The 101,562-nt window shown below is 56.2% G+C and overlaps 2 protein-coding genes and 2 long non-coding RNA genes across 34 annotated transcripts; 3 read left to right on the forward strand and 1 right to left on the reverse strand.

Moving 5' to 3' along the window:
- Positions 1 to 2,837: 2,837 nt before the first annotated feature.
- CSNK1D (casein kinase 1 delta) lies at positions 2,838 to 28,636 on the reverse strand. Of its 3 annotated transcripts, XR_010466873.1 has the most exons (11): positions 28,309 to 28,636; positions 23,332 to 23,442; positions 20,270 to 20,418; positions 19,558 to 19,786; positions 18,955 to 19,125; positions 17,247 to 17,395; positions 16,570 to 16,741; positions 16,069 to 16,208; positions 6,747 to 6,813; positions 5,129 to 6,410; positions 2,838 to 4,985 (listed from the first exon to the last, which is right to left on the reverse strand). XR_010466873.1 is itself a non-coding variant. In XM_065034263.1 (10 exons), the coding sequence occupies exons 1-9, from the start codon at positions 28,382 to 28,384 to the stop codon at positions 6,781 to 6,783; spliced, it is 1,230 nt and encodes a 409-aa protein (XP_064890335.1). In that variant the 5' UTR covers positions 28,385 to 28,636; the 3' UTR covers positions 2,838 to 4,985; positions 6,747 to 6,780. The 3 variants fall into 3 exon arrangements, 2 of the variants coding, with proteins under 2 accessions (XP_064890335.1, XP_064890334.1); XM_065034263.1 differs by lacking the exon at positions 5,129 to 6,410; XM_065034262.1 differs by lacking the exons at positions 5,129 to 6,410; positions 6,747 to 6,813 and having other exon boundaries at positions 28,309 to 28,625.
- A 143-nt stretch (positions 28,637 to 28,779) lies between these two features.
- LOC135575670 (AT-rich interactive domain-containing protein 1B-like) lies at positions 28,780 to 46,075 on the forward strand. Of its 27 annotated transcripts, none has more exons than XR_010466883.1 (6): positions 28,780 to 30,646; positions 31,482 to 31,705; positions 31,999 to 33,101; positions 33,323 to 34,397; positions 35,181 to 36,578; positions 37,662 to 39,622. XR_010466883.1 is itself a non-coding variant. In XM_065034294.1 (4 exons), exons 1-3 carry the CDS (start codon positions 34,034 to 34,036, stop codon positions 36,550 to 36,552), a joined length of 693 nt encoding a protein of 230 aa, XP_064890366.1. In that variant the 5' UTR covers positions 33,323 to 34,033; the 3' UTR covers positions 36,553 to 36,578; positions 37,662 to 39,622. The 27 variants fall into 27 exon arrangements, 7 of the variants coding, with proteins under 7 accessions (XP_064890366.1, XP_064890367.1, XP_064890368.1 ...); XR_010466886.1 differs by having other exon boundaries at positions 28,780 to 30,309; positions 30,531 to 30,646; positions 31,482 to 33,101; XR_010466884.1 differs by having other exon boundaries at positions 28,780 to 33,101; positions 35,181 to 35,348; positions 36,353 to 36,578.
- A 40,205-nt stretch (positions 46,076 to 86,280) lies between these two features.
- LOC135575788 (uncharacterized) lies at positions 86,281 to 93,575 on the forward strand. 2 transcript variants are annotated; one of them, XR_010467105.1, is made up of 7 exons: positions 86,281 to 87,143; positions 87,235 to 87,722; positions 87,812 to 89,113; positions 89,205 to 89,666; positions 89,756 to 92,898; positions 92,976 to 93,027; positions 93,119 to 93,574. It is a non-coding gene; the product is annotated as an uncharacterized LOC135575788 (long non-coding RNA). The 2 variants fall into 2 exon arrangements; XR_010467104.1 differs by having other exon boundaries at positions 89,756 to 93,027; positions 93,119 to 93,575.
- Positions 93,576 to 95,785: 2,210 nt separating this feature from the next.
- On the forward strand, positions 95,786 to 101,405 carry LOC135575789 (uncharacterized). Of its 2 annotated transcripts, XR_010467107.1 has the most exons (5): positions 95,786 to 98,783; positions 98,861 to 98,912; positions 99,004 to 99,466; positions 99,556 to 100,857; positions 100,949 to 101,405. It is a non-coding gene; the product is annotated as an uncharacterized LOC135575789 (long non-coding RNA). The 2 variants fall into 2 exon arrangements; XR_010467106.1 differs by having other exon boundaries at positions 95,786 to 98,912.
- The last annotated feature ends 157 nt before the right edge of the window (positions 101,406 to 101,562 follow it).

Consider the following 101,562-nt stretch of genomic DNA (forward strand, 5'->3'; position numbering starts at 1 on the left):
ACGCTGGTACAGGAACGAGCGTTCCCAGGTGGGCTGAAAGGACAGAATTTGTCAGCGTGCAGTCAATGCGTCCTTGTGACAGAAAGCCGGAGCTTCTCGTTGCCTCCGGCGCTCTCCGAGCCCTTCGCTGGGGAGGAGGACGGGCACGGCCCGAGCCGCACGCGGCGCTCCCGCTGCGCGGCCTGCCGAAGACAGGCGACCCGCCCGTGTCTGAAGAGTGAAGAACTCTGACAACTGCATTTGAGAGGCAGCGGCTTCTGAATACGTTATTTTAGCAGCTTTCTCAGCACTGTGCATCTACTGCAAAAGTTGGGGCTCTTAAAAGTCTCTTGCTAGAGGGACAGTCTGTGAGAGAAACGGTCCTGCATTTGTCTAAGGGAGTGAGGAAAGGTAGGGGCATGCAGAGTAAAAAGCTACTTACCTCTAGTTGTACACCGTTTCTCGACTGATGTCAGTAGCTGCTTCATCATCTCAGCAACATTTCACCTGCAACTGTCCTTGCTACCCCAGAGGAACGCTTCAGAGCCATGAACAAGGAGGAGAGCTCTTGCTCTTCTGACTCTCCAGCGACTACTGTTTCAGCGGTTTAAAGCCTTTCACTGGAAAACTCTGAATCCAATGAAGAAGTGCATCTAGATTTTAGTATTTAAAATTCTTAAATAGCAAAACACATTCCAGCCATGCTGAAAAATGTGGCATACGACCCAGTGGTTAACAATGCCAGACAAACCTAAAATACAATTTCTTATCGGTAAGAGCAGAGTAACATTTGCTGTTCGGGGTCTTTTAAGGAAACAATCTGTATATGACCTCAAAACACTGAATCACCAGTTTATCTTATCTTTCCCTTGCAGATTATGGGAAATACCAGAAGCTCTGCGTTGCCTTTGTGCCCGTAAAGCTTGCAGCTCTGAACCGAGCTGAGGATGCAAATAAACCAAATGTTTTGTCTGGCTACGAGATCAGGACTAGACATTTTCTTCCTAGTGCATAACATACCAAATGAATTCCTGTTTTGGTCCATATCCCACCCCAAGTATCCTGGATTGGTCCCAGCAAAGACACAGTAGACTAGGGCTTAATGCTTCAGGATGACACACAATTTCCCCTTTCTCTACATGCCTATTTGTCCATTATGCTGATATTTCTCAGACCTAGATCTCATCTATGCATTTTTAGCCAACAATTTAAAGATTTTTTTGGAGACTCCATATTTCCATAGATCGTGTATATACAGATGTCACTCTGCTGTCCCTCTGCCAGCAGCATGCAGTGGTTTCATCAAAAGAACCAAAGCATATTAGTCCTACTAAGATTAAGCAGGAAAAAACACCAATGTCTGAGAAAAAGCCATAAAGTGTCATTCCTGTGCAAATATTTGCTGATCAGGTGAGTAGGATTTTGCTGCAAAGCAAACCCTTGCTGAAGATCAGGCCTCTGCGCGCTCCTGGTACGAAACTACTGAACGATGCACGTAGTCCGTACAATTCAGGCTCATACAATGGCTCGATTCTAGACGTATAAACGCAATGCTGTTCACTGTCACCTGAATGAGCCAGAGCGAAGTGTGCTGTCTTTAACAGTGAAGTACTGCATTCTTTAACAGCTAAACCCTTTTATAATTAACCTCTCTCATCCAGTGCATTTTAGAAACTACTTTGCTGAAGGATTAAGTTCGTGGTGGATTACGCTTCCTCACAACTGTATTAAATCTAGATTTCTGACCAGATGGTTTAGCCCTATTAAAAAACCAGCAGCTTTGTTTTCACTTAGTGTTTTCTACACATGAATTGCTGCTTTTGTAAATCAAATGTTAAAGGACCAAATAATCTTCATTCGTTTACAAAGAGAAAATAAACAATCTTGAAAGGAACATGTACCCTATAGCCAATGATCTACTTACAAATCTGTATATTCACTGTAAAGGTTCTTGTCTAGAAAATCAATTTCTGAAAGTGTTGCCTTTCACAGATTTCATGGAGGAGCTGTCACTCAGAGCTCTGGAACGAGGGGAAATTAGGACAACAACTAGTTGTGCTTCTGCTTTTCTCCACCGGAGAGTGAAGGATGAGAGACCTCAGAGTGCTATGTGCCTTCCTCCAAGGGAGATTTTGAGTACTTTCATGCAGTTTAAATGGAATATATGGACTCCTTAAATGCTTTTACTTAGTATAAAGTGTAGGATTTATTTTCAATAGTTTTTGAAGTATCTGTACCACAAAGAAATCTCTGTAACCATCAAGATTGTGTGGAACAGCCACACTGGTATTTTCCACATTAAAGTATATAGCCACTTCTAAATGAAAACTGTGAGGATAAATAGCCTTCCAACTTTTAAAGACCTGCTAATCAGAAACACAGAGGATTCCTGCAGGTGCATCTGCCCTCAGATTATGAATACACTTTTGAGAATTACATAGCAAAAGCCAGAACTTCTATTATGCAGGGCAGCTCAGTATTTTTCTCGCTTTTATCCTAGTTCTCATAACAGAGCAAGTCACAGTAGCAATTATCTTCCCATACTTCTTATCAACACAATGTATTACTTAATAAGAGAAAGTGTGTGTAAAAGAGACTTGTGGAAACCCAGCGATATCCAAATGAAAACATTTACCTTTAAAGAGACGGCATTCATTACTTTGCTCATTCTTCCTGTCCACCCTAACTGCTGCATTCTGACCACGACTACCAAAATCTTTCCGTGAAAATTTTAGTACCATGACAAGGTCTTCAAATGCTTGCCACTGACAATGCTTTGTAGGTACAGAACCTCCTTAAAGGAAGAAAAAGTTACACCACGTAAGGATTCATTGTAAGTAAGTTACACCAAAGAAGAATAGAAGTTATTATGAATGTATTTACACAATTCTTAAAGTACACAAATACAGTGGTAGTACAAATGAAGTGCTCTGACTGGTTTCCAATACACAGGTTTATATAGACAGTCTAACTATTTTCTGTATGATGGAATTTAACTATTATGAAGGACAAAGATCGCCCACAAGTGAGTACAATTCTAGAAGTCTGCAGTCAACTTTTAAGTATAGTACAGCATTCTAATGTTCCAGATACAGAGAGAATAAAGAGGCTGCCTTTGTAATTCCCTCTAACAGCACATTATTAACCACAGATATTTACAAGGAAAGCACAGTGAAGTGTAAAACTGTTCAAATGGTAGTGCACATGCCTAAAATACTGAAGTTTATAGTAACTGAGGAAATAATTCTCTTATGCAAACATATCCATGGATCAAACTCTTATGCTTCTCCCTACACTCTGCTAACACAGCCTTCCCCAGTCAGACCCGGAGTATACACAGGCAAGCAGCCAGTGTTCTGGAAACATCCAAAGAAGAGTGACTAATACTTAATACGTGGACTTTCGAGAGGGGCAAAAAGAATATGTGAACATTGAAACAATAAAAATACTCTTCATAACACTCTGAAGACCAATAAGCCTTTAATATTTTTTTTTTCCCCAAGCAGGGAAGAATTTCTCATAATCCCTGTTCAAACAAAATCTCTGAATATACTTTCATTTCCAACGTGGAACTTCCCATTACTTTAGTCATAGTAGTATGAACAGTACTTCTGATACCTTTCCGAGTACTGTGAAGATAGAATATCTATTTTATGAGACTGTCTACAGCAACAAACGTTACAAAGAATCTCTATATTCCATAAGCAACAGGTGCTAACAACACCTGCAACAGTTTCTTGGACAACCCACGCATGCCGAGTCGTTCACTCCTGGCTAATGACTCCGGGCATACTCAGCTTGAATACAGTTAACAATTAAATATGGTATGCACCCGAATTGTAAAAAAATCTCGGCATTTCACAGCAAGATTTTTTTCTTTCCTTCTCTTTTTTTTTTAAAGAATTCAGTTTTTGAGACCTGGCATGAAACACAAGGACTGATTATTTTTTTTTTTGCTTTAAATATGTAGATACTGAACGAAATGTGCAAATTCACGGAGGACTCGGTGGCAAGGCGTGTTTCCCACCTGCAATACCCTCCAATCCAACCGCCCTCAAACCGCAGGAAACAAAATTTCCATCAACAAAAACAATGTTTGAAACCATCCATTTACCCAAATGAAGCAGAGACAGGACAAGCTTGCAAATTCTCCATCCCTCAAACACCAGTGTCTTTCCTATTCTTCACAAAACAACCGAAATCCGTCCTCATGATCTCTACTATGCTTGCACTCTCCTGCAGGGTATTATTCTCTTCTATGAAAAAGAACGAGTATTAAAAATTCCTTTGTGTTACACAGAAAGTTAAGCAGTAAGTGTGAGTGAAGACAGCAAACAGCCAAGTAAAATTCTAACGGTTTTAAGAAAACTGCCTCAGTCAGAATGGGACTATACAAATAAGTAAACAGTTTAAATAAAGTCAGATGTTTTTGATTCATTTACATGTTCCCTGCCAGACAAATTTTTTAAACAATAAATTTCAAGTCATTGTCTTTAGTTTAGGTTTGTTTATAGTCTATATTTTTAAATCAGACAAAAGCAACAGTTCTTTACAGAGAATTAAGCCAATAATCTTAGCAAAATGATACAAAAAACTTTCTTAAACCAAGTAAAAGATTTATAGTTACAGTAGAATAATAAAAAGGGGTACAGCTGGCCGCCCGTGGGGGGAAAACTGAAACGGCCATCCGATAACAGGCGGTCAACTCTGTAAACCATCTCTCTTTTCCAGCCCTGGTACCACAGGGTTCTCTTAAGGTCACTGGGTTTCTTGCAGAAGCGTCCTGCAATGGCAGCTGCTGGAGTCTGTCCACGTTCCTCCAAGTGCCTTTTAAGTCACATGGAGAACCCCATTTGTACTGTTTCCACTCTAGTTCAGGGTATTTTTGCTAGTAAAGCCATTGGTAACGCAGGAGATCAGCCATGCATTATCTGCCCTTCATGGCACAATAATTTTCATCGGTGCACAGCAGACTGGAGAACACTGGTAGTTACCCGAGCAGGAATCTACCAAAGCCAAAAAACAAGACAACATCAGCACAGATCCTTCCAGTTAACATACACGTGGCTCTCAATATACTTGCATATAATTTGTTGCCAAAAGTGTGTGAATTTAAAATCCAATGAGCTACACAAAGTTTTGCACCCACCTGTAGCTACAAGCAGTTCCCTGTATTTCCTCCTTTGTTAGTAGTTAACATGGAAAATTCACCTTTCCAGCCACAGGGGATGTTTTGAAGACAAGGGAACAGAGCATAAACATGCACGGAAGAACAGACCAGATATAACCACTAGTAATGTGCAGAGATAGACTCAATGAGTAAGTTTGGGGGAAAAAAAAAAATCATAACAAGGGTTGGGGCAGGGGGCAGAAATCAACAGCTTTTCATTTTCATGGGACATTGTATAAAAAGAGACATCATTAATTTCCACAGATTGACCTATTTTGGTAAGTATAACGTTATTTCAATACTTTCACTGTGAAAGTGAAAACCACGCAGCGCTGCAATTTAAGAAGCGAGAAATGTCTAAGCAGCTGAATCAGAACACAGTATTAATTTCAGATGTAAACAGCTACAAATAGTAAGGCACGCAGTAAAGGTCAATCGGTGCAGACACAACCCTGAGCAGACCCGACTACGCACGTCTCCCGCACACAAGCTCTCCAATGCAAAGCTTTAGGTTTGTTTTTTTGACTACAGTCTGATTAAAATGTTAAGCTGCCATTTACAGTTGGAGCTCTTTAACATTACAAACTGTTTGCCAAAGCAGCTTGTGCACAGTCAGCCAAGCACACCAAGCAGGAGGAGATGAACGGAAGATGAAAAGCAGGATTCTTCACCAATGAGAGGCAGGATTAGTGCAAGCTTGGGCTCCATAGAGAAAGTGAGGCAGCAGACGGAGTTATACAACAGAATTCATTAAGGAACAGCAAATTCTCACAGCTTTTTTCAATAAGAAGCAAAGAAGCTCCTGAAATACTTAAGAAAGCATCCATCGAGGTTCAGATTCCAACTGAAACTTGTTATTTCCCTGATTACACCTGTTATTGCCAAAAGCAGAACAGACTAAAAAGCCAAAAGCTGCGGACAGAGCGGGAGAAACTTCTACTGCACTGAACGGTGGAAATGAGTTCTGAACACCCAAATCCGAGCCCGTCTGCCTCCAAGATGCTCATGTTCAAACTATTCTCATCAGTATGTGAACATTTTAAAAATATAGATCTGAATAGTTCAGAGTATTTTTAAAGTGACAGCTTGTAAGGAATATATAGCTTGAGAAGAATATAAACCAGTGAAAAATGGATACGGCTGTAGTGGAACATTCCATTCACTACAAGACACAGCCTCATTTGAGTAATATAGTTAATTGAGTCTTCACACAAGTATTTTGCTGTTTTTGAGTGGGTGACACACTGCTGCATGAACATCCCTGGAAAGACAGATAATTTTTAAACAGCTAAAATTTAGACTTGCTTATTTTATTTTATTTTATTGTTGATGCTTAAACAATTTTAAGGACTTTTCAAGTCACTATTTTTTGTCAATTCTGCCTAAGAGTTCAAGTGGAACAACAGCAATAATTCAACTTTTGGAAGGGCATTTACTTTTAAGTTAGAGAAAAAACAATGCTCCATCAAGCGCCTGAGCAGAAGGCGCAGGTACAACCATGAGATAAACATGAGGAGAAGAAGCAAAGTTGGATGTTTCCAAAGACGTTTTTTTCCCCACCCCATCCAAAGTTTGGTGTCTATGGAGAAGCACTCACCCAGTGCTGCCTTCCAACGAGAGGAGACGAGCAGCTACTTGCCATGGTGTTCGAAAGGAATGCTATTCTGGGGTAGGGGAAAAGACAGCAATTTGTAACAGTTCCACTGCCCCAATATATAAAGATGTCTAACAAATATCGAACCTAAACTTGCAGCAGCAAATGTATCTTTTGAGAAGCTCCGATTTCCAAATTCTATAAGACATTTCTATCATATTAAGAGATACATAAAAGGAACAAATCATTATTCCTGAAAGAAAGCTGACCCGGTCAGAAGAACAACGTAGAGTATGATGCCTATTAAGATGAATATATGGAGGAAGATTTGCTCATGAGGAGATGGAAAATGCAGAGGCATTTGAAGTATGTTGCTTTTTTCCCCAGGGACATGGCACAACACTTAAGTCGTTCAATGCCAATACTGGCTACAGTCTTCTAAAAGCTTCCCCTGTCAAAGAGACTTAATAAAATATTTATTTGTGCAGCGTTCTAGTCTTTTCTTCCAACTATGGAGAGAATATCTCTATAACCGGTAGGAATTACACACAGCTTTGACTGTTGGGTGCTGAACATGCTACGTTCAGGAACAAAAATTGAACAACTTACTGTAGACCACGAGCAGTCAGATCAAACCTTCTGTGAAAGGAAATGAAGGCTACTCTCCCAGAACTAAAACCCCGAGATGGTCACTACTTTCATGATGCAGTTTGTGCAATGTGGAACAACAGAACTGATTTCAGGGTAGCGTTTACTGTAATACTCTTGACCACCTTTACTACGCTTCTTAACGTTTAAAAACTGACCACGTAAAGGAGACTTAGTGAACCGTTCACTCATAGAACTTAAGAGCAGAAGGATCTTCTAACAGCTTGTGTGATTCTCTGTCCAGCACAGATCACAACTCTTCATTGCACACTGATCTATCATACACCTGAATACATTACTTAGAAATGAATCCAGTTTTGATGCAAAGGGGACAGATGATCTGCTGCTTTTAGAAGTTGTTTCAGTGGCTAACTGCCTTCACTTAGACCTTTGTTTTGCTTTTATTTAAATGTGAGTGGTTCTAGTTTTAAGAAATAGGTTCTTCACACGTTTTCTGCATAAATGTCAGTTCATGTTATACTCTAAAATACTATACCAACTAACCCAAGGTGACCTCTTACTTTTCAGACAAACTAAAAGACATTGATTTGAAACTCTTGCATTGTAAAATCTGTTTTCCCAAGCTTAATTTTTATAGCTCTTCTCTGCATTACTTACAGTTTTCCAACAATTTAAGATATTGAGAACTGAACTGAGCACAATATTCTAACATACGCCTTAATAATGACATGAAATAATACCTCAATTTCTGTTCATAACTGATAAAGGATGAAATTATGCGATTTCATTATGACATCACACGAACTTCTCCAACATTACACCTAAAGCCTCCTCAGTCATCACTTAGCACAGATCAGACTGTGCTGGTTAGACTGAAAGCGAGTTAATTTTCTTAATGCAGCTAGAAACTTTTGGTTTTTTGTAGCCAGCATGGTCATTGTTTGGATTTAGTTTGAGAGAAGAAGATTAAGATCCCAGGACAGAATTAACGTGTTTCTCCACTTAACTTTTTAGTGGTTTTCAGGTGGAACAAAGAGAATGTAAGAACTTACTGTTATCTTCGTCACTGTCTGGGAGTCAAGGTTTTTCTGGGCTCTCAGTCTGCACGTGTGAGGATGGAGCTATGAAGGGGAGCATGGACAGGACAGACCTTGACTAACATCCAGACTGATCAATGAGAGTAGAGTATTCCACGCCACCAGCGTCGTGCTTCCTGTTTAACTAGAGTCGGGTTTGCGGCTCGGGAGACCTGCTCCGGCTGCGCTCCGCGGCCGAGCTCTGTCCCAGACTTCCTTCAGGTCGGCCTTTTGCCGTTCTGCTGTTTTGCAGAGGCCTCTGGGCCTCTCTGCCTTTGTCCATCCCTCCCCGGGGTCGCCTGTTGGGACCAGGCGCTGCTTCCCGGGACCGGCTGCTTGGTGCGGATGGCGTTTGTGAGGAGTTGCATTGAGTATCTTTTATGTTATATTTCCATTTAATGTATATTAGTAGTAGTAGTGATATATTTTGTTATTTTATTAAACTGTGTTTATCTCAATTCACAAGTTTCTACCTTACCTTTTGATTCTCTCCCTTATTGGGGGTGGGGAGTGGGCAAGAGGCTATTGTGGTTTTGATTGCTAGCCAGGGTTAAACCACGACAAAGACAATGGGGTCCACTCCTTCATCCTAATCAAATTTGGGAGTACTGCAGTACAATATATTTTATTTTAATAGGCTTTACCTGACTGTTCAACTCTCACTAATGTGTATCGCTGTCAAACATCTCACAACCTGCAGGTTTTTAGTGGTTGCATTCACTTCCATATAGTCGAGAAAAGTATTGAATAACACGTGCCATAGAATTTATTATAATAATAATTATATTATAAATAAATATATTTGTTATTTAATATTTCATTTCATTAGAAACACTTAAGCTTCATGAATCCTTTTGTAGACATGTTAGTTGTTATTCCAACAAACACGCGTTACTCAGTGTTACAAAGTGCTAGTCTTCCTAAGGAGAATGCCTTAGGTACCATGTGGACAACACCCTGGAGGTAGGGAAGATACACGACACCTATTTCGCTATCCTAACCGATTACCATTTTTCTAGAAGTGTTAAATTTCTCTGAGAAGACCTATTTTCCATAAGAGAATTTTGGCTCACATTATCTACATTGTCAGCCTTAGTTTTCAGTTTTGGTCTGATCAGAACTCATTTGGGAAAGATGAAAGATAAAAATGTGGAGTCATCTTTAAGAACTCTACCTGGAGGTGAGTAGCTTTCATTATTTCTTTGAGCAAGCTTTGCGCATTTCCATTGCCCAGAGTTTAACAAGCAGTGGCCCTTCCTCTGGATGATCAGAGGTGGAGATTACAGGTGCAGCATTGCCTTGCCAAGCCAAGGCACCCAAATAAAAACATTAAATTATTGAGTTATAAATAACTCTAACAAATGTGGTTCTTAACATAAAATACCGGTAGAGCTGTATAGCAAACTTTAAAAGCTGCTTTCTACCAGGAGTATAGCCTAAACACTCCCAGAAAAAAAGAACAGTGGTAGTATATTTACTTAAGACTGACAAAGGAAACTAACGCATTTGGAATGGGCATGGACAAACAGTTGCTGTTCTTTACTTTCTCCAGATAAGAAGTGGTATGGATGATTTTCTATATTTCTATATTCTTTACACTTAGCCAGTCAAAATTCTCCTCAATAACCCTGCCATGTGAGTTCAATACTTTAGGTTTTCCTGACTAAGAACAAGGTATAAAGATAATGGGAAACCCATGGCTTTAACCGGTAACCTGATTAACATCTGAGGATAAATTTTTATTATGGAAGAACTACTTTAATGTTATGAAGATAGTAAGAATACAAGCTATGAAAATTTGCAACTTGAGCCTGACTGCCTGCTATGAGTGAGAACTGGGAAAACGAAAAGAGACATTTTCTCTAATGAGCTCAAGGGGAAGTGTTATAAGGTGTCCTTCCAAATCCGAGAGGCCCGCGGGAAGCTGTTTAAATTATGCTACAGTTGCACACTATTCTTCAGTCATCATGAGTGGAGACTAAGTGGTTCACTGCCTTGGTAAGAACTAAACACAGACAACAGACGATGAATTATTAATTCTAACAAACTCAGAGAAGATCCTGACTCGGCCACTGCTGGGACTGTAAAGAGATCAACCGAGTGATCCCATACATAGAGCAGAGTGTTCAAAAAGGCAGGTATGGAAACGTGCCTTTACTATTGGCCCACACCACAAATTATAGATCTGGATATTCAAAGACTACCCCAAAAAAGCCACAGTCCTACACAGTGTCAGAGTATTCCCATTTCACAAGTTTGGCAGAACAAAAACGTACCTGCAAACCCACCTGGATTATGTGTACCTTACTATGTTTAGAAAAGTGTCATGTGCACACTGAGCTACTTATCAGTAACACAGCAAAAAAATGGAATATATACTCTCTCCCAACATAATCAAGTATCATCACTGCACTTATTTCTGTTACTCCCGTTAATTATTTCTCTGGCTGGTAACAGGCAAAGCATCTGAGATTTGCTCAGAACACCAGAGACAAACCCAGGGCATACACACTTTACCAGGAAACCATCTTTACGTTTGAGTAAACATTTAGGGGGAAGCTGGCATCACAGCCATCCCAGGGACACCTGGAGACCACCCAGTCCAACACCAGCACGCACAGCGCAGCCAGCTGGAGCGAGCCACTCGGCACAACGTCCAGTTGGGTTATGGGCAATTTGGAAGAGGGAGATTCCACACTCTCTTAGTGCAACCTATTCCACTCCTTGCCTGCCTTCACAGTAAATAAGCTTTTTCTTGTGTCTAAACGGAATTTCTTATATTTCAGTTTGTGCCCACTGTCTCTTTTCTATTCACTGGATATCACTGAGAAGAGTCTAGCTGCACGTTCTTTACATCCTTCTATCAGGTATTTATTAATATTTACAAGATCCATAACTCTGCACAGTTCTACCTTCATTGTTTTCATACCGTTTACAAACTTCAGCCATACAAGATTGTAACATGAGAATTTCTGGTGGCAAAAATTGTAGTTCAGTGAAAAATTTAAGCTGGCAAAAACTGCCATAAAGCCAACACAAAAGACCTCACCTGTCTCCTATTCTTGTCCAGTCGCTTCTGCTTCTGAACTGTTCATCCCCTCTGCAAGCACAAATATTTGTGCAGCTGCCCCCAGACTATCATCCCCTGTTAGTAGTCCAAGCTGGCAGCGAGGACATTAATAGAAGAAGTGCCAAGATAATTAAAAAAGACTTTAAAGCACTAGGTCGGTCAGTTCATGGGACAGGAGCACAGGTGATATTTGCCTCAGCTCCTGTGCTATTTGGGATGGATGAGGAGCTAAATAAAGAGAGGAGTAGAAAAGCCCATCTCATTCACAGGTGGCTAAAGGACTGGTATCACCATCAACATTTTGTTTTTTTTGACCATGGGGCAAACTCCATGGTACCTGGTCTCCTCAAATCAGATGGGCTTCATCCTCCTAGGAAGAGCAAATGGACTATAGCCCATAAGTTGGCGGGGCTGATCAGGAGGGCTTTAAACTAGGTTTGAAGGCAGAAGGGATTGAAACTGGGCTCTCCAAAGATCAGCCTAAGGATGGAAAGCCTGAATTAAGAGTGAAATCAGCTGCCCACTTGAAGTGCACGTACACTAATGCACGCAGTATGGGCAACAAACCAGAGGAGCTGGAAGCCATGGTGCAGCAGGAAAGTTATGAAACATGGTGGGATGACTCTCATGACTGGAGGGCCACTATGTGTGGCTACAAGCTCTTCAGAAAAGACAGGCAGGGTAGGAGAGGTGGAGGGGTGGCTTTATATGTTAGAGAGTCTCTTGACTGTTAAACTTGAGGTCAGCAGTGACAAGGTTGAGTGCCTGTGGACCAGAATCAGGGGGAGGTCCAAGAAGGCTGACATCCTCGTGGGTGTCTGTTACAGACCGCCCAACCAGGACAATGAAGGAGATGAATTATTCTACAAGCAGCTGGCAGATGTCTCCAAATCGACGGCCCTTCTTCTTGTGGGTGACTTTAACCTGCTGGATATCTGCTGGGAGCTCAATACTGCACAGAAGAGGCAGTCTAGGAAGTTCCTAGAGTGTACAGAGGACAATTTCCTTCATCAGCTGGTAAATGAGCCCACCAGGGGCAAGACCCCGCTAGACCTACTGTTTACAAACAGAGAAGGGCTGGTGGGAGATGTAGTGGTTGGAGGCCGCCTGGGGCATAGCGACCATGAAATAATAGAATTTTCAATACTCAGAGATGCAAGGAGAACCATTAGTAAAACCTCCACAGTGGACTTCCGCAGGGCAGATTTTTGCCTATTCAGAAGTCTAGTTCAGAGCATACCCCGGGAAACAATGCTTAAAAACAAGGGGCCCAGGAGGGTCGGACACGCTTCAAGCAGGAGGTTTGAGCGCACAGGAACAGGCTATACCAATGTGCCGAAAGGCTCGCCGGCGGGGAAGACAACCGGCTTGGCTAAACAGGGAGATTCTGAAGGAAATCAGAAATAAAAAGAGAGTTTACCAACTGTGGAAAAAAGGGCTGGCTGCTTATGAAGAATTTATGAAAATGGCTAGATCATGCAGAAAAAAATCAGGGAAACAAAAGTGCAATTTGAAGTTAATTTGGCCAATTCTGTCAGGGATAATAAAAAGTCCTTCTTTAAATACGTTAATAACAAAAGGAGGGGCAAGGAAAACCTCCATTCTCTGTTGGACTTTGAGGGAAATACAGTTAACAAAGATGAGGAGAAAGCTGAGGTACTTAATACCTACTTTGCTTCAGTTTTTACCAGTAAGACAGGTGGCCCTCAGGACAACTGGCCTCTGGAGGTGGTTGACAGAGATAGGAAGCCAAATAGCCCCCTTGTATTCCAGGAGGAAATAGTTGGTGACTTACTGAGCCATCTGGATCCTCACAAGTCTGTGGGACCAGCCGGGATCCATCCCAGGGTGATGAGGGAGCTAGCAGAAGAGCTCGCCAAGCCGCTCTCCATCATCTTCCAACAGTCCTGGCTCACTGGGGAGGTCCCATATGATTGGAAATTGGCGAATATTACCCCAATCCACAAAAAGGGCTGCAGAGCTGACCCTGGCAGCTCCAGGCCTGTCAGCCTGACCTCGGTGCCTGGCAGGGTTGTGGAGCAGATCATCCTGAATGGAATCACACAGCACCTTCAGGATGGACAAGGGATCAGACCCAGCCAGCATGGGTTTAGGAGGGGCAGGTCCTGTCTGACCAACCTGATCTCCTTTGATGATCAGGTGACCCAGCTGGTGGATGAGGGGAAAGCCGTGGATGTGGTCTATCTGGACTTCAGCAAGGCCTTTGACACTGTCTCCCATAATATACTCTTGCAAAAGCTGGTAGCCCATGGCTTGGACAAGTGCACTCTACGCTGGGTTAAGAACTGGCTGGAGGGCCGGGCCCAGAGAGTGCTGGTGAATGGGGCTGCATCCAGCTGGCGGCCAGGCACTGGTGGTGTCCCCAGGGGTCAGGGTTGGGTCCAGTCCTGTTTAACATCTTTATTGATGATTTAGATGAGGGGATTGAGACCATCATCAGCAAATTTGCTGATGACACCAAGTTGGGAGGGAGTATCGACCTGCTGGAAGGCAGGAGGGCTCTGCAGAGGGATCTGGATAGACTGGAAAAATGGGCCGATTTCAATGGGCTGAAGTTCAACAAGACCAAGTGCCGGGTCCTGCCCTTTGGCCACAACAACCCCCTGCAGCGCTCCAGGCTGGGCACAGAGTGGCTGGAGAGCAGTCAGACAGAAAGGGACCTGGGGGACTAATGGACAGGAAGCTCAACATGAGCCAACAGTGTGCCCAGGTGGCCAAGAAGGCCAATGGTGTCCTGTCCTGTATCCAAACTGGCGTGGTCAGCAGGACAAGGGCAGTGATCCTTCCCCTGTGCTCTGCATTGGGGAGGCCACACCTGGAGTATTGTGTTCAGTTCTGGGCCCCTCAGGTCAGGAAAGAGATTGAAGTGCTGGAGTGGGTCCAGAGAAGAGCAGCAAGGCTGGGGAAGGGACTGGAACACAAGCCCTATGGGGAGAGGCTGAGGGAGCTGGGCTTGTTTAGTCTGGAGAAGAGGAGGCTTAAAGGTGAGCTCAGCACTCTCCAGAACTACCTGAAGGGCAGTTCTAGCCAGGTGGGGATTGGTCTCTTCTCCCAGGCATCAGCAATAGGACAAGGGGCCATGGGCTTCAACTCTGCCAGGGGAAATTGAGGCTGGAGATGAGAAAGCAATTCTTTGCAGAGAGAGTGGTCAGGATTGGAATGGCTGCCCAGGGAGGTGCTGGACTCACTGGCCCTGGAGGTTTTTAAACTGAGACTGGCCATGGCACTTAGTGCCATGATCTAGTAAACGGACTAGAGTTGGACCAAGGGTTGGACTTGATGATCTCTGAGGTCTTTTCCAACCCAGTCCATTCTGTGATTCTATACGGTGAAACGATTCACTCAGCTGAAATCCAATCCAAAAAAATCCTACTTCACTTTTGTTACAGTAGAATTGTTTCTCCAATCCAGTTCTCCCCCAGTCTTCATTAGAGATACCAACCCGGCCTCCATCTAAAAGATAATTCCCTCTAGTTGCAAGATTTTATATAAAAGAACACATACTACCTGAAATAATTAATTCTGCCAATTAAATGATGAAGCCAAAAGGAATTGCGTTAATTTTTGTCAACATGCTCCGTCAATGGGGAGTAACATGGGTCCACGGCAAAAATTATGCAGTTAGAAGTCCAGCACAGCATTGAGGCGTGATGGAAAACCCAGAGGTGACTGCAGCAGTGCTCTAACAGACTGCTGTCCCAGAAACGCTGCAGCGTGCCAACTGTGCAGGGGATACCCCATTCTGTAGGTGACTGAAGAGCGGCTGTACAAAGCCAGGCCACACTACTTAGGACAAGTCTGTATGAATACCTTGAAAAATGAATGTTTCAGCTATAGCATAAAGAGTTAAAAACATATTTAAACATTGTTTGCCAATCTTAAATAGAAGCATGACTAAAATCTCTTTGCTAAGTCACCGTGACCAATGAGGATGATTTCAGTGCCGACTACGGCTGTGAATCATCCTTCATCCTCCTGTCACCCTCTTCAAATGAGCCTTCTGTGACCTTGCCATCATTCACATATGTGGCTTCTCATCTGCTCTGAATTACAGCACTGAACTGCAACTTTTATTCACTTTTGCACCTTTATCCACCTTTGCACCTTTTGCACTTTCTGCTCTTCACCAACTACTTCTTTTCTCTTCTGCACCAATATTCTCTGCTCTGTTGATCTGGAAACACGACTCACAACTGCTTCTAACTTAGTCTGCTACAAGAAATGTAATGCGTAGAGGATCTAAACACCATAATTGCAGGTAAAAATGCTCTGTCTCTAGGATTCTGCGTCATCTCATACATCAATGACTGTATTACTTTGAGTATATTCTGTGCTTATTGTTGCTGAGGTAAAAAAACTAAATATTATTTTTCTTCACAGTAGTCTACAGTCACATCACAAATGTTCAGTGAAAATGTCAAGTACTCATACAAGTCAACATCATCTGCAAAATCAGTATAAAATCACATCAATTAGCTGGTATGTTCTTTTGGCAAATTAACTTAATCAAATCACCCTCTTTTTTCCATTACACAGAAATATTTTTTACCTGCGAAGTTGACATGCGAGAGGTATCTTGTCGGCCTGTTAGGTCAGATGATGAGATATTGACTGGGGCACCACGGTGCAATCTCATACTCACTTTCCTTTCTCGTTCCATACCAGACACTGGCCGAGGAGAGGTGTTGGCTGTAAGAAAAAACACATTAGATTCTCATAATGAGAAATGGGATTATAACACGGTCACTGGAAAATTTACACTCTTGTTGTTTGCATATAAAACTTCCACACAGTCAAACAAGAGAAATCAAGGCCTTCGTTTTACATTCACAGAAATCTAAGTAGCAATTGGCAGGTAATGTGCATACGCAATTAGCTTCAACCTGCTGAGGAGCAAGGGGATAAAAACCAAACAAAAACCCCAAACCCTGACCAGAGACAAACACCACTCAAGTACCCTAATTCTAATTTCAAATTACCAATGACCAGGAAGAAACTGCAGATTATAGTAGTCTACAAGGTGCACCTATCCAGGTATTTGCATACTTACCAGCATGTGAAGTTGGGGTAAGAGGAGTAGGAGGAGCTGTGTCTTGTGTTCCTCTCAGCCTGCCAGAAGCAGTGGAGGGTAATCCACGCACAGCTGGATTTCGTGTATGCCTCAATCTTTCCTCTCGTTCTCGCCTTTCACGTTCAGCATCTTCAGCTGCTCTGCTTGCACCCTGTGGGTCAAGACTAGTGAGCAACTTGGGGGATTATCGAGTTTACAACTAAATATGCCAATAAAAATACTGAAAATAAAGAACTGGATAACCCATGAAATGAAGTTAGCTAGGGCATTTATTATTTTGGTAAACTTTCTTGAGAACTGCCGTAAATTTTGTTCACACAACTGCTGGGATAGTCTTCAAAATGCTAATGTACACACATACTGTTATGGCAGCTGGACACTCCCTCAACAGTTGCAAATGACCGGTGCTGAAGAACAAGGTGGGAGAAAACAATTCTGCAGCCTAGCCTGGTGACTGCCCTGAAGGATGTCAGAAGCCTCACACATTTAAAAAGCTGTAACTCCAACTAAGTTGTCATTCAACCCCCATCTCATCTCACAGTATCGGCTAAGGTACTCAAAACTGACAATATAGTAAAAAGAAACCCCAAAACAACAACAACCACCAGAAAAAAAAAAACAAAACCAAACCCAAATCGTTTTAGGAAGCTACTCACAAATTTCAGCATATTCCAGTCAAACACATAGTCATAGGAGAACCCTTGTCGGTGGAAGAGGTTTCTGAACAATTGCCTTAGATAGGAATAGTCCGGTTTGTCATCAAAACGTAGAGAACGGCAGAAATTCAAGTATGTAGCAAATTCAGCTGTAATACAAGAAAGCCTTTTTTTTTCCTTCAGCTTCACATTTGCTTTTTATAATTCTGAATCATGAAAAAAACCAAACAACTGCCACAAACCCAACAAACAGGGAATCTCCTAAACATAAGAAAAAAATAATGACCTAATACTGAAGGCAACAATATAGCTCATCTATCAAGTCAACCCTGGAAAGTAAATTATTTGTCTACCACGCAATGGGCACAGATCTCGTTTGTCAACAGCAGAGAGGACCCAATAGCAGAGTTCTGTGATGAACAGCTGGGGGTGGGGAGGAGAGGTTTCAAACTACAGTTGAGCAAGGGAAGGATTGGTTTTTTTGCCTTTCTTTGCTTTGAATATATTTAAACGCAATTTCTTGCAGGATATGGAATAGCATCTCTTTGTTGTTAAGTCACATAAAGACTTATGCCTGCTGCCTCAAGACACACAGAAACTAGGGGACCCATATAAATTTCCCATGTAAGTCATGCTACAATTTTAGATTTGCAATTGTCTGAACGACTGTTTTTATACGGCATGCAAAAGATTAGTTACACAGCAAAAAACTTAATATTGTTGTGAATTCAATGTGCCAGAAGTAACTGTAGTATCAAAATAACAGCTTTTGAGTTCAAGCCCTTCTGACCGAAATAATATATTAAGAAAGAAATTCTAACAAACAGCACAAGAAAAGTTGATCAGTCTTCCCTCCTGTTAACCCCAGAGAAAAAACATAGTTCATGAATGGAAAGGAACATCTATGAAATGACATCTGAAACACACTGAAGACAATAAGTTTTCATACAACCCTAACAAAAAGTATAGTTCTCGTTATTGTACCTCGCTGCCAAACCCAAAAACTTGGAAAGAATAAAGACAGAACTCTTAGTAAAATACCAACAGTGTTCTCTGATAACAGCTAATGCTAATAAGTTTTAAAACAGCTTTCAGTATCTTTTCGTAGGGCTCAAAACTGCCTAGTTATTACCGTGGTGTAAATACAGAAGAGCTTTGAGGTATAATGCTAGGATATAGGAGGAATTCTTATGCCTCTCAAAGATGCTGACCATCAACAGGCCAAAATGGACGAACCTGGAATGACAATTCTCAATTGAAACAACTTCAAGAGGCATCTCTGATTATACAGTCCAATTCATCCAGGAAACAGCACCCACACATATGAAGAAATGGGTAGTTTCTCAAAAACTATTTGTCTGTTTCAGTTATCCATCCAGCACGGATGCATGTACACACAATAAACCGCAAATCAGACGCACCCAGCTACCCTTCAACTCAAGGGCACTGCGATGATTGTTTACTAGTAGTTAAGACAAGGGATAATTAGAAACAGTCTATGAACACAAAGATCCCACTCTCGAAAGCACAGTGTCTTTATCATGGGCATGCCCAATCATGGAAGGGAACGAGGGAGGGAAGAAGGGAGGAAGGAAAAAAAAACAGAGAGAGAGCAGTAAAAAAGCCTGGTAGAATTCAGTGTAAAGAAAAAAAGAAATACCACTAAAATATGAACGTGTAGGCCTAGCGCCACAAAAGAGTAACTTACAAGGGTATCCTTTACACAAAACCTCAATGGGTGTAGACATTTTCTTTTCACTGATACGTTCATATTTCTGCCGCTTTGTTGCTGCTTTCAGTCCCTGCCAGGGGAGGGAGCCCAGGTTAAAATACATCAGTACATAGCCCAAGGACTCCAAGTCATCTCTGCGAGATTGCTCTACAACAGCATAAAAAAGTGCACTCATTAGGTTTCATTTTCTACTGGAAAAAACAAAAGACTGTGCAACAAGACTGTCATAAAAACCCCTAGAAACACAAGAGATATCTGAGAGTTACTATGCCCACGATAAACTCACCCAATACGAGAAAAAACCTATTACCCTTGCAGTTATTAAAAATGTGCTAATTCCTGAGAATTACAAAGTGGCCAAATCCCACCCACCCAAGAGATCCGAGACCAAGCATGCTGCACCGTTAGTGCCAGAAATAGGGACTGTCTTCTATGCCTCCATAAAGCAACACTGAGTTGGACTTGCTCCTGGCGGGTCACTTCAAACTCAGGACGTTCTGTGATTCTATGATCTACTTGTATTAGAATTATGTGCATCAGTGCTTTTACAGTTTCTATTTACTGCTTTCCCCAGCTCACCAATTCCAAGATGAGTGTTAATGGATGCATAACGGGCAGTTCCTGTTAAGTTTTTATTTTCACGATATGGAATATGTTGGTGAGTTCGAGCATCTCGATACTTCTTTGCTAATCCAAAGTCTATTATGTAGACAAGATTGCCTTTCTTGCCCAGGCCCATCAAGAAGTTATCTGGCTTCACGTCTCGGTGGATGAAGTTTTTAGAGTGAATATATTCAATACGACTAATCTAAATACAAAGAAAAAAAAAATCACTGAGAGACTGGACATTCACCTTTCTTCTTATAAAACACTGGCAACACTGTCTTAATGCTAAAAGAAGTAAATAAACTTTTTATTGTAAAATGTAATGGCATCAGAGAACGTAATTTAAAAGACAACAGATAAACCTTCTCTCCAGCTTTTTTCTTGTACCTGTTTTAAATTTGTTTCCAAAAACTTCCTTGGGAGGATTTATTTGTCTTTGAGCAGTGTAACAGGTGGTCTGCAAACACAGCAGGTCCAGTTTTTGAAAACCAAAGTAAGACTTTCTAAACACTTTTGATGGGACACTTTATATTTACAGAAGGAAAACTAATCTTGAGTCTTTTATCTAATGATACAGCCTATTCACCTCTAAATTACAGAAATAAAACGCAGTTGTTATGATCTCTCAATAAATTTTAATATCCCATCATTCTGCCCTCTCAAGATCAACAAAGCAGGCTCCTACCATTTGGTCAGCAAGCAACAGGACTGTCTTGAGGCTAAATTTCCGTGAACAAAAGTTGAAGAGATCTTCAAGACTCGGCCCCAACAGCTCCATCACCATTACATTGTAGTCCCCTTCAGCTCCGCACCACTTAATTGTGGGAATACCCACTAGAAACAGGGAAACAGTTTATTCAGTATAACAATTTGACTTATACAGTTAATACACAAAGATCTTCAAGGCTCTTAAGATGAATTTAAGGGTCATTACTGTGAATATTTGTATTTACAGTAAAGCTTAATATTTTATGCTACCCTCAGGCATTCTGAAATGAAGTTTGATAATTTCACAGCACAACCAATAGAAAATTATAGCAACAGAGGCCTAAAAATAGCCATTTTCCTCTTCCCCAGAAATCTCACAGCCTTTGAGCTTAGATTGTAACTTGAAAGTATTTACAGTGTTTTTGCTGGATTTGAACCTCAAGCATTTTACAGGTATTAATACTCATATAATCTCCAAGATGGCAATAAGGAGCAAACTGGAAGTCTGAAAATAAAGACACTGACAAACCACTAAATATTATTACTGAAGAAGGCCTTAGAAATTAGCTGCTTAGTTTCAAAGCCTATAAGATCACTGTAAAATACCTCTCTTCCATTTCAATTTGTAATTATTCAGCCTTGCTTCACGCTCTGGGATTTCCTCCAGTTCCACTGTATTTGCTGGTTAGTGAATCTCAAAGAAAGTAGCATTGTTTATGAGAGCAATTATACACTCAGCTTGAGAGAGCTAGAATTAGCCCTGCTTTATGGAGAAACTCAGGAAGGTTGTTTCACACCAAATGGTAGATAGAATTGCTTGCATATTTTTAATTAAACCTGTATATAGGTAGCCTTACTCAGAATTTCAAAGGCATTTGAGTTAATTTTATGCATTTTGGAAGTGAAAGGGTATAAATTGCCCGATTTAACTCTTACCTTTACTTGATATGCATTATTTTTTCCTGAATTCCCTTCATAGGGGAACCTTATTTGCACAGAAACTTAACCTTCTGCCTCCTACGTCCACAGCATCCATCCTCAGAAAGAACCCACCATCAGTCACAGCCTCAGGAAGCATTCTACTCTGTGAAGGCTATTCAGGTTACATACAGGTGGCAACTGAATGAGGCAGGAATTAAAAAGTAACTAAATACAAATACACATTACCATCCATTTCTAGATGTATGATTACAAGGTCTACCTTGACTTCAGCAAAGCCTTTGACACAGTCTCCCACAGCATCCTCACAGCTAAGTTGAGGAGGTGTGGTCTGGACAATAGAGCAGCGAGGTGGGTTGCAAACTGGCTTAAGGAGAGAAGCCAGAGAGCGGTAGTCAATGGTGCGGAGTCCAGCTGGAGGCCAGTATCCAGTGCAGTGCCTCAGGGGGCAGCACTAGGGCCAATGTTGTTCAATATATTCATTAACGATTTGGACGAGGGAATAGAGTGCACTATCAGCAAGTTTGCTGATGACACCAAGCTGGGAGGGGTGGCTGACACGCCAGAAGGCTGTGCTGCCATCCAGCGGGACCTGGACAGGCTGGAGAGTTGGGCGGGGAATAACCTGATGAAATTTGACAAGGGAAAGTGTAGAGTCCTGCACCTGGGCAGGAACAACCCCAGGTTCCAGTATAGGCTGGGAAATTACATATTAGAGAGCAGTGTAGAGGAAAGGGACCTGGGGGTCCTGGTGGACAACAGGATGACCATGAGCCAGCACTGTGCCCTTGTGGCCAGGAAGGCCAATGGCATCCTGGGGTGTATTAGAAGGGGGGTGGTTAGTAGATCGAGAGAGGTCCTCCTTTCCCTCTACTCCGCCCTGGTGAGACCACATCTGGAATATTGTGTCCAGTTCTGGGCCCCTCAGTTCCAGAAGGACAGGGAACTGCTGGAGAGGGTCCAGCGTAGGGCAACGAAGATGATTAAGGGAGTGGAGCATCTCCCTTATGAAGAAAGGCTGAGGGAGCTGGGTCTCTTTAGTTTGGAGAAGAGGAGACTGAGGAGTGACCTTATTAATGTTTATAAATACATAAAGGGTGAGTGCCATGAGGATGGAGCCAGGCTCTTCTCGGTGGCAAACAATGACAGGACAAGGGGTAAAGGGATCAAGCTGGAACACAAGAGGTTCCACTTAAATTTGAGAAATAACTTCTCAGTGAGGGTGGCAGAGCCTGGCCCAGGCTGCCCAGGGGCGTTGTGGAGTCTCCTTCTCTGGAGACATTAAAAACCTGCCTGGACATGTTCCTGTGTGACCTCACCTGGGCGTTCCTGCTCCATGGGGGGATTGGACTGGATGATCTTTTGAGGTCCCTTCCAATCCCAAACATACTGTGATACTGTATTTTGCATTTGAGATACAGCATGGAATATAGTCGTTATGTGATGTATAGCCTCATTTCAGAAGAATTCAAGGAACTAGGACACAAAGGCAAAACTTAACTAAACGAAGTTTATGTCCCAGAACTGCATGGGAATCTTACATTTGCAGAGTTCCAAAATATGTGAGTTATCTTAGCAGAGTACCACACAGTAGCTATTAAGTTGCTTCACTCCCGTTCTATGTTACTACTGCTATTTTGTCTTAAAATTCCCACTGCAAGGAAATATTTTTAAGAATACTAACATATATAACAAAAACTAACCTGAATTTACTAAGTTGAGAATTGTGCTACTATAATAAGCAAGTCAGGTTAAATGTTCCAGAACAATTGTTACCATCTTTCACTGACCCATGAGAAACAAAAGTCAATCAGTATACTGACAGACTAGATCAAACTTTGTTCCACATTTCTCGAGGTTTTCAAATTTTAATAATCTGGGACCATGGGCAACATTGGAGCATCTTAGCGGTTATCATGAGGTTGGGTAGCCATGGATTTGGAACTGACACTCTACATCGCTCTTCACCTATCCTGCCACCTTTCCCACCTTCTCCTTGTATGTCAAAAGAGATCTTAACATTTAAATACTTCCAGGTGGCAGATAGATCAAAGACATAAAACCAGCTAAATCTCTGAAGAAGGAAAATAATTTGCTTGCCTCCACCCTGCATCATTTTGTAGATTTTACTCTCTATGTGGAGTTGAGGATGTTTGGTTTTCACACATTCCAGCTTAATTGCAACCTCCTCTCCGGCAGCAATATCAGTTCCTAAAACCAGAAGAATTTAAAACATTAGTCACAATACTTTTTAAGATGCATTTCATTTGTCAAGACTGAAGCAAAGCAAATATTGACAAATTACTTCTCAATGACAAACATTGAGAGATTATTAAGTACCTTCAGCCATGATTATCTACAAATTGTTCTGAGTTCTTAAAGATTCTCTCCAACAGACTCGCATTTTAAGTTACAACTACTAGACACGGTAACACAGGAAGCTGAAACTGCTGCTCTTCCATTAAAGAAAACCAAAATAAAATACAGTTAGTCTTCTGAGGGGTGTCTTTCCATTTCCAGTTTGTGGTAGAAGTGCTCAAAATGCAGGTCTACAGGTGTGGCATGTATGGTGGCCAACCTAAGGAATGCTAGGAATTCAGATCACCTCCTCTTATGCCTTGGAAACAGGGAATACAACTTCCCTAAATGTCAACACACTCCGGATTTATTCTGACATCTTACGATTTTATCTGGTTGCCAGGTATGTCTTCAGAACCAAGAATCTGCTCTCTCAAAAGATTTTAAAAATCTCATTAAATTTTTGTTGCAGGAATCAAGTGACCGAAAAATTGGCTTACCTGTTCAATTTCAAAGTTGGAATGTACCTAGGGAAAAACTGACATTCTTAAAAAGAAACACCAAGTCAATAACATGTTTACTCTCACAGCCAAGCAGCTTCGGAAGTACAGGGAAACAGGAACTGGTGAAAGGAGATGTGTGACGCTTTTCAGCCATATCACTGAGTCTACTTTCAGAATTTGTCTCTTTTGAGAGACAGATTTAGGATCATGTGAAGTATATCACCTGCTTTTGTTCTGATCCCCACTTTTAAAAGCTTAACTTGAGGTCCGCTGGCTTTTGTTTGGAAAGAAACAGTAAACAATTATTTTGTACTCGCTTTCTCCAGGATGTTCAGAACTCTTTTCAGAGTTCAAAAACTCTTGTCATTATTTGTATACAAGTAATTTTTAATTATCCCTAAATATTCCCCATGTCACGTATTTGTACCTTTTCCAGTTCCATAATGCTCTTTTTGAGAGTCACAATAGCAATTAAGACAGAGATGCGCAACTATAGCTTTTTTCTGCTTACCTGTTTTTTCCATACACTTTTCTTTGACCATTTCGGAGTACTGAGCCAAGATATACATCTAACTACGATAACTGCAAAATCTTTCTCCTGAGATTAAGTAGCTGCTTCAGTGCTTTTATAGTTTGTGTCTATGAAGTGAGGCTGATCCAGGCTAGCAAAGACAGCCTCTCCACACCTCAAAATGGGCACGACTCTTCAGTTCACAAGAAACTGATGGTGTACAGAATTATTTATGAGTTCACCTAAGACAATGCGCTTTTTTTTTTTTTTTTTAGGGTAATAAAATGTCTTTTTGTGTGCACACACACATGGGTATTACAGTGGTGTCACTGGTACAGTGAATTTTTCTGAGTGAACACCAGGGTCTATATTTTTTAGGCATTTTACAATGCACCTTAAGAAAATAAACCATCTGAAGCTCACTGTAGGTACAATAAGCACAACTCAAGGTGAACAACTGGAAGAGACAAAGAAAAATAAGGCTGGCTTTATGTCTACCTGTCTCATCTGACTCCTTTGTAACCGGCATAAGAGATGGCCAGATCCCCAATTGCTACTTTGGTCACAGCACAGTAGCAGCAACTGGAAACTTTTCCATCTGTAATCTAAGGTTTTCACATTTTATAAATGTATTATTCTGATAGACTTTAAATGAGCTATGGTGCACACCAACCTAGAAATGTGAAAGCACAGATCACCAGTACAAGGAGGAGAGCATCATCTTTCAACCTAATACTGACTTCCCCACGCCAAACAAATAAAAATCTTGATTCTGACCCACAGAAATCCGGACCTTTATTGCTTATCCCTACATTCACTACATGTTCTCCCCAGCACAACAGTAGCCAAGACCAGGCAAAAGGTGGACAATATTATCTGAGGGGTGATCAGGAACAGACACTTGTTTGGTTTTGTTTTCAAATGAAACTTTTCCAATCCATGACACAAATTGTTGTCCAAGTATACTGAAACACACATTCCTTACACACAGCTGCAGAGTCCTGTGTTTAATTAGGGCAAAAACTGTAAGACCGCAATATCGGTATGGAGTTCTGCCCAACACAGTGTTAAACCATTACTTGACAGACCACAGCCTTGGTCTAGCAGGTAATTTCTTAGGCTAGTTGCTCTTGGAATTGCAAAATCCTCTACCATAAGAAAAGCCTTAGAAATTATTTTAATTAGTTTACAACCCAAAATGTATTATTAAGAAGAATATATACATAATGCAAAAATCATGAAACCACAGTGACTACAATGCCTTCATACTTGTATCTACTTGACCTCATGGACTGTCCAATGAAACAAACGCCTATTCTGATCTCCCCATGCCCTTTTTCCACCTTTTATACTACTTAGAATATCTGTGAATCCATTTCTTTCATACCTTCGTCTGGAGGGTAACTTCAGAAAATGTAGGTACACTAATTTCCTAAAATTTATTTTCCTTAAGCCGTCCACACTCATTCGTTTACAATAGTGCCTTACATTTCAAAATCCTGTCCCACAGACCTTGCCATTCTAAGCAAGCAAAGCTGGGGCCACTGCAAATTCCAGAAGACACATTCTGAGGTATGAGGGAGAACAGGAAAGAATATGAAAGAACTCTGATAATAACAGCAGAGTTGTTGGCTCCATATTCCAAAGAAACGATAAAAGAGAGAGAGAGAACGAGAGAAAAGTCTCTCCCCTCTGCTCTGGAAAGTCCTCAACACCCTCGTAGCTGAATTAACGAAAAAACACAGGGGGACTGGAAATAGGCAAAAAGAATCAAATCTTCCTTTTCAAAGCCTAAAACTGAGCTGGAAATCTACACTGAGGTAACGTACAAATTCACTAAGGGCTCTCAGAAGGTATGTGTGCTTAAAAAAATTCATGACTTCTGAAAGAATTGCAGAAGTTATTTTAAGGCACCTATATCCTACTGCACAGTCTCAACAAACATGTAGAATCTTTTTTTTTTTTTTTTAGAAACCGCACATTTCATCATCACAAAAAGCACAGATTTCTAACAACTCTGTTTTATCAGATAATGGTAGGCAAACCAAAGGGGCCTCTACCAAAGGCTTCACTTCTTGAGAGACTGTAATTTTCTCCAGACAAAGAAACCTAGGTCACCAGCTGGATTTTCCATGCATACAATTCTCTGCTAGTTACTGGCTTAGCAATGAGCAAACCCTAAAGGTAAATCCACACTGGCTACTTCGAGGCAAAAAGAAGATGTCAAAAACTAAGGATGAGGAATTCCTGTGCAAAATGCAGCACGACAGTAGCACTAATACACAGAGAACTATTATTTCCTGTGCAACTTAACTGTTGTGGGCCGTATGCATCTGAAGAAAAGTGGCAAATAAAAAAAAGTTTATTTGACTTGCACTTTAAATTTATACCATAATATAAACTGATTTACCCGAGCAGTAGTCAAATGCTAAACTAGGAGCTTCTCAAATCATCTCAGATTTCTCAGATTTAAACTGCTGTCTTAATCTCTACCCAGAATCCCAATGGTAGCTAATGAGGATTTTTTGCATAAGCATTCTCACCAATCTTCTCACAATAGTCTTCCTCTTTTATGCAAGCACTGCAGAGAGAAAGAATCATGTTCTCTGCCTCTAGACAACCACATGCCTTCAGCTAGGAACATGGATTTTTCATCAGGCATATGATCTATATTACAGATAACTGGTATTTCATTATCTGTAAACAAGCAGCTTTAGGTAACATTATTCTGGAATGCCAGCTGTGCACTGCAATGTGAAACACTGCTTGTCTAGGAAGAAAAAACACCGCTCATACTGCATACGTTACCAAACATACCACACGTTAGCTAGTGATGCCGTTTTTACCTTCCAGACGTACACAGTTAATGTACCTTAGCACTGGCAAGTTTCACCTTTTTGACCTGCTTTTCTAAGTTACCACAATTTTCAAATGCAGAGCACTTGATTCTATGTGGCAGGATATAAAATTTATTTTTATCTGGATTTAACCCACTTCTTATGCATTGAGAGTTTGCAGAATATGTTATTTCAAAAATACTTGATTTCAAAACTTGTTGTAACTGCCACTGCTTGTCCTAACCAAGAGCAACAAGGCAGGACGATAAAGAGCTACATAAATGGACAGGCAATGACAATGCCAATCTTGCAAATTTCACAGTTGCATAGAAATCACAGTAACAGAATTAGATATATGCAATAAGGCACTAAGGTAACACTCCAGCAAGAGGGTAGCTAAACTATTGACGATTTCTGAACGATTTGAGGGGTTTTGTAGCTGCAACCTAGTCATCCATAGCTGCTTAATATTTTTTAGGCCTCACAGGAGAAACAAACATTCCTCTGAGAGCAATTTTTCCTAGTCCACTGCAGTGATATTTAACCCTGATGCACGAGGTGATTTATACCCTTATCCCCATTTTACAGAAGAGAAGATAAACGGTGCCCAAGGTCACAAGACAACAATGGCAAGAGGCAGCTAAATAAGCCAGAGTTCCCAATTTCCACACTGTCCAAATTAAGACATGATGTCAACTAAATATTAAATTGCTACTGCTGTGCCTCTGGCAAGGTACTTGACATCAAAGGGCACTTCGTGGGCAGCAGTGCAGCCTGAGCTCCAGGCGGGGTGACGCGAGGCCCCGTGGGCTGCCCCGGCCCAGCAGCGCGGGGAGCAGGCCCGGCAGCGAGCAGCGACCCCCGGGCCCGGCCCCCGGCGTTCTCCACACACCCGCTAGGTGCGTCCCCAGCGAGTCACGCCCCTTACCCAGGTAGATGTCCCCGAAGGAGCCGCTCCCGATCTTCCGGCCCAGACGGTACCGGTTCCCAACCCGTAGCTCCATGGTGGCAGCTCGGTTCGTCCGCGGCCCGGTTCTGTTGCTCCGCCCGCCCCGCGCTCTGCTGCCTCACAGCCCCGCGGCTCCTGATGCCATCGCGGCTTCGCCCCTGCCGCTCGATAACAGTGGGCCTGGCAGCGCCGCCGCCGCAGCTCCCAGGGAGGATGGACGCGGATTCACCGCAAACCCGGCTCCTCAGCCGCTCCAGCCTCGAGCCGCCATACTGCCTGACCTCACTTCCCTGGCAACGGGGGCGGGGCCTCGCTGCGGCGCGCGGGCGCGCTTCCGCTCCCGCTTCACGCGTCCCCGTGTCCCCCCGGGCCGTGTTCAGGCGGCACCACCGGCCGCGGCTCCTCGCCACGCGCCGCCTCACGGGGCCCACGGAGCGGGCCCGCCCGGGCCGTCCCAGCCACCTGCGCCGCGCCGTGAGGGCTCTGCCGGGCGGGGACTGCGGCTCGCAGCCTCCCGGGTGCGCGTGTCCCGGTCGCTCAGCTTCCCCTTTTGGACAATGCGGCACGAGAGAAAGAAAAAGAAAACACAGGCGCTAAAAGACAGTGCAAGAACTGGCGTCAGTGCGCACTTCGCTTCGGGCGGGCAGGCAGCGGGCGGGGAGTATGGCAGTTCGGGCGCCCAGCGGGCCGGCTGCGCGCTTGCACGTTGCCTGGCTGGCTATGCTGCCGCGGGCGGGGGAAAGCCGGGGCTGGGGCGAGGAGACTGGCGTCCCGGCGGGGTCGGGACTCGCAGGCGCTGCCTGCGAGTGCCGTGGGCCAGCAGAGCAAGGCGGGAGCGTTAGCCTTCCGGCACCGGGCTGGCGGGCGGTGGTGTTCGTTTTCGGGACTTGCGGCCGTCCCCGCGGCAGGGGCGCTTTCGCGCCGAGGCTCTCTGTGTGCTTTTTTGTTTTGTTGTGTTTGTTTTTTGTGGGTTTCTTTGCGGGATTCCCGCGAAACGCGGCACGACCGCTCGCCCGGGGCGCCGCGGCGGGTCTCAGTGCCGCCGTCCTGTGGGCAAAGCGCGGTGCTGCACTGAGCGTGCGTCTGTCAGACGGCTGCTTTACGTTGACGAGTTCACAGCCGTGCAATGGTAAGGGCGAAGGGCAACGCAAGACAGAAGGGTTTTTCTGCTGCGGGTAACCAGCTGCCCCCCTTTTCCGCGTAAAGCAGAGGAGCGCGGTTCGTTGTCGCCTTTTAAACGCGGCGGCGGCAAGCCGCGCGGCCGAAGGGAGCGGGGGGGGGGGGGGTGGTCCCGGTAGGGCGGCGAGCCGGCGGGTGAAGATGCAGAGCGGGCCAATCAGATCGCTCGGGAGGGCTGGAGGGGCGGAGCGCCGATAGGCGGGGAGAATGGCAATTGATGTGCGTAGGCAGCCAATGAGGTTGCCGGAGGGGCGGGCGTTACGGACTCTGTACTGCGCATGCCCAAGTTGCGAAGTCCTCCATCAGGTCCGACGCTGAGGCGGGCACCTGGGGGCGGAGCGCGGGAAGGAACATCCAATAGGAGGACGGCGCGGCGGGGTGGAAAGCAGCCAATCAGAGCGCGCCGTCTCAATCCCGTTTGAACAGCTGCCTTCCTGGCAAGCGCGTCCGTGGGGTCCCGGGGCGGGTACCGGGAGTTAACGGGGAAACGGGGGTCGGGGCGAGGGAGGGGGGCTGTGGAGCGCTCATTTTGGCCTCTCCGTCCCTTTTGCCTCTCTCTCCCTCTCTCTGTGTCACCTTGTCTTGCTCCCTGTCACTGTCTTTCTGTGATAAGCTGACCTGCTCTTTGCCCTTCTTTTTTTGTGGAATCACAGGCTCCTTCTGCTTGGAAAAGACACGTGCAATTTTAAATTTGGGTTTGAATTCTAGGTTTTTTTTCCCCATTAGTGTAAATGGACGGCACATTGTCCTGTGGCTCAGCCCCCGTTCTGTTCCATGGAGCCTTCAGTTTAGGATGTTCAGGTAAGAAAGTTTGTCCTTCCCAAAAAGGAGCACTCATTGGTAGGACCGAGAGAGGCTTTTAAGTGCGTGATCAGAATTGAAGCCAAATTGCACTTGACGTTGCTGCTGTGGGTCTTGGCTTTCACTGGTTTCCCCACGGCTCCCTGGTGTTTGGGAGCTCGGAGCGGGCACGTTTTTTCCCCAAGGAGAGGCTGTGCTTAAAAAAGAACGTGTTTCCTCAGAGAAGTGCAAGTCCGTGTGCGTAAGACAGACAAAAAGCCCAGCCAGCCTAGTCAAGTTCTGAGCGTGCGTCTGTCAGGCGGCTGCTTTACGTTGAGGAGCGCACAGCCGTGCAATGGTAAGGGCGAAGGGCAACGCAAGACAGAAGGGTTTTTTCTACTGCGGGTAACCAGCCGCCCCCCTTTTCCGCGTGGAGCAGAGGAGCGCGGTTCGTTGTCGCCTTTTAAACGCGGCGGCGGCAAGGAAGGGCGTGAGGGGGGGGGTCCCGGCAGGGCGGTGAGCCGGCGGGTGAGGATGCAGAGCGGGCCAATCAGGTGGCGCGGGAGGGCTGGAGGAGCGGAGGGCTGGTTGGCTGCCTAGGCACGTCAGTTGCCATTCTGACCGCCTTTCAGATTGTCGGGGGGGCGGGCGTCGGGGCCTCAGTACTGCCCCAAAGAGAGAGCGCTGATAGGCGGAGAGCTATTGATTGGCGTGCCGCCCGCAGCCAATGATGTTGCCGAAGAGGCGGGCGTTGCAGTGTCCCTACTGCGCATGCCCCAGTCGCGAGCGCTGATAGGCGGCGAGAGAGGTGATTGACGTGTCCCGGGGAGCCAACCGGGATGCGGCAAGGGGCGGGTGCTGCGGTCTCCCTAGTGCGCATGCCCGCTCGCCCGGGGCTCCCGCGGCGCGTCTCAGTGCCGCCGTCCTGTGGGCAGAGCGCGGTACTGCACCCGGCCGCCCCAATGCGGTGCCGCGGCGCGCCTCGGTGCTGCCACCCTGTGGCGAAACTCGGGTACTGCAGCGCAAGGCCGGGGGGCAGAGACGCTGTTTGACCCGCGGGGGTTCGCGGTCGGGTCTGTGCGTGTCAGTGTCCGTCCCCCCGACGGGGGTCAGGTCCCCATTTGTGTGCAAACGACATCCCTCCCTCGATGGCTCCTTAGAAGGGTTAGTCCCAATCCTCGTTCTTTTGGCAGCGGTGGATCTGTGACCTCGCGGGAAGCCCAGGCTGCTGCACAGAGCTCGTCGGGAGCGGGAGCCGCGGAGGCGGGGGGCCTCGACGAGCCAGAGCTGCGGCAGACGGAGGGGGCGCACGCGCTGCCCGGGGGCGGCGTCCGGCAGAGCCGAAGTGACCTGCGGCGGCAACGAGCGGGAGCCGCTCGGAGCTGGAGCGGCCGTTGGCCGCGCCTTCCCTGGGGAGGTGAGCGCGGGGAGCCCGGCCTCTCTCTCCCTCGGGGATTAAACCCACGCCCGTCCGCGCCCTTCCCAGGGGCAGCGGCGAGGCGGGTTCCCCTGGCTCTCCTGGGGCGGCCCCGCTGCCGGGGGGCGCGGGCGAGGAGGCGGCAGCGCCTCCTCGGTGCCGGGGGGCGGAGGGGAGAGAGACCTGCCGGCCAGAGCCGCGGGGCGCGTGGCCCCTCGGGCAGGGTGCTCCCGGTCTCTGGGCCGCAGGCCGGGGGCGGCAGACGGGTTCAGGTGCTCTGGCCTGCTTTTTAGCCAGCGTGGCCTTCTCCGCGCCGTGAAGAAAATCCCGCGCGGTCGATTCCGCTCGCCGCTCAGGAGATGCCGCGTCTGGGGCCGTGGACTGGGGAAGAACGTTTGTGAGTTGGAGAGCGCTAGAAGATATTCCATGGGGAAGCCGGAGAAGAGGCAAATTGGCTGCCAGTGGAGTTGCGTTCCGTGCAGTCTTCTGTTTAGGACGTTCAGCTTGTCCTTCCAGAGAAGGAGCAGTCGTGGGTAGGGCCGAGAGAGGCTTTTAAGCGCGTGATCGGAATTGAAGCCAAATTGCACTTGACGTTGCCGCTGTGGGTCTTGGCTTTCAGTGGTTTCCCCGCGGCTGCCTGGTGTTGGGGAGCTCGGAGCGGGCATTTTTTTTCCCCAAGGAGAGGCTGTGCTTGAAAAAGAATTTGCTTAAAGAAGACAGACGAGGCGGGTGAGGATGCAGAGCGGGCCAATCAGATCGCTCGGGAGGGCTGGAGGGGCGGAGCGCTGATAGGCGGGGAGCATGGCAATTGATGTGCGTAGGCAGCCAATGAGGTTGCTGGAGGGGCGGGCGTTACGGACTCCGTACTGCGCATGCCCAAATTGCGCAGTCTTCAGTCAGGTCCGACGCTGAGGCGGACACCTGGGGGCGGAGCGCGGGAAGGAACATCCAATAGGAGGACGGCGCGGCGGGGTGGAAAGCAGCCAATCAGAGCGCGCCGTCTCAATCCCGTTTGAACAGCTGCCTCCCTGGCAAACGCGTCCGTGGGGTCCCGGGGCGGGTACCGGGAGTTAACGGGGAAACGGGGGTCGGGGCGAGGCAGGGGAGGCTGTGGAGCGCTCATTTTGGCCTCTCCGTCCCTTTTGCCTCTCTCTCCCTCTCTCTGTGTCTCCTTGTCTTGCTCCCTGTCACTGTCTTTCTCTGATAAGCTGACCTGCTCTTTGCCCTTCTTTTTTTGTGGAATCACAGGCTCCTTCTGCTTGGAAAAGACACGTGCAATTTTAAATTTGGGTTTGAATTCTAGGTTTTTTTTCCCCATTAGTGTAAATGGACGGCACATTGTCCTGTGGCTCAGCCCCCGTTCTGTTCCATGGAGCCTTCAGTTTAGGATGTTCAGGTAAGAAAGTTTGTCCTTCCCAAAAAGGAGCACTCATTGGTAGGACCGAGAGAGGCTTTTAAGTGCGTGATCAGAATTGAAGCCAAATTGCACTTGACGTTGCTGCTGTGGGTCTTGGCTTTCACTGGTTTCCCCACGGCTCCCTGGTGTTTGGGAGCTCGGAGCGGGCACGTTTTTTCCCCAAGGAGAGGCTGTGCTTAAAAAAGAACGTGTTTCCTCAGAGAAGTGCAAGTCCGCGTGCGTAAGACAGACAAAAACCCCAGCCAGCCTAGTCAAGTTCTGAGCGTGCGTCTGTCAGGCGGCTGCTTTACGTTGAGGAGCGCACAGCCGTGCAATGGTAAGGGCGAAGGGCAACGCAAGACAGAAGGGTTTTTTCTACTGCGGGTAACCAGCCGCCCCCCTTTTCCGCGTGAAGCAGAGGAGCGCGGTTCGTTGTCGCCTTTTAAACGCGGCGGCGGCAAGGAAGGGCGTGAGGGGGGGGGGTCCCGGAAGGGCGGTGAGCCGGCGGGTGAGGATGCAGAGCGGGCCAATCAGGTGGCGCGGGAGGGCTGGAGGAGCGGAGGGCTGGTTGGCTGCCTAGGCACGTCAGTTGCCATTCTGTCTGCCTATCAGATTGCCGGATGGGCGGGCGTCGAGGGCTGGGTACTGCGCATGCCCTAAAGAGGGAGCGCTGATAGGCGGAGAGTTATTGATTGGCGTGCCGCCCGCAGCCAATGATGTTGCCGAAGAGGCGGGCGTTGCAGTGTCCCTACTGCGCATGCCCCAGTTGCGAGCGCTGATAGTCGGAGAGGGAGGTGATTGACGTGTCCCGGGGAGCCAACCGGGATGCGGCAAGGGGCGGGTGCTGCGGTCTCCCTACTGCGCATGCCCCAATCGCGAGCTCTGATAGGCGGTGAAAGAAGTGATTGACGTGTCCCGGGAAGCCAACCGGGATGCGGCAAGGGGCGGGTGCTGGGGTCTCCCTACTGCGCATGCCCAAACCGCGAGCGGTGATAGGTCCGCGGTGTCTCGGTGCCGGGGCCGGGGGGGGGGGGAGACCGGGAGCGAACGGGAACGGGGGTCGGGGCGGCTGCGGAGCGCTCGCTGCGGCCGGCGCCCGGGCATCGGGAGGCGGGCGGCTCAGGGCCGCCCTTCGTGAGGTTCCCCGGAGGCGGCAGAAGGGCGGAGGGGAAGGAGGCGACAGCCGGGGACGTCCCGCCGCGGGGGTTTCCGGGGCGCGGCCGCTGTCGGTGCCCGCGGAGCCCTGCGGGACGGCGGGGGAGCGCGAGGGGAACGGAGCGGCGAAAGAAGCAGCAGGTGAGTGCGGCAGCGGCGAGGGTGACCGTGCCGTTGGAACGGGGGGAGCGGGAGGGGCCGGCGCGGCGCGGAGGCGTTCGGTTCCGGTCCCCCCCCCCCCCCCCCGCCCTTACGGCCGCGCTGGCGAAGCTGCTGGGAGGCGTGCGGTCCGGAGCCGCGTCTCCCTCCGGCGCAGCGCCCGTGCCCGGTGCGGCAGCCCCTCCGGGAGCGGCGCAGCCCCCGTGGGTCGCGGGGACGGTTACAAGCAGAGCTAAGGCGCGGTTGTGGGCGGGCTGGGTGGCGTGGCGAGCGGGGCGCCGCTTCGGCGGGAGCTCGGGGCGAGCCCCGGCGGGTTCCGTGTCCTGCGGGCGCGGCTTTCGCGCCGCGGCTCTCTCTGTGCGCTTTTTTGTTTGGTCGCGTTTGTTTTTTGGGGTTTTTTTGGCGGGATTCCCGCGAAACGCGGCACGACCGCTCGCCCGGGGCTGCCGCGGCGGGTCTCAGTGGCGCCGTCCTGTGGGCAAAGCGCGGTACTGCACCCGGCCGCCCCAACGCGGTGCCGCGGCGCGCCTCGGTGCTGCCGCCCTGTGGCGAAACCCGGGTACTGCAGCGCACGGCCGGGGGCAGAGACGCCGATTGAGCCGCGGGGGTTCGCGGTCGGGTCTGTGCGTGCCGGTGTCCGTCCCCCCGACGGGGGTCAGGTCCCCATTGGTGTGCAAACGACATTCCTCCCTCGATGCCTCCTTAAACGTTTAATGACGTAAATGTTGTTCCTACTGACGTTCTCGGCGCGGCTTCTTTCCTCAGTGGATCTGTCTGGCAGTCGGTGGCCCACGGTTGCTCGGCAACAGCAGAAGCGGATTGAAGGGACCGGCCGCTGGAGGATGCCGAAGCCTCCCGGGTCAGCGATGGGAGCAGCTTTGCGTAAAGCGAGGGGTACGTGAAGCCGGGCGTGCGGTGCCGACCGCCCAGCAGGTAAGGGAAGCTAAAGCTTTACCTCCAGCGACTTCTGCCCAGAAAGCTGAAGAAATTGCTCTCGCGTGAGCTTTAGAGTTAGGCAAAGAGAAGAAGATTAGTAGCTGCACTGATTCTAAGCAGGTTTCTTGAATGGTGCAGGCCCTTGAAGGCATTTGAAAAGAATAAAGTGTATTAACGGCACAAGGGAGGCAGATTAAACGTGATGCTCCAGTTGCTGGAAGCTGTGCTGTTGCTAGGAGAGTTGCCGTCATGCGTTGCAACGGGCCTCAGAAGGGAAACGCTGATCAGGAAACTGGCAATAAATTGGCAGGCGCCGCTGTAAAACCAGCCACCGAAAGGACAGAGACCGGTACAGAAGCCGCGTCTCTGAGCCCAGGTGGCCGTGTCCTCCAGCCAACGTCAGGAAACTGTAACAAAGAGGGTAAGCAATTAATAGGAGATCTATAGCCCGATCAGAATTAGGGTCCAAAGGAGCTTTGTTTTCCTCAGGGAGCCCCCCGACTTTCGGGGGCTTGTGGGACGAGCGCCGTGAAGCCGCCCGTGTGGCCGAGCGTCCCGATCGCGGCGCTGAGCGTTAGACAGACTTGAGCCGCGTGCCGAAATTGTTTTGTTTTGGAGAGCGCGGGATAAACTTGGAGCACAACTTGTGAGGGCGGTACGTCGTGGGCAGGTTTTAGTATTGCCTGTGGAGTGCCGCTAGAAGCGTTCGTAGTTCTTGCTTGTCTCTGTTACAAGATGAGCCGTGGCGTCCTGCGTGACGCGTAACGGGAGGACGGCGCGGTAGCGGTGCTCTGCAAAAGAGCCCGTTGGGGGTATTTTAGCTCGCGGGAAAGGGATTGGGGAACCACCTGGTGGTAATGCGAGGAGAGCAGCCCTGGCGAAATCTGAGGAGCAGAGGCCATTGTATAAATTGGACAAGGAAGGAAAGGCTGCGGGCAAAGCGCGGTGCTGCACCCGGCCGCCCCAACGCGGAACTCTAATGTGGAATTCCTGTGTTTCAGAGGGGGAGCTGTGCAGGAGGAGAAATTTCTCCCTGTCCGTTGCAGAGAAAACAGAACAATCCCACATCAAAGCTGTCCTAGAGAAGTACTTGCTGTTTGTCATTCCGGTTCTAGAGCAGCCCCATGTGCTGTTAAAGGTTGTGGTGGTGCGGGTCAGGGATCCCCAGGCTGTGCCGAGACCGCAGGACGGCTGCTGGTAGAACAAAGTCAAGGACAACTTCTCAGAGTAAGAGCCTCTCTATTTGTTCTCCTCGGGACACATCCCTTTGCCTCTGGACCCCTCACAAGCTCACTCGCCACCTTGTTCCCTCAGAAACCCGTTTCCTCCCAGTTCCTCTGCGATTGCCCTGCCTGCCTTTGGGTCCCTGCAGGCTCGTTGGTGGCATCATGGTGCCTGTTTGACCTTTTGCCCCATTAAATTCCCCTCTTTTCTCTCTTCCCCTCAAAACTTCCCCAGTTGCTCTTGTCACACCCCAGAGGCCCCATTTTTCCCTCTTGTCTCCTCTCAGGACCCCCCATCTGTTGGCCCCTGTCGAGGGTTTAGATTGCAGGGTGACAGTAAAACCCTGGCAGATGTATTGTTAACCCCGTCTCCCCCCCACTTCCCCCTTTTGCCCCTCCCTCTCCCCACTTCCCACTCAGGACAGGCGATCCGGAGGGAAAGAAGGACAGAGAGAAGAGAGTTGGAAAAACTGGCAATGTTTTACTAATGCTATATTAAGAGTAGAGAAAATAATACAAAACCAATCCTGAAAGTCTCAGCAACTGCAGAGCCAGCACCTGAAGTCCTGGACTGGACTCTGCAGCCAACCGGAGCTGGATTCAGTCTCTCAGTAGGCCTCAGTTTGCAGGGACGACTAGCAAGGTCCTCTCCTAATGTCACCATAAGCAGAAGGGACGAAAAGGGGCAAAGAGGACAAGATCCTCATGATCTGCCACTTCTATATGAAGTATTCATGTGAAGGGGATGTTATACACGGTTGGTCAGTTTGTTGGTCACCTGTTTCTTGTTGCTCCTCTTGCAAGATGTGAATCTGTCCTTATCAACAAGTAAGCATTCCATTGCATTGTTTACCAAAACATGTATCTGGTTCTCCAGGAAAATGCAGCTAATATGAAGCTTTAGCTGACAGGCAAATTCACTGAAAGAGAAACTTGTTTTTTAATGAAACCAGGACAGCCCCCACCCCAATCCCCTCAGGACTCCTCTGATTCCCATCTGCTCCTCTCAGGACAGCTGAGCTTGTCTTTTGGGGCCCCTGAGAGCCCCCATTTACCTTCTTTTACCTACCTTTGTTGTTGTTCCCAGCCTATCCTGGTGTTTTCCATCCTTCAGGACTTACTTATTACTGTTGTGAGAGTCCGAGAGAAAAGGAGGAGTGTCTGTGACTTACAACCGTCATTGTTGATCTACAGTGTTTTAGAGACGGATTCTTGCAGGATCTATTTCTGGTTCGTCCTTCACTCCTCCCCAGACCGCAGCGCTGGTCCGAGTTCCCCAGCACACGTGTGTGTGTCCAGCCGGGTACGCCGGGGGAGCGCGTCAGGGCGGGCAGACGGCTGAATGGACGCGCTGTCAGCGACTGCGGAACGAGCTGGGGCTGCTTTGACCGTGTCCAGCCTTGTGCGTGTGGTTTGTTTTCACTTGCAGGCTGAAACAGCAGTTTCCTTAATTAAAAACACCCCAACATGTCCCCCGGCCCCCAACAAAAATAACGCCAAAAATGCCACTGAAAGAAACACAGGGAGTTTTTAAAAAATTTCCTTTAGCTTTCTCCCCCCTCCACCCCTACCCTGCTGCGTTCAGTGCAGTGAATGACCGTGAGGAGATGGCTGTGGATCTGGCTGTTGAAGGGTGTGTGAAGGAGAAGGAGGTGTGTGTAGAGCAGGATTGGTGGTGGAGGTGAGTGCAGCTGGTTTGGGTGTGGGGCTGTAAATTCTTTTTGGAGGCTTCCTAGTTTCTGGTGTCACCTGCGGGGTGAAGTGTGACTCTGTGCAGGTTTGAAAGGTGCAACGTGCAGAGCTCCCTCATTTGCCACCAGATCTCCCAATCACAGAGACAGCGTCGCTGTGCAGCTGCTAAGGACAGCGCGTCTCGTGCAGAACAGCATCCTTTGTGCTCCGTGTGCGTGTTCCTCCTTTGAAATGAAGTTGGGCCGCCCGGTGTTCCACGTTATGTGTGGTACCTGCTGGGCTGAGTCTCCTCCCCGCGCTCCGGTCGGTTCCGTCGCGCTGCCGCAGCCCCGGCAGCACCGCGGCGTTCGCTGGACGCGTTGTTGGCGGAGCCGGCACCGACAATCTTGACACGTCGAGGTGCTGCGGTGGGTTTGCCTGGAAATTCCAAGGTCCTGGTGTTCTATTATTTGAACTACTTACTTACTGTAAGACGTTTAGAATTAAAACTTAAATAAGAGCAACCAGAAGAGTCTTTGGGAGTGAATAATGCCTGTCATCTACTCTAGTTGTTACTCAAAACTCTGCAGACAGTAATTATCCCCGATTTATGTAGTAAAATTTAAAAGAGTGGAATATAAATACTGGAGCGCTAATTGGAAGTAATACCTGTAGAGAAAAAAACCTCTAGTTTATATCTACAATAAAAAATAATGTGTGCTAGTAAATCCGCCTGGTAGTAATGTAATGATAAAAATGTTAAAGTGTAAATAGATGAAATTATATAGGCATGAGCAAGAAGTAAATTTAATTTCAGCTATTACTTGGTGAACTAGGCAGCAGTTGTTCCCAATCTGAATGCTAGTTTAAAAAACACATTGTTTGGAATTCCTTTTAACTGATAAAGGCAGAAAACTAATGTGGAGTCATTGGTAGCTTCATTTGAACAACCGTTATGAAATAAACCGCAGACACGAATGACTGCATAGGAAACAAAGTGAGGAAGCTTTAGATTTTAAACAGCATTGGAAAGTGATCAGGAGTGTTTAGTATTTAAATTATAACAGAGCCACGAGATTGGAGGCAACAAAGCTCAGAACCAAACAGAGTCAAAACGTTACATTTCTTTTTTTAAAGAGAAGTATAAAGGAACCACTAAGTAGTGGCTGTTTATAAACAGAGGTATTAAAAAGTTCCCAGGCAGTAATGATTCCCAACAGAACACTAAAAGATATTTAGATGTAAAATAATATTAGAAAACAGTTATGACAGTCTGAATTTAACCACAGCTTTTTTGGGGTTGTGCAAAAACATGACCGCTATTAATTACCTCTGAGTTAAAATAAAAAGACATCAAACTAGATGTGATTAACAACAGCTAATTTTAATTTTTCAGTGTGCTATCCAGTCCGGCTTCTCCCTCCAAGGGCGTGGTCTGAGAAAGCCACACCCCCAACTCCCCCCCGTCCAAGCTCCGCCCCTGCCAGTCTGTGCCCTCCGCGAGGCACGTGTCCCTTACAGACCCCTCCCAGCAGCATAATGCATCGAAGCCTCGCCCGCGGCTCCACCCCTAAACTCAGCCCCTGCTAAACCACGCCCCCTCAGAGCACGTGCTGTACAGAGCCCACCCTACTCTCGGCTCCACCCCTCCCTTCCTAAGCTACGCCCTCTTTGGGCGTGTCCTTCTCCCTACCCCAAGCGGCTCCTCCTATGGGGGTGTGACACATGGAGGCCCCACCCCCTGCCCAGTTCCCCCAGGTGGGCCTCCCAATGGGCGTGTCCTCCCAGTCCACGCCCCTCAGCACGGATCCCACCCCCGTGGGTGGGGCTACACCCAGCTGCGCGCGCGGCCCCCCCACCCATGCGTGACCCTAAGTAACCCCATGGCAGCCCTATGGCTGCCCCACAGGTACCGCTACAGCAGCCCTGCTCCTGCCCCGCAAGAGCTCCAGACACGCCTCTGCAGAGCCCCCACAGCAGCCACTTCAGTGCCCCACAGCTATCACCGCAGCCGCCCCATCCCGCCCCACGGCCGCCGCTGCGGGACCCCTGGAGCCCCCGGCCCCACACCCGCCCCGCAGCCCCACAGCGCGCGGTCTCGCGGCCGCGGTGCCGGTGAAGCCACATGCCGGCCGCGGCCGGAGGAGCCGCCGGTTTTCCCCCCCGCACCCCCCGATCGCTGCTGCTGCCGCGGCCGGAGGAGCCGCCGGTTTTCCCCCCCACACCCCCCGATCGCTGCTGCCGCGGCCGGAGGAGCTGCCGGTTTTCCCCCCCGCACCCCCCGATCGCTGCTGCCGCGGCCGGAGGAGCCGCCGGTTTCCCCCCCCCACACCCCCCGATCGCTGCTGCTGCTGCCGCGGCCGGAGGAGCCGCCGGTTTCCCCCCCACACACCCCCCGATCGCTGCTGCTGCTGCCGCGGCCGGAGGAGCCGCCGGTTTTCCGCCCAGCCCCGACTCTCCTCCTTCCTCCTCAATCGCCGCTGCATGCCGCCACGATGTCTTCTCTTCCGCCATCTTGTTTCCCCCTTCTCCTCTCATTCGCTATTTTATACCGAGGGAGGGAGGAGGCGCTCGCTGATTGGCTGACAGTGTCAGCCTCGGAAAGTCGTCCATTGGCTCATCCCCACGAGGGGTTCTCCGAGGGGGTGGGAGAAAGGCGCTGATTGGTCACCGTGTCGCTGAGGGGAGGAAGGCACTGATTGGTCACTTTCCGCCGAAGTTCGCCCTCCCAGTAACAGGCGCTGATTCGCTAGCGCCCCTGAGGTAGAAAAGGCGCTGATTGGTCGGCGTTTTCTCGCCGACGTTAGCCCACAGCAACGAAGCGCTGATTGGGCAGCGCGGCTGACGGGGCGGCTCGTCCATTGGCAGGAGGGCGGGCGGGGGGCGGGACCGGGCGGGACAACGAGGTAATAAATGGGGCGGCGCAGAACGCGCGCAGGACCAGAAAGGCGGAGGCGGCAGCGGCAGCGGCAGCGCGAGCTCATCGCCCCCCCCCCCCCCCCCCCCCCCCTCGCGGCGGGAAACCCGAGAACGGCAGGAACGGCGGCCGGAATTAGTTAACGGGGCGGGTCAGGGCGGTAATTATCGTGCGGGTGTTAATTGGGGCTCGGCGGGTTAATGAGTGACCGGCGGGCTGGGGTGTATCTGGGGGTTTTGATCGGAACTGGGGTTTTAAAGCCGCGGGTTTGTGGGGGGGGGGGGCGGGGGCGATTAAGGCTCCCGGAGCCGCTTTAGCGGCTTAAATAGTTGTGTTGAACGCGGGAGGAGCCGGTTCGGGGCTTTTCTCAGCAATCGGGGCTGGTTTGGGTCTAATTCGGCTTTTAAAAGATGTTTTTACGTAATTTTTGGGTGCCGATTTGTGCCAGAAGGCGCCTTTGAAATCTGTTTATTGAGGGTTTATCAGGAGAATTAAAGTTTAAAGCTCGGGGAGATTTGGGGCTTTTCCCCGGGATTTTGAGTCCAAATCGTTTTTTTTAGAGCCCTTATTTATTTAAATTGTTATGTTTAAAGGGTTTATTTGAGGTTTTGTTTGAACATTTTGGGCGGGTTTGAGGCTCCTAAGATTTAGTTGTTGGTTTATTATTTGATTTATTATTTCACTGCGGTTCGGGGCTCCTGAAGACGCTGAGTTGTTTCAATTATTTAGCGCTGTGAGGACCCGTTTTGGGGCCGTTGGGGTCTAAATCGGCTTTTTAAAAGGTTTATTTAACGCGTTTAAAGTTTGAGGGGCCGATTTGCGACTTTAAAGCTTTTTGAATCTACTTATTGATAAGAATTTATACAATAGATTAATATTTAAAGCCCGGGGGGAGATTTGGGGCTGTTTCCCAGGATTGCGAGTCCAAATGCGTTTTTTTCTGTTAACCGCTTATTAATTTAAATTATTATATTTAAACGGGGCTTTTTGAGGTTTTATGAGGGTTTTTTTGAGCATTTTGGGCGGTTCTGAGGCTCCTAAAGCCGCTTAATTGTTTAAATTGTTAATTGTTAAAATAATGTAAGTAGTTGTTGAAATAAGTGTGTAAGTTATTGTATTTAAAGCCGGGAGGGGCATTTCGTTGCTTTTTGGGGGGTTTTAGGGCTGAATTCACTTCATTGAACGTGTCTAGAGCTGGGGGTCCCAGATCTGGTGCTGATTTGGCCCCAAAAAAGGCTTTAAAAATATATTTATTTATATAATTTACTGAATTAATATTTAAGCGGGAACATGTTCGGCTTTTTTAACCCGCTGCCATTTTGTCTCCCCCGTCCCGCTCTCCCTCACGCTGAGGGGGCCGAGGAGACGCTCGCTGATTGGCCGGTGCCGTCTGGCGGGAAAGCCTCCCCCGGCTCAGCCCCGCTCGGCTGTCTCCGAGGGAGAGAAAGGCGCTGATTGGTCGCTGCCTCTGAGGAAAGAAAGGCGCTGATTGGTCGCCGCCTCCCTAAACCCACGTAATTGTTTACATTGTATTTTAAAATTTATTTCTATATTTTAATTTAATTTAACTTATTTTTAATTTAATTTAAATTTAAATTATTAAAGTTAATTTTAATTTAATAGTAAATATATAGATAAAATCAATATAGCAATATGCTACTATAAACGATATAATATGATGAAAAGTAGAAATATATAATATAAAATCTGATATAATTAACTGATCAACTAATACTCATTGATATTATGTAATGAAATTTATAATTAATATATAATGGCATAATGATATCTATAATATACTATTGTAATGATATTCATTAAATATTAATATATATTATATATATTATGTATAATTACTATGTAATGTATCTAATCTATTTTTACATATATATCTTATTATATAAAGCTGTGAGGGACCATATTTGGGCGGGATTTTGAGATTTTTAAGGCTGTTTGGTCTCAAATTCAATTTACTTCATTTTGGGGCTGTTTTTAGGATAATTTGTGCTCAAAGAAGCTTTCAAGATCCATTTTTTTGGCAGTTAATTTGCTCACTCGGTTAATGTTGAAGCGGGGGGATTTGGGGCTGTTTCCCAGGACTGTGACACAAATAACGGCCCTTTCCTTCCCTTTCCCACTGCAGCTCCTGCGCAGAGAACAGCGAAGGCAGCCTGGCCACGCCCCCTCCGGCTGACCACGCCCCCCGCTCCGGCTGACCGCGCGTGCCCCCCCCCCCGCCCCCCGGCAGACCGCGTGCCCCCCCCACTGCACTCCTGCTGACTGTGCGCCCCCCCCACCTCCTCCGGCTGGCCACATCTCCACTGCACACCATGGCGGGGATGGGGTGGGGGGGATCACAAGGGTCTATGGGGCGGTGTGGGGGTCAGGGCGGCTGTGGGGTCAATGGGGTTGTTGTGGGGTGAAACACCCCTGAAGAGGCTGAACCCCCTACAGGTGAGTGACCCACACAGTGCCCCACAGTGCCCCATAGCACCTCCATTCTGCCCTACGGATCCACAACACTGCCCCACAGCACCCTATAGCTCCTGCTTGCTATCCCACAGCACCCCATGGCTTCTCCACTCTGCCCCATATGTCTACAGCAGTGCCACAGAGTACCTCATATGTCTTCCACTCTGCCCCATGGGTGCAGAGTGCTGCCCTACAGCACCCTATAGCTCCTGTACTCTGCCCCACAGATCCACAGTGCTGTCCCACAGCACCCTATAGCTCATCTGGCCTATAGACCCACTGTACTGCCCTACAATGCCCCATGGCTCCTACACTCTGCCCCATAGACCCACAACACTGCCTCACAACACCCCATTGCTCCTGCACTCTGCCCCATGGATGCCCAGTAACGCCCCACAGCACCATATAGGTCCTGTACTCTGCCCCATATATCCACAGGAGTGCCCTACAGCACCCCATGGCTCCTGCACTCTGCCCCATGGATACCCAGTAACGCCCCACAGCACCATATAGGTCCTGTACTCTGCCCCATATATCCACAGGAGTGCCCTACAGCACCCCATGGCTCCTGCACTCTGCCCCATGGATGCCCAGTAACGCCCCACAGCACCATATAGGTCCTGTACTCTGCCCCATATATCCACAGGAGTGCCCTACAGCACCCCATGGCTCCTGCACTCTGCCCCATGGATGCCCAGTACTGCCCAACAGCACCATATAGGTCCTGTACTCTGCCCCATACATCCACAGGAGTGCCCCACAGCACCCTATGGCTCCTGCATTCTGACCCATGGATGCCCAGTAACGCCCCACAGCACCATATAGGTCCTGTACTCTGCCCCATATATCCACAGGAGTGCCCTACAGCACCCCATGGCTCCTGCACTCTGCCCCATGGATGCCCAGTACTGCCCAACAGCACCATATAGCTCCTGTACTCTGCCCCATACATCCACAGGAGTGCCCCACAGCACCCTATGGCTCCTGCACTCTGCCCCATGGATGCCCAGTACTGCCCCACAGCACCGTATAGCTCCTGTACTCTGCCCCATACATCCACAGGAGTGCCCCCCAGCACCCCATAGTGACTCTACTCTTCCCTATAGACCCACAGTGCTGCCCCACAGGACTCTACTCTGCCCCTTAGACCCAGAGAGCTGCCCCACAGCAGCCTGTAGGTGCTGCGTTCTGCCCCATTGGTGCAAAGTGCTGCCCCACAGCGCCCCACACCTCTGTCCACCTGACCACCCTTCCCTCCTGACTGCACCTGCACTGCCCACTATGGGTGGGTCACAAGGGTCTATGGGGCGGTGTGGGGGTCAGGGGGGCTGTGGGGTCAATGGGGTGGTTGTGGGGTGAAACACCCCTGAAGAGGCTGAACCCCCTACAGGTGAGTGACCCACACAGTGACCCACAGCAGCCCATAGCCCCTCTGCCCTATAGAGTCACTGCACCCCATAGCTGCTTTTACTCTGCACCATAAATGGACAGCAGTGCTCCACAGCACCCTAAGTCTCCACTGTGCCCCATAGACACACAGTGCTGTCCCACAGCACCCCATATCTTGTTCACTCTGCCCTATAGACCCACAGTGTAACCCTACAGCACCCCATAGTTCCTCTGCCCTATAGATTAACAGCACTGTCCCAGAAAACACCATAGCTTCTTCCCACTAGCCCATAGGCCAGCAATTCTGCCCTACAGCGCACTAGCTCCTGCACCCTATCCCATAGACCCACAGCAGTGCCCCACAGATCCAGTCTGCCCTATACATCCACAGCACTGCTCTGCAGCACCATATACTTCCAGCACTCTGGCCCATTGATATGTAGCACCCCACAGCTGCTGCATTCTGCCCATAGATCGACGTTCCTGGGTCCCCTCACCCCACCAGCTGTCCTGGGTTGCGATGCTGCACGGGGCCCTGTGCACAACAAAATGAGGACAGCATGGCTGCTGGGCGCCACCCTGCTTGGAATCCAAGATGGCTGGGGGGGGAGGGCTGGCAGCCATGCTGGCACTGCCGGAGGGGCTGTTGGTCTGCGCCGTGCTCAGGCGGCAGCTCCCGGCTGTATCGGCTGCTCCTGTGGCCCTGCACCCTGCCCATGGGAACAAGGTGGCTGCCCTGATGGGCGTGGCCATCTCGGCTGCTGTGTCCCTGCTGGTGGGTGGGGCCATGGCTGTCATGGCTGCCAAGCCTGTGCTGGAAGGGTGGGGCTGAGGTGGGTGGGGCCTGCCTAGGGCGGCCATTCTGGGGTGGGGCCCAAGGTGGGTGGTGGGGCCTGTGGCTCTGTTTACCCCTGACGGCCATCTTGGAAAAGGGCAGCGCTGTGCCGCTGCCATCCTGACGTTGCTCCCCCAGGGCCATGTTGGGGGATTTTTAACCTGGTTTTGGGGCCAATTCTCACCCAATAAAATTAAATAATGTAAAAAAACCTTAAGCATTTGGTTTCTTCCATTTCCAGTGAAGGATTTGGGGGTGGGGTTTAGGGTTGAGGGTGGGGCTGAAGGTGTGGGCAGGGCCACTGCCAACCCCACCTCCCTCCCAAGCTCTCCCCAATGTGCCTTCCCAAAGGGGTGTGCCCTAATCAGGCCCCACCCCCTTTCCAAGCACCTCACCCTCCCAGCTGGGCTCCTCCCCCTTGACCCACACTTCCACCCCCATTGGTGGGCTCCCTGCAGGGGGTGTGGCCTACAGACCTACAACTCCTTCCCCTCCCCTGCTGAGCCATGTACCCGACAGGGCATGACAGGGGCAGACAAAGCTCAAGAAAGACCAACAGAGCCAGGCAGGGCCTGAGAGAGCTTGAGAAAGTCCGACAGAGCCCGACAGGGCCCGAGAGAGTTTGACGGATCCTCACAGAGCCTGACAAAGCTTGGCAGAGCCCAACAGGACCCGTCAGGGCCTGACAAATCTTGTCAGTTCCCGATAGAGACTCAATGTGTATGACAGAGCCCTGGGGGTCTCAACAGAGCCTGAGAAATCTTGACAGGGCTCAGCAGACCCCAACAGGTCTCAACAGAGCCCTACAGAGCCCATCAAAGCCTGACAGAGCTTGACAGACCCCAAGAGGTCTCGACAGGGCCCTACAGAGCCCATCAAAGCCTGACAGAGCCTGACAGACCCCAAGAGGTCTCACAGGGCTTCACAAAAACCGACAGTGTCTGACAGAGCCCGACAGGAGTGCAGGTGCTGTCACTTCCAGTGAGGGTCCAGGTGATTTGATAAGGGTGGTGGGTGGGGCCTGGGGTGATTGACCCCTCCCCTTTCCCAGGGGATTGTGGGAAGGGGTGGGCGGGGCTCAGGGTATTTGAGCCCCAGTCCCCAGGAAGGGAGCTCATTCTGCTGCTGGGCTGCTTGGGTGCTGGTTCTCTGCTGCTCCTTTAGCAGTCGGCAGCTGTTGAGCTGTTTAAGCTGCATGGACAGATGTGTTTGGAGAAGTGGAGATGTCTGCTTGAGGTAGGACCTTCAGGAGCAGAGAAGTTTCAATAGCAGCTGTAGTTGAAAGTATGTTTCTAACTTTTTTTCTTCTATTGAATCAATTCCTGGTACTTTGCGTTTTCCCTAAATTCCTGATTGCAATGAAGATGGGGTGTTAATTCTTGGTTTGTATTGGTGTGTAACAAGTTGCTGATATAATCTCTCCTCCTAGGATGCTCAGGTTATCTACCAGGGGTTAGGATGAGCATCTCGTGTCTGTAGGTGGAGTTTTAGCATTTCTGAAGGAAGCAGCAGGACCATAAGGCAGAGTGTCTTTCAAGCTACGGGGTGGCTCATGGCCTCCCTGAACACCCACAGAACAGTGTGTTGTCCACAGAACCTTTGCAGTGTGCGGTGGACCCTGGTAGATCATTCAAATGTAACTCCCAGAACTCCATCAAGGCGAGGAATAGCGAGGGAACTAGTACAGACAACCATGATCTGAGTGCTCATTATTGTGTATGTGTTTTTGTATTGTGGGTGATGAAGGGGAAAGTGGCATCTTTCTGGTATGTCCCAAGCAATACTGTTTTTTGCTTCTCGCCGTCGTAGGCGTCACCAGCGCTGAGGGTTTGTGACCGCGCCAGCGGCAGGACACGCCGACCGGACCGCCCTGGAGCTCAGCAGGAGGTGGGTGTCGCGGACGGACTCGGCGTTTGCCCCGCGGCGCCGTGTGCCGGCGTGGCTTAGCGAGCGCGTGCTTTCTCGTGCTCCTGCAGGCGCTGAAGAGGAACCCGGCGACGCGGGAAGACGGCCGTTGGCGCACGTGGCGTTTTCCTCTGCCGAAGATGGGTTCGGTCCCTCGGCCCTCTGAAAGCTAAGTGGAGGCGCGAGGGCTGGGAAGGGGCCGGGAATGGCAGGGCCGGGGGGTTTAGCTCTGCTAAGGGCAAGGGCCGTCCAGGAACCGCGCCCTTGGCGCGGGTCAAGGGCCCGGGGACCTTTACCGTGCGATGCCAGCGTGTGCCGGGCAGGGCAGCTCCAGCCTGCGTCTGCGTTGTGGTGTAGTTCGGGAAGCCTGCCTTGCGCCTGTCAGCCGATCCTGGGGTCTCGTTGCGTTCGAGGGGCACGGAAGGCCTCTCGGGTGCCACCCCGGGATCTGGAACGCCGGTGCCGATCGGCGTAGCGCCGATCGGGCGCTGGTTTTCTGGTGTCGGCAGCCGAAAGCGTGGCGGGTTCTTGCCTTTGGGCCATTTCTGGTCAGGGCTGATTGTGGCGTTGTCCTGGGCTGTGCCAGCAGCTGTGCTCTCTAGCCATCCAGTCTCAGGGACTGGAACTTCAAGATGCTGGGAAGAAGTTCTTAGGTTTTTCATCAGCTTCTCATTTGGTTGCGACGTCTGTGCTCGGTTGTGGCGCTGCCGCCGTCTCGTCAGGAGCCGTGACGTCGGGCTCCTTTTCCGTTTGAGGATGCAGGAGAGGCTCCTCTCCTCCCCGTAGATTATTGGGATCGATGCCCTTCTGGTCTCGGAGCGTCGTGTTCGTCGTGGACCGTTTTTGACGCTGTGGCCGTCGCGTGGTCTATAAGTGCCGCGATTGAGAGACGGGGACGCAGCTTGATGCAAGCAAGGTGTCCGCTTTATTGTTTGGCAAACATACATTTATATAGTCTAAGGCACACATGTTTTATGCTGATTGGCTAATCACTTTAACAGACATTAAGCTAGCTAAGGCGGGAATGTTGGTCAGGCAGTGTTCGCATGGTAACAAGATCGTTATCTCGTAGTCACAAGCTGTCCCCCCGCTCCAGGGCGCAGGCACCCCCACCGACCACAAGCTCCCCGCCTCCAAGTCGCCTCACAACTAGCGCAACACTTAACTTTATTCATACAGCAAACTAGCCTATTAACTCCAAATACAGAAAACTAACTCATCAACTCTAAATTCAGACAACCCACATCTCCCCCTTTTTGTTTTAATTAACTGACCCTCCCAAGGTCGGCGAACGACCAACTCGAGGACATCTTATTTCACTAACAGCTCCGTACTGGGGGTTTTCGTAATTTCGTTCTGATCTTGGTCCGCTCCTTGCTGCACAAGGAGAATCTTGTTCATTGAAGCAGTTATTGATTTTTGCAAGCATTGTAACACACATGGGATTACTATTAATAATGCACAAATCATTAAAAGAACAGAAACTCATTTGAATGTCTTTGGCGTATTCAATCTTAGAATATAAAATGTCTCCAGACCTTTGTGCTACAATTTTCCCCCAATCGTTAGAATAATAATCATACCGGGGAGAATATTCTGTCTCTCTACCTGTTATCAATAACACCTGAACTGTATTCCACTCAATTGTTAGGCAGTTATCACACCAGCGTCCTACTGTATGGCGATTTAGCCACTGTGATTTTCCACAATTAGCACAAATTCTACAAATCCACGGATTACATTTTTCACATTGGGGACATTTAAGCTCCCATTCGTTAACCTCTGGAACAGAGTTCATTCAATTATTGATCGGTGGTGTCTTCTATATCAGTCGCAGGATCAGGACCAGGAATGTCTTCAGGAGGCTGCTGCAGTGTCTCTCGAAAAGGTCTCACGTTTTTAGCTGGGATCCAGCGGGGGCCTCTTTCTGTGGAAACACAAGCATAGCCTCTTCCCCACGTGACAAGGGGATAGGGTCCCATTATCTTACCTGTTTCGGGGTCCCGGATCAATACTGGCGGCTTAATCTTGGGTTCAAAAAGGGTGTTTGTGCTAAAATGGCGAACTACTGGAGGATTGCTGTCTAATAGGGAACAATTCAAAAAGTTAAAAACATACAAGGCTTTCTGTATTTGCTCCTCTGGCGTAGCGGCTCCTATTCCCCCTTTTTGTTTTAATAACAGGCGTTTTAAGGTTTGGTGGGAACGTTCTATTAAAGCTTGTCCTGTAGGAGAGTGAGGGATACCTGTAACGTGTGATATACCCCAAGAGGCAAAAAAGGTAGTTAAGGTTTTAGATACATATGCGGGGCCATTGTCAGTTTTAATTTGAGAGGGTACCCCTGAAGTAGCAAAAGCGCGCATTAGATGTTTTTGCACATCACGTGCTTTTTCTCCTATATGACAGGAGGCAAATAACATTCCCGAAAATGTATCAATAGAGCAATGAACAAACTTTAAACGACCAAATTCAGCGAAATGAGTGACATCTGTTTGCCAGAGTTGAAGGCTCTGTAGCCCTCTGGGGTTGACTCCTTCTGCTATAGAAGGGAAAGAGTGCCTTTGACAATCAGGACACTCCGCAATGATATTATGGGCTTGTTGTATAGCGAGGTCAAATTGACGCTTAAGGCCTGCAGCGTTTTGATGAAAAAAGGAGTGGCTGAGTTTAGCTTGCGCTAATCGATGTGGTAACACCTGCACCGGTAGCGTAAGCAAATCCGCTTGTCGGTTCCCTTCTGCAATAAAACCAGGTAGAGAAGTGTGAGATCGAACGTGCATAATAAAATAAGGGTGAAGACGGGAATTTAACAGAAAGATGAGTTCTTGTAACAAATTAAACAGTGCCGTATGAGAAACATCTCGTAGCACAGAAGCCTCTGCTCGGCTAACAATTCCTGCAACATAAGCAGAATCAGTGATTATATTGAGAGGAATAGACCATTTTCGAAACACTCGAACAACTGCAGACAATTCTCCTATTTGAGGAGAACCCTGTACAGTCTCTACATCTGAGTTCCACTGTTCTCGATGATCATCCCACCAAAGGATGACAGACTTGTGAGATTTGCCAGACCCATCCGTGAATACAGTGAGGGCTTGTAAAGGCTGGTCACTCCGCTTTGTAATAGGTAAAAGGTGAAAATCAACGCTTAACAGTTTGTGAGAAGGCGGATGAGAAGTGAGTTGGCCTGCGTAGCCAGTTAGAGCTATGCCTAGTGCATCTGATTGTTGTTGTAACCATTGCAGGTAAACACTTGTTACCGGCATACATATAAGGATGAAGTCCGTGCCCGCCAGGGTAAGTAATCGCTGTCTGGCCCTGATGATTAAAGATGCAAACATCACATGTTGGGTAGAAATCGTCTTTGTGGCTTGGTTAGGCAGAAAAATCCATTCAATGATCAGTAAAGGGTCCGTTTTCTGGCAGTCCCATTGGAAAATAAGTGCATGAGGCTGTCGAACAGGGTTAAGGATGATTAATTGAAAAGGCAATTCTGGTTCCCATCGATGCGCTTGTCTGGAGGTAATCGCTGCCGCAGCTTTATGCAAGGAAGTTATGGCTTCAGGACTGAGAGTTCGCGGAGCGTTTAAGTCCGAGCTTCCTTTAAGCATTTCGAATAAGGGACGAAGATCCGCATTAGTGATTCCTAACAATGGTCTGACCCAATTGATTGTTCCTAACAGTTTCTGCACATCATGTAAATTTTTTACATTTGCCTGTATTTGTAAACGTTGCGGAGCAATAGTCTGAGCCCTTATACGCCATCCTAAGTATTTCCAAGGTGGCACTTTTTGAATTTTTTCTGGTGCAATACAGAGGTCTGCTGATTTTACAGCAGCCACGACAAGGGCTACAGCTTCCTCCATGACTTCATGGTGCTGTGCTGCCACTAGGATGTCATCCATATAATGATATAACAATGCAGCAGGCACTACAGTTCTGACAGGACTAAGTATTTTTGCTACATACCATTGGCATATTGTAGGGCTATTTTTCATTCCCTGCGGTAGCACAACCCACTGGTATCTTTGCAAAGGAGCTTGCATGTTGACGCTAGGAACCAAAAAGGCAAATTTAGGAGCATCATCTGGATGCAATGGAATGTTGAAAAAACAATCTTTGAGGTCTATGATGGTTAAATGCCAATCTCTAGGGATCATGGCGGGTGACGGAAGCCCAGGTTGCAGGGCCCCCATGTCTTCCATAGCGTCATTAATTTTTCTGAGGTCATGGAGCAAGCGCCACTTGCCAGTCAGTTTTTTAATAACAAAAACGGGCGAGTTCCAAGGACTTGTAGAGGGTACAATATGTCCCATAGATAGTTGTTCATTAACTATTTCTTGGAGGGCGTGAAGTTTTTCCAGCGGCAGGGACCATTGATCAATCCAAATAGGAGTATCTGTTTTCCAAGTTAACTTTAGGGTTTCACGCCCCTCAATGGCCCCACCTAAAAATGTGTCTGGATAGACATCCCCCACTGAGACAACACATCACACCCCCACAAGACCATAGGTACTGGTAAGATAAACGGTTTGACTGAGGCAACTTGTCCTTCTGAATTTTGAACTTGTATTATTTCTGCGCTTCGGCGGCTAGCTCCACACCCCCCGATTCCTGCTAATGTCTGAGAGACATCAGCTAAAGGCCACCTAGAAGGCCACTTTGCTTGAGAAATAACGGTAACATCTGCACCTGTATCAATAATTCCACTTAACATAACTTGCTGACCTCTGCGAATGAGGGTGCATTGACATATAGGACGTTTTTGTGAGATGGCTTGAACCCATAAAATTAGTGGTTCTCCCGTAGATCCAAAACTTCCCTGTCTCTGTGGGAGCAATTGGTCAGGGATTGGGACATAGTCTTCCTTAGGGATCAGTATCAGTTGAGCGATACGACTTCCCTCTGGCACTGTACAAGGAGGAAAAGGGGTCCAGGCCATAATTTTAATTTCTGAATTACTGTCAGGATCGATTACTCCGGGCAATACAAAAAGTCCTGACAGAGTGGTGGACGATCTTCCTAATAATAATGCTTGCGTTTGAGGGGGCAAAGGACCTGCAATTTTGGTAGGCAGTAAGTGAACAGAGGAATCAAGTAGTGTTACTGTGTGGGCGGTTGCCAGGTCCAGGCAGGCACTCCCTGCTGTTGCTGGGCGGAGACTGGAAACACTCCTGTTTCCCCCCCCGGCGTTTGTGGGGTTGCTGGTCGCGGAACTTGTGTCTGTGCGTGCCGCAGTCCCGCGCTCTGCAATCGGTTTCCCTGTATGGGGCGCTCTTGAGAGTCGTATTTAGATCGACATTGATTAGCATAGCGGCACCCTTTTTGGCACTTGGGACAAACCCCAGGTGTTTGGGGTCGTTTCCCAGCATTGGCACTAAAGCAATCTTTTTTAAGGTGTCCCGGTTTTCCACACCCATAGCAGTTTCGCTGTGGGTCGGCGCCCATCGGGCCGTGCATGGCCGCAAAAGCAGCAGCCATGGCCTCATATTTATGATCCATAGTGCCAATTCTATTACAGGCTTCCACCATTTCAATTAAGGTGGGGTTTTGATTTGGGAGAGACTTCAAGAGCTTTTTACAATTGGCGTTAGCGTTTTCCACAGCCAGTTTAAGGAGTAAAATCTCCCGAGCTTGTCCGTTATCAACTTGCCGCTCTAAGGCTTGTTTTAATCCATCTATAAACTGCATATACGGCTCACGGGGTTCCTGAGTGATACTAGTGAATGCTTTTTGGGGTCTGCCAGAGTCAGGAACTCTCAACAAGGCCCTTTTCACTTCTTCTCTGCCTGCTTCCAAAGCCTCCCGAGGAATGTCCCTAGCTTGGGCTGCCGGGTCCGAAAACTGCCTTGTTCCTGTGAGGTGCTCTATAGTCAATGCAGCTAAGGCGGCATTAGCATGTCCTGCATAACCCAGCAAAACTGTCTGCAATCCCGTTCTCCATTGAGACTCCCACATTGTATATTGTGTTGGGATTAATAACAATCGCGCGAGAGATTTTAAATCATGTGGGGTCATGACATATGTATCGAATACAGAAGATAAAAGGCTTGCAAAATAAGGGGAAGACAACCCATGCTCGGTAACTGTACGACGCAACTCCTTAATGACTGAAAAAGAAAGAGCTTCCCACTGAGCCTGAGCCCCCCCCGTCCTTGGTATATAACGGGGGCTACTATAGTTCTGGCTATTTACAACTCCCCCTCGTTTATCGCTTGGTGCTTAATCTTTCCCCAAACCTCATGAGGATCAGGGGGAAAAAGATCAGGTTCCTTTTCAGGGTCAATCGGACCCGGGTCAAAGGGATCATTCTCTGGGGGATATCCAGCAGCACAAGCTAATGGTGGCGCAGAGGGTTCCGCACCACCAGCGATTTTAGAAGGGCAGGGGGGAGGTGAGTGAGCTCCCTCCTCGGAGCCTCGCTGATTTTGCTCTTGTGCCTTTATGGTTTCAAAGATTCTTCTCCAACTGGGGAGCATATACTGCGCTTCCTCATCTCCTGAGGTGGCTGCGTCCCATAACTTTACCCCCACATTGTCCCAAAGTTCACGCGTAAAAATAGAAGAAGCAGTCACCGCGGGGATCTTAACCTGCACCCATTTAAGGATTAACTTAAGATCTTGTTCCGAAAGAGTCTTTTTCCCATGCTTCTTAAGTAGAGCTTTCATAAGCTCATAAGCATCTCTCTCAGGGAAAGACTCTTGATTCCCCATTTTGCTAGTTTCCCGCAGCTCACCTCTCGTTCCAGACAGAGGGATTGTTTGGCCGGCCGGCTTATCCTGCTTCCTTTCAGCAGGTCATTCCACGTTCTGCGGGACTCTCGACATGCCACCAGGTAGGTGGTTTTTCAATCCTCGGCGGTTTCGTCGCTGACGATCACGTCGGGGTCACCAATTTGCCGCGATTGAGAGACGGGGACGCAGCTTGATGCAAGCAAGGTGTCCGCTTTATTGTTTGGCAAACATACATTTATATAGTCTAAGGCACACATGTTTCATGCTGATTGGCTAATCACTTCAACAGACGTTAAGCTAGCTAAGGCGGGAATGTTGGTCAGGCAGTGTTCGCATGGTAACAAGATCGTTATCTCGTAGTCACAAGCTGTCCCCCCGCTCCAGGGCGCAGGCACCCCCACCGACCACAAGCTCCCCGCCTCCAAGTCGCCTCACAACTAGCGCAACACTTAACTTTATTCATACAGCAAACTAGCCTATTAACTCCAAATACAGAAAACTAACTCATCAACTCTAAATTCAGACAACCCACAATAAGGTCGCAGGAGAGGCTCCTCTCCTCCCCGTAGATTATTGGGATCGATGCCCTTCTGGTCTCGGAGCGTCGTGTTCGTCGTGGAGCGTTTTTGGCGCTGTGGCCGTCGCGTGGTCTATAAGGTTCTGCGGAGCGTCTGTCGGCCCGGGTGCGCATTTGGCTCGGAGCTGCTCTGCCTGGACGCGTAGAGGCAGGGGAGGGTGGACGGAGCTCTGGCGGTCCCCGGTTAACCTGCTGACGCGTTGAATTGCGTGGGCAGAGGCGGCGCGGTCATCTGGGATGGAGTAGCCGTGGGCAGGGGAGCGGAGGGTCCCCGCGCAGGCGTTTGAGAGCCTCCACGAGAGCTTGGGACGTTCTTGCGCCACAGAAAGCAGACCTGTGGGCTGGTCAGGCTGTTGATGGGCTGCTGGGTGACTTGCAGAATCACCTGATTTCAGGAGCAGAGGGACAACTTGGCCCGGAAGAGCGCCGGAGGAGGCGAGCTGTGCGCCGTAAGCAGGTGGGTCGGTGGGTGGTGCCAGAGGGGAGCTGTGTCGTGTGGCTCTAGCTAAGCTCGGTCGTTTCTCTGTTTCCTAGGTGCGAAGCGAAGAGGAAAGCGGGCTGTCGGCAGCTCAGCTCCTCGGGCCAGGTGAGCACGGAGTGCTGGGCCGAAGCGGCAGCTCGTTTCAGGTCCCGTGTTGCTGGCGCGGGTCCGAGCGTCCTTTGGTGGTGTTTTACAGGCGGCAGCTGAGCGTCTCGGCGGTCCGCGGCGTGGCAGTCAAAAGCAAGGGCGGCCGGGTGGGCGAGCGGCCCAGGTAAGGGAGGGCGAGCTGGGACCGTCTGCGGGCAGGCTGTGTTTTCGGGCGGCGTCCGAGCGCGTGCCTCTGGTTTTGCGGGTGCCGCAGACGAGCCGGCAGGGGCGAAGCCGCACGCCGGCCGGCAGCCGAGAAGGTGAGGCGGCGGTGGGCGTTGAGGAGCCCGGTATTGCCTGGTCTCTCGCTTCATCTTTTCCTTCTCGCTTTGCAGGCGCTTTGTGAGCCCTCTGGAGCGGGAGGAGCATTTGCGGTGAGCCGGGCTAGGGGCGAGGAGGAGCGTGGGGCCGGGGACTCGTTCCCGGCGCCACGGTTTTTTTTGCTTCTCGCCGTCGTAGGCGTCACCAGCGCTGAGGGTTTGTGACCGCGCCAGCGGCAGGACACGCCGACCGGACCGCCCTGGAGCTCAGCAGGAGGTGGGTGTCGCGGACGGACTCGGCGTTTGCCCCGCGGCGCCGTGTGCCGGCGTGGCTTAGCGAGCGCGTGCTTTCTCGTGCTCCTGCAGGCGCTGAAGAGGAACCCGGCGACGCGGGAAGACGGCCGTTGGCGCACGTGGTGTTTTCCTCTGCCAAAGATGGGTTCGGTCCCTCGGCCCTCTGAAAGCTAAGTGGAGGCGCGAGGGCTGGGAAGGGGCCGGGAATGGCAGGGCCGGGGGGTTTAGCTCTGCTAAGGGCAAGGGCCGTCCAGGAACCGCGCCCTTGGCGCGGGTCAAGGGCCCGGGGACCTTTACCGTGCGATGCCAGCGTGTGCCGGGCAGGGCAGCTCCAGCCTGCGTCTGCGTTGTGGTGTAGCTCGGGAAGCCTGCCTTGCGCCTGTCAGCCGATCCTGGGGTCTCGTTGCGTTCGAGGGGCACGGAAGGCCTCTCGGGTGCCACCCCAGGATCTGGAACGCCGGTGCTGATCGGCGTAGCGCCGATCGGGCGCTGGTTTTCTGGTGTCGGCAGCCGAAAGCGTGGCGGGTTCTTGCCTTTCGGCTGTTTCTGGTCAGGGCTGATTGTGGCGTTGTCCTGGGCTATGCCGGCAGCTGTGCTCTCTAGCCATCCAGTCTCAGGGACTGGAACTTCAAGATGCTGGGAAGAAGTTCTTAGGTTTTTCATCAGCTTCTCGTTTGGTTGCCACGTCTCTGCTCGGTTGTGGCGCTGCCGCCGTCTCGTCGGGAGCCGTGACGTCGGGCTCCTTTTCTGTTTGAGGATGCAGGAGAGGCTCCTCTCCTCCCCGTAGATTATTGGGATCGATGCCCTTCTGGTCTCGGAGCGTCGTGTTCGTCGTGGAGCGTTTTTGGCGCTGTGGCCGTCGCGTGGTCTATAAGGTTCTGCGAAGCGTCTGTCCGCCCGGGTGCGCGTTTGGCTCGGAGCTGCTCTGCCCGGACGCGTAGAGGCAGGGGAGGGTGGACGGAGCTCTGGCGGTCCCCGGTTAACCTGCTGACGCGTTGAATTGCGTGGGCAGAGGCGCCGCGGTCATCTGGAATGGAGTAGCCGTGGGCAGGGGAGTGGAGGGTCCCCGCGCAGGCGTTTGAGAGCCTCCCCGAGAGCTTGGGACGTTATTGCGCCACAGAAAGCAGACCTGTGGGTTGTTCAGGCTCTTGATGGGCTGCTGGGTGACTTGCAGAATCACCTGATTTCAGGAGCAGAGGGACAACTTGGCCCGGAAGAGCGACGGAGGAGGCGAGCTGTGCGCCGTAAGCAGGTGGGTCGGTGGGTGGTGCCAGAGGGGAGCTGTGCCGTGTGGCTCTAGCTAAGCTCGGTCGTTTCTCTGTTTCCTAGGTGCGAAGCGAAGAGGAAAGCGGGCTGTCGGCAGCTCAGCTCCTCGGGCCAGGTGAGCACGGAGTGCTGGGCCGAAGCGGCAGCTCGTTTCAGGTCCCATGTTGCTGGCGCGGGTCCGAGCGTCCTTTGGTGGTGTTTTACAGGCGGCAGCTGAGCGTCTCGGCGGTCCGCGGCGTGGCAGTCAAAAGCAAGGGCGGCCGGGTGGGCGAGCGGCCCAGGTACGGGAGGGCGAGCTGGGACCGTCTGCGGGCAGGCTGTGTTTTCGGGCGGCGTCCGAGCGCGTGCCTCTGGTTTTGCGGGTGCCGCAGACGAGCCGGCAGGGGCGAAGCCGCACGCCGGCCGGCAGCCGAGAAGGTGAGGCGGCGGTGGGCGTTGAGGAGCCCGGTATTGCCCGGTCTCTCGCTTCATCTTTTCCTTCTCGCTTTGCAGGCGCTTTGTGGGCCCTCTGGACCGGGAGGAGCATTTGCGGTGAGCCGGGCTAGGGGCGAGGAGGAGCGTGGGGCCGGGGACTCGTTCCCGGCGCCACAGTTTTTTTTGCTTCTCGCCGTCATAGGCGTCACCAGCGCTGAGGGTTTGTGACCGCGCCAGCGGCAGGACACGTTGATCGGACCGGCCCTGGAGCTCAGCAGGAGGTGGGTGTCGCGGACGGACTCGGCGTTTGCCCCGCGGCGCCGTGTGCCGGCGTGGCTTAGCGAGCGCGTGCTTTCTCGTGCTCCTGCAGGCGCTGAAGAGGAACCCGGCGACGCGGGAAGACGGCCGTTGGCGCACGCGGCGTTTTCCTCTGCCGAAGATGGGTTCGGTCCCTCGGCCCTCTGAAAGCTAAGTGGAGGCGCGAGGGCTGGGAAGGGGCCGGGAATGGCAGGGCCGGGGGGTTTAGCTCTGCTAAGGGCAAGAGCCGTCCAGGAACAGCGCCCTTGGCGCGGGTCAAGGGCCCGGGGACCTTTAACGTGCGATGCCAGCGTGTGCCGGGCAGGGCAGCTCCAGCCTGCGTCTGCGTTGTGGTGTAGTTCGGGAAGCCTGCCTTGCGCCTGTCAGCCGATCCTGGGGTCTCGTTGCGTTCGAGGGGCACGGAAGGCCTCTCGGGTGCCACCCCGGGATCTGGAACGCCGGTGCCCATCGGCGTAGCGCCGATCGGGCGCTGGTTTTCTGGTGTCGGCAGCCGAAAGCGTGGCGCGTTCTTGCCTTTCGGCCGTTTCTGGTCAGGGCTGATTGTGGCGTTGTCCTGGGCTGTGCCGGCAGCTGTGCTCTCTAGCCATCCAGTCTCAGGGACTGGAACTTCAAGATGCTGGGAAGAAGTTCTTAGGTTTTTCATCAGCTTCTCGTTTGGTTGCCACGTCTCTGCTCGGTTGTGGCGCTGCCGCCGTCTCGTCAGGAGCCGTGACGTCGGGCTCCTTTTCTGTTTGAGGATGCAGGAGAGGCTCCTCTCCTCCCCGTAGATTATTGGGATCGATGCCCTTCTGGTCTCGGAGCGTCGTGTTCGTCGTGGAGCGTTTTTGGCGCTGTGGCCGTCGCGTGGTCTATAAGGTTCTGCGAAGCGTCTGTCCGCCCGGGTGCGCGTTTGGCTCGGAGCTGCTCTGCCCGGACGCGTAGAGGCAGGGGAGGGTGGACGGAGCTCTGGCGGTCCCCGGTTAACCTGCTGACGCGTTAAATTGCGTGGGCAGAGGCGGTGTGGTCATCTGGGATGGAGTAGCCGTGGGCAGGGGAGCGGAGGGTCCCCGCGCAGGCGTTTGAGAGCCTCCACGAGGGCTTGGGAAGTTATTGCGCCACAGAAAGCAGACCTGTGGGCTGGTCAGGCTGTCGATGGGCTGCTGGGTGACTTGCAGAATCACCTGATTTCAGGAGCAGAGGGACAACTTGGCCCAGAAGAGCGACGGAGGAGGCGTGCTGTGCGCCGTAAGCAGGTGGGTCGGTGGGTGGTGCCAGAGGGGAGCTGTGCCGTGTGGCTCTAGCTAAGCTCGGTCGTTTCTCTGTTTCCTAGGTGCGAAGCGAAGAGGAAAGCGGGCTGTCGGCAGCTCAGCTCCTCGGGCCAGGTGAGCACGGAGTGCTGGGCCGAAGCGGCAGCTCGTTTCAGGTCCCGTGTTGCTGGCGCGGGTCCGAGCGTCCTTTGGTGGTGTTTTACAGGCGGCAGCTGAGCGTCTCGGCGGTCCGCGGCGTGGCAGTCAAAAGCAAGGGCGGCCGGGTGGGCGAGCGGCCCAGGTAAGGGAGGGCGAGCTGGGACCGTCTGCGGGCAGGCGGTGTTTTCGGGCGGCGTCCGAGCGCGTGCCTCTGGTTTTGCGGGTGCCGCAGACGAGCCGGCAGGGGCGAAGCCGCACGCCGGCCGGCAGCCGAGAAGGTGAGGCGGCGGTGGGCGTTGAGGAGCCCGGTATTGCCCGGTCTCTCGCTTCAACTTACCTTCTCGCTTTGCAGGCGCTTTGTGGGCCCTCTGGACCGGGAGGAGCATTTGCGGTGAGCCGGGCTAGGGGCGAGGAGGAGCGTGGGGCCGGGGACTCGTTCCCGGCGCCACGGTTTTTTTTTGCTTCTCGCCGTCGTAGGCGTCACCAGCGCTGAGGGTTTGTGACCGCGCCAGCGGCAGGACACGCCGACCGGACCACCCTGGAGCTCAGCAGGAGGTGGGTGTCGCGGACGGACTCGGCGTTTGCCCCGCGGCGCCGTGTGCCGGCGTGGCTTAGCGAGCGCGTGCTTTCTCGTGCTCCTGCAGGCGCTGAAGAGGAACCCGGCGACGCGCGAAGACGGCCGTTGGCGCACGTGGCGTTTTCCTCTGCCGAAGATGGGTTCGGTCCCTCGGCCCTCTGAAAGCTAAGTGGAGGCGCGAGGGCTGGGAAGGGGCCGGGAATGGCAGGGCCGGGGGGTTTAGCTCTGCTAAGGGCAAGGGCCGTCCAGGAACCGCGCCCTTGGCGCGGGTCAAGGGCCCAGGGACCTTTACCGTGCGATGCCAGCGTGTGCCGGGCAGGGCAGCTCCAGCCTGCGTCTGCGTTGTGGTGTAGTTCGGGAAGCCTGCCTTGCGCCTGTCAGCCGATCCTGGGGTCTCGTTGCGTTCGAGGGGCACGGAAGGCCTCTCGGGTGCCACCCCGGGATCTGGAACGCCGGTGCCCATCGGCGTAGCGCCGATCGGGCGCTGGTTTTCTGGTGTCGGCAGCCGAAAGCGTGGCGGGTTCTTGCCTTTGGGCCGTTTCTGGTCAGGGCTGATTGTGGCGTTGTCCTGGGCTGTGCCGGCAGCTGTGCTCTCTAGCCATCCAGTCTCAGGGACTGGAACTTCAAGATGCTGGGAAGAAGTTCTTAGGTTTTTCATCAGCTTCTCGTTTGGTTGCCACGTCTCTGCTCGGTTGTGGCGCTGCCGCCGTCTCGTCAGGAGCCGTGACGTCGGGCTCCTTTTCTGTTTGAGGATGCAGGAGAGGCTCCTCTCCTCCCCGTAGATTATTGGGATCGATGCCCTTCTGGTCTCGGAGCGTCGTGTTCGTCGTGGAGCGTTTTTGGCGCTGTGGCCGTCGCGTGGTCTATAAGGTTCTGCGAAGCGTCTGTCCGCCCGGGTGCGCGTTTGGCTCGGAGCTGCTCTGCCCGGACGCGTAGAGGCAGGGGAGGGTGGACGGAGCTCTGGCGGTCCCCGGTTAACCTGCTGACGCGTTAAATTGCGTGGGCAGAGGCGGTGCGGTCATCTGGGATGGAGTAGCCGTGGGCAGGGGAGCGGAGGGTCCCCGCGCAGGCGTTTGAGAGCCTCCACGAGAGCTTGGGAAGTTATTGCTCCACAGAAAGCAGACCTGTGGGCTGGTCAGGCTGTCGATGGGCTGCTGGGTGACTTGCAGAATCACCTGATTTCAGGAGCAGAGGGACAACTTGGCCCAGAAGAGCGACGGAGGAGGCGAGCTGTGCGCCGTAAGCAGGTGGGTCGGTGGGTGGTGCCAGAGGGGAGCTGTGCCGTGTGGCTCTAGCTAAGCTCGGTCGTTTCTCTGTTTCCTAGGTGCGAAGCGAAGAGGAAAGCGGGCTGTCGGCAGCTCAGCTCCTCGGGCCAGGTGAGCACGGAGTGCTGGTCCTAAGCGGCAGCTCGTTTCAGGTCCCGTGTTGCTGGCGCGGGTCCGAGCGTCCTTTGGTGGTGTTTTACAGGCGGCAGCTGAGCGTCTCGGCGGTCCGTGGCGTGGCAGTCAAAAGCAAGGGCGGCCGGGTGGGCGAGCGGCCCAGGTAAGGGAGGGCGAGCTGGGACCGTCTGCGGGCAGGCTGTGTTTTCGGGCGGCGTCCGAGCGCGTGCCTCTGGTTTTGCGGGTGCCGCAGACGAGCCGGCAGGGGCGAAGCCGCACGCCGGCCGGCAGCCGAGAAGGTGAGGCGGCGGTGGGCGTTGAGGAGCCCGGTATTGCCCGGTCTCTCGCTTCATCTTTTCCTTCTCGCTTTGCAGGCGCTTTGTGGGCCCTCTGGACCGGGAGGAGCATTTGCGGTGAGCCGGGCTAGGGGCGAGGAGGAGCGTGGGGCCGGGGACTCGTTCCCGGCGCCACGGTTTTTTTTTGCTTCTCGCCGTCGTAGGCGTCACCAGCGCTGAGGGTTTGTGACCGCGCCAGCGGCAGGACACGCCGACCGGACCACCCTGGAGCTCAGCAGGAGGTGGGTGTCGCGGACGGACTCGGCGTTTGCCCCGCGGCGCCGTGTGCCGGCGTGGCTTAGCGAGCACGTGCTTTCTCGTGCTCCTGCAGGCGCTGAAGAGGAACCCGGCGACGCGGGAAGACGGCCGTTGGCGCACGTGGCGTTTTCCTCTGCCGAAGATGGGTTCGGTCCCTCGGCCCTCTGAAAGCTAAGTGGAGGCGCGAGGGCTGGGAAGGGGCCGGGAATGGCAGGGCCGGGGGGTTTAGCTCTGCTAAGGGCAAGGGCCGTCCAGGAACCGCGCCCTTGGCGCGGGTCAAGGGCCCGGGGACCTTTACCGTGCGATGCCAGCGTGTGCCGGGCAGGGCAGCTCCAGCCTGCGTCTGCGTTGTGGTGTAGTTCGGGAAGCCTGCCTTGCGCCTGTCAGCCGATCCTGGGGTCTCGTTGCGTTCGAGGGGCACGGAAGGCCTCTCGGGTGCCACCCCGGGATCTGGAACGCCGGTGCCCATCGGCGTAGCGCCGATCGGGCGCTGGTTTTCTGGTGTCGGCAGCCGAAAGCGTGGCGGGTTCTTGCCTTTGGGCCGTTTCTGGTCAGGGCTGATTGTGGCGTTGTCCTGGGCTGTGCCGGCAGCTGTGCTCTCTAGCCATCCAGTCTCAGGGACTGGAACTTCAAGATGCTGGGAAGAAGTTCTTACGTTTTTCATCAGCTTCTCGTTTGGTTGCGACGTCTCTGCTCGGTTGTGGCGCTGCCGCCGTCTCGTCAGGAGCCGTGACGTCGGGCTCCTTTTCCGTTTGAGGATGCAGGAGAGGCTCCTCTCCTCCCCGTAGATTATTGGGATCGATGCCCTTCTGGTCTCGGAGCGTCGTGTTCGTCGTGGAGCGTTTTTGGCGCTGTGGCCGTCGCGTGGTCTATAAGGTTCTGCGGAGCGTCTGTCGACCCGGGTGCGCGATTGGCTCGGAGCTGCTCTGCCCGGACGCGTAGAGGCAGGAGAGGGTGGACGGAGCTCTGGCGGTCCCCGGTTAACCTGCTGACGCGTTGAATTGCGTGGGCAGAGGCGGTGCGGTCATCTGGGATGGAGTAGCCGTGGGCAGGGGAGCGGAGGGTCCCCGCGCAGGCGTTTGAGAGCCTCCACGAGAGCTTGGGACGTTATTGCGCCACAGAAAGCAGACCTGTGGGCTGGTCAGGCTGTCGATGGGCTGCTGGGTGACTTGCAGAATCACCTGATTTCAGGAGCAGAGGGACAACTTGGCCCGGAAGAGCGACGGAGGAGGCGAGCTGTGCGCCGTAAGCAGGTGGGTCGGTGGGTGGTGCCAGAGGGGAGCTGTGCCGTGTGGCTCTAGCTAAGCTCGGTCGTTTCTCTGTTTCCTAGGTGCGAAGCGAAGAGGAAAGCGGGCTGTCGGCAGCTCAGCTCCTCGGGCCAGGTGAGCACGGAGTGCTGGTCCGAAGCGGCAGCTCGTTTCAGGTCCCGTGTTGCTGGCGCGGGTCCGAGCGTCCTTTGGTGGTGTTTTACAGGCGGCAGCTGAGCGTCTCGGCGGTCCGCGGCGTGGCAGTCAAAAGCAAGGGCGGCCGGGTGGGCGAGCGGCCCAGGTAAGGGAGGGCGAGCTGGGACTGTCTGCGGGCAGGCTGTGTTTTCGGGCGGCGTCCGAGCGCGTGCCTCTGGTTTTGCGGGTGCCGCAGACGAGCCGGCAGGGGCGAAGCCGCACGCCGGCCGGCAGCCTAGAAGGTGAGGCGGCGGTGGGCGTTGAGGAGCCCGGTATTGCCCGGTCTCTCGCTTCAACTTACCTTCTCGCTTTGCAGGCGCTTTGTGGGCCCTCTGGACCGGGAGGAGCATTTGCGGTGAGCCGGGCTAGGGGCGAGGAGGAGCGTGGGGCTGGGGACTCGTTCCCGGCGCCACGGTTTTTTTTGCTTCTCGCCGTCGTAGGCGTCACCAGCGCTGAGGGTTTGTGACGGCGCCAGCGGCAGGACACGCCGACCGGACCGCCCTGGAGCTCAGCAGGAGGTGGGTGTCGCGGACGGACTCGGCGTTTGCCCCGCGGCGCCGTGTGCCGGCGTGGCTTAGCGAGCGCGTGCTTTCTCGTGCTCCTGCAGGCGCTGAAGAGGAACCCGGCGACGCGGGAAGACGGCCGTTGGCGCACGTGGCGTTTTCCTCTGCCGAAGATGGGTTCGGTCCCTCGGCCCTCTGAAAGCTAAGTGGAGGCGCGAGGGCTGGGAAGGGGCCGGGAATGGCAGGGCCGGGGGGTTTAGCTCTGCTAAGGGCAAGGGCCGTCCAGGAACCGCGCCCTTGGCGCGGGTCAAGGGCCCGGGGACCTTTACCGTGCGATGCCAGCGTGTGCCGGGCAGGGCAGCTCCAGCCTGCGTCTGCGTTGTGGTGTAGTTCGGGAAGCCTGCCTTGCGCCTGTCAGCCGATCCTGGGGTCTCGTTGCGTTCGAGGGGCACGGAAGGCCTCTCGGGTGCCACCCCGGGATCTGGAACGCCGGTGCCCATCGGCGTAGCGCCGATCGGGCGCTGGTTTTCTGGTGTCGGCAGCCGAAAGCGTGGCGGGTTCTTGCCTTTGGGCCGTTTCTGGTCAGGGCTGATTGTGGCGTTGTCCTGGGCTGTGCCGGCAGCTCTAGCCATCCAGTCTCAGGGACTGGAACTTCAAGATGCTGGGAAGAAGTTCTTAGGTTTTTCATCAGCTTCTCGTTTGGTTGCGACGTCTCTGCTCGGTTGTGGCGCTGCCGCCGTCTCGTCAGGAGCCGTGACGTCGGGCTCCTTTTCCGTTTGAGGATGCAGGAGAGGCTCCTCTCCTCCCCGTAGATTATTGGGATCGATGCCCTTCTGGTCTCGGAGCGTCGTGTTCGTCGTGGAGCGTTTTTGGCGCTGTGGCCGTCGCGTGGTCTATAAGGTTCTGCGGAGCGTCTGTCGGCCCGGGTGCGCGTTTGGCTCGGAGCTGCTCTGCCCGGACGCGTAGAGGCAGGGGAGGGTGGACGGAGCTCTGGCGGTCCCCGGTTAACCTGCTGACGCGTTGAATTGCGTGGGCAGAGGCGGTGCGGTCATCTGGGATGGAGTAGCCGTGGGCAGGGGAGCGGAGGGTCCCCGCGCAGGCGTTTGAGAGCCTCCACGAGAGCTTGGGACGTTATTGCGCCACAGAAAGCAGACCTGTGGGCTGGTCAGGCTGTCGATGGGCTGCTGGGTGACTTGCAGAATCACCTGATTTCAGGAGCAGAGGGACAACTTGGCCCGGAAGAGCGACGGAGGAGGCGAGCTGTGCGCCGTAAGCAGGTGGGTCGGTGGGTGGTGCCAGAGGGGAGCTGTGCCGTGTGGCTCTAGCTAAGCTCGGTCGTTTCTCTGTTTCCTAGGTGCGAAGCAAAGAGGAAAGCGGGCTGTCGGCAGCTCAGCTCCACGGGCCAGGTGAGCACGGAGTGCTGGGCCGAAGCGGCAGCTCGTTTCAGGTCCCGTGTTGCTGGCGCGGGTCCGAGCGTCCTTTGGTGGTGTTTTACAGGCGGCAGCTGAGCATCTCGGCGGTCCGCGGCGTGGCAGTCCAAAGCAAGGGCGGCCGGGTGGGCGAGCGGCCCAGGTAAGGGAGGGCAAGCTGGGACCGTCTGCGGGCAGGCTGTGTTTTCGGGCGGCGTCCGAGCGCGTGCCTCTGGTTTTGCGGGTGCCGCAGACGAGCCGGAAGGGGCGAAGCCGCACGCCGGCCGGCAGCCGAGAAGGTGAGGCGGCGGTGGGCGTTGCGGAGCCCGGTATTGCCCGGTCTCTCGCTTCATCTTTTCCTTCTCGCTTTGCAGGCGCTTTGTGGGCCCTCTGGACCGGGAGGAGCATTTGCGGTGAGCCGGGCTAGGGGCGAGGAGGAGCGTGGGGCCGGGGACTCGTTCCCGGCGCCACGGTTTTTTTTGCTTCTCGCCGTCGTAGGCGTCACCAGCGCTGAGGGTTTGTGACCGCGCCAGCGGCAGGACACGCCGACCGGACCACCCTGGAGCTCAGCAGGAGGTGGGTGTCGCGGACGGACTCGGCGTTTGCCCCGCGGCGCCGTGTGCCGGCGTGGCTTAGCGAGCGCGTGCTTTCTCGTGCTCCTGCAGGCGCTGAAGAGGAACCCGGCGACGCGGGAAGACGGCCGTTGGCGCACGTGGCGTTTTCCTCTGCCGAAGATGGGTTCGGTCCCTCGGCCCTCTGAAAGCTAAGTGGAGGCGCGAGGGCTGGGAAGGGGCCGGGAATGGCAGGGACGGGGGGTTTAGCTCTGCTAAGGGCAAGGGCCGTCCAGGAACCGCGCCCTTGGCGCGGGTCAAGGGCCCAGGGACCTTTACCGTGCGATGCCAGCGTGTGCCGGGCAGGGCAGCTCCAGCCTGCGTCTGCGTTGTGGTGTAGTTCGGGAAGCCTGCCTTGCGCCTGTCAGCCGATCCTGGGGTCTCGTTGCGTTCGAGGGGCACGGAAGGCCTCTCGGGTGCCACCCCGGGATCTGGAACGCCGGTGCCCATCGGCGTAGCGCCGATCGGGCGCTGGTTTTCTGGTGTCGGCAGCCGAAAGCGTGGCGGGTTCTTGCCTTTGGGCCGTTTCTGGTCAGGGCTGATTGTGGCGTTGTCCTGGGCTGTGCCGGCAGCTGTGCTCTCTAGCCATCCAGTCTCAGGGACTGGAACTTCAAGATGCTGGGAAGAAGTTCTTAGGTTTTTCATCAGCTTCTCGTTTGGTTGCCACGTCTCTGCTCGGTTGTGGCGCTGCCGCCGTCTCGTCAGGAGCCGTGACGTCGGGCTCCTTTTCCGTTTGAGGATGCAGGAGAGGCTCCTCTCCTCCCCGTAGATTATTGGGATCGATGCCCTTCTGGTCTCGGAGCGTCGTGTTCGTCGTGGAGCGTTTTTGGCGCTGTGGCCGTCGCGTGGTCTATAAGGTTCTGCGAAGCGTCTGTCCGCCCGGGTGCGCGTTTGGCTCGGAGCTGCTCTGCCCGGACGCGTAGAGGCAGGGGAGGGTGGACGGAGCTCTGGCGGTCCCCGGTTAACCTGCTGACGCGTTAAATTGCGTGGGCAGAGGCGGTGTGGTCATCTGGGATGGAGTAGCCGTGGGCAGGGGAGCGGAGGGTCCCCGCGCAGGCGTTTGAGAGCCTCCACGAGGGCTTGGGAAGTTATTGCGCCACAGAAAGCAGACCTGTGGGCTGGTCAGGCTGTCGATGGGCTGCTGGGTGACTTGCAGAATCACCTGATTTCAGGAGCAGAGGGACAACTTGGCCCAGAAGAGCGACGGAGGAGGCGTGCTGTGCGCCGTAAGCAGGTGGGTCGGTGGGTGGTGCCAGAGGGGAGCTGTGCCGTGTGGCTCTAGCTAAGCTCGGTCGTTTCTCTGTTTCCTAGGTGCGAAGCGAAGAGGAAAGCGGGCTGTCGGCAGCTCAGCTCCTCGGGCCAGGTGAGCACGGAGTGCTGGGCCGAAGCGGCAGCTCGTTTCAGGTCCCGTGTTGCTGGCGCGGGTCCGAGCGTCCTTTGGTGGTGTTTTACAGGCGGCAGCTGAGCGTCTCGGCGGTCCGCGGCGTGGCAGTCAAAAGCAAGGGCGGCCGGGTGGGCGAGCGGCCCAGGTAAGGGAGGGCGAGCTGGGACCGTCTGCGGGCAGGCGGTGTTTTCGGGCGGCGTCCGAGCGCGTGCCTCTGGTTTTGCGGGTGCCGCAGACGAGCCGGCAGGGGCGAAGCCGCACGCCGGCCGGCAGCCGAGAAGGTGAGGCGGCGGTGGGCGTTGAGGAGCCCGGTATTGCCCGGTCTCTCGCTTCAACTTACCTTCTCGCTTTGCAGGCGCTTTGTGGGCCCTCTGGACCGGGAGGAGCATTTGCGGTGAGCCGGGCTAGGGGCGAGGAGGAGCGTGGGGCCGGGGACTCGTTCCCGGCGCCACGGTTTTTTTTTGCTTCTCGCCGTCGTAGGCGTCACCAGCGCTGAGGGTTTGTGACCGCGCCAGCGGCAGGACACGCCGACCGGACCACCCTGGAGCTCAGCAGGAGGTGGGTGTCGCGGACGGACTCGGCGTTTGCCCCGCGGCGCCGTGTGCCGGCGTGGCTTAGCGAGCGCGTGCTTTCTCGTGCTCCTGCAGGCGCTGAAGAGGAACCCGGCGACGCGCGAAGACGGCCGTTGGCGCACGTGGCGTTTTCCTCTGCCGAAGATGGGTTCGGTCCCTCGGCCCTCTGAAAGCTAAGTGGAGGCGCGAGGGCTGGGAAGGGGCCGGGAATGGCAGGGCCGGGGGGTTTAGCTCTGCTAAGGGCAAGGGCCGTCCAGGAACCGCGCCCTTGGCGCGGGTCAAGGGCCCAGGGACCTTTACCGTGCGATGCCAGCGTGTGCCGGGCAGGGCAGCTCCAGCCTGCGTCTGCGTTGTGGTGTAGTTCGGGAAGCCTGCCTTGCGCCTGTCAGCCGATCCTGGGGTCTCGTTGCGTTCGAGGGGCACGGAAGGCCTCTCGGGTGCCACCCCGGGATCTGGAACGCCGGTGCCCATCGGCGTAGCGCCGATCGGGCGCTGGTTTTCTGGTGTCGGCAGCCGAAAGCGTGGCGGGTTCTTGCCTTTGGGCCGTTTCTGGTCAGGGCTGATTGTGGCGTTGTCCTGGGCTGTGCCGGCAGCTGTGCTCTCTAGCCATCCAGTCTCAGGGACTGGAACTTCAAGATGCTGGGAAGAAGTTCTTAGGTTTTTCATCAGCTTCTCGTTTGGTTGCCACGTCTCTGCTCGGTTGTGGCGCTGCCGCCGTCTCGTCAGGAGCCGTGACGTCGGGCTCCTTTTCTGTTTGAGGATGCAGGAGAGGCTCCTCTCCTCCCCGTAGATTATTGGGATCGATGCCCTTCTGGTCTCGGAGCGTCGTGTTCGTCGTGGAGCGTTTTTGGCGCTGTGGCCGTCGCGTGGTCTATAAGGTTCTGCGGAGCGTCTGTCCGCCCGGGTGCGCGTTTGGCTCGGAGCTGCTCTGCCCGGACGCGTAGAGGCAGGGGAGGGTGGACGGAGCTCTGGCGGTCCCCGGTTAACCTGCTGACGCGTTAAATTGCGTGGGCAGAGGCGGTGCGGTCATCTGGGATGGAGTAGCCGTGGGCAGGGGAGCGGAGGGTCCCCGCGCAGGCGTTTGAGAGCCTCCACGAGAGCTTGGGAAGTTATTGCTCCACAGAAAGCAGACCTGTGGGCTGGTCAGGCTGTCGATGGGCTGCTGGGTGACTTGCAGAATCACCTGATTTCAGGAGCAGAGGGACAACTTGGCCCAGAAGAGCGACGGAGGAGGCGAGCTGTGCGCCGTAAGCAGGTGGGTCGGTGGGTGGTGCCAGAGGGGAGCTGTGCCGTGTGGCTCTAGCTAAGCTCGGTCGTTTCTCTGTTTCCTAGGTGCGAAGCGAAGAGGAAAGCGGGCTGTCGGCAGCTCAGCTCCTCGGGCCAGGTGAGCACGGAGTGCTGGTCCTAAGCGGCAGCTCGTTTCAGGTCCCGTGTTGCTGGCGCGGGTCCGAGCGTCCTTTGGTGGTGTTTTACAGGCGGCAGCTGAGCGTCTCGGCGGTCCGTGGCGTGGCAGTCAAAAGCAAGGGCGGCCGGGTGGGCGAGCGGCCCAGGTAAGGGAGGGCGAGCTGGGACCGTCTGCGGGCAGGCTGTGTTTTCGGGCGGCGTCCGAGCGCGTGCCTCTGGTTTTGCGGGTGCCGCAGACGAGCCGGCAGGGGCGAAGCCGCACGCCGGCCGGCAGCCGAGAAGGTGAGGCGGCGGTGGGCGTTGAGGAGCCCGGTATTGCCCGGTCTCTCGCTTCATCTTTTCCTTCTCGCTTTGCAGGCGCTTTGTGGGCCCTCTGGACCGGGAGGAGCATTTGCGGTGAGCCGGGCTAGGGGCGAGGAGGAGCGTGGGGCCGGGGACTCGTTCCCGGCGCCACGGTTTTTTTTGCTTCTCGCCGTCGTAGGCGTCACCAGCGCTGAGGGTTTGTGACCGCGCCAGCGGCAGGACACGCCGACCGGACCACCCTGGAGCTCAGCAGGAGGTGGGTGTCGCGGACGGACTCGGCGTTTGCCCCGCGGCGCCGTGTGCCGGCGTGGCTTAGCGAGCGCGTGCTTTCTCGTGCTCCTGCAGGCGCTGAAGAGGAACCCGGCGACGCGGGAAGACGGCCGTTGGCGCACGTGGCGTTTTCCTCTGCCGAAGATGGGTTCGGTCCCTCGGCCCTCTGAAAGCTAAGTGGAGGCGCGAGGGCTGGGAAGGGGCCGGGAATGGCAGGGCCGGGGGGTTTAGCTCTGCTAAGGGCAAGGGCCGTCCAGGAACCGCGCCCTTGGCGCGGGTCAAGGGCCCGGGGACCTTTACCGTGCGATGCCAGCGTGTGCCGGGCAGGGCAGCTCCAGCCTGCGTCTGCGTTGTGGTGTAGTTCGGGAAGCCTGCCTTGCGCCTGTCAGCCGATCCTGGGGTCTCGTTGCGTTCGAGGGGCACGGAAGGCCTCTCGGGTGCCACCCCGGGATCTGGAACGCCGGTGCCCATCGGCGTAGCGCCGATCGGGCGCTGGTTTTCTGGTGTCGGCAGCCGAAAGCGTGGCGGGTTCTTGCCTTTGGGCCGTTTCTGGTCAGGGCTGATTGTGGCGTTGTCCTGGGCTGTGCCGGCAGCTGTGCTCTCTAGCCATCCAGTCTCAGGGACTGGAACTTCAAGATGCTGGGAAGAAGTTCTTAGGTTTTTCATCAGCTTCTCGTTTGGTTGCCACGTCTCTGCTCGGTTGTGGCGCTGCCGCCGTCTCGTCAGGAGCCGTGACGTCGGGCTCCTTTTCCGTTTGAGGATGCAGGAGAGGCTCCTCTCCTCCCCGTAGATTATTGGGATCGATGCCCTTCTGGTCTCGGAGCGTCGTGTTCGTCGTGGAGCGTTTTTGGCGCTGTGGCCGTCGCGTGGTCTATAAGGTTCTGCGGAGCGTCTGTCGGCCCGGGTGCGCGATTGGCTCGGAGCTGCTCTGCCCGGACGCGTAGAGGCAGGGGAGGGTGGACGGAGCTCTGGCGGTCCCCGGTTAACCTGCTGACGCGTTGAATTGCGTGGGCAGAGGCGGTGCGGTCATCTGGGATGGAGTAGCCGTGGGCAGGGGAGCGGAGGGTCCCCGCGCAGGCGTTTGAGAGCCTCCACGAGAGCTTGGGACGTTATTGCGCCACAGAAAGCAGACCTGTGGGCTGGTCAGGCTGTCGATGGGCTGCTGGGTGACTTGCAGAATCACCTGATTTCAGGAGCAGAGGGACAACTTGGCCCGGAAGAGCGACGGAGGAGGCGAGCTGTGCGCCGTAAGCAGGTGGGTCGGTGGGTGGTGCCAGAGGGGAGCTGTGCCGTGTGGCTCTAGCTAAGCTCGGTCGTTTCTCTGTTTCCTAGGTGCGAAGCGAAGAGGAAAGCGGGCTGTCGGCAGCTCAGCTCCTCGGGCCAGGTGAGCACGGAGTGCTGGTCCGAAGCGGCAGCTCGTTTCAGGTCCCGTGTTGCTGGCGCGGGTCCGAGCGTCCTTTGGTGGTGTTTTACAGGCGGCAGCTGAGCGTCTCGGCGGTCCGCGGCGTGGCAGTCCAAAGCAAGGGCGGCCGGGTGGGCGAGCGGCCCAGGTAAGGGAGGGCGAGCTGGGACCGTCTGCGGGCAGGCTGTGTTTTCGGGCGGCGTCCGAGCGCGTGCCTCTGGTTTTGCGGGTGCCGCAGACGAGCCGGCAGGGGCGAAGCCGCACGCCGGCCGGCAGCCGAGAAGGTGAGGCGGCGGTGGGCGTTGAGGAGCCCGGTATTGCCCGGTCTCTCACTTCAACTTACCTTCTCGCTTTGCAGGCGCTTTGTGGGCCCTCTGGACCGGGAGGAGCATTTGCGGTGAGCCGGGCTAGGGGCGAGGAGGAGCGTGGGGCCGGGGACTCGTTCCCGGCGCCACGTTTTTTTTTGATTCTCGCCGTCGTAGGCGTCACCAGCGCTGAGGGTTTGTGACCGCGCCAGCGGCAGGACACGCCGACCGGACCGCCCTGGAGCTCAGCAGGAGGTGGGTGTCGCGGACGGACTCGGCGTTTGCCCCGCGGCGCCGTGTGCCGGCGTGGCTTAGCGAGCGCTTGCTTTCTCGTGCTCCTGCAGGCGCTGAAGAGGAACCCGGCGACGCGGGAAGACGGCCGTTGGCGCACGTGGCGTTTTCCTCTGCCGAAGATGGGTTCGGTCCCTCGGCCCTCTGAAAGCTAAGTGGAGGCGCGAGGGCTGGGAAGGGGCCGGGAATGGCAGGGCCGGGGGGTTTAGCTCTGCTAAGGGCAAGGGCCGTCCAGGAACCGCGCCCTTGGCGCGGGTCAAGGGCCCGGGGACCTTTACCGTGCGATGCCAGCGTGTGCCGGGCAGGGCAGCTCCAGCCTGCGTCTGCGTTGTGGTGTAGTTCGGGAAGCCTGCCTTGCGCCTGTCAGCCGATCCTGGGGTCTCGTTGCGTTCGAGGGGCACGGAAGGCCTCTCGGGTGCCACCCCGGGATCTGGAACGCCGGTGCCCATCGGCGTAGCGCCGATCGGGCGCTGGTTTTCTGGTGTCGGCAGCCGAAAGCGTGGCGGGTTCTTGCCTTTGGGCCGTTTCTGGTCAGGGCTGATTGTGGCGTTGTCCTGGGCTGTGCCGGCAGCTCTAGCCATCCAGTCTCAGGGACTGGAACTTCAAGATGCTGGGAAGAAGTTCTTAGGTTTTTCATCAGCTTCTCGTTTGGTTGCGACGTCTCTGCTCGGTTGTGGCGCTGCCGCCGTCTCGTCAGGAGCCGTGACGTCGGGCTCCTTTTCCGTTTGAGGATGCAGGAGAGGCTCCTCTCCTCCCCGTAGATTATTGGGATCGATGCCCTTCTGGTCTCGGAGCGTCGTGTTCGTCGTGGAGCGTTTTTGGCGCTGTGGCCGTCGCGTGGTCTATAAGGTTCTGCGGAGCGTCTGTGGGCCCGGGTGCGCGTTTGGCTCGGAGCTGCTCTGCCCGGACGCGTAGAGGCAGGGGAGGGTGGACGGAGCTCTGGCAGTCCCAGGTTAACCTGCTGACGCGTTAAATTGCGTGGGCAGAGGCGGCGCAGTCATCTGGGATGGAGTAGCCGTGGGCAGGGGAGCGGAGGGTCCCCGCGCAGGCGTTTGAGAGCCTCCACGAGAGCTTGGGAAGTTATTGCGCCACAGAAAGCAGACCTGTGGGCTGGTCAGGCTGTCGATGGGCTGCTGGGTGACTTGCAGAATCACCTGATTTCAGGAGCAGAGGGACAACTTGGCCCAGAAGAGCGACGGAGGAGGCGAGCTGTGCGCCGTAAGCAGGTGGGTCGGTGGGTGGTGCCAGAGGGGAGCTGTGCCGTGTGGCTCTAGCTAAGCTCGGTCGTTTCTCTGTTTCCTAGGTGCGAAGCGAAGAGGAAAGCGGGCTGTCGGCAGCTCAGCTCCTCGGGCCAGGTGAGCACGGAGTGCTGGTCCGAAGCGGCAGCTCGTTTCAGGTCCCGTGTTGCTGGCGCGGGTCCGAGCGTCCTTTGGTGGTGTTTTACAGGCGGCAGCTGAGCGTCTCGGCGGTCCGCGGCGTGGCAGTCAAAAGCAAGGGCGGCCGGGTGGGCGAGCGGCCCAGGTAAGGGAGGGCGAGCTGGGACCGTCTGCGGGCAGGCTGTGTTTTCGGGCGGCGTCCGAGCGCGTGCCTCTGGTTTTGCGGGTGCCGCAGACGAGCCGGCAGCCGAGAGGGTGAGGCAGCGGTGGGCGTTGAGGAGCCCGGTATTGCCCGGTGTCTCGCTTCATCTTTTCCTTCTCGCTTTGCAGGCGCTTTGTGGGCCCTCTGGACCGGGAGGAGCATTTGCGGTGAGCCGGGCTAGGGGCGAGGAGGAGCGTGGGGCCGGGGACTCGTTCCCGGCGCCACGGTTTTTTTTGCTTCTCGCCGTCGTAGGCGTCACCAGCGCTGAGGGTTTGTGACCGCGCCAGCGGCAGGACACGCCGACCGGACCACCCTGGAGCTCAGCAGGAGGTGGGTGTCGCGGACGGACTCGGCGTTTGCCCCGCGGCGCCGTGTGCCGGCGTGGCTTAGCGAGTGTGTGCTTTCTCGTGCTCCTGCAGGCGCTGAAGAGGAACCCGGCGACGCGGGAAGACGGCCGTTGGCGCACGTGGCGTTTTCCTCTGCCGAAGATGGGTTCGGTCCCTCGGCCCTCTGAAAGCTAAGTGGAGGCGCGAGGGCTGGGAAGGGGCCGGGAATGGCAGGGCCGGGGGGTTTAGCTCTGCTAAGGGCAAGGGCCGTCCAGGAACCGCGCCCTTGGCGCGGGTCAAGGGCCCGGGGACCTTTACCGTGCGATGCCAGCGTGTGCCGGGCAGGGCAGCTCCAGCCTGCGTCTGCGTTGTGGTGTAGTTCGGGAAGCCTGCCTTGCGCCTGTCAGCCGATCCTGGGGTCTCGTTGCGTTCGAGGGGCACGGAAGGCCTCTCGGGTGCCACCCCGGGATCTGGAACGCCGGTGCCCATCGGCGTAGCGCCGATCGGGCGCTGGTTTTCTGGTGTCGGCAGCCGAAAGCGTGGCGGGTTCTTGCCTTTGGGCCGTTTCTGGTCAGGGCTGATTGTGGCGTTGTCCTGGGCTGTGCCGGCAGCTGTGCTCTCTAGCCATCCAGTCTCAGGGACTGGAACTTCAAGATGCTGGGAAGAAGTTCTTAGGTTTTTCATCAGCTTCTCGTTTGGTTGCGACGTCTCTGCTCGGTTGTGGCGCTGCCGCCGTCTCGTCAGGAGCCGTGACGTCGGGCTCCTTTTCCGTTTGAGGATGCAGGAGAGGCTCCTCTCCTCCCCGTAGATTATTGGGATCGATGCCCTTCTGGTCTCGGAGCGTCGTGTTCGTCGTGGAGCGTTTTTGGCGCTGTGGCCGTCGCGTGGTCTATAAGGTTCTGCGGAGCGTCTGTCGACCCGGGTGCGCGATTGGCTCGGAGCTGCTCTGCCCGGACGCGTAGAGGCAGGAGAGGGTGGACGGAGCTCTGGCGGTCCCCGGTTAACCTGCTGACGCGTTGAATTGCGTGGGCAGAGGCGGTGCGGTCATCTGGGATGGAGTAGCCGTGGGCAGGGGAGCGGAGGGTCCCCGCGCAGGCGTTTGAGAGCCTCCACGAGAGCTTGGGACGTTATTGCGCCACAGAAAGCAGACCTGTGGGCTGGTCAGGCTGTCGATGGGCTGCTGGGTGACTTGCAGAATCACCTGATTTCAGGAGCAGAGGGACAACTTGGCCCGGAAGAGCGACGGAGGAGGCGAGCTGTGCGCCGTAAGCAGGTGGGTCGGTGGGTGGTGCCAGAGGGGAGCTGTGCCGTGTGGCTCTAGCTAAGCTCGGTCGTTTCTCTGTTTCCTAGGTGCGAAGCGAAGAGGAAAGCGGGCTGTCGGCAGCTCAGCTCCTCGGGCCAGGTGAGCACGGAGTGCTGGTCCGAAGCGGCAGCTCGTTTCAGGTCCCGTGTTGCTGGCGCGGGTCCGAGCGTCCTTTGGTGGTGTTTTACAGGCGGCAGCTGAGCGTCTCGGCGGTCCGCGGCGTGGCAGTCAAAAGCAAGGGCGGCCGGGTGGGCGAGCGGCCCAGGTAAGGGAGGGCGAGCTGGGACCGTCTGCGGGCAGGCTGTGTTTTCGGGCGGCGTCCGAGCGCGTGCCTCTGGTTTTGCGGGTGCCGCAGACGAGCCGGCAGCCGAGAGGGTGAGGCAGCGGTGGGCGTTGAGGAGCCCGGTATTGCCCGGTGTCTCGCTTCATCTTTTCCTTCTCGCTTTGCAGGCGCTTTGTGGGCCCTCTGGACCGGGAGGAGCATTTGCGGTGAGCCGGGCTAGGGGCGAGGAGGAGCGTGGGGCCGGGGACTCGTTCCCGGCGCCACGGTTTTTTTTTGCTTCTCGCCGTCGTAGGCGTCACCAGCGCTGAGGGTTTGTGACCGCGCCAGCGGCAGGACACGCCGACCGGACCACCCTGGAGCTCAGCAGGAGGTGGGTGTCGCGGACGGACTCGGCGTTTGCCCCGCGGCGCCGTGTGCCGGCGTGGCTTAGCGAGTGTGTGCTTTCTCGTGCTCCTGCAGGCGCTGAAGAGGAACCCGGCGACGCGGGAAGACGGCCGTTGGCGCACGTGGCGTTTTCCTCTGCCGAAGATGGGTTCGGTCCCTCGGCCCTCTGAAAGCTAAGTGGAGGCGCGAGGGCTGGGAAGGGGCCGGGAATGGCAGGGCCGGGGGGTTTAGCTCTGCTAAGGGCAAGGGCCGTCCAGGAACCGCGCCCTTGGCGCGGGTCAAGGGCCCGGGGACCTTTACCGTGCGATGCCAGCGTGTGCCGGGCAGGGCAGCTCCAGCCTGCGTCTGCGTTGTGGTGTAGTTCGGGAAGCCTGCCTTGCGCCTGTCAGCCGATCCTGGGGTCTCGTTGCGTTCGAGGGGCACGGAAGGCCTCTCGGGTGCCACCCCGGGATCTGGAACGCCGGTGCCCATCGGCGTAGCGCCGATCGGGCGCTGGTTTTCTGGTGTCGGCAGCCGAAAGCGTGGCGGGTTCTTGCCTTTGGGCCGTTTCTGGTCAGGGCTGATTGTGGCGTTGTCCTGGGCTGTGCCGGCAGCTGTGCTCTCTAGCCATCCAGTCTCAGGGACTGGAACTTCAAGATGCTGGGAAGAAGTTCTTAGGTTTTTCATCAGCTTCTCGTTTGGTTGCGACGTCTCTGCTCGGTTGTGGCGCTGCCGCCGTCTCGTCAGGAGCCGTGACGTCGGGCTCCTTTTCCGTTTGAGGATGCAGGAGAGGCTCCTCTCCTCCCCGTAGATTATTGGGATCGATGCCCTTCTGGTCTCGGAGCGTCGTGTTCGTCGTGGAGCGTTTTTGGCGCTGTGGCCGTCGCGTGGTCTATAAGGTTCTGCGGAGCGTCTGTGGGCCCGGGTGCGCGTTTGGCTCGGAGCTGCTCTGCCCGGACGCGTAGAGGCAGGGGAGGGTGGACGGAGCTCTGGCGGTCCCCGGTTAACCTGCTGACGCGTTGAATTGCGTAGGCAGAGGCGGTGCGGTCATCTGGGATGGAGTAGCCGTGGGCAGGGGAGCGGAGGGTCCCCGCGCAGGCGTTTGAGAGCCTCCACGAGAGCTTGGGAAGTTATTGCGCCACAGAAAGCAGACCTGTGGGCTGGTCAGGCTGTCGATGGGCTGCTGGGTGACTTGCAGAATCACCTGATTTCAGGAGCAGAGGGACAACTTGGCCAGGAAGAGCGACGGAGGAGGCGAGCTGTGCGCCGTAAGCAGGTGGGTCGGTGGGTGGTGCCAGAGGGGAGCTGTGCCGTGTGGCTCTAGCTAAGCTCGGTCGTTTCTCTGTTTCCTAGGTGCGAAGCGAAGAGGAAAGCGGGCTGTCGGCAGCTCAGCTCCTCGGGCCAGGTGAGCACGGAGTGCTGGTCCGAAGCGGCAGCTCGTTTCAGGTCCCGTGTTGCTGGCGCGGGTCCGAGCGTCCTTTGGTGGTGTTTTACAGGCGGCAGCTGAGCGTCTCGGCGGTCCGCGGCGTGGCAGTCAAAAGCAAGGGCGGCCGGGTGGGCGAGCGGCCCAGGTAAGGGAGGGCGAGCTGGGACTGTCTGCGGGCAGGCTGTGTTTTCGGGCGGCGTCCGAGCGCGTGCCTCTGGTTTTGCGGGTGCCGCAGACGAGCCGGCAGGGGCGAAGCCGCACGCCGGCCGGCAGCCGAGAAGGTGAGGCGGCGGTGGGCGTTGAGGAGCCCGGTATTGCCCGGTCTCTCGCTTCAACTTACCTTCTCGCTTTGCAGGCGCTTTGTGGGCCCTCTGGACCGGGAGGAGCATTTGCAGTGAGCCGGGCTAGGGGCGAGGAGGAGCGTGGGGCCGGGGACTCGTTCCCGGCGCCACGGTTTTTTTTGCTTCTCGCCGTCGTAGGCGTCACCAGCGCTGAGGGTTTGTGACCGCGCCAGTGGCAGGACACGCCGACCGGACCGCCCTGGAGCTCAGCAGGAGGTGGGTGTCGCGGACGGACTCGGCGTTTGCCCCGCGGCGCCGTGTGCCGGCGTGGCTTAGCGAGCGCGTGCTTTCTCGTGCTCCTGCAGGCGCTGAAGAGGAACCCGGCGACGCGGGAAGACGGCCGTTGGCGCACGTGGCGTTTTCCTCTGCCGAAGATGGGTTCGGTCCCTCGGCCCTCTGAAAGCTAAGTGGAGGCGCGAGGGCTGGGAAGGGGCCGGGAATGGCAGGGCCGGGGGGTTTAGCTCTGCTAAGGGCAAGGGCCGTCCAGGAACCGCGCCCTTGGTGCGGGTCAAGGGCCCAGGGACCTTTACCGTGCGATGCCAGCGTGTGCCGGGCAGGGCAGCTCCAGCCTGCGTCTGCGTTGTGGTGTAGTTCGGGAAGCCTGCCTTGCGCCTGTCAGCCGATCCTGGGGTCTCGTTGCGTTCGAGGGGCACGGAAGGCCTCTCGGGTGCCACCCTGGGATCTGGAACGCCGGTGCCCATCGGCGTAGCGCCGATCGGGCGCTGGTTTTCTGGTGTCGGCAGCCGAAAGCGTGGCGGGTTCTTGCCTTTGGGCCGTTTCTGGTCAGGGCTGATTGTGGCGTTGTCCTGGGCTGTGCCGGCAGCTCTAGCCATCCAGTCTCAGGGACTGGAACTTCAAGATGCTGGGAAGAAGTTCTTAGGTTTTTCATCAGCTTCTCGTTTGGTTGCGACGTCTCTGCTCGGTTGTGGCGCTGCCGCCGTCTCGTCAGGAGCCGTGACGTCGGGCTCCTTTTCCGTTTGAGGATGCAGGAGAGGCTCCTCTCCTCCCCGTAGATGATTGGGATCGATGCCCTTCTGGTCTCGGAGCGTCGTGTTCGTCGTGGAGCGTTTTTGGCGCTGTGGCCGTCGCGTGGTCTATAAGGTTCTGCGGAGCGTCTGTCGGCCCGGGTGCGCGATTGGCTCGGAGCTGCTCTGCCCGGACGCGTAGAGGCAGGGGAGGGTGGACGGAGCTCTGGCGGTCCCCGGTTAACCTGCTGACGCGTTGAATTGCGTGGGCAGAGGCGGTGCGGTCATCTGGGATGGAGTAGCCGTGGGCAGGGGAGCGGAGGGTCCCCGCGCAGGCGTTTGAGAGCCTCCACGAGAGCTTGGGACGTTATTGCGCCACAGAAAGCAGACCTGTGGGCTGGTCAGGCTGTCGATGGGCTGCTGGGTGACTTGCAGAATCACCTGATTTCAGGAGCAGAGGGACAACTTGGCCCGGAAGAGCGACGGAGGAGGCGAGCTGTGCGCCGTAAGCAGGTGGGTCGGTGGGTGGTGCCAGAGGGGAGCTGTGCCGTGTGGCTCTAGCTAAGCTCGGTCGTTTCTCTGTTTCCTAGGTGCGAAGCAAAGAGGAAAGCGGGCTGTCGGCAGCTCAGCTCCACGGGCCAGGTGAGCACGGAGTGCTGGGCCGAAGCGGCAGCTCGTTTCAGGTCCCGTGTTGCTGGCGCGGGTCCGAGCGTCCTTTGGTGGTGTTTTACAGGCGGCAGCTGAGCGTCTCGGCGGTCCGCGGCGTGGCAGTCCAAAGCAAGGGCGGCCGGGTGGGCGAGCGGCCCAGGTAAGGGAGGGCGAGCTGGGACCGTCTGCGGGCAGGCTGTGTTTTCGGGCGGCGTCCGAGCGCGTGCCTCTGGTTTTGCGGGTGCCGCAGACGAGCCGGCAGGGGCGAAGCCGCACGCCGGCCGGCAGCCGAGAAGGTGAGGCGGCGGTGGGCGTTGCGGAGCCCGTTATTGCCCGGTCTCTCGCTTCATCTTTTCCTTCTCGCTTTGCAGGCGCTTTGTGGGCCCTCTGGACCGGGAGGAGCATTTGCGGTGAGCCGGGCTAGGGGCGAGGAGGAGCGTGGGGCCGGGGACTCGTTCCCGGCGCCACGGTTTTTTTTGCTTCTCGCCGTCGTAGGCGTCACCAGCGCTGAGGGTTTGTGACCGCGCCAGCGGCAGGACACGCCGACCGGACCGTCCTGGAGCTCAGCAGGAGGTGGGTGTCGCGGACGGACTCGGCGTTTGCCACGCGGCGCCGTGTGCCGGCGTGGCTTAGCGAGCGCGTGCTTTCTCGTGCTCCTGCAGGCGCTGAAGAGGAACCCGGCGACGCGGGAAGACGGCCGTTGGCGCACGTGGCGTTTTCCTCTGCCGAAGATGGGTTCGGTCCCTCGGCCCTCTGAAAGCTAAGTGGAGGCGCGAGGGCTGGGAAGGGGCCGGGAATGGCAGGGCCGGGGGGTTTAGCTCTGCTAAGGGCAAGGGCCGTCCAGGAACCGCGCCCTTGGTGCGGGTCAAGGGCCCAGGGACCTTTACCGTGCGATGCCAGCGTGTGCCGGGCAGGGCAGCTCCAGCCTGCGTCTGCGTTGTGGTGTAGTTCGGGAAGCCTGCCTTGCGCCTGTCAGCCGATCCTGGGGTCTCGTTGCGTTCGAGGGGCACGGAAGGCCTCTCGGGTGCCACCCTGGGATCTGGAACGCCGGTGCCCATCGGCGTAGCGCCGATCGGGCGCTGGTTTTCTGGTGTCGGCAGCCGAAAGCGTGGCGGGTTCTTGCCTTTGGGCCGTTTCTGGTCAGGGCTGATTGTGGCGTTGTCCTGGGCTGTGCCGGCAGCTCTAGCCATCCAGTCTCAGGGACTGGAACTTCAAGATGCTGGGAAGAAGTTCTTAGGTTTTTCATCAGCTTCTCGTTTGGTTGCGACGTCTCTGCTCGGTTGTGGCGCTGCCGCCGTCTCGTCAGGAGCCGTGACGTCGGGCTCCTTTTCCGTTTGAGGATGCAGGAGAGGCTCCTCTCCTCCCCGTAGATTATTGGGATCGATGCCCTTCTGGTCTCGGAGCGTCGTGTTCGTCGTGGAGCGTTTTTGGCGCTGTGGCCGTCGCGTGGTCTATAAGGTTCTGCGGAGCGTCTGTCGGCCCGGGTGCGCGATTGGCTCGGAGCTGCTCTGCCCGGACGCGTAGAGGCAGGGGAGGGTGGACGGAGCTCTGGCGGTCCCCGGTTAACCTGCTGACGCGTTGAATTGCGTGGGCAGAGGCGGCGCAGTCATCTGGGATGGAGTAGCCGTGGGCAGGGGAGCGGAGGGTCCCCGCGCAGGCGTTTGAGAGCCTCCACGAGAGCTTGGGAAGTTATTGCGCCACAGAAAGCAGACCTGTGGGCTGGTCAGGCTGTCGATGGGCTGCTGGGTGACTTGCAGAATCACCTGATTTCAGGAGCAGAGGGACAACTTGGCCCAGAAGAGCGACGGAGGAGGCGAGCTGTGCGCCGTAAGCAGGTGGGTCGGTGGGTGGTGCCAGAGGGGAGCTGTGCCGTGTGGCTCTAGCTAAGCTCGGTCGTTTCTCTGTTTCCTAGGTGCGAAGCGAAGAGGAAAGCGGGCTGTCGGCAGCTCAGCTCCTCGGGCCAGGTGAGCACGGAGTGCTGGTCCGAAGCGGCAGCTCGTTTCAGGTCCCGTGTTGCTGGCGCGGGTCCGAGCGTCCTTTGGTGGTGTTTTACAGGCGGCAGCTGAGCGTCTCGGCGGTCCGCGGCGTGGCAGTCCAAAGCAAGGGCGGCCGGGTGGGCGAGCGGCCCAGGTAAGGGAGGGCGAGCTGGGACCGTCTGCGGGCAGGCTGTGTTTTCGGGCGGCGTCCGAGCGCGTGCCTCTGGTTTTGCGGGTGCCGCAGACGAGCCGGCAGCCGAGAAGGTGAGGCGGCGGTGGGCGTTGCGGAGCCCGGTATTGCCCGGTCTCTCGCTTCATCTTTTCCTTCTCGCTTTGCAGGCGCTTTGTGGGCCCTCTGGACCGGGAGGAGCATTTGCGGTGAGCCGGGCTAGGGGCGAGGAGGAGCGTGGGGCCGGGGACTCGTTCCCGGCGCCACGGTTTTTTTTTGCTTCTCGCCGTCGTAGGCGTCACCAGCGCTGAGGGTTTGTGACCGCGCCAGCGGCAGGACACGCCGACCGGACCGCCCTGGAGCTCAGCAGGAGGTGGGTGTCGCGGACGGACTCGGCGTTTGCCCCGCGGCGCCGTGTGCCGGCGTGGCTTAGCGAGCGCGTGCTTTCTCGTGCTCCTGCAGGCGCTGAAGAGGAACCCGGCGACGCGGGAAGACGGCCGTTGGCGCACGCGGCGTTTTCCTCTGCCGAAGATGGGTTCGGTCCCTCGGCCCTCTGAAAGCTAAGTGGAGGCGCGAGGGCTGGGAAGGGGCCGGGAATGGCAGGGACGGGGGGTTTAGCTCTGCTAAGGGCAAGGGCCGTCCAGGAACCGCGCCCTTGGCGCGGGTCAAGGGCCCGGGGACCTTTACCGTGCGATGCCAGCGTGTGCCGGGCAGGGCAGCTCCAGCCTGCGTCTGCGTTGTGGTGTAGTTCGGGAAGCCTGCCTTGCGCCTGTCAGCCGATCCTGGGGTCTCGTTGCGTTCGAGGGGCACGGAAGGCCTCTCGGGTGCCACCCCGGGATCTGGAACGCCGGTGCCGATCGGCGTAGCGCCGATCGGGCGCTGGTTTTCTGGTGTCGGCAGCCGAAAGCGTGGCGCGTTCTTGCCTTTCGGCCGTTTCTGGTCAGGGCTGATTGTGGCGTTGTCCTGGGCTGTGCCGGCAGCTCTAGCCATCCAGTCTCAGGGACTGGAACTTCAAGATGCTGGGAAGAAGTTCTTAGGTTTTTCATCAGCTTCTCGTTTGGTTGCGACGTCTCTGCTCGGTTGTGGCGCTGCCGCCGTCTCGTCAGGAGCCGTGACGTCGGGCTCCTTTTCCGTTTGAGGATGCAGGAGAGGCTCCTCTCCTCCCTGTAGATTATTGGGATCGATGCCCTTCTGGTCTCGGAGCGTCGTGTTCGTCGTGGAGCGTTTTTGGTGCTGTGGCCGTCGCGTGGTCTATAAGGTTCTGCGGAGCATCTGTCGGCCCGGGTGCGCGTTTGGCTCGGAGCTGCTCTGCCCGGACGCGTAGAGGCAGGGGAGGGTGGACGGAGCTCTGGCGGTCCCCGGTTAACCTGCTGACGCGTTGAATTGCGTGGGCAGAGGCAGTGCGGTCATCTGGGATGGAGTAGCTGTGGGCAGGGGAGCGGAAGGTCCCCGCGCAGGCGTTTGAGAGCCTCCACGAGAGCTTGGGACGTTATTGCGCCACAGAAAGCAGACCTGTGGGCTGGTCAGGCTGTCGATGGGCTGCTGGGTGACTTGCAGAATCACCTGATTTCAGGAGCAGAGGGACAACTTGGCCCGGAAGAGCGACGGAGGAGGCGAGCTGTGCGCCGTAAGCAGGTGGGTCGGTGGGTGGTGCCAGAGGGGAGCTGTGCCGTGTGGCTCTAGCTAAGCTCGGTCGTTTCTCTGTTTCCTAGGTGCGAAGCGAAGAGGAAAGCGGGCTGTCGGCAGCTCAGCTCCTCGGGCCAGGTGAGCACGGAGTGCTGGGCCGAAGCGGCAGCTCGTTTCAGGTCCCGTGTTGCTGGCGCGGGTCCGAGCGTCCTTTGGTGGTGTTTTACAGGCGGCAGCTGAGCGTCTCGGCGGTCCGCGGCGTGGCAGTCCAAAGCAAGGGCGGCCGGGTGGGCGAGCGGCCCAGGTAAGGGAGGGCGAGCTGGGACCGTCTGCGGGCAGGCTGTGTTTTCGGGCGGCGTCCGAGCGCGTGCCTCTGGTTTTGCGGGTGCCGCAGACGAGCCGGCAGCCGAGAAGGTGAGGCGGCGGTGGGCGTTGCGGAGCCCGGTATTGCCCGGTCTCTCGCTTCATCTTTTCCTTCTCGCTTTGCAGGCGCTTTGTGGGCCCTCTGGACCGGGAGGAGCATTTGCGGTGAGCCGGGCTAGGGGCGAGCAGGAGCATGGGGCCGGGGACTCGTTCCCGGCGCCACGGTTTTTTTTGCTTCTCGCCGTCGTAGGCGTCACCAGCGCTGAGGGTTTGTGACCGCGCCAGCGGCAGGACACGCCGACCGGACCGCCCTGGAGCTCAGCAGGAGGTGGGTGTCGCGGACGGACTCGGCGTTTGCCCCGCGGCGCCGTGTGCCGGCGTGGCTTAGCGAGCGCGTGCTTTCTCGTGCTCCTGCAGGCGCTGAAGAGGAACCCGGCGACGCGGGAAGACGGCCGTTGGCGCACGTGGCGTTTTCCTCTGCCGAAGATGGGTTCGGTCCCTCGGCCCTCTGAAAGCTAAGTGGAGGCGCGAGGGCTGGGAAGGGGCCGGGAATGGCAGGGACGGGGGGTTTAGCTCTGCTAAGGGCAAGGGCCGTCCAGGAACCGCGCCCTTGGCGCGGGTCAAGGGCCCGGGGACCTTTACCGTGCGATGCCAGCGTGTGCCGGGCAGGGCAGCTCCAGCCTGCGTCTGCGTTGTGGTGTAGTTCGGGAAGCCTGCCTTGCGCCTGTCAGCCGATCCTGGGGTCTCGTTGCGTTCGAGGGGCACGGAAGGCCTCTCGGGTGCCACCCTGGGATCTGGAACGCCGGTGCCGATCGGCGTAGCGCCGATCGGGCGCTGGTTTTCTGGTGTCGGCAGCCGAAAGCGTGGCGCGTTCTTGCCTTTCGGCCGTTTCTGGTCAGGGCTGATTGTGGCGTTGTCCTGGGCTGTGCCGGCAGCTCTAGCCATCCAGTCTCAGGGACTGGAACTTCAAGATGCTGGGAAGAAGTTCTTAGGTTTTTCATCAGCTTCTCGTTTGGTTGCGACGTCTCTGCTCGGTTGTGGCGCTGCCGCCGTCTCGTCAGGAGCCGTGACGTTGGGCTCCTTTTCCGTTTGAGGATGCAGGAGAGGCTCCTCTCCTCCCCGTAGATTATTGGGATCGATGCCCTTCTGGTCTCGGAGCGTCGTGTTCGTCGTGGAGCGTTTTTGGCGCTGTGGCCGTCGCGTGGTCTATAAGGTTCTGCGGAGCGTCTGTCGGCCCGGGTGCGCGTTTGGCTCGGAGCTGCTCTGCCCGGACGCGTAGAGGCAGGGGAGGGTGGACGGAGCTCTGGCGGTCCCCGGTTAACCTGCTGACGCGTTGAATTGCGTGGGCAGAGGCGGTGCGGTCATCTGGGATGGAGTAGCCGTGGGCAGGGGAGCGGAAGGTCCCCGCGCAGGCGTTTGAGAGCCTCCACGAGAGCTTGGGACGTTATTGCGCCACAGAAAGCAGACCTGTGGGCTGGTCAGGCTGTCGATGGGCTGCTGGGTGACTTGCAGAATCACCTGATTTCAGGAGCAGAGGGACAACTTGGCCCGGAAGAGCGACGGAGGAGGCGAGCTGTGCGCCGTAAGCAGGTGGGTCGGTGGGTGGTGCCAGAGGGGAGCTGTGCCGTGTGGCTCTAGCTAAGCTCGGTCGTTTCTCTGTTTCCTAGGTGCGAAGCGAAGAGGAAAGCGGGCTGTCGGCAGCTCAGCTCCTCGGGCCAGGTGAGCACGGAGTGCTGGTCCGAAGCGGCAGCTCGTTTCAGGTCCCGTGTTGCTGGCGTGGGTCCGAGCGTCCTTTGGTGGTGTTTTACAGGCGGCAGCTGAGCGTCTCGGCGGTCCGCGGCGTGGCAGTCCAAAGCAAGGGCGGCCGGGTGGGCGAGCGGCCCAGGTAAGGGAGGGCGAGCTGGGACCGTCTGCGGGCAGGCTGTGTTTTCGGGCGGCGTCCGAGCGCGTGCCTCTGGTTTTGCGGGTGCCGCAGACGAGCCGGCAGGGGCGAAGCCGCACGCCGGCCGGCAGCCGAGAAGGTGAGGCGGCGGTGGGCGTTGCGGAGCCCGGTATTGCCCGGTCTCTCGCTTCATCTTTTCCTTCTCGCTTTGCAGGCGCTTTGTGGGCCCTCTGGACCGGGAGGAGCATTTGCGGTGAGCCGGGCTAGGGGCGAGGAGGAGCGTGGGGCCGGGGACTCGTTCCCGGCGCCACGGTTTTTTTTGCTTCTCGCCGTCGTAGGCGTCACCAGCGCTGAGGGTTTGTGACCGCGCCAGCGGCAGGACACGCCGACCGGACCGCCCTGGAGCTCAGCAGGAGGTGGGTGTCGCGGACGGACTCGGCGTTTGCCCCGCGGCGCCGTGTGCCGGCGTGGCTTAGCGAGCGCGTGCTTTCTCGTGCTCCTGCAGGCGCTGAAGAGGAACCCGGCGACGCGGGAAGACGGCCGTTGGCGCACGTGGCGTTTTCCTCTGCCGAAGATGGGTTCGGTCCCTCGGCCCTCTGAAAGCTAAGTGGAGGCGCGAGGGCTGGGAAGGGGCCGGGAATGGCAGGGCCGGGGGGTTTAGCTCTGCTAAGGGCAAGGGCCGTCCAGGAACCGCGCCCTTGGCGCGGGTCAAGGGCCCGGGGACCTTTACCGTGCGATGCCAGCGTGTGCCGGGCAGGGCAGCTCCAGCCTGCGTCTGCGTTGTGGTGTAGTTTGGGAAGCCTGCCTTGCGCCTGTCAGCCGATCCTGGGGTCTCGTTGCGTTCGAGGGGCACGGAAGGCCTCTCGAGTGCCACCCCGGGATCTGGAACGCCGGTGCCCATCAGCGTAGCGCCGATCGGGCGCTGGTTTTCTGGTGTCGGCAGCCGAAAGCGTGGCGGGTTCTTGCCTTTGGGCCGTTTCTGGTCAGGGCTGATTGTGGCGTTGTCCTGGGCTGTGCCGGCAGCTCTAGCCATCCAGTCTCAGGGACTGGAACTTCAAGATGCTGGGAAGAAGTTCTTAGGTTTTTCATCAGCTTCTCGTTTGGTTGCGACGTCTCTGCTCGGTTGTGGCGCTGCCGCCGTCTCGTCAGGAGCCGTGACGTCGGGCTCCTTTTCCGTTTGAGGATGCAGGAGAGGCTCCTCTCCTCCCCGTAGATTATTGGGATCGATGCCCTTCTGGTCTCGGAGCGTCGTGTTCGTCGTGGAGCGTTTTTGGCGCTGTGGCCGTCGCGTGGTCTATAAGGTTCTGCGGAGCGTCTGTCGGCCCGGGTGCGCGTTTGGCTCGGAGCTGCTCTGCCCGGACGCGTAGAGGCAGGGGAGGGTGGACGGAGCTCTGGCGGTCCCCGGTTAACCTGCTGACGCGTTGAATTGCGTGGGCAGAGGCGGTGCGGTCATCTGGGATGGAGTAGCCGTGGGCAGGGGAGCGGAGGGTCCCCGCGCAGGCGTTTGAGAGCCTCCACGAGAGCTTGGGACGTTATTGCGCCACAGAAAGCAGACCTGTGGGCTGGTCAGGCTGTCGATGGGCTGCTGGGTGACTTGCAGAATCACCTGATTTCAGGAGCAGAGGGACAACTTGGCCCGGAAGAGCGACGGAGGAGGCGAGCTGTGCGCTGTAAGCAGGTGGGTCGGTGGGTGGTGCCAGAGGGGAGCTGTGCCGTGTGGCTCTAGCTAAGCTCGGTCGTTTCTCTGTTTCCTAGGTGCGAAGCGAAGAGGAAAGCGGGCTGTCGGCAGCTCAGCTCCACGGGCCAGGTGAGCACGGAGTGCTGGGCCGAAGCGGCAGCTCGTTTCAGGTCCCGTGTTGCTGGCGCGGGTCCGAGCGTCCTTTGGTGGTGTTTTACAGGCGGCAGCTGAGCGTCTCGGCGGTCCGCGGCGTGGCAGTCCAAAGCAAGGGCGGCCGGGTGGGCGAGCGGCCCAGGTAAGGGAGGGCGAGCTGGGACCGTCTGCGGACAGGCTGTGTTTTCGGGCGGCGTCCGAGCGCGTGCCTCTGGTTTTGCGGGTGCCGCAGACGAGCCGGCAGGGGCGAAGCCGCACGCCGGCCGGCAGCCGAGAAGGTGAGGCGGCGGTGGGCGTTGCGGAGCCCGGTATTGCCCGGTCTCTCGCTTCATCTTTTCCTTCTCGCTTTGCAGGCGCTTTGTGGGCCCTCTGGACCGGGAGGAGCATTTGCGGTGAGCCGGGCTAGGGGCGAGGAGGAGCGTGGGGCCGGGGACTCGTTCCCGGCGCCACGGTTTTTTTTGCTTCTCGCCGTCGTAGGCGTCACCAGCGCTGAGGGTTTGTGACCGCGCCAGCGGCAGGACACGCCGACCGGACCGCCCTGGAGCTCAGCAGGAGGTGGGTGTCGCGGACGGACTCGGCGTTTGCCCCGCGGCGCCGTGTGCCGGCGTGGCTTAGCGAGCGCGTGCTTTCTCGTGCTCCTGCAGGCGCTGAAGAGGAACCCGGCGACGCGGGAAGACGGCCGTTGGCGCACGTGGCGTTTTCCTCTGCCGAAGATGGGTTCGGACCCTCGGCCCTCTGAAAGCTAAGTGGAGGCGCGAGGGCTGGGAAGGGGCCGGGAATGGCAGGGCCGGGGGGTTTAGCTCTGCTAAGGGCAAGGGCCGTCCAGGAACCGCGCCCTTGGCGCGGGTCAAGGGCCCAGGGACCTTTACCGTGCGATGCCAGCGTGTGCCGGGCAGGGCAGCTCCAGCCTGCGTCTGCGTTGTGGTGTAGTTCGGGAAGCCTGCCTTGCGCCTGTCAGCCGATCCTGGGGTCTCGTTGCGTTCGAGGGGCACGGAAGGCCTCTCGGGTGCCACCCCGGGATCTGGAACGCCGGTGCCCATCGGCGTAGCGCCGATCGGGCGCTGGTTTTCTGGTGTCGGCAGCCGAAAGCGTGGCGGGTTCTTGCCTTTGGGCCGTTTCTGGTCAGGGCTGATTGTGGCGTTGTCCTGGGCTGTGCCGGCAGCTCTAGCCATCCAGTCTCAGGGACTGGAACTTCAAGATGCTGGGAAGAAGTTCTTAGGTTTTTCATCAGCTTCTCGTTTGGTTGCGACGTCTCTGCTCGGTTGTGGCGCTGCCGCCGTCTCGTCAGGAGCCGTGACGTCGGGCTCCTTTTCCGTTTGAGGATGCAGGAGAGGCTCCTCTCCTCCCCGTAGATTATTGGGATCGATGCCCTTCTGGTCTCGGAGCGTCGTGTTCGTCGTGGAGCGTTTTTGGCGCTGTGGCCGTCGCGTGGTCTATAAGGTTCTGCGGAGCGTCTGTCGACCCGGGTGCGCGATTGGCTCGGAGCTGCTCTGCCCGGACGCGTAGAGGCAGGGGAGGGTGGACGGAGCTCTGGCGGTCCCCGGTTAACCTGCTGACGCGTTGAATTGCGTGGGCAGAGGCGGTGCGGTCATCTGGGATGGAGTAGCCGTGGGCAGGGGAGCGGAGGGTCCCCGCGCAGGCGTTTGAGAGCCTCCACGAGAGCTTGGGACGTTATTGCGCCACAGAAAGCAGACCTGTGGGCTGGTCAGGCTGTCGATGGGCTGCTGGGTGACTTGCAGAATCACCTGATTTCAGGAGCAGAGGGACAACTTGGCCCGGAAGAGCGACGGAGGAGGCGAGCTGTGCGCCGTAAGCAGGTGGGTCGGTGGGTGGTGCCAGAGGGGAGCTGTGCCGTGTGGCTCTAGCTAAGCTCGGTCGTTTCTCTGTTTCCTAGGTGCGAAGCGAAGAGGAAAGCGGGCTGTCGGCAGCTCAGCTCCACGGGCCAGGTGAGCACGGAGTGCTGGGCCGAAGCGGCAGCTCGTTTCAGGTCCCGTGTTGCTGGCGCGGGTCCGAGCGTCCTTTGGTGGTGTTTTACAGGCGGCAGCTGAGCGTCTCGGCGGTCCGCGGCGTGGCAGTCAAAAGCAAGGGCGGCCGGGTGGGCGAGCGGCCCAGGTAAGGGAGGGCGAGCTGGGACCGTCTGCGGACAGGCTGTGTTTTCGGGCGGCGTCCGAGCGCGTGCCTCTGGTTTTGCGGGTGCCGCAGACGAGCCGGCAGCCGAGAAGGTGAGGCGGCGGTGGGCGTTGCGGAGCCCGGTATTGCCCGGTCTCTCGCTTCATCTTTTCCTTCTCGCTTTGCAGGCGCTTTGTGGGCCCTCTGGACCGGGAGGAGCATTTGCGGTGAGCCGGGCTAGGGGCGAGGAGGAGCGTGGGGCCGGGGACTCGTTCCCGGCGCCACGGTTTTTTTTGCTTCTCGCCGTCGTAGGCGTCACCAGCGCTGAGGGTTTGTGACCGCGCCAGCGGCAGGACACGCCGACCGGACCGCCCTGGAGCTCAGCAGGAGGTGGGTGTCGCGGACGGACTCGGCGTTTGCCCCGCGGCGCCGTGTGCCGGCGTGGCTTAGCGAGCGCGTGCTTTCTCGTGCTCCTGCAGGCGCTGAAGAGGAACCCGGCGACGCGGGAAGACGGCCGTTGGCGCACGTGGCGTTTTCCTCTGCCGAAGATGGGTTCGGTCCCTCGGCCCTCTGAAAGCTAAGTGGAGGCGCGAGGGCTGGGAAGGGGCCGGGAATGGCAGGGCCGGGGGGTTTAGCTCTGCTAAGGGCAAGGGCCGTCCAGGAACCGCGCCCTTGGCGCGGGTCAAGGGCCCGGGGACCTTTACCGTGCGATGCCAGCGTGTGCCGGGCAGGGCAGCTCCAGCCTGCGTCTGCGTTGTGGTGTAGTTCGGGAAGCCTGCCTTGCGCCTGTCAGCCGATCCTGGGGTCTCGTTGCGTTCGAGGGGCACGGAAGGCCTCTCGGGTGCCACCCCGGGATCTGGAACGCCGGTGCCGATCGGCGTAGCGCCGATCGGGCGCTGGTTTTCTGGTGTCGGCAGCCGAAAGCGTGGCGCGTTCTTGCCTTTCGGCCGTTTCTGGTCAGGGCTGATTGTGGCGTTGTCCTGGGCTGTGCCGGCAGCTCTAGCCATCCAGTCTCAGGGACTGGAACTTCAAGATGCTGGGAAGAAGTTCTTAGGTTTTTCATCAGCTTCTCGTTTGGTTGCGACGTCTCTGCTCGGTTGTGGCGCTGCCGCCGTCTCGTCAGGAGCCGTGACGTCGGGCTCCTTTTCCGTTTGAGGATGCAGGAGAGGCTCCTCTCCTCCCCGTAGATTATTGGGATCGATGCCCTTCTGGTCTCGGAGCGTCGTGTTCGTCGTGGAGCGTTTTTGGCGCTGTGGCCGTCGCGTGGTCTATAAGGTTCTGCGGAGCGTCTGTCGGCCCGGGTGCGCGTTTGGCTCGGAGCTGCTCTGCCCGGACGCGTAGAGGCAGGGGAGGGTGGACGGAGCTCTGGCGGTCCCCGGCTAACCTGCTGACGCGTTGAATTGCGTGGGCAGAGGCGGCGCGGTCATCTGGGATGGAGTAGCCGTGGGCAGGGGAGCGGAGGGTCCCCGCGCAGGCGTTTGAGAGCCTCCACGAGAGCTTGGGACGTTATTGCGCCACAGAAAGCAGACCTGTGGGCTGGTCAGGCTGTCGATGGGCTGCTGGGTGACTTGCAGAATCACCTGATTTCAGGAGCAGAGGGACAACTTGGCCCAGAAGAGCGACGGAGGAGGCGAGCTGTGCGCCGTAAGCAGGTGGGTCGGTGGGTGGTGCCAGAGGGGAGCTGTGCCGTGTGGCTCTAGCTAAGCTCGGTCGTTTCTCTGTTTCCTAGGTGCGAAGCGAAGAGGAAAGCGGGCTGTCGGCAGCTCAGCTCCACGGGCCAGGTGAGCACGGAGTGCTGGGCCGAAGCGGCAGCTCGTTTCAGGTCCCGTGTTGCTGGCGCGGGTCCGAGCGTCCTTTGGTGGTGTTTTACAGGCGGCAGCTGAGCGTCTCGGCGGTCCGCGGCGTGGCAGTCCAAAGCAAGGGCGGCCGGGTGGGCGAGCGGCCCAGGTAAGGGAGGGCGAGCTGGGACCGTCTGCGGACAGGCTGTGTTTTCGGGCGGCGTCCGAGCGCGTGCCTCTGGTTTTGCGGGTGCCGCAGACGAGCCGGCAGGGGCGAAGCCGCACGCCGGCCGGCAGCCGAGAAGGTGAGGCGGCGGTGGGCGTTGCGGAGCCCGGTATTGCCCGGTCTCTCGCTTCATCTTTTCCTTCTCGCTTTGCAGGCGCTTTGTGGGCCCTCTGGACCGGGAGGAGCATTTGCGGTGAGCCGGGCTAGGGGCGAGGAGGAGCGTGGGGCCGGGGACTCGTTCCCGGCGCCACGGTTTTTTTTGATTCTCGCCGTCGTAGGCGTCACCAGCGCTGAGGGTTTGTGACCGCGCCAGCGGCAGGACACGCCGACCGGACCGCCCTGGAGCTCAGCAGGAGGTGGGTGTCGCGGACGGACTCGGCGTTTGCCCCGCGGCGCCGTGTGCCGGCGTGGCTTAGCGAGCGCGTGCTTTCTCGTGCTCCTGCAGGCGCTGAAGAGGAACCCGGCGACGCGGGAAGACGGCCGTTGGCGCACGTGGCGTTTTCCTCTGCCGAAGATGGGTTCGGACCCTCGGCCCTCTGAAAGCTAAGTGGAGGCGCGAGGGCTGGGAAGGGGCCGGGAATGGCAGGGCCGGGGGGTTTAGCTCTGCTAAGGGCAAGGGCCGTCCAGGAACCGCGCCCTTGGCGCGGGTCAAGGGCCCAGGGACCTTTACCGTGCGATGCCAGCGTGTGCCGGGCAGGGCAGCTCCAGCCTGCGTCTGCGTTGTGGTGTAGTTCAGGAAGCCTGCCTTGCGCCTGTCAGCCGATCCTGGGGTCTCGTTGCGTTCGAGGGGCACGGAAGGCCTCTCGGGTGCCACCCCGGGATCTGGAACGCCGGTGCCCATCGGCGTAGCGCCGATCGGGCGCTGGTTTTCTGGTGTCGGCAGCCGAAAGCGTGGCGGGTTCTTGCCTTTGGGCCGTTTCTGGTCAGGGCTGATTGTGGCGTTGTCCTGGGCTGTGCCGGCAGCTCTAGCCATCCAGTCTCAGGGACTGGAACTTCAAGATGCTGGGAAGAAGTTCTTAGGTTTTTCATCAGCTTCTCGTTTGGTTGCGACGTCTCTGCTCGGTTGTGGCGCTGCCGCCGTCTCGTCAGGAGCCGTGACGTCGGGCTCCTTTTCCGTTTGAGGATGCAGGAGAGGCTCCTCTCCTCCCCGTAGATTATTGGGATCGATGCCCTTCTGGTCTCGGAGCGTCGTGTTCGTCGTGGAGCGTTTTTGGCGCTGTGGCCGTCGCGTGGTCTATAAGGTTCTGCGGAGCGTCTGTCGACCCGGGTGCGCGATTGGCTCGGAGCTGCTCTGCCCGGACGCGTAGAGGCAGGGGAGGGTGGACGGAGCTCTGGCGGTCCCCGGTTAACCTGCTGACGCGTTGAATTGCGTGGGCAGAGGCGGCGCGGTCATCTGGGATGGAGTAGCCGTGGGCAGGGGAGCGGAGGGTCCCCGCGCAGGCGTTTGAGAGCCTCCACGAGAGCTTGGGACGTTATTGCGCCACAGAAAGCAGACCTGTGGGCTGGTCAGGCTGTCGATGGGCTGCTGGGTGACTTGCAGAATCACCTGATTTCAGGAGCAGAGGGACAACTTGGCCCGGAAGAGCGACGGAGGAGGCGAGCTGTGCGCCGTAAGCAGGTGGGTCGGTGGGTGGTGCCAGAGGGGAGCTGTGCCGTGTGGCTCTAGCTAAGCTCGGTCGTTTCTCTGTTTCCTAGGTGCGAAGCGAAGAGGAAAGCGGGCTGTCGGCAGCTCAGCTCCACGGGCCAGGTGAGCACGGAGTGCTGGGCCGAAGCGGCAGCTCGTTTCAGGTCCCGTGTTGCTGGCGCGGGTCCGAGCGTCCTTTGGTGGTGTTTTACAGGCGGCAGCTGAGCGTCTCGGCGGTCCGCGGCGTGGCAGTCCAAAGCAAGGGCGGCCGGGTGGGCGAGCGGCCCAGGTAAGGGAGGGCGAGCTGGGACCGTCTGCGGACAGGCTGTGTTTTCGGGCGGCGTCCGAGCGCGTGCCTCTGGTTTTGCGGGTGCCGCAGACGAGCCGGCAGCCGAGAAGGTGAGGCGGCGGTGGGCGTTGCGGAGCCCGGTATTGCCCGGTCTCTCGCTTCATCTTTTCCTTCTCGCTTTGCAGGCGCTTTGTGGGCCCTCTGGACCGGGAGGAGCATTTGCGGTGAGCCGGGCTAGGGGCGAGGAGGAGCGTGGGGCCGGGGACTCGTTCCCGGCGCCACGGTTTTTTTTTGCTTCTCGCCGTCGTAGGCGTCACCAGCGCTGAGGGTTTGTGACCGCGCCAGCGGCAGGACACGCCGACCGGACCGCCCTGGAGCTCAGCAGGAGGTGGGTGTCGCGGACGGACTCGGCGTTTGCCCCGCGGCGCCGTGTGCCGGCGTGGCTTAGCGAGCGCGTGCTTTCTCGTGCTCCTGCAGGCGCTGAAGAGGAACCCGGCGACGCGGGAAGACGGCCGTTGGCGCACGTGGCGTTTTCCTCTGCCGAAGATGGGTTCGGTCCCTCGGCCCTCTGAAAGCTAAGTGGAGGCGCGAGGGCTGGGAAGGGGCCGGGAATGGCAGGGCCGGGGGGTTTAGCTCTGCTAAGGGCAAGGGCCGTCCAGGAACCGCGCCCTTGGCGCGGGTCAAGGGCCCGGGGACCTTTACCGTGCGATGCCAGCGTGTGCCGGGCAGGGCAGCTCCAGCCTGCGTCTGCGTTGTGGTGTAGTTCGGGAAGCCTGCCTTGCGCCTGTCAGCCGATCCTGGGGTCTCGTTGCGTTCGAGGGGCACGGAAGGCCTCTCGGGTGCCACCCCGGGATCTGGAACGCCGGTGCCGATCGGCGTAGCGCCGATCGGGCGCTGGTTTTCTGGTGTCGGCAGCCGAAAGCGTGGCGGGTTCTTGCCTTTGGGCCGTTTCTGGTCAGGGCTGATTGTGGCGTTGTCCTGGGCTGTGCCGGCAGCTCTAGCCATCCAGTCTCAGGGACTGGAACTTCAAGATGCTGGGAAGAAGTTCTTAGGTTTTTCATCAGCTTCTCGTTTGGTTGCGACGTCTCTGCTCGGTTGTGGCGCTGCCGCCGTCTCGTCAGGAGCCGTGACGTCGGGCTCCTTTTCCGTTTGAGGATGCAGGAGAGGCTCCTCTCCTCCCCGTAGATTATTGGGATCGATGCCCTTCTGGTCTCGGAGCGTCGTGTTCGTCGTGGAGCGTTTTTGGCGCTGTGGCCGTCGCGTGGTCTATAAGGTTCTGCGGAGCGTCTGTCGGCCCGGGTGCGCGTTTGGCTCGGAGCTGCTCTGCCCGGACGCGTAGAGGCAGGGGAGGGTGGACGGAGCTCTGGCGGTCCCCGGCTAACCTGCTGACGCGTTGAATTGCGTGGGCAGAGGCGGCGCGGTCATCTGGGATGGAGTAGCCGTGGGCAGGGGAGCGGAGGGTCCCCGCGCAGGCGTTTGAGAGCCTCCACGAGAGCTTGGGACGTTATTGCGCCACAGAAAGCAGACCTGTGGGCTGGTCAGGCTGTCGATGGGCTGCTGGGTGACTTGCAGAATCACCTGATTTCAGGAGCAGAGGGACAACTTGGCCCGGAAGAGCGACGGAGGAGGCGAGCTGTGCGCCGTAAGCAGGTGGGTCGGTGGGTGGTGCCAGAGGGGAGCTGTGCCGTGTGGCTCTAGCTAAGCTCGGTCGTTTCTCTGTTTCCTAGGTGCGAAGCGAAGAGGAAAGCGGGCTGTCGGCAGCTCAGCTCCTCGGGCCAGGTGAGCACGGAGTGCTGGTCCGAAGCGGCAGCTCGTTTCAGGTCCCGTGTTGCTGGCGCGGGTCCGAGCGTCCTTTGGTGGTGTTTTACAGGCGGCAGCTGAGCGTCTCGGCGGTCCGCGGCGTGGCAGTCCAAAGCAAGGGCGGCCGGGTGGGCGAGCGGCCCAGGTAAGGGAGGGCGAGCTGGGACCGTCTGCGGACAGGCTGTGTTTTCGGGCGGCGTCCGAGCGCGTGCCTCTGGTTTTGCGGGTGCCGCAGACGAGCCGGCAGGGGCGAAGCCGCACGCCGGCCGGCAGCCGAGAAGGTGAGGCGGCGGTGGGCGTTGCGGAGCCCGGTATTGCCCGGTCTCTCGCTTCATCTTTTCCTTCTCGCTTTGCAGGCGCTTTGTGGGCCCTCTGGACCGGGAGGAGCATTTGCGGTGAGCCGGGCTAGGGGCGAGGAGGAGCGTGGGGCCGGGGACTCGTTCCCGGCGCCACGGTTTTTTTTGCTTCTCGCCGTCGTAGGCGTCACCAGCGCTGAGGGTTTGTGACCGCGCCAGCGGCAGGACACGCCGACCGGACCGCCCTGGAGCTCAGCAGGAGGTGGGTGTCGCGGACGGACTCGGCGTTTGCCCCGCGGCGCCGTGTGCCGGCGTGGCTTAGCGAGCGCGTGCTTTCTCGTGCTCCTGCAGGCGCTGAAGAGGAACCCGGCGACGCGGGAAGACGGCCGTTGGCGCACGTGGCGTTTTCCTCTGCCGAAGATGGGTTCGGTCCCTCAGCCCTCTGAAAGCTAAGTGGAGGCGCGAGGGCTGGGAAGGGGCCGGGAATGGCAGGGACGGGGGGTTTAGCTCTGCTAAGGGCAAGGGCCGTCCAGGAACCGCGCCCTTGGCGCGGGTCAAGGGCCCGGGGACCTTTACCGTGCGATGCCAGCGTGTGCCGGGCAGGGCAGCTCCAGCCTGCGTCTGCGTTGTGGTGTAGTTCGGGAAGCCTGCCTTGCGCCTGTCAGCCGATCCTGGGGTCTCGTTGCGTTCGAGGGGCACGGAAGGCCTCTCGGGTGCCACCCCGGGATCTGGAACGCCGGTGCCGATCGGCGTAGCGCCGATCGGGCGCTGGTTTTCTGGTGTCGGCAGCCGAAAGCGTGGCGCGTTCTTGCCTTTCGGCCGTTTCTGGTCAGGGCTGATTGTGGCGTTGTCCTGGGCTGTGCCGGCAGCTCTAGCCATCCAGTCTCAGGGACTGGAACTTCAAGATGCTGGGAAGAAGTTCTTAGGTTTTTCATCAGCTTCTCGTTTGGTTGCGACGTCTCTGCTCGGTTGTGGCGCTGCCGCCGTCTCGTCAGGAGCCGTGACGTCGGGCTCCTTTTCCGTTTGAGGATGCAGGAGAGGCTCCTCTCCTCCCCGTAGATTATTGGGATCGATGCCCTTCTGGTCTCGGAGCGTCGTGTTCGTCGTGGAGCGTTTTTGGCGCTGTGGCCGTCGCGTGGTCTATAAGGTTCTGCGGAGCGTCTGTCGGCCCGGGTGCGCGTTTGGCTCGGAGCTGCTCTGCCCGGACGCGTAGAGGCAGGGGAGGGTGGACGGAGCTCTGGCGGTCCCCGGCTAACCTGCTGACGCGTTGAATTGCGTGGGCAGAGGCGGCGCGGTCATCTGGGATGGAGTAGCCGTGGGCAGGGGAGCGGAGGGTCCCCGCGCAGGCGTTTGAGAGCCTCCACGAGAGCTTGGGACGTTATTGCGCCACAGAAAGCAGACCTGTGGGCTGGTCAGGCTGTCGATGGGCTGCTGGGTGACTTGCAGAATCACCTGATTTCAGGAGCAGAGGGACAACTTGGCCCGGAAGAGCGACGGAGGAGGCGAGCTGTGCGCCGTAAGCAGGTGGGTCGGTGGGTGGTGCCAGAGGGGAGCTGTGCCGTGTGGCTCTAGCTAAGCTCGGTCGTTTCTCTGTTTCCTAGGTGCGAAGCGAAGAGGAAAGCGGGCTGTCGGCAGCTCAGCTCCTCGGGCCAGGTGAGCACGGAGTGCTGGGCCGAAGCGGCAGCTCGTTTCAGGTCCCGTGTTGCTGGCGCGGGTCCGAGCGTCCTTTGGTGGTGTTTTACAGGCGGCAGCTGAGCGTCTCGGCGGTCCGCGGCGTGGCAGTCCAAAGCAAGGGCGGCCGGGTGGGCGAGCGGCCCAGGTAAGGGAGGGCGAGCTGGGACCGTCTGCGGACAGGCTGTGTTTTCGGGCGGCGTCCGAGCGCGTGCCTCTGGTTTTGCGGGTGCCGCAGACGAGCCGGCAGGGGCGAAGCCGCACGCCGGCCGGCAGCCGAGAAGGTGAGGCGGCGGTGGGCGTTGCGGAGCCCGGTATTGCCCGGTCTCTCGCTTCATCTTTTCCTTCTCGCTTTGCAGGCGCTTTGTGGGCCCTCTGGACCGGGAGGAGCATTTGCGGTGAGCCGGGCTAGGGGCGAGGAGGAGCGTGGGGCCGGGGACTCGTTCCCGGCGCCACGGTTTTTTTTGATTCTCGCCGTCGTAGGCGTCACCAGCGCTGAGGGTTTGTGACCGCGCCAGCGGCAGGACACGCCGACCGGACCGCCCTGGAGCTCAGCAGGAGGTGGGTGTCGCGGACGGACTCGGCGTTTGCCCCGCGGCGCCGTGTGCCGGCGTGGCTTAGCGAGCGCGTGCTTTCTCGTGCTCCTGCAGGCGCTGAAGAGGAACCCGGCGACGCGGGAAGACGGCCGTTGGCGCACGTGGCGTTTTCCTCTGCCGAAGATGGGTTCGGACCCTCGGCCCTCTGAAAGCTAAGTGGAGGCGCGAGGGCTGGGAAGGGGCCGGGAATGGCAGGGCCGGGGGGTTTAGCTCTGCTAAGGGCAAGGGCCGTCCAGGAACCGCGCCCTTGGCGCGGGTCAAGGGCCCGGGGACCTTTACCGTGCGATGCCAGCGTGTGCCGGGCAGGGCAGCTCCAGCCTGCGTCTGCGTTGTGGTGTAGTTCGGGAAGCCTGCCTTGCGCCTGTCAGCCGATCCTGGGGTCTCGTTGCGTTCGAGGGGCACGGAAGGCCTCTCGGGTGCCACCCCGGGATCTGGAACGCCGGTGCCCATCGGCGTAGCGCCCATCGGGCGCTGGTTTTCTGGTGTCGGCAGCCGAAAGCGTGGCGGGTTCTTGCCTTTGGGCCGTTTCTGGTCAGGGCTGATTGTGGCGTTGTCCTGGGCTGTGCCGGCAGCTCTAGCCATCCAGTCTCAGGGACTGGAACTTCAAGATGCTGGGAAGAAGTTCTTAGGTTTTTCATCAGCTTCTCGTTTGGTTGCGACGTCTCTGCTCGGTTGTGGCGCTGCCGCCGTCTCGTCAGGAGCCGTGACGTCGGGCTCCTTTTCCGTTTGAGGATGCAGGAGAGGCTCCTCTCCTCCCCGTAGATTATTGGGATCGATGCCCTTCTGGTCTCGGAGCGTCGTGTTCGTCGTGGAGCGTTTTTGGCGCTGTGGCCGTCGCGTGGTCTATAAGGTTCTGCGGAGCGTCTGTCGACCCGGGTGCGCGATTGGCTCGGAGCTGCTCTGCCCGGACGCGTAGAGGCAGGGGAGGGTGGACGGAGCTCTGGCGGTCCCCGGTTAACCTGCTGACGCGTTGAATTGCGTGGGCAGAGGCGGCGCGGTCATCTGGGATGGAGTAGCCGTGGGCAGGGGAGCGGAGGGTCCCCGCGCAGGCGTTTGAGAGCCTCCACGAGAGCTTGGGACGTTATTGCGCCACAGAAAGCAGACCTGTGGGCTGGTCAGGCTGTCGATGGGCTGCTGGGTGACTTGCAGAATCACCTGATTTCAGGAGCAGAGGGACAACTTGGCCCGGAAGAGCGACGGAGGAGGCGAGCTGTGCGCCGTAAGCAGGTGGGTCGGTGGGTGGTGCCAGAGGGGAGCTGTGCCGTGTGGCTCTAGCTAAGCTCGGTCGTTTCTCTGTTTCCTAGGTGCGAAGCGAAGAGGAAAGCGGGCTGTCGGCAGCTCAGCTCCACGGGCCAGGTGAGCACGGAGTGCTGGGCCGAAGCGGCAGCTCGTTTCAGGTCCCGTGTTGCTGGCGCGGGTCCGAGCGTCCTTTGGTGGTGTTTTACAGGCGGCAGCTGAGCGTCTCGGCGGTCCGCGGCGTGGCAGTCCAAAGCAAGGGCGGCCGGGTGGGCGAGCGGCCCAGGTAAGGGAGGGCGAGCTGGGACCGTCTGCGGACAGGCTGTGTTTTCGGGCGGCGTCCGAGCGCGTGCCTCTGGTTTTGCGGGTGCCGCAGACGAGCCGGCAGCCGAGAAGGTGAGGCGGCGGTGGGCGTTGCGGAGCCCGGTATTGCCCGGTCTCTCGCTTCATCTTTTCCTTCTCGCTTTGCAGGCGCTTTGTGGGCCCTCTGGACCGGGAGGAGCATTTGCGGTGAGCCGGGCTAGGGGCGAGGAGGAGCGTGGGGCCGGGGACTCGTTCCCGGCGCCACGGTTTTTTTTTGCTTCTCGCCGTCGTAGGCGTCACCAGCGCTGAGGGTTTGTGACCGCGCCAGCGGCAGGACACGCCGACCGGACCGCCCTGGAGCTCAGCAGGAGGTGGGTGTCGCGGACGGACTCGGCGTTTGCCCCGCGGCGCCGTGTGCCGGCGTGGCTTAGCGAGCGCGTGCTTTCTCGTGCTCCTGCAGGCGCTGAAGAGGAACCCGGCGACGCGGGAAGACGGCCGTTGGCGCACGTGGCGTTTTCCTCTGCCGAAGATGGGTTCGGACCCTCGGCCCTCTGAAAGCTAAGTGGAGGCGCGAGGGCTGGGAAGGGGCCGGGAATGGCAGGGCCGGGGGGTTTAGCTCTGCTAAGGGCAAGGGCCGTCCAGGAACCGCGCCCTTGGCGCGGGTCAAGGGCCCGGGGACCTTTACCGTGCGATGCCAGCGTGTGCCGGGCAGGGCAGCTCCAGCCTGCGTCTGCGTTGTGGTGTAGTTCAGGAAGCCTGCCTTGCGCCTGTCAGCCGATCCTGGGGTCTCGTTGCGTTCGAGGGGCACGGAAGGCCTCTCGGGTGCCACCCCGGGATCTGGAACGCCGGTGCCCATCGGCGTAGCGCCGATCGGGCGCTGGTTTTCTGGTGTCGGCAGCCGAAAGCGTGGCGGGTTCTTGCCTTTGGGCCGTTTCTGGTCAGGGCTGATTGTGGCGTTGTCCTGGGCTGTGCCGGCAGCTCTAGCCATCCAGTCTCAGGGACTGGAACTTCAAGATGCTGGGAAGAAGTTCTTAGGTTTTTCATCAGCTTCTCGTTTGGTTGCGACGTCTCTGCTCGGTTGTGGCGCTGCCGCCGTCTCGTCAGGAGCCGTGACGTCGGGCTCCTTTTCCGTTTGAGGATGCAGGAGAGGCTCCTCTCCTCCCCGTAGATTATTGGGATCGATGCCCTTCTGGTCTCGGAGCGTCGTGTTCGTCGTGGAGCGTTTTTGGCGCTGTGGCCGTCGCGTGGTCTATAAGGTTCTGCGGAGCGTCTGTCGACCCGGGTGCGCGATTGGCTCGGAGCTGCTCTGCCCGGACGCGTAGAGGCAGGGGAGGGTGGACGGAGCTCTGGCGGTCCCCGGTTAACCTGCTGACGCGTTGAATTGCGTGGGCAGAGGCGGCGCGGTCATCTGGGATGGAGTAGCCGTGGGCAGGGGAGCGGAGGGTCCCCGCGCAGGCGTTTGAGAGCCTCCACGAGAGCTTGGGACGTTATTGCGCCACAGAAAGCAGACCTGTGGGCTGGTCAGGCTGTCGATGGGCTGCTGGGTGACTTGCAGAATCACCTGATTTCAGGAGCAGAGGGACAACTTGGCCCGGAAGAGCGACGGAGGAGGCGAGCTGTGCGCCGTAAGCAGGTGGGTCGGTGGGTGGTGCCAGAGGGGAGCTGTGCCGTGTGGCTCTAGCTAAGCTCGGTCGTTTCTCTGTTTCCTAGGTGCGAAGCGAAGAGGAAAGCGGGCTGTCGGCAGCTCAGCTCCACGGGCCAGGTGAGCACGGAGTGCTGGGCCGAAGCGGCAGCTCGTTTCAGGTCCCGTGTTGCTGGCGCGGGTCCGAGCGTCCTTTGGTGGTGTTTTACAGGCGGCAGCTGAGCGTCTCGGCGGTCCGCGGCGTGGCAGTCAAAAGCAAGGGCGGCCGGGTGGGCGAGCGGCCCAGGTAAGGGAGGGCGAGCTGGGACCGTCTGCGGACAGGCTGTGTTTTCGGGCGGCGTCCGAGCGCGTGCCTCTGGTTTTGCGGGTGCCGCAGACGAGCCGGCAGCCGAGAAGGTGAGGCGGCGGTGGGCGTTGCGGAGCCCGGTATTGCCCGGTCTCTCGCTTCATCTTTTCCTTCTCGCTTTGCAGGCGCTTTGTGGGCCCTCTGGACCGGGAGGAGCATTTGCGGTGAGCCGGGCTAGGGGCGAGGAGGAGCGTGGGGCCGGGGACTCGTTCCCGGCGCCACGGTTTTTTTTGATTCTCGCCGTCGTAGGCGTCACCAGCGCTGAGGGTTTGTGACCGCGCCAGCGGCAGGACACGCCGACCGGACCGCCCTGGAGCTCAGCAGGAGGTGGGTGTCGCGGACGGACTCGGCGTTTGCCCCGCGGCGCCGTGTGCCGGCGTGGCTTAGCGAGCGCGTGCTTTCTCGTGCTCCTGCAGGCGCTGAAGAGGAACCCGGCGACGCGGGAAGACGGCCGTTGGCGCACGTGGCGTTTTCCTCTG

The sequence above is a fragment of the Columba livia genome, chromosome 18 (assembly GCF_036013475.1).
Source record: "Columba livia isolate bColLiv1 breed racing homer chromosome 18, bColLiv1.pat.W.v2, whole genome shotgun sequence".
Taxonomy (NCBI): domain Eukaryota; kingdom Metazoa; phylum Chordata; class Aves; order Columbiformes; family Columbidae; genus Columba; species Columba livia.

Coding starts and splice junctions, on each gene's coding strand:
- CSNK1D (XM_065034262.1), bottom strand. CDS start 28,384: ATGGAGCTACGGGTTGGGAACCGGTACCGTCTGGGCCGGAAGATCGGG. Junction 16,742..17,246: donor ACTGGAATATGCTGAAATTT/GTGAGTAGCTTC, acceptor CTTGACCCACAG/GGTGCAAGCAGAGCAGCTGA. Junction 4,986..16,068: donor CTCGCATGTCAACTTCGCAG/GTAAAAAATATT, acceptor TGGCTTTGGTAG/ATTCCTGCTCGGGTAACTAC.
- LOC135575670 (XM_065034294.1), top strand. CDS start 34,034: ATGCGGCAAGGGGCGGGTGCTGGGGTCTCCCTACTGCGCATGCCCAAA. Junction 34,398..35,180: donor AGCGGCGAAAGAAGCAGCAG/GTGAGTGCGGCA, acceptor TTCTTTCCTCAG/TGGATCTGTCTGGCAGTCGG. Junction 35,310..36,352: donor AGCTTTGCGTAAAGCGAGGG/GTACGTGAAGCC, acceptor CCTGTGTTTCAG/AGGGGGAGCTGTGCAGGAGG.